This window comes from Gymnodraco acuticeps, unplaced genomic scaffold, assembly GCF_902827175.1.
Source record: "Gymnodraco acuticeps unplaced genomic scaffold, fGymAcu1.1, whole genome shotgun sequence".
NCBI lineage: Eukaryota > Metazoa > Chordata > Actinopteri > Perciformes > Bathydraconidae > Gymnodraco > Gymnodraco acuticeps.
This window is the reverse complement of record NW_022989799.1, coordinates 5,045,964-5,185,453: the sequence shown is the minus strand read 5'-3', so window position 1 is coordinate 5,185,453 and position 139,490 is coordinate 5,045,964. Positions and strand designations below refer to the sequence as shown.

General features: G+C 42.4%; 4 protein-coding genes and 1 long non-coding RNA gene across 7 annotated transcripts; 2 read left to right on the top strand and 3 right to left on the bottom strand.

Annotated features, from left to right (window-relative positions):
* Positions 1 to 6,504: 6,504 nt before the first annotated feature.
* Positions 6,505 to 9,248, top strand: LOC117551449. The gene is made up of 3 exons (XR_004569790.1): positions 6,505 to 6,594; positions 7,061 to 7,136; positions 9,039 to 9,248. It is a non-coding gene; the product is annotated as an uncharacterized LOC117551449 (long non-coding RNA).
* A 28,927-nt stretch (positions 9,249 to 38,175) lies between these two features.
* On the bottom strand, positions 38,176 to 103,408 carry LOC117551254 (SERTA domain-containing protein 2-like). Of its 2 annotated transcripts, none has more exons than XM_034224062.1 (2): positions 103,253 to 103,408; positions 38,176 to 39,591 (listed from the first exon to the last, which is right to left on the bottom strand). In XM_034224062.1, exon 2 carries the CDS (start codon positions 39,585 to 39,587, stop codon positions 38,355 to 38,357), a length of 1,233 nt encoding a protein of 410 aa, XP_034079953.1. In that variant the 5' UTR covers positions 39,588 to 39,591; positions 103,253 to 103,408; the 3' UTR covers positions 38,176 to 38,354. The 2 variants fall into 2 exon arrangements, with proteins under 2 accessions (XP_034079953.1, XP_034079945.1); XM_034224054.1 differs by lacking the exon at positions 103,253 to 103,408 and adding an exon at positions 53,666 to 53,791.
* LOC117551264 lies at positions 91,012 to 92,327 on the bottom strand. Its single transcript, XM_034224076.1, has 2 exons — positions 92,210 to 92,327; positions 91,012 to 92,161 (listed from the first exon to the last, which is right to left on the bottom strand). Exons 1-2 carry the CDS (start codon positions 92,259 to 92,261, stop codon positions 91,050 to 91,052), a joined length of 1,164 nt encoding a protein of 387 aa, XP_034079967.1. The 5' UTR covers positions 92,262 to 92,327; the 3' UTR covers positions 91,012 to 91,049.
* Positions 103,409 to 110,188: 6,780 nt separating the features above from the next.
* On the top strand, positions 110,189 to 135,100 carry polr1b (RNA polymerase I subunit B). 2 transcript variants are annotated; one of them, XM_034224022.1, is made up of 15 exons: positions 110,189 to 110,436; positions 111,333 to 111,500; positions 116,394 to 116,540; positions 116,626 to 116,758; positions 116,877 to 117,013; positions 118,030 to 118,253; positions 118,709 to 118,880; positions 120,320 to 120,491; positions 124,343 to 124,624; positions 126,323 to 126,456; positions 129,552 to 129,722; positions 131,417 to 131,573; positions 131,952 to 132,148; positions 132,221 to 132,471; positions 133,933 to 135,100. In XM_034224022.1, exons 1-15 carry the CDS (start codon positions 110,260 to 110,262, stop codon positions 134,813 to 134,815), a joined length of 3,405 nt encoding a protein of 1,134 aa, XP_034079913.1. In that variant the 5' UTR covers positions 110,189 to 110,259; the 3' UTR covers positions 134,816 to 135,100. The 2 variants fall into 2 exon arrangements, with proteins under 2 accessions (XP_034079913.1, XP_034079920.1); XM_034224029.1 differs by lacking the exon at positions 124,343 to 124,624.
* Positions 135,101 to 135,998: 898 nt separating this feature from the next.
* nanp (N-acetylneuraminic acid phosphatase) lies at positions 135,999 to 138,522 on the bottom strand. Its single transcript, XM_034224040.1, has 2 exons — positions 138,368 to 138,522; positions 135,999 to 137,062 (listed from the first exon to the last, which is right to left on the bottom strand). Exons 1-2 carry the CDS (start codon positions 138,485 to 138,487, stop codon positions 136,424 to 136,426), a joined length of 759 nt encoding a protein of 252 aa, XP_034079931.1. The 5' UTR covers positions 138,488 to 138,522; the 3' UTR covers positions 135,999 to 136,423.
* Between the last annotated feature and the right edge of the window lie 968 nt (positions 138,523 to 139,490).

Sequence of the window (139,490 nt, the reverse complement as noted above, 5' to 3'; positions counted from 1 at the left end):
CAGGCTTCAGAAAGCAACACAGCACCATCACTGCGACAATGAAAGTGATGAATGACATTACGAGTATTTTAGATAATAAGCAGAGTTGTGCAGCCCTATTTGTTGACCTTTCCAAAGCGTTTGATACCGTTGATCATCGCATTTTAAAGCAGAGGCTAGCCAGTATCGGCATATCCAGCCATGCAGTGGGTTGGTTTGTGAACTACCTCTCTGAAAGGTCCCAATGTGTTCACTTTGATGGACTGTCTTCTGAGTGGTTAAACATTTCTAATGGTGTTCCCCAAGGTTCTGATTTAGGACCACTTTTATTCTCCATATATATTAACAGCGTAGGTGATAATGTGGATGAAGCTACTTTACATTTGTATGCGGATGATACCGTGATGTACTGTGCAGGTCCCTCCATTAAAGAGGCTGTTGTTAAATTACAGGCTGTTTTTAACATTATTCAGACTCAGCTCTCTGAACTAAAGCTTCTTATAAATGTTGATAAAACTAAGGTAATGCTCTTTTCAAAAGCAAAAAAGACACCAGAGCCTGTTTTAGATATTGTAACTACGCAAGGAACAAAACTTGAAGTTGTTGCCTGTTACAAATACCTTGGTATCTGGCTTGATGATTGTCTCTCTTTTAAACTTCATGTCAATAACCTGCTTAAAAAGCTGAGGGTTAGGCTAGGGTTCTTTTTCAGGAACAAGTCCTGTTTCTCGCTTGAGGCCAGGAAAAGGCTAGTCACTGTGACCTTTTTACCTGTGCTGGACTATGGTGATTTGATGTATATGAATGCACCTGCCAATTGCCTGAGCAAATTGGATGCTGCGTATCACAGTGCACTGAGATTTGTGACAAATTGTAAAGCGCTTACACATCACTGTACACTGTATACCAAGGCAGGTTTACCATCACTCTCTGTACGGAGGCTCAGTCACTGGTACACTTTTATTTATAAAGCTATGTTGGGCAAACTCCCGTATTACATCTGTTCTCTGGTAAAGCAGAAAGTTGCAAGCAGCTATTGTCTGAGATCGCAGGATGTAGTCTTGTTAGATGTACCAAGAGTAAGGACTGTCTTAGGTAAGACAGCTTTTATGTGCGCAGCTCCACTTGCTTGGAACAGCCTATAGTCCAAATTGAATTTGAGCAATTTTATTTCTCTGAATGTTTTTAAGGCACGTCTGCACGAGATGCTTTCTGACACTATGGGTGTTTGTAAGTGTTGGTGAATATGTAAATATGATTGTTTGTTTTTATGTTTCATGTGGAACTAAATTGATGCAGGTCTCCCTTGTAAAAGAGATCCGTGATCTCAAGGGACCTATCTGTCTAAATAAAGGTTTGAAATGAAATGAATTGTAGTCATAGATTTACAATGGCATAATGATTGCAGGTTTCACTGTAACGAGTAAGTTTCAAATGGAATGATAAATGGAAAAATATGATTGAAAAATTAGTTAGGAGATATCTACTGACATTCTATCATGCATTTTCCAGCAATAACACTTACCTTTACTAATCAAAAAGGTCTCTTGCCTACTTTTTGAGTATTTTTCTTGACCTTTATCCTGTCTTTTATATAAAAACATTATTTTCAATATGCTACACTCTCCCATTGACCAAATGCACGTGTGAAAGGATGCCTCCAATCGTGTTATCTCCTTGTAAAACTCCATATATCCCTATATCTTGCAGTCCTTTCAAAATTAAAGTGTTCGATTATGAAGATTTATTAAACATTGAATCTGATCTGTTGATTTATTTGTGCATATATGCAATAGGTTTTAACTGAGGAATCATGATGATGACTTCATGGAAGAGAAATGATCATGATAGGCTATTTCGGTCAAAAACATGTGAGACACAGAACCAGTTGGGGGTCAATTCATCTCCTCATTCATCAGTTTGATTCATGTATCATTGCGTCTCTGTTTAATACTCCATGTGAGATGAGTATTGGCCCTGTAAGCAGCAGCCTGTGTGATGGACGGAGGGATGTCAGCACCAAGGCCAGCGCTCCGCCTCCTAGAGGGCGCTGCTGCTCCTCTGAGGGAAACACCGTTATATTGAAGCTGATGAAATTCAGTTTCGGACACATTTACTCATTGCACCTCTGCTAGTGAACCACGAGATGGCGCTCTAATAAAGCTAGTTTACACACACACATCAGACGAAGTGTTGCATGAATGTAGAAAAGCCAAATTGCAATATGTAAACTTCTGGTAATGTGTCTTTTTATTTGTTATTTAGCCTTTTGTAAAGCATATTGCATTGCTTTTTTTTGTATTGGACTATTTTGTTTACATTATGATTATTATTTGCACATATATTAAAGGTGGGGTAGGTACTTTTGGAGAAACCGGGGTTGCATTCCAATAGTCCATTTAGCTTAGGAACCTTCCTGACGGAGTGAAATGACCCGGAAGTACGTCACTGGCAGTCATGATAAGTGCCGTTCCAATTCTCCAAATGAAAGGAAAGGAGGTTTCAAACTTCCTTTATAACCTCCTTTAGCTTAGGAACCACTGGACCTCCCTAACCGAAAGGAGAGGAGAAAATGCTGCCCCACAATGCCTTGCAGCCGCAGCATTTGCCATCACAACAGTCGGCCGTTCACGGAAACATTACATTACATTGCATTTAGCTGACGCTTTTATCCAAAGCGACTTACAATAAGTACATTCGACCAGGAAGACACAACCTTGAAGAAAACAGAATCATATAAGTACATCAGGTTTCATAGAGCCAAACATTTCAAGTGCTATAGATAAGCCAGTCCTTTATTAGTATAAAAGTGCTTCGTTAATAGTTCTAACGCTCGAAGTGGAGTCGAAAGAGATGAGTTTTCAGTTTGCGCCGGAAGATGTGCAAGCTATCTGCCGTCCTGATGTCAATGGGGAGCTCATTCCACCATCTTGGAGCCAGGACAGCAAACCCACGTGTTTTCGCCGATGGGAACTTGGGTCCCCCTCGCAGCGAGGGCGCAACGAGTCGTTTGGCTGATGCAGAGCGTAGTGCACGCGCTGGGGAAACAACCGATTATGACCGAGAAATGATATCATGAAAGTTACGGTGCTTATTAAGCATTTTAAAACGTATGTGGTAAGTGCCAAAGTGCTTTTTTCTGAACGTTCATCAGTATTATAATCAAAAAGATAAATATGAACGTTAGTTTTTACTGAAATTATCAAATAAAGTCAACATTTCAGTCTTTACTGAGCTGTGGGGGGTTTGTTTAACTTTTAAAAGATGTTTGAATGGTGATATACACAGTGATAGATGTTAAGGACTAACGTTTATAATAAATACATTTGTATTGATTTTAAGATATTTTCATAGTTCATACAATCATACGTATTGGGATCATTTGTATTAATGTGGACCGGAGGGAGAGGGTGACGACGAGCATAAGTTTCACTTTCCTTTTTTATTTCAATTCCAACTTTGGTCATGAAGAATATGTTTCTCTGTTGTCCACGTTCATAAAGCATAAAAACAGCATCAGAGCACGGTGCAGAGTCTCTAGATGAGTTTACAGTAGTCCCTCGTTCTTATTAAACATCCATGTTGTAGTCCGCTATAAAAAAAACTGTAGTTTCCCCAAAGCAGCAGTCCCAAGCCCCCAGGAAGTGCGCCGGAGTCTGATGAGAATATTCGTAGTGGCCAAACGGCCGTACTACACTTCCGTTTGGTTGCTGGGCCCGGAAACACTTTTTCCCATTGACTTACATGGGGAAAGAGTGGTCTGTAACTCGTTGGATAATTTTTTTTAAAACTAAATAAACAACCCAGTATGCACACTTGTATAGCCCTTATTAAAAACATTCGTTCCTCAAGTTGTAGAAATGTGCTAATAACGTTATTCTGAGAGTTATTTTTCCTCGGCATTATGAACGCGCATCTAACCCATGGGACCGCGCTGCCCGGCACGTTCATGTGATGTGACGTGTTCAGCACTACATGCGTTTATCTTTACCCATGGATGCACAATAACAACGGACCATATCGCCTTACTGCCAGCCCACGGAGCTGTAATAATGGATATATTGCACATGTTTGCTGTAATTCATTATTTGTAAAATAATATACTACATGGGCTGTAGGCTATGATGTAAATCTTGTACCGTAAATGTTGTATTAAATAAAGTTAATAATATTGTAGCGATCCTGATAGGCTACTCAGGGTGTCACTTAGGCATCCCCCGTCTCTCTGCCAATCATAGAGCTGCACCGTGGTGGTGGCTGAGGTGCGGGCCTGTGGTTGGTGGAGCGGACGGGGGAGGGCGGGGAGTTGTGACGTGGACAGTGCTATATCTTGTGGTTGGTTTAGGAAATAAGTGAGTGTGCGGTAGAACCCACGAAGTGTACTTGACCTGTTATCATTTGTCTTCAAATACGAGTTATTAAAGCCTAATAACTACAAGCCTGTCTCCGACTCATCTTGGGAATGTTACAATATTACCGACGTAGATTAACGTTCCTGTAGCTTCTTATTGCACTTGCAATATACCATTAAAAGAGTTGAACGTAGCTGTTTGCTATTAGGCCGACTATATATTAAGTCGTCATATTTATACATATATCAATAAAGATATGTGTCAAAGCTCTAATCAAATTAACAGTTGTATTAATTATAATTGTATATTGCCTGTGTTGTATATGTATACACACAAATGAACAACCTTGTGTTTTTTCAAAAGTTTTACAAGTTGTATTGTAGTGTTTATTTTAGTGTTGTTTTATTCTTATCCACATTTTGATTTCAGAGCACAGGACAGGAGAGTGCTGGGCACAACATCACGCTCAACAGTGAAGCTGGCAATGCTGAACAAAACCAGTTATAATATTTATTCCGCTGAAAAAGTGAAAGCTTTACGAAAATGTAATTAAAAATACATAAGCATTTCAGGTAGAAATTAGCATTTTATATAGAAATTCACAAATATAAGAAATGAAACCTAAAAGAGATGTTAACAAATGTATACCTCTGATGGCTGGCATAGTAGAACAAGGTGAACAAAATAGTGACAAAAAATGTTAATACAATTGATATAGATTAAAAGGTAATATAATATTGATTACAATTATTCTATTAAAAAATCCACCAAACATTATCAACAGGAAAGCCCTCTGAAGGCATGTTATGGTTTGAAAAAAGTTGAGGATGGGGTCCAGACAGTTCAATCAGGAGAGACTTCATTTTGTTTAAAGAACATTTATTGACACATGTCATATGATAAATGTTAAGTCTTTGGCGATTAGACCCCGATCCTGAAATCGTATATCTAAGAGGGGAAATGCAGCCGTGAGCATATAGGGAAACCCCCGGGGTCTAGACACTGGTGATGATGATGCTGAAGATCTGGATTTGATGAGGAGATGGGATGAAGAGGAGGTGTGATGAGGTCTTTGGATTAGCTCTCCTGGTACTGGATATGATGAAAGGAGGTGGATGGGGGGGAGGCGGGCGGCAGCATGAACACCTGGAATCACAGCTTACTGCAGGAGAGGAGAACCATTTTAAAAATTGTAATAATGTCAGCAATACATGAACATATATAACCACTATCTTTCAATTCTGTAATTGCAGGTTTGTTAGCATGATATTTCAAACATAAATGGCCTGTCTTAGTTTAAAGCCCACTCACCACGTCAAGGTGCAGGCCACGAGTGAGGACACAACAACGATCACAAACAGTACATACACACGAGACAACACTTACATACATATAAATAACTTACATATCAAATGTTTGGATAGTTATTTTAATACAATGAATACATTTAACACATTGAATACATTTAACACATTGAATACTTTGAATACATTTAACACATTGAATACATTTAACACATTGAATACATTTAACACATTGTGAACACTAAACTCTAAATAACTAATATACATCTCCAGTGTGGCAATATTGCTGCAAGATTTGGTATCAGATATGAAAAAATACATGTTTAGAATTTTGCGTGTCCATGTTCAGTTCAGACTTGTGCCGCGTTAAGCGTACTCCAAGTAGTATGTTGAACACAGACTTGCAAACAAAATACACCAAATTGAACTTTCAGTTACAGTTGAAGGTACAAATACAACATAATGAATATTGGCTAGAAAGAAGCTTGGGATGTTGCTGTTGACATTCACATAAATCGTTCCACTGTTGAAAACCATGTGTTGCGTTGCTTAACAATAAATAAACAGAGGACTGTGACATACATTCAAATACAAATATAGAAGAAGATATAGAATAAATAAGTTAACTTACAACAGTCATAAGGAAAAGAAAACACATACAGAGCTCATACAGAAGGAAGTATAGAATAAAAAAGTTTACTTACAACAGTCATAAGGAAAAGAAAACACATACAGAGCTCATACATATATAGAATAGTATAGAATGTGGATTGCCGCCACAGGAGATGTTGGAAAGAGAGGCTGAATTTAGCGCAGCCCAGACCTAAATCCCCCGCGCCCCTCCCCCTTCACACGCGGTCACGTTCAGTGTTCACTGTCACGTCACTGAGGCTAAAGAGACAACGCTTTATATATACAGACAGTCTATGCTAACAACCGACAACAGTTTGCTCCAAAAGGTAAGAGACGAAAACATATTTATTTTCTAACCTGCCTCCTTAATGTCTGTATGTAATGTAACATGTTCTCATATAAAACAGTAAAATAAGCCAAACCACTCATCAGCAACCGCTACTGTGGCTAAGCTAATGTTGGGTGTTTGCACAGTAATTTTCCATACTTTTCATAGTTAACCAAAATGCTAGAAATGTATGCATGCCAGCAGTTCTGCAATGTTAACTCTGTATGCATTAGCTAACTTTCTAGAAACCAGCCTTGCATTTATAATTCGTTTTATATATATATATATTTGTATTTAAAATCTATAAATGTGAGATGAAAAAACTAAAAATGACATGTCTTTTTCACAACTAATTTCCAATGCAATGTCCCTACCATTGTAAACGACGATGCATACAGAATCTTCAAGAACACATATTATTTTAAAGAGGCGTGAAGAGCTAATCATTTGTACTTTATTTATAGATGGCAGAAATAGCCGGATCGACATCCAGAGAGGAAATCCTGAAGGAAAGTGGGCCTCCCGCCATACTTGGACAAGGTGCTGTATAGTTTTTATAAGAATTTTTCAGTAGGGCCTGGCTCATTTCGTGGCATCTGCAGGCAGTGGCAAGTCCTTCCTGCATATGCCACAGAGGCCACTACTCTGTGGTAGCTGTGGCAAGTACTTCCGGCATATGCCACAGATGCCACAACTTGCCGAGGCATCTGCCGCTGCTCAACGGGAGTTGCCACAAGATGCCAGAGTAAGAGAACGTTTACGGTAGCTGCCACTCGCCTTCCGTGGCAAATGCTGCTATTTAAATCCTGTATTTATCGTGTAAAATGTCGCTGTTTTGGCATGACTTTATCGAACTGATCTGTACACAGGACTGATGATCTGTGCACAGGGTTGGGTTGTAACTGAATACATGTAACGGCGTTACGTAATCAGAATACAAAAACCAAGTAGCCTAACTGTATTCAGCTCGCGTTACATTTGGAAAAACAACTAATCCGAATACAGTTACTTTCGTAAACCTGAAGTGAATACATTTTGGAATACTTATTGGAATTATTGGTGGAAAAGTTTCCTCACAAAATGTATGAGAGATGAGAGAGAGATCTCTTTTTAAATATATTGAAAGTTAGAAATGGAGATGGTTCGATAAAACGTGCAAGATAACGTTTATGTAGCATTTCTTTATTGTCGAAATGATGACATTTCATAACTGGATCAAATCAAAGTGAATGGCCTGCTGCTGCTGAAGGCATGGGGCAAATATAAGTCCTTTGCCTAATTTATAAAGTAAACCTTAGCATCTCACTAGCAGTGGCAACTGCAATCAGTTACAGCTGCCCTAAGTCTGTAGCCAAGTCTAATAAGACCAGTGTACACGTTGCTGTGTCAATACAGATATTTATTTGTTAATTATTTGTCTTTACTAGTCATACACCTGGTTTATCGTAGCAAGCAGTGGAAACTCCCCTCAAGAAGCGAAAATTGCCAAGGGCGTTGCAACCCTCACTCGCCAATATTTCATCATAAATATAGCACGTTTGTTTATTTTAGCAAACCATGCTCCAAGTAAAATTGAATAGAAATTATAATGTTTAAAAAAAATAGAGATCGGACCATCATCAGTCCTGTGTACAGATCAGTTCGATAAAGTCATGCCAAAACAGCGACATTTTACACGATAAATACGGGTTTAAATAGCAGCATTTGCCACGGAAGGCGAGTGGCAGCTACCGTAAACCTTCTCTTACTCTGGCATCTTGTGGCAACTCCTGTTGAGCAGCGGCAGATGCCTCGGCAAGTTGTGGCATCTGTGGCATATGCTGGAAGGACTTGCCACAGCTACCACAGAGTAGCGGCCTCTGTGGCATATGCCGGAAGGACTTGCCACAGCTACCACAGAGTAGCAGCCTCTGTGGCATATGCTGGAAGGACTTGCCACAGCTACCACAGAGTAGCGGCCTCTGTGGCATATGCCGGAAGGACTTGCCACTGCCTGCAGATGCCACGAAATGCGCTTGCTGTCTCTCGAATTTTTATTCATTTTGTTTCAGTAATTTTTTGATTGCATACCCTTTACTTTCATATGGCAAAAACAAATATATTGTACCTTATTTTTACATCTGATAAGTGAAATCAGTTGATTGTGACCTTATCACAAAAAGTCAGTGACTTGATACATCCTGCTTCGTAATAATGCATGAAATCGTCATGCATTATTTAATGTAATATTAATATATAATCTTAATCCTTATAAAGTTTCATCATGATTCTATATACAAATATAGAGTTATATGTAATATAATATACAAATTAAACTTGTGTAGTCTTAAAAATATGATGAAAATGATATGACAACTCAGGCTACATGTACCGCCTTTTTCTAAAAGATGATCACCAGTAAACACTTTTTTTTCCTTTTTCAATATATTTTATTCTATCTAGGTCCCAATGTGTGGATAATAGGGAGCAGCTACGTTAGACGTGGGGAAGAAAGAGCCAGACACACCATGGGAAGCAACCTGGGTGTCAATTGCCGTGTGTGGTGGTTTGGCAAGGGTGGTCTGAGGTGGAGGAACCTTCTTCCCTTTTTCTATTAGTCCTTGAGAGGAAGAACAGTCCCGGATGTCCTGCTCATCCACTGTGGCGGCAATGACCTTGGCAACATCAAAGGTGTGGAGCTTGTCACAGCGATGAAGCAGGACCTGCTTTCCCTCAGTGACAACTTCTCAGAGATGAAGATAATTCTATCTTCTATCAATGAGAGATGTCACTGGAGGAAAGCCAATCCGGGAAAGCTGAACAAGGACAGAATGTGGGTGAACAGAGAGATGGGTAAATGTGTTAGTGGTTTGGGTGGAGAGAGTGTAAGGCATCCTTGCATTAAGTTTGACTGCCATGGCATATTTCTAAGAGATGGAGTTCATTTCACCAATTTGGGAAATGATATGTTTTTAAGTAACCTTAAACAGTCCCTTGAGGCTACAATCTAAAGTGGTTCTGCATTTTGGATTCTAGCCTCAACAGGATATGTATATTTACAAGAATAACTTTTAAATTTGACAGGGCAGTCCTCCTTGTAAGGATGTCTTCACTTACTCACACTATTTTTTTTAAATGTGTAATTTAATTAAATTGTTCGCTCACATTCTGTGTTCTTCCTCTCTCTTAAACTTTAGTCCCCTTCTCTTTCCTTCACTCATCTTAGTCCCCTTGTCTTTTTCTCTCTTTCCCTCACTCATCTTAGTCCCCCTGTTTTGTTTCTCTCTTTCCCTCACTCATCTTCCCCAGCCTCACCCAGCTGTGGTGTGTCTGTTCTCTTTCTTCTCCATTTTGGATGCTGCCCAGGAGGAAGCACAGCCACTTCAAGACACTGGTATGGGCCTACGTGCTGACGACACAATGTCAGGATTATTATGTCATGTCACGTGTCTATGTCTAGGTGTGGGTGTTTTTCCGTTCTCCTTGTCATGTTTTCCTCCCTGTATATTGTCTGGTCTCTTTTCCCTGTGTTTTCATGTCTGTCGTTAGTTTCCCTGGTGTGTCTAATTTCCTGATTGTTTTCACCTGTCACTCCTTGTGTGTCTCCTGTGCTCATCAGTGTCAGCCCCGCCCCTGATTGTTCCCACCTGTGTTACCCCTGTGTTTAAATTCCCCTGTCTCCCAGTGTTCAGTGTCAGTTTGTATTGTCTCTTGCCATGGTCAGTAGTGATGGCGAGATGAAGCCTTATGAAGCTTTGAAGCTTTCCACCATTCCACCAATTGGTTCGCAAAAGGGTTCATCTCATGAGGCTTCATCATGGGCTTCATTTGAACACAAACCCCCCTGTTGGTCAAAGTGTGTAAAACAGGCAGATTGGACATCTCAACAGTGTGCTCTATCTCATACCGAGTTCCCATTGAGTAAAGCCTTAGAATACCTCTAAACAACGAACATTAAATCATATTTTCATGTTAACAATATTGTATTTATTACAGTTTAATGATTGTGATTGAAAATCCTAAGGAGGCTGCTAAACATTGCAAAGAGGGATTTGTATTCCTTAATAATATTCGTAAACTTAACCATGTTGTAGCCTGAGAAAGGCTAAACCATATCAAAGAATACATTTATTAACTACATTATCTCATGTAGCTGTAGCTTTTATAAACAACAAAAAATACGTATTGTTCAGTCGTTGAACCAGGGACCCTGCGGTCATGAGTCAACTGCTTTCCAGCTGAGCCACAGCACACACGCTGAATCTCCTTGAAAACACTGTAAGATATGTATTCCTGTATTTATTGATGTTTTTATTCCTATATTTATTTATGCTTGTATCTATTTATACTTATGACATGTTCCGACCTCTATATAAGTGAGGGTCTGAGCTCTCTTGATTCCATCGTGTCACCGGGCCCGGGTACAGGAGGGGTAATATGGTTCTTATTATACATCCATGGGTATTATGAGCGTTGTGGTTCAACGGTTCAACCGATCTGAATCGCTTCCTGAAGCAGTCACGTGGTATTGACAGGCAGCGAGGCTTCGTTTGTCATCGATGACGTCACTGGCCCAAAACGATACAAGCCTCGATACAGGCTTCACAAAAAGCTTCTGGGATTACTCGACACACGATCCGAAGCCTCGGCGCAATACGTAACATCACTAATGTTCAGGTATATGCTCTTTTATGCTCAAGAATAGTTTTGTTCCTCACTACGTGAGCGATTTTCCTTTTGGTCTCATTTTTTGTCATCTCATCCTGAGATTAGTTAGTGACCTTTTATTGTTCATCGTGTTTTCTTGGAAAAATAAAGTATCTTACCAATACTTTACCTCTGTCTCCCTGTCTGCAATTGAGTCCAACATCCTAAGTGCCTGAGATCGTAACAGACAACCGTCATCGGCCAGATCACAGACGGCGACGAGACGGCGTACAGAGAGGAGGTCGAAAACCTGACATCTTGGTGCCAGGATAACAACCTCCATCTCAACATCAGCAAAACCAAGGAGCTGATTGTGGATTGCAGGAAGCAGCAAAGAGAGGGACACGCCCCCCATCGCCATCAATGGGACTACGGTAGAGAGTCAGCAGCTTCAGGTTCCTCAGTGTCCATCACGGACACGGCTGCATCACGGCCTGTTACGGCAGCTGCACCGCCCTCAATCGTAAGGCTTTCCAAAGGATGGTGAAAACTGCACAGAACATCACCAGGGCGGAGCTGCCATCCATGGAGGATCTTTACTCCCAGCGGCTCAGGAAGAAAGCCCTCAGTTTATGTTTATTTTAGAAATGTTTTGGCACATTTGTTCCTATTCTGCTAATGGTATATTGCAGGATATTTAAGTCTCCCATGTACTTTTTTAATTAATAATAGTATGTTCATCTTGATGTTTAACTTGTAATATTGTAATCATCTTAGTTAGAAATGATGTTTCCACCCCATCCTCTGCTGCTGAATGATTTTATATATTGTTACTTAAAGTGCTTGTCTTTGATATTATAATGATTACACCAAAAAATCACTCTTTGTGAGATTCATTTGTTCACATTTTTCCCAGCCACAAGATGATGTTCATTCATTGGAGGCCTCAAAGCTGGGTGAAGGTATTGATGCACGGATCAATGCAATCCTTTACAACAGCATTCCACTATGGTTGGGGATGTCTAAAAAAAGGAGAAATAATCTTAAACCAAATAAGTGTCGCAATATAGGGAAACAAACTGACAAAAACATCAATTAGATCAGAATACATTTACATTGTTACAGCAGAAAAGAGCCAAAGACAGCCTAATGTTACTTAAAGTATGCATACAAAAAGTATTAAAGATTCAAAACAAGAAATTATAATTAAAAACAAATACACATTTCACAAAATACACATCCTGTAACAGTTTGGAGGATTTAGCAGCCTGGTATATTACACAGTTTTAGCGGCATATTTATATATATATATATATATATATATATACACATGGTTGGTATTTAAGGGGTGTTGTACTGTGATATTGGTATTTATGAGAACATTTTACACCTTTCCTTCAAGTATTATACGTTTTAGTTACTTGTGGGCTACTTAACATGAATAATCACAGTTACTATCCTTTTACTCCATCACATTTCAAAAAGAAATAGGCTATTGTTATTTTAACTCCACCACAGTAATCCACCGTCAGCTTTACTTTTTAGATAAAGTTTTAACTCACAATTGATCATAACAGGCTTCAACATATACATTTGTATATATTACCAAGTGGTTTCATGTACAACCCACACAAGTATCATGCTAAATGAAGCTCTGTTGCTTGGATATCACTAGATCCTGATGTCAGCGTAATATAAAAGTACATAACGATTGATGTGTAAGTTAGCATCATTTACTAGCTAGCCGCTAGCTGCTAACTGCCGCCTCGTTAATATAAATCCAGTACCATGCTGTCATGAACGCGCGGTGCTGTTACGTGTACGCAAATTCACGTGCTTAATGTGAACGAGCCTTTTGGGCGGCGTGGTTAAAGTTGCGCATGCGCTATGAGCGCACATACGGGTACTTCTCAGGCATGCCGGGTAATCTGTGACGTTTCGCTCTCTCAAAAGTTGGGCCATTTTGTCATCATGCGCTAATGAGCAGCTCTCATAGGAATTAATGTGGCCCCGCCTCCCACGCTGTATCCCGGGTTGCGTTCCGATAATCCAAAATTAGCTCCTAAATTCGAACCCTATCTCCTATTCCTTGACCTCTGAGTGAAACGTCACGGGGTTAAGGGATAGTGGATAGGAGAATTCAAAAGGACTTAGGAGAAGAGACTGCGGTGCTTAGAGAATCCGAATGCACTTTCACTATCCGACGTGTTTATGATGCGCCAGCGGACGTCATGAGTGTGCGTCTACTGCTGTGGGGAAACTATGGAAACTACAGTTTTCTACAGCAGACTACAACATGGATGTTCAATAAGAACGAGGGACTACTGTAAACTCATCTAGAGACTCTGCACCGTGCTCTGATGCTGTTGTTTTATGCTTTATGAACGTGGACAACAGAGAAACATATTCTTCATCATGACTGTAGAGGAAACTTCTGTGTAGCTATGCAGTGGGAGTCACCGACTCAGGAAGGAGACACGGGAAGAGCAGTAGCTTTGATGTCAAACACATGATGGTTTATTTGGAGTTAATGGCCGGAGGATTCACATCACAAGTCCAAGAGTCAGAGGTTCTGACTTCACGGTAGAGTTGCCACGTCAATTCTGGAGAGCCTCTCTCTTGCCAGCCCATCCAACTGGTTTCGCAGAGAGTAAACAACATATTTGAGAAGATAGCCTAAACAGTGTGGGAACACTGAGCTACTTGCGTCGGACACTTATGACCTCGAAGATTTCACCTTGGAGTCCACAAATACAGAGAAGGAAGTGTCCCAGTGTACCCACAACACAGACCATCTGTGACCCAGTATTGACCGGTCACAGAATGGGAACAATAACATTATTGGCTAAGCAGCCTGTGTCCTTAAAGAAGGTAAACAGACATCAAGGTTTGTCCTGTATGTTACATCTTGGCGTCTATGACAATTATTTCCATAACAGTCCTCTCTTTTTATCATTTATGATAACCTAAACACATTAGTCTAATAATAATTTGGTCAATAATTAACTCAATAGGCGTCTCCAGATTCGAGTGTGGTCTCACCTTACATTAATTACATCACAAAGTAGAATAAGATTGAAACATTCAATCACAATGATTGATACAGCCAATCATAATAGGAAAAATCATCTCTCATCAGTGTTTGATCATCTTTTGTCAAAAGCATAATAATGAACACATAAAACACAGGTGCACAATGGCTAAATATTTGTTTTAAACTAATATCTTTTATCATTTACCATTAGTTAATTTCATTCATCAAACTATAAAACAAAACCAGCTTGCCGCTTTAAAGATTTACTTCAAGGCAATCACTAGTCAAAAGCATTTTAAAACTCAGGATCGTAAGAGATCCAGCTACAAATTCACAGTTAGAGTATAGAATTCACAATGGTGATTTGATCAATCTGTAATCTGCAAAAGTGCAGTGTCCTCAATTTTAGGATTACTTTTATGTTTACTTAAATACGCTTTAGTCAAGAGTAAGGCACTTAGTGAAATCAATATATTCATTTTAGTCAAGTACATTGTTCAAAATCTGAAAAGGAAAAGTTAGGCAAATATTCAAAGACGTTTGTAAAAACCTGGAAAGGAAGGATTAAACATTTTTAAACCTTGAATTATTACATTTGTAAATGCTACCACTGATCTGTACCAAATTAAGTCTATCAATTATTCCTATTAGCCATACTTACCTGAGCATCTACTTATGGTACTTGGAAAGGATTCTTCTGTGTTTATCTAATGTTGAATGTATAATATCAATTTCTTTAAATTATACTTCTCTAATTTGAGGATCAAATATGCTACATAATTGTTATATGAAATATTATAAATATTTGTTTTGGGCCAAAACTGAAATTAATCCAGTACTTGAAACATCATTGTAGGTCTTTCTATGCATGGATAATACATTAAAGAGTAGTGTTGTTAAGCCTGATTGCTGGACGATAAAGGATATTAACATTATCTGTGATAATAGTAGAAATATCTTATGATTCAATACTTTATAATCTGAATACATTTTGTTTAGTGCGAAAGTGTAATCTGATCCGGCAAAAATATATTTATCACCACTATTCAACACATGTCTGGTCATTGGAAATATAAAGACAGTCATTAATTGTACATCTGTAAACATCCAAGATATAAAATCAATTCAAAGTTCATCTTTGTACGAGAGCTGGAAAAACGTGTCCTTCAGTCTTTCTGACTCGTTCTCCTCCTCTCTTTATGACAACGAGTGTCTGGTGTGTGTAAAGGCATCCTGATACTGTAGATTAGCACAGAGGTGCTGATTGGCTCAAACTCTTCCTCAGAGCGCCATATTTAAACCCCCCAATTGCTCTGCTTTTGTGTGGCTCATTCAGTGAGCACTGTAGTTGATCCCCCCGGTGAAACGGAGGCTCATCCGCCTGCATTCCTTCTGCTATCTGCTTGAGAGCAGTGCCAGACAAAACTGCGTATTCCAAGTGGCGCATCCAGGTCTCCCCCCGTGATGGGAGAGGTTAGGAAGACATCTGATCCTCCAAGAAACAAGGAACCTGGTATGAAGCCTCTGAAGTCCTCGCTCGTCCCGCAGGGTTGTCTGCCTGAGACCACCGCGCAGAAAGGTGAAGAAGCATCCCATCTCCTCAGATAGTTGAAGATTAGAATCCTCTCATCTCGAACGACCTCGTGCCTCCTTGCCTGTAGATGGGGTGCCCTCTGCAGCCGGAGAGTGTGACCCTCTCTCTCTGACCCTTGGCCTTCAGAGCTGTCCTAGTTATTGGGTTAACACTTGATAGGGATGTTTTCCTGAGTGCAGACAACTCAAGGTAATGGATTAGCACATTATCATTTAAATACAAAAATAGGATAGGCCCCTCAGAATTATTTGGGAGCCTTCCTGATACATGTACATGCATAAATGTAAGGTTTGTGTTAGTCATTTAACATGCAAGAATCATATACTCATCAGTCCAAAGCAGAGAAATGTTATTGTAATTTAAAGGTGAGCTAGTCCCTGCGGATATCACCCCTTCTCAATGATTCTAAATGTTATATTAATTCACCATTTACCGTTTGATAAAAGATTAGTTTATCAGAAATATTTTCCTCTTCCATAAAACATAGGTTTGAGAAATAAATGTTCCAATATAAAATCAATTACTCAATATAATTGACTCTTCCCTCCCTTTTCTTACATATGTCTCATATGAAATAATAACTTAGGAGTCTATTTAAGCATGGTGTAGTTTATAATCTATTAATCGAGAAGACTCAGTATCACCTGTGTGCAGCTTACAAAAAAACAAACAATTGTGAGAAACATATATTATGCAGGAACTGTATACCTTTGTTGAAAAACAAAGCATAGCTGATTTGGGAGGAAAAGCTTCTTCCCCTTAACATCTGAGTCACTACTGAAGGCATAGCATGAATGATAGTGGGTGTCTGAGGGTGTTATTACTGAGAAATGTCAAACACATTCAAAACCTTACATTTGAAAACAGCTTTGCATTCCTCCACTTAAAATGACGTTATCATTGGAAACAATAAAAGCTCATTGTTTTGATGTAGAATCTATCAATTGAATCGTTAGAGCAGAACAGAATGGTCGTATTGTAGCCTGAGTACTGTGCAGCCTTTAGTTTTACCAGGTGGAAACATTGTCCATATAATGTGAATACATGTAGAACTAGACATTAAGAGGCCTATTTAAAAAAAATAGTAGGGGCTTTTAACAGCTTGCCAACCTACAGGCATCCTCTGCATAGCAGTATGAATAGCCTTAAAAAAAACAACCCACTCTGCGGTAACGAGAGTCATATTTCTGAACCAAATGCCCTAAGTTAAGCCGTTAGTCCCATCTGACTGACCCAAGGGTTGGTGCTGGTGTGACCGGGAGGCTTCCAGGTGTTCAAAGCAGATGTCAAGCTTTCAGTTCATGGCTTGGTGGGGGGAGTGGCCCACGTGAGACAGTATTGTTCAGTTTAAGGAGTGGCATTGTCTCTGGAAGCAGGTAATGGTGTCCATTCTTGGACCAGACCATTAATGTCATTTCATGTAGAGCAGCCATAGCATCTCTGTTACTGCACTCAGCCGGACTGTCAGAACTGGGTGATTCTTAGTGAAATCGTCCAAGGCCATAGACAAAATGGAACCACGTACCAACAAAAGGGACACAAGGTCATCAATGTCTCTCTTTACCATTGGCCTAATTGCACAACAAATTAGTGGGAAAAATGTGGAGCACTAATCCATCATGTGAAATGTTGAGTTAATCTAAATAATTACTTATGGGTTGAAATCAAATTAACATTAGAACTAAAGTCAGTCAAAATTGGACTTTGCACGGATCCGAATCTAAGCAATACACCATTTTCCCAGCTCTGTAATGAAAAGGATAAGAAGATTAGGTTCATTACAGGAGTGTTCCACACCCAGACATGCACACTTATCTTATTCTAGAGATTAGAGGACAAGGTCTAATGTTGTGAACAAAATGATCAAGTCAAAGTTATTTTGTTTATTGTTATGTACCTAATTTAATTTAATAATTAATCTTGAATTACTAATAACTTTAAAGAAGGCAACAATTTACAATTTGGATGAAGTGATTACTCATCCAAAGTGTGTGTGTTTGTGTGTGTGCTTATCTGCCCAAGGTTTAAAACATTTGGGACAGCACAGCAGTGAGAATGTTATGAGAACCAATCTGTTGTTTATACTAAACTCGAAGGAAGCTAGACTGGAACATTTTAAATAAATCAAAACACTTGCACATTAATTAAATACATTTCACATTTAGCTCGAGCTGGGTTCAATACTTTTCTTTATGGTATTTAAAATTGGGCTCGAGTAGAACCCCTGGATTTGGCTTGCAACACAAAGTGATACTGATCTCTGTAGGACTTGGAAGTGTTATGATTCAAAGTGTGGGCCTGTGAAAGAGAGGCCCTTGGAAAACAACATCTATTTTTTAACTGTGATTACTTATTTGAAAGAAATTGCAACATTATACTTTAAAAGAATTGCTCAATTAATTTAACACATTTATTATGCACACAATAAAAACTTCAACAAATATATTGATCCTGGCTTAACCAGCAACCTTTACTCTGTTGTTCATAAGCTCGGTTTCAGAAAACTTGTCAGTAGTTTAACAACTATTTTAATTTTAGTAATGTCTATGGAGACCAATTGGTTGATACTAGAAATAATTTGAAGCAGTTTAATAAAGAATGTTAAACTATTTTTAAAACTGTAATTGAACTTCAACTTATATTAATTACCTGATTCCAGTGGCCAGTTGGAACAGAATAATTAACAAAGTTTCCATTTTGCTGCAACAGCGCAAAAGGTTTCAACAACAATTAGTATTATGTCTGAGTCTTGTTCTGCTTATCTGCTTTGTTTCGGAATGTGTTCAATACATTACGTTTTTATTCATTATTACTATACAATACATAGATTAAGAATAAATGAAACAAATAATACAACATTGACCTAAAACCAAATTTTGCAACCCTGATCTCCTCAGGCAAGTCTCTGAGGGTCTCGGGGCGCAGGACGGGGCATAGGGTTTATACAAGGTCACAAAGATATCTTAACATACCAGCAATACCATTTAAGAATGGATTCTTAAAGCAATATAATCTTATTTTCTTCTTACACCTATAGCGCTCACCCTGAACAGTGTGCTTCTTGTTTACATTTTCCCCTGCACTCAGAGGCAGGACATAAAAACACTTTTTATTTTTCTCAGGTCATTTACTTTTGGTGAGATAATTAAAGTTTAGTTCATTTTACCCTGTCTATGGACTGATTAATTATTAGTTGTTACAAAACATACACAAGACGGCGGGACAAACCAATATAGACCCCCATACAAACAATCAGACAAACAAAACATGAACTCGTAATAAACACCAGCAAAGCTCATCCAGCTCAATTTAGTCCGGATTTTAGAGATCTTAGAGGGGGTGGGGAATTAGTGGGGCGTCTGCTCACGCCTCACCCTTGTATACAAGTTATTGATCGGTGCCTGAAAGCCGTCCAAGAGCGATAACTAAGCTTATCCTCTTGCGACAACCACTAGGCTATCTGTTTCTAGTGGCGCTGTGCCCCCCCCGATCGGAGCCCACAGACTTTTTCCCTGCCCTTTCTCTCCAAACAACAGCTCAGTTGACTGTAGTCCGTACGACCAGCCTATATCTACTCGCCATCGAGTTCACCTCAAGGTGAAACACAGTTTGCCTATGCTTGCTTGCCACTACACACCTCTGATCAATTAGCCTATAATTGTATGTATGCACTCCTGACCGCCACCTGCTCCAGAGAGCCGTAGCGCATCGGGTGATGCACGCATTTCGCGCTGGCCCGTCTAACCATGAGAAAAGCGGTCCTAAACAACGAGTGCTTTTAGACCGTCCCGTTTGAAGGACGGCGGTGCCGTGAGTTAAAACCTATAGGCAATAAGCTGTGACTTTCTCCCTCTCAGCCTGCACTGCTCCAGCCCCACACACACGCGGTGAGGTTTCTTTTACACACACACACAAGGCTGCAGCTGGAGCCGTGTTTGTACAGAGAGGTGATAGCAGTAAATATCTCTGGCTGCTTATTTTCAACTGCTATGTTTGGCCGCTAAGACCCTCAAAATCCGGCGATTTGTCCAATACAAATCTTTTACATTGCTTTCAATTCACACAGAAGCTCCACTTTACTGATGCCCTTTCTTTAAGGTATCTCTAAACATGAGCTGTGTATGCCTGTATGGCACTTCCGTCCCGAGCAGCATACACAGAGGAAATCAGCCAGGACTGAGTCCCCAGACACTGATTCCCTGGGTTTATCATCCCCAAATGGTCATTAACCAAAAGGAAACGCAGCCGATCAGTTTCACAGGTAATTTTAGGATACCGTCAATCACAGATTCTGATAAGGCAATGTCCAAAGTAGATTTGAAAATCACACTTACCAGAATCTGAAGATCTGTTGGCATCCTGCCGACAACGCCAATTTGTAGAGGAAACTTCTGTGTAGCTATGCAGTGGGAGTCACCGACTCAGGAAGGAGACACGGTAGGAGCAGTAGCTTTGATGTCAAACACTGGTGGTTTATTTGGAGTTAACGGCCGGAGGATTCACATCACAAGTCCAAGAGTCAGAGGTTCTGACTTCACGGTAGAGTTGCCACGTCAATTCTGGAGAGCCTCTCTCTTGCCAGCCCATCTAACTGGTTTCGCAGAGAGTAAACAACATATTTGAGAAGATAGCCTAAACAGTGTGGGAACACTGAGCTACTTGCGTCGGACACTTATGACCTCGAAGATTTCACCTTGGAGTCCACAAATACAGAGAAGGAAGTGTCCCAGTGTACCCACAACACAGACCATCTGTGACCCAGTATTGACCGGTCACAGAATGGGAACAATAACATTATTGGCTAAGCAGCATGTGTCCTTAAAGAAGGTAAACAGACATCAAGGTTTGTCCTGTATGTCACATCTTGGCGTCTATGACAATTATTTCCATAACAATGACCAAAGTTGGAATTGAAATAAAAAAGGAAAGTGAAACGTATGCTCGTCACCCTCTCCCTCCGGTCCACATTAATACAAATGATCCCAATACGTATGATTGTATGAACTATGAAAATATCTTAAAATCAATACAAATGTATTTATTCTAAACGTTAGTCCTTAACATCTATCACTGTGTATATCACCATTCAAACATCTTTTAAAAGTTGAACAACCCCACACAGCTCAGTGAAATGTTGACTTTATTTGATCATTTCAGTAAAAACTAACGTTCGTATTTCTCTTTTTGATTATAATACTGATGAACGTTCAGAAAAAAGCACTTTGGCAACTTACCACATACGTTTTAAAATGCTTAATAAGCACCGTAACTTTCATGATATCATTTCTCGGTCATAATCGGTTGTTTCCGTGAACGGCCGACTGTTGAGTGACGGCAAATGCTGCGGCTGCAATGCATTGTGGGGCAGCATTTCTCCTCTCCTTTCGGTTAGGGAGGTCCAGTGGTTCCTAAGCTAAAGAAGGTTATAAAGGAAGTTTGAAACCTCCTTTCCTTTCATTTGGAGAATTGGAACGGCACTTATCATGGCTGCCAGTGACGTACTTCCGGGTCATTTCACTCCGTTAGGAAGGTTCCTAAGCTAAATGGACTATTGGACTTCAGCCCAGTTCTTATTATACATCCATGCAGCAGACGCACACAATGACATCCGCTGGCGCATCATAAACACGTCGGATAGTGAAAGTGCATTCGGATTCTCTAAAGTACCGCGGTCTCTTCTCCTAAGTCCTTTTGAATTCTCATATCCACTATCCCTTAACCCCATGACGTTTCACTCAGAGGTTAAGGAATAGGAGATAGGGTTAGAATTTAGGAGCTGATTTTTGGATTATCGGAACGCAACCCAGCTCGAGTGCGCTAGAATTAGAAAATACACAACCAGAAAGAATCTGCCACTTCCTTACAGAGCCCCTCCTCCAACACACACGAACGCGCACATGACCAATGAGGGCACGAGATAAGTTTGTGCACAGATGGAAGGCTGACAGGCAGGTAGGCCATCCGGTTACTTTAGCCGGGCCGGCTCAGATGATTGGTCGTGCTTTTTACAGCGCCACGGCTTCCACAGATGACGTTTTTTATGGATTTTGTGTCAAAGCACTTCAGATATTCATTGCTATCGGGATGTTAAGAGCATTCCATGGAATATAACAAAAAGTGTTTCTGAAATAAATTACATACGCCACCTTTAAGCTAATGTTCAGAACATTTTCTTAAAGGTGGGGTAGGTAAGTTTCAGAAACCGTCTCGAGTGCACTACAATTTGAAAGTACACAGCCGAAAAGAATCCGCCACTTCCTTCAGACTTCCTTACAGAGCACCTCCTCCAACACACATGAACGCGCACATGACGTCAGCAGACTGGTGAAAGTGGCCGCCTGTTGCTGGCGAGTCATTAGAGGCTTCTCAATACTCAAATTTCCCCTCCTGGACTCCTCGGTCCTCCGGTAGTGACCCGGAAATGAATTTCAGCGCGCCATTTTGAAGGACATCTCATTTCTCTAAATGCACACCGAGGATCGAGCGTCGAGGATGAGCTCTAACCGAGGATACACTGATGGTTCCTCCACGGCTCCTCCGCGGATGCATTTCCGGGAACGGTGGAGGTGTGACGCACGGCCGGACTTATCTCAGCCAATGACAGCTCTGCATGCATCCTCTGGATATTATTTTAGAAACTGCTTTCATCGCGTTGCGATGTTTCCAGAGAGAACAGCTGTGAGGTCCGTGCAGAAAGCAGAGCAGTGTGTATAATATATATCACTCAGTATAACAGGCCTACTCTCTTTATTTGCTTTAGTTTAGTATATCTACAAACAAAGAGTCAATAGTTTTCTAAAACCATTTAGTGCTTCACATAATAAAATACACAACGGCTGTAGCCTGATTATGCTTTATTATGCTGTAGGTGTGTGTAGGAGCCATTTTGTGGGTGTTGTTGGTGTGTCAGTTTATTTGAGTTATATGTATAGTGCAATATTATTTATGAACACTGGGTGGCGGGGTTTAGCTGGACCGGGTGCAGGGGCGGATCTAGACAAATATTCATGGGGTGGCAAGAGGGTGGCAGGAGATTTTGAGGGGTGGCATCCCCTGACAGAAGTATATGCTGATTTAAATCGCAATCATATCAATCAATTAGGGGTGTAACGGTACCCGTACTGAAATTATTCGGTACGGGCCCTTCGATTTGGTACACGTGTGTACCGAACGAATATAGCGTTAAACGTAAACAATTTAGAACATGAACAACTTTCTGGAAGTAATCTCAGGTATATATCAGAGCGACCAAGTCATTTCATTGGACGAGAGGCATACTATGAGAGCTGGTCACAGGGATGCGTTCAAATGTAGTCAGTAATTTGAGGAACTGTCGAAATGGCGAACGCAGATAAAGTTGAGCTCGAAAATCCTCCAGCATCATTGAAGTCTCCGGTTTTGGAACATTTTGGTTTCGCAGTTACGTACAAGGATGACGGACAAAGACAGGTGGACCGAACCAAAGCTGCTTGTCGGCATTGTTCAACTAACATTGGTTACGCGGCTGGCAATACATCAAACTCATTTTAAAAGGCATCACCCGAATGTGAATATCACCGGTACCAAAAGAAAAAAGACTGAAGTGCAAACCCAACTCCCACTAGCATTTAAGCCTCCACCACTCGCAGAGAGTTCAGACCGAGCCAAAGCTATTACAAACGCTAAGTATCCTTATGTTGCCATGTTAGCAAAGCGCTACCTGGCTGTATCTGCTGCCACTGTCCCTAGAGAGGGTGTTCTCCACAGCAGGAGGCATTGTTAGTGCCAGCAGATCTGCCATTTCAGCAAGCAATGTGGACAAGTTCATCTTTCTTTAAACAACATGAAAATAGAATGACAAGCAAGTCCTAATGTCAAGCTGGCTGCTTAGGTACTAGTACAGTTCAAATACAGATTATTTCAGTTCATCGAAATGCTGCACCTTAATGTTTATTTTACTATATTTTGTATTTATTTGAATACATTAGTCACAGTTTAATAATAATAAAAAAAAATATATTTAATGTTTTGTGATAATTTTTTCTGCTGTACCGAAAACGTAACGAACCGAACCGAACCGTGACCTAAAAACCGAGGTAGGCCTACGTACCGAACCGAAATGTTTGTGAACCGTTACACCCCTACAATCAATGTTAACTTGGAAAGCCACAATATTCATATTTTAACTCAATCACATAGGTGATATTATTGTGGCACATCAGTAAAGCCTTACATATAAGGTGGCAGACGTAATTTAATGAATTTTAACTGAACAATAACTGAATGAGTTTGTCTCACTCTTAGACCAGCAGGGGTACCAAATCTATGCAGACTGCTGCAATAAGTACATTAATTAACTGTCTCATCGATGTTTGTCTGAATGAATATGATACTATTAACAATCATATTATTCCTATCAGCTGTCAATCGCTGTTAATAAATAATAATAATAATAATAGATTTAATTTGTTAGCGCTTTTACAGGTGCTCAAAGACGCTTTACAGATATAGTGAAGACCTGTTATGATTCACATATTCATTTATTATTGAATAAACTATATTTTTTGGAGGAGTTAATGATGAATGTTCATCAAGATGCTTGCTCGCCCTCCTTCAAATTTGAAAACAAGTAATTATATCATTATTGATATACAGTTACAACCTTGACTTTACATCAGAAAGAACAAACATTAAAGAAGTGACTAACTGCATCAGTTAGGGTTAAAAAACGTGTATTCAGCTAAAACATCGCTGCAGTTATTATCCAGTGGAAAGTCCTTACCTACTGGCCTAGTTAAATCAAAGTGGTTACTTTCTGTTGGCTGGGCAGTGTAGTTTTACACACCGTCTTATTTTACTTTCTCAGGACTTAAAACTGTTTTTTGGGGGCAGACCCCCTCAAAGAAAAAAATATATACACGCATACAAGGTCATCATCTTAACAATTTGTTATTCTCATCGAGTCATCCGTGAGCAGAGCATCAAGTTGGCATGTCTATTACAGCTGAATGCGGCGATTACTATTTTGTTCAGCAAAACGCCTCACAAATGTATTAAGATCAACAGCTGTAGTGCGTTTTGATTCAATGCTGAGTACAGCCAAACTGACAGTCTCTTCTCTGTCATTGTAGACCGCAACTACCTCATTCCTTCAGTGCTTGGGTCCGAATGCTTCTCGTTTTGCGCCGTCCCCCGGTTCAAGTGAATTCGCCACCAATCATATTTCCACTCTCGCGCCAGGACCGGGGGAGGGGTTACATGACGTGCATCTTGTGCTGCATTCACTTGCACTCGGACATTAGAGACTCTCTCTCATAAATGTCCTATGAGCCACAACTTTTCTTTCAAAACAAAGATGCCAACTGGGGTGTCAGCTGGGGTGGCAAGGCTATTGTTTAGGGTGGCAGTTGCCACCCCATGCCACCCCGGTAGATCCGCCCCTGACCGGGTGTATATAAGGAGGTCATAGGTGACAGGAGAGGTGTGGACACAGGAGGAAGAGAGCATACCGATTCCACCAGCCCGGCAGATGCTCATTACAACAATTAGAAACTGTACAATTAACCCTGGTATGTAAAGCTGAATAAACAACATTATAAACATTCAACAAAGGACCGGAAATCATCTGTTTGTGTCTGCGTCTGGATCACTCTTCAGCCCTTCTGTGAAAGTAACGGCAAAAATATCTAGGACATAGGAGAAGGAAATTGCCATTACATTAAGTGTGTAGTACAGTGTGTAGGTGTGTGTGTGGTACAGTGTGTAGGTGTGTGTGGTACAGTGTGTAGGTGTGTGTTGTACAGTGCGTAGATGTGGCGGACAGACGGGTCTCAGTTGGTTTGGTGTCCTTACTTTTAATACTTGTAAATACAACTTTTGGCCCGTAATTTCAATTCCCCATTTCAGCGACCAGAGAAACGGGGGAGGATACAGTGTGCGAAAAAGTACACGTCCCACCGTCCGGGACGTGGTATTTACAATATCGGACAAGTAGATCTTTCAATTGACTTGTCCGGCGGACAAGTGAAGTTTTTCGGCCTGATTTATTGACAAATGATTGATACATTCAGTTTACAAAAGGCAGAACTCATTCGCAAATTGTACGTGTCCGCCATTGTTCGTTTAGAAGTGTTAGTTTCGGTTCTGCTTGTCGATTCCTAACGGCCCGTCCACACTACAGCGTCGACAGCTTCAATCTGCCCATTCACTTTGAATGGGGTGACGTCACGTTGCCTCGCTTTTTCGCCGAACTGAATTGTGGGTAGCATAGCGGTCCGTCTCCGGCGTCAGAAGTTGAACAATGTTCAACTTCTGACGCCGGAGACGATTTAGTGGTCTGTAAATCGTTGGATAATTTTTTTTAAACTAAATAAACTACCCAGTATGAACACTTGTATAGCCCTTATTAAAAACATTCGTTCCTCAAGTTGTAATAATGTGCTAATAACGTTATTCTGAGAGTTATTTCCCTCTGCATTATGAACGCGCATCTAACCCACGGGACCGCGCCGCCCGGCACGTTCATGTTACGTGTCCCGACCAATCAGAGCACACTGTGCTCACAGGGAGGGTGGGGGCTGGAGCTATTGGAGCTACAACGAGCCGTTAAAGGCAGAGAGTGAAATTCAGTGAATACACGTAGTTTACAGAGATGCTGTTTGAGAAACCAATGTGAGTTGCATTTATCTTTACCCATGGATGCACAATAAGAACGGACCCATATCGTCTCACAGAGCTGTAATAATGGATATATTGCACATGTTTGCTATAAATCATTATCATACTACATGGGCTGTATGATTAAATCTTGTACCGTAAATGTTGTATTAAATAAAGTTAATATTACTTATTATTATAAGTGTATATATATATATACAGTGCAATAATTATTTCATGCTAAATGAAGCTCTGTTGCTTGGATATCACTAGATCCTGTTACAGCGTAATATAAGTACATAACGATTGACGCAGCTGCCCCCCCACTGTAGAGCCTTGCCCCCCCAGCTGCCCCCCTAACTTTTGTTTCCCTTAAACTGTACTAAAACAAACCTACACTATTTCCACAAGCTTCTCAAGCAACAAAACAAGCATTACATTAGTTAAAATTGAATCATTTTAAATATCATTTTAGGCCCGTTAAAAACGCAGCTACGGCCCTGCATTAAACTGCGGAGCGGCGTTCACACAGACCGCGGCTCACACCGCTGCAGAGAGGGAGGGAGCGAGCTGTCCCAGCACCTATGGATCAGCTTCCCCTGGGAGCATTTCCCTTTCCACTAGTTTTGTTTTTACTAAGGACGAGAGCTTGAAACTAAATATTAATAAAACGCTGCCGTTTGAATCGATAGCGTTTAACAGACGGGCGCTGTTTGGGGCGTAATTACGTTACAAAATACTACGCAGACAGCGTTAGCTGGGAGATCGATCACTTTGCTAAACTACGCGGTAGCCTACTATTAAATCCACGTAAACTACACATCACAGCCATGAGGCCAGATCAATGAAACCAGGATTCATCCTTTACCGTAAAAACTGGATCCAAACACAGCTGCATGTGTGCGCTTGATCAATACTTTCTGATGTTATATTTATTATATGCTACATATTAGCTAGGCTACATGGCCCTAACGTGTAAAGTTATACAAGCATTTGTACCAGTGCTTTTCACAAGTAGACTCTTGCAGGCCAGAGTATTGGAGTGATTCAACAACAACAAAAAGACATATGAGAAGTGATCAGGACGAACAGAAAGAGGAAAAGGAAAAGAGAGACGAAGAGACCAGGAGGGTCAGAGCAGGAGGAAGAGGAGGAGATGAAGACATTAGTGAAGAAGAAGAAATATATGTGAGGAATAAAGATGAAGTATCAGAAAGAGGGCCAGAGGCAGGGATCAGGAGGCAGATGAAACTCCAGCTGGACCACATGGTATGTTCTTATTCTCCTTACATATTCCATTAAAGCAGCACAATCTAGCAGCTCTTAGTATTGACTAATATTGATTGAAATGTGTTGCTGCACAGGTCACCTTTAGCTCTCTGAAGAGATGGGTGATGTCATTTGTGTACTTAATTATAATTAAGTACTTACAGTATGCAGAATTCTGGGTATTCTCTGAATCGGGTGCCTTTTGGGTCTTTATATCTTTGAAAAATGAAACCAAAATGTTTGGTCATAACATCTGGTAGTGGACTACTTACATTTTCCCACCTCTGGCACAAAATATAAATAATTACTAGGAATTTACTTGAAAAAATGTAACAGGGTAGAAGTTTTTGACAAAAAGTAGGCATGAGACCTTGTTTAGCTAAGATATGGCACCACATGGAAATCAAGGACATTACAAAATTGTAATATTTGGCAAAACTATTGTTTATTTTTGTAATAAACAATGATTTACTATTATTAATTCATACAACATAGTTGAAATGTTGAGCTTGTCAATCTTAATCTGAAATATAGGTAAGAGAAGAAACTGACACTTTTGTGATGTAATTCCCTCAATGCAGATCACGGACTGATCCATTATTTTAATAGGAGGGTAAATGGTATGGCGTGACGGGGTTGAAACAAACTGAGGGACAATATTGCAATTTCATAGATAATTCAAGTATTTTTTCAGAATTGATTTTTGATCAGTTAAAGTTGACAAGCATGTGATTATATTAGCAGCAACATTTTGGGATAATTGGCCATTTTGATTTGTTTAATATTAAATTAATATGTAATAATGCTTAGTGATTGTCTAAGACAACCAATTTTTTTTAAAACAAAATATATATTTAATTTTACATTGTAATGCAAAACAACCTGTTCCATTAATTCATTGCTTTAAAATACATTTTGTAATTTCCTTTCATTTAAAATGGTTGAGGTAAGCTTGGGGGACTCAAAGGGCACCCGATTGTTTGTCTGAACACCTTGTTTCTCTTGTGCATTAAGAACACTTGTGTTAGGGCATGAATTAACAATAAATAGGTTATATAGAGTATAACATACCACGTACTGTCCGCCCTCCTATGCCATTGGAACTAACTAAACAATGCAGAGATTATTTTTATATAATTGTATTCAATAACCGTAAGAAATTAAACAGTATGAAGTGATTTGTAAATAGGAATACAGATTTTACTTAATGTTTTCATAAATATATTTTTCTCCCAGTTTGACTTATTTTTACCCTCTCAAAGAACCGGAATCGAGAACCGAAAATAACCGGAATCGAAAAGCAGAACCGGAATCGTTAAAATCCAAACGATACCCAACCCCATGTGTGATGCAGTACAATCTTACGGCTCACTTACGTTAGCGGTGTCGTAAAAACCGTGGGAAAATGTAAAATACGATGACAAAGAAGAAGATTCCAGTGGCCCCAATGTTTGTCCATTCTGGACAAGTGAAAAATGTATTCGGACAAGTAAATTGCCAAACTCACTTGTCCATAGACAAGTACTCTCTAAAAACTTTTTCTCACACTGGGATATATCCAGTCTCTGATTGTGTTACGTTATTATGAGAGTGCTCATACTTTAAATTGTATATATTTATATAAATATATTTGTGTGTGTGTCCGCATCTGTAGCCTGTTATTGTCTCATTATACCGCACTCTCAATGAATTCAAAGTAAATATGTGGGGGAACAATGTTCAGCTGATCTAACAGAGATTATAAAATACAGTGCTATGACAAAACACTCGACAGCTGATGCAGCTGTTGCCACGTAATAATGAACGGACGTCGCTTTAATATGACCGCTCAGAGGAGAGGAGTTCTCATTTCTTTAAACGTCTGCTGCTTCCCCTCCTCGGTCCTCCGCTCGCATCTCCTGTGGGCGGGACTAAGTCTCGAGGAGGGGAGTCGAGGAGGGGAGATGTAAGAATTGAGAAGCCTCTATTGAAGTACTGCTGCAATGCACGCCCAATGACGGCACGCCCAGGGCACGAGATACATTTGTGCGTGCACGAGATGGAATATGGAGGACGGAACATGACTTAAGTATAAATAAATAAATGTATGAAGAAATACAGGAATAAATAAATAAATACGTAAATAAATAAATAAATACAGGAATAAATAAATACAGGAATAAATAAATGACGAAATAAATACAGAAATAAATAAATGTTGAAATGAATACACAAATAAATAAATAAAAGAATAAATGCATAAATAAATGCATAAATAAATATGGAAATAAATACATCAATGTATAAATAAATAAATAAAAGTCGAAAATAAAACAGAACACACGTTATTATATATCTTTCATTTATTTCTACATTTACGCAACATACATTTATTTATTTATGTATTTATGTGTCCGTATGCTAATGAGGTGGGCGGTCCTAACCTCAGTCTGAAGCAGGATTGGTTACAGGAGTGTGTGATCATTTCTGGCAGAGGGCTCTACTACTAACGCCTGGATAACCGCGCTGATTCGAATGCAGGAGCTTTACTGTTTAGCCCTTATCTTTATACATCCATGGTTTATCCACAGTTGTAAGGTTTATTTATGGATATTGATTTAAGAGCCATTGGAGATCATTTACGATCATTAGCGGACCATTTAGAGAACGGAGAACCAAAAGACTATGTCCAGTTTCGTGTGGAACGATGTATAGAGGACTTGGCTCAGCTCGACATGATGTGACTTGCCACAAATCTATTGCTTCTGCCTGGCTCCAACAATTGGCGAATCCTGCTTCAGACTGAGGTTAGGACCGCCCACCTCATTAGCATACGGACACATAAATACATAAATAAATAAATGTATGTCGCGTAAATGTAGAAATAAATGAAAGATATATAATAATAACGTGTGTTCTGTTTTATTTTCGACATTTATTTATTTATACATTGATGTATTTATTTCCATATTTATTTATGCATTTATTTATTTATTTGTGTATTCATTTCAACATTTATTTATTTCTGTATTTATTTCGTCATTTATTTATTCCTGTATTTATTTATTTATTTACGTATTTATTTATTTATTCCTGTATTTATGTACGTAATTTATTTATTCCTGTATTTCTTCATACATTTATTTATTTATACTTAAGTCATGTTCCGTCCTCCATAATGGAAGGCTGACAGACAGGGCGGCAATCCGTTTAGCCGCCCCGGCTAAACGGATTGGTCGTGCTTTTTACAGTACTACGGCTTCCACAGATGACATTTTTGTATGGATTCTTTGTCAAAGCACTTCAGATATTCATTGCTATCGGGATGTTAAGAGCATTCCATGGAATATAACAAAAAGTGTATCTCAAGCCGGTTTCTCAAACTTACCTACCCCACCTAAAATAAATAAAAGATCAAATTAATTAAAATAGAACAAATATTTATATAAACACAAGAAGTGTAAGTAAAATGTCAAATACAAGATAATCTGCCATAAACTTTTGATGAACTTTAGATAAACAAAGAATGTACAATTGTATTGTATTGATATCAGCAGCACTTGTAACTAACGTTTGTTGTTACCCTGAAACGTGTAATATTTCTTTTTAAATACATTTTCAAAATGTATCATAAAGTTTGTAGTAAATCTGATATAGGGTTTGAGGTCTTTGGATAATTCACAGAAAGACGGTTTTCATGAGATATGCTTTTTGTTATGTGTCTTTTTTGTACATTCATTAGTTGAACCAACAACAATATTTATAAATGGTAATAAGTTATATTTTAAAATGTCTGATTATCTTACTTTCTGTAGCATCTAAATATTTGTTAAATGTAATTTCAATATTGGCTTGACATGTTGCCAAAGCACCTTTACCATCGTAAAAGCCAAAGGCAAATAAATATAAGTTAACAAATATAGGAGAAAAATAAAATAGTATATATGAGTCATCAAGTTAGTATTGGTAAAACTTCAATATAACAATATAACTTACAGACGAACAAAACACTAAATTAGTATTGCGGTGTGATTAAAGAGGAGTACAAAACAAACTTTTAAAATATAAATATGGAAATCTTCTGATAAAGCATTATTTTGAGGAATAATCAAGATACTATGTTTTAGACATCGACCTGCCATAAAGCAATGTGATGTTAGTATAATAAAATAAGAAGCGTGATATTGATGCCAGCGGACAGAGTAGCAGCCTCTGTCTCTGAGTTGTCCTCACTGACCTCAGATCTGCTGTGTCTAAGTTGAGCTAACTCTCCCTCCTCCAGCCGAGACAGATTGTTCCCTCTCCCCTCACAGCTGTGCTGCCTGAACGCTGTAAATAACCACCGGCCTACAGATCAGGAGTCATGGCTGTTTAACAGGGGCAAATGCTGGCTGTGCTGCTAAAATAGATTACAAAAAATACAGGGAGCTGTTACCCAGAGGCATACAATATCCAACTCAAAGAGGATCCAGTGGAGAACCAATACTCCCTACACATGCCCCAGCCCTTCTGAAACAACCACTGCTAAATGACTCTTTCTTTAAGCAATAGAAGGCTTGAATTCAATTAGATTGACATGCTTTCCATGCAAATCAGCCTGTTGAGAATGTGTCCTTCATTTGTGTATCATATTTTAGCCAATGGGGCATCAAAAAGCAAATTAAGCCCTACTATCAGACATGTTGTGTTACAGGGTAAATGAGTGCAGTAAGTATATGTGCCTCTCTGTGCTGCACCACTCTGTGGCCAAAAGGAAAATACAACACATAAATACCAGTATTCAGTTATTCTATTGAACCTTAGAGGCAGGAAGAGCAGAACACTGCTGAGTATGATATAATGAACATGGACATGATGGCACCAAACCTTGCTTTACAAGACCTATTCTTATTTTGTATATTATATATGTATAGTCGCTAGTGTTTTTGACTACCTGTGGACATTGGCTTATGTTATGTTATACTAAAAAGGGAGGTGTGTGGTGCAGTGGGTTGTGCACAGGTTCAAACCCCACTGCAGTCAGCATGTCGTTGTGTCCCTGAGAGACTTCACCCCAAATTGCTCCTGTGGGGATTGCCCAGTATTGAGTATGTAAGTCGCTTTGGATAAAAGCGTCTAACAAGTAACATGTAAAGTATATATTTAAAATGAGATGTAAAACTGAGTTCACATGCAACAAAGTTGAGATTGGCCTAACCAAGAAGCGCAAGTGTTACAAAGTGATGTCAATATGTAACAGAAGTAAATAGTGTTTTATTACCCTACTACTTCAATAGTGTTTTATTTGTTGGATAGTCTACACATTTTTATTTTCACGGTAAACTTTCATATTTTCACTCTTTTTTAGTTCTGTTTTATATTCTATTTTGAGATGTTTATATTGTATAATTGTTTATTTGCTACTCTTCTAATTATGTGCAATACTTTGTTTTACATGCTAATGAAACGAAACAAAGTCCCAATTTGGGATTAATAAAGTATATCTTATCTTAAACCATGGAGTCCAGTGGAGGTGTTTCAGGCGGGGGGGGGGGGAGAAACCTTTGGATTTTAGCCTTTGCAGACCATTGACATGCACGCAAACCTATAGCACACACTACAGGGAAGGGAAACCCTGAAATCATAATAGGCCCCCTTTATATAGCCCATACACACATGTTTACCGATAGCACACACTGGTCAGCTTATTATATAAATGTCACTGTGTATTATGTGCATGCAAATAAAAAAAACTGTACACAATATCAAAAAAATAAGGAGACAAATCAGGCTCTTTTTACAGTTTATTGTATATATATATATTCATATATATATAACAAAAAAAGTAAGACTGTTTCAAATTCATTGACAGCTGTCCATTCATCTCATAAACTTTATATATATATTTGTATATATACAAATATATACCATCTTCAGTCCACGTTGGATCCCTATACAGTGATCAGCTGTCTCTTTGTGTGTGTGTGTACTATTGCATAGAAAAAGGCACAGCTCTGAGGTCTGTGTAAAATACAGCCTTCGTGGAGAAAAATGAGTGTTTCTCCGCGATGTGACCCAACTCGTGGTCAGACAGCACTAAAACAGATCGGTAACAAACACTGATGGACCAAGTCTCTGGAGCTCGTGTGTTGTTCCTACTATTTACATTACTTTTGGCATTGAAGCGTCTATGACAGGCTTTGGAGTCTTGACATCGGAAGGTTGGAGACGGCTGTGTGTATTGCTGCATGAACGGTTCAACTTCAACTGGAAACAAAATCAAGTACAAAAGATGTAAAAAGTTGTGGCCGCAAACCCACAATAACAACAACAACATAAAAGCAGATAATAGGAACTACCTATGTGTATAAAAAATGGCTTCCACCCATAATTCCACGCTCAGATACATTCCTATCTGAAATACATTCCTGCCACACATTCTGTACACACATTTACAATCCAAATGTTCACTTCACATCAAAAATAAATATATTTACATTGAAAAGAAAAACAAGAAGAATAAATAACTTCATGGACAAAAGAAAAAACAAGCACTCCAAAATTCAAACATGGTGAGAGAAGCGTTGTCTGCAAACAGTATGATCGGTGCTGCTCACACTCCGCTTTGAATTCAGTTCAACGCAGCTCATTTACATATTAAGTGTCAAATGCATGATGGGAAACTAATGATGATCCACCAGAACAAGTTGAACATCACCAACACCTCACTGCTGCCAGACACAAGGGTCTAGGGACTCTTGTTAGGGGTATTTGTTACTGAACTTCATTTGAAGGGAAACATTTCAACATGTTGGTGATGTGCATCTCTGTGGTGTCCTTGCTGTCCTGGCTCCAAGATGGTGGAATGAGCTCTCCATTGACATCAGGACGGCAGATAGCTTGCACATCTTCCGGCGCAAACTGAAAACTCATCTCTTTCGACTCCACTTCGAGCGTTAGAACTATTAACGAAGCACTTTTATACTAATAAAGGACTGGCTTACCTAAAGCCAGTTGAGTAGCACTTGAAATGTTTGGCTCTATGAACCCTGATGTACTTATATGATTCTGTTTTCTTCAAGGTTGTGTCTTCCTGGTCGAATGTACTTATTGTAAGTCGCTTTGGATAAAAGCGTCAGCTAAATGCAATGTAATGTAATGCGTCTCTTTGTGATATTGCTCCACAAATGTAGATGACATTCATTCCAACAACTACGATTCTCAGGGGTCTATAGGGACTTGGCGTGGGAAGCGTAGGTTGCTGGTTCAATTCTCAGAACAGACCAAGTACAAAGTGTGGACTGGTCCTTTGAGAACTAAAAGTCACTGTGTGTGCCGTGCTGTGTACACAGGATTTCATTCGAATGATCCACCTTCATTCAAGCTGCGTGACAAATAGTTATGCATAATGTGTAAGGTGTCGGTTGTAATGATGAACTTGGACAGTTTTCACAAAACTCCTCACAATTCTATGAAGCGTTTTAGCTTCTTTAAACAATGTCTCACTGTGCGCCATCACAAGTGACAATGTGTAGCATTCAACGTTCAAGTTAATAATGTCATATAGTGTGTTTTAGGCTTGTTGCAAAAAGGGGCTCAAATAAGTGATGAACACAAGAGGCGCTTTCACACCGCAGTACTTTTCCCACAAAGGTTCATCAGAACTCTTTAGTTCTCATGAACTAAGTACAGATCGCGTTCACACTGGAAAAAGTCCCTGGGGGAGGATTAGGCAAATGAAGCCGCTGACGTCACTTCTTCTTCTTCTGCTTTGGGTTTACTGGCAGGCCGCAAACCACTTCACGGCGTATACTGCCGCCCGAAGTCCCCGGAGTTGGGGACTGGCTTCAGTAGAAGCTGCTGGGACTCCCAGCAGCTTCTACTGAAGCCTTCCGAGTAAATCGCCAGAACGCCGACACCTCCTCATCTCCACCGCTCCCATGTTATAAGTTAGTCTCTCTGCGTTTCTGCGCTGGGCTAATGCTAATAATGCTAATGCGAGGATAATAAAATGGCGGCTTCACAAAACTTTTTGGGAGTTTTACGGGGCGTGGTTTGCAATCCGCACAGCGAATCAGACATAGGAACCTATTCCGCAGGGACGGAAAAGGGGGTAAAAAGGTTCTGATGAACACATTTTAGTTCCGGATTTTTTTGGTGTGAACGCGACATTTCGGAACTATATCGGAACTAAAGTGAGAAAAGTACTGCGGTGTGAAAGCACCTAAGGTTTAACTTTAACTGAGGGCTTTTTTTTTACTTGAGACATTGTGCCCTGATATCGATATATTATCCAATTTCACCAAATGTAGCCTCAAGAAGATTGTGACATGTCACCACACAGCAAGTCTTGAAATACATTAATAAAAGATCATGTTTTAAAGAATTGCAGGGAAGACTACTTTTAAAATATCATTACATTGTAAGACTTTAGGAGGAACAAGCAAGAAAAAGCATTTTGCAACTTTTTCTTTTTTTTGTTATCAACTGAGCAGCTTGAAAATGATTCAATCCAATAATCCAGTTATTAGTAGGACTGCTGCATAAATAGAAAGCAGATTTGTATAATGCCTGTGTTCTACTGGCCTCATCTTCCAATCAAAATACAAATATCTGGGTGGTCTGAGTGCAGTTAATGGATTCCTGCAAAAGCTAGTATGGCTGTGGATCTGTATCTAAATGTGTTTGGAGTCCTCATGTGACCGTTTTTTAGATGCTGCCCTTAGCCTACACACTGTGTTTCTGCATAGTAGCCTCTGTTTGGAGTATGTTGCCCCGTTGCATTATCAGGTTAACATTGTTGTTGTACTCATTGGAAATCAACATTCAAATTATTCATGAGCCAGATCTCGCCCGTCTGCTGTTGTGTGGTTAAAGAATCCATAAGCTGAGGGTAAACAGTGAACAGCACAAAGCACAGAAGTGAGCAGCACCCTGCCATTTGGCATATAGGGCTCTTATTCTAAACACAGGTAAACATACTTTAATACTTTATACTGTGTGTCATTTATGTTGCTAATTCTGTAGGTATCAAACCAAGAAAATGCATTTCTAAATAAATATATTTGTGTCCAATTCAGCCAAATGAGTATGTTTTAAAGGTGGAATCCTCTGCACGTGACTGAGTTGATGGTGGCGCAGCGATGTAAACACGTGGAGCGTTCCTGCGGTGCAGCTCATTCGAATTCTGCTGGAACTGAAGCACGATGGCCCGTAGATGGAGCTCATGTAAAATAGCATCCAGCACAGTTATTTGTGCCTGCCAATGAGGAAGAGAAAAATAAGCCCTGAACTGAATTCATGATGTGTACAAGAACAGACATTTTCCTCTTCCAAACAAATGTAACAAATAACCCGGCGATGTGTTTCAGAGTTATCCCAAAGCGTGATTATATAGCTGAGCTAACATAAAACAACGCATTCCTCCTAAAACCTCATTATGCTTGCTTTACAAGAAGCTAAAACATCTGTAATAAGATAAAGATTAAATTATTATTATTTGATCATGAGAAATTACCTTACTTAATAATAGTTTTAACACGATACAATACATTAAATTAAAAAACAAATATCGAAGAGTTACCTCTCTCTCGGCTGTTAAAGTGAAAATAACTAGAAAAAAGAATACTGTAAAAACAGGAATTGAAGAAGTGGTCATTTTGAAAGGCACTCATCTGCTCATCATTGATTCATTGTGTGTGTGTGTGTCAGAGTCCTGCATCGGGTCGGGTACCCGCCGGGTGACCCGCAAAAAAGTTCTTGAAAATCAGACCCGTGCAGGACTCTGGTGTGTGTGTGTGTGTGGCCTATCATTACTATACTTGTGGGGACCTAAATCTGTTTACACAGTCACATGTGGGGACTCGCCTCCTTTATGGGGACAAAATGGAGGTCCCCATGAGGGGAATCATTCATTTTAGGGCGAATACTTGGTTAGGTTAAGGGTTAGGGTAAGTTTAAGGATAAGGGTTAGGCATGTGTTGGTTATGGTTAAGGTTAGGATAAGTCTCCAGGAAATGCATATAAGTCAATGTAATGTCCCCTGAAGTGATGTATACATGGTATGTGTGTGTGTGTGTGTGTGTGTGTGTGTGTGTGTGTGTGTGTGTGTGTGTGTGTGTGTGTGTGTGTGTGTGTGTGTGTGTGTGTGTGTCCACTTGTATTACTATACCTGTGAGGTCAAATAAAAGGACAGCATGACTGCAAAGATCCCCCATGAAGAGAACGATCTGCCGGTCCTCGTGTTTTTTTCTATTTACAGTTTAGGTTTAAGGCTTAGGTTTGGGTTATTCAGGTTAAAGATTTTAAATTAGGATAAAGTTAACATCAGGATTAGGGAATGAATGGAGTCAATAGAGGTCCTCACAAGTATTGAAATACAAACGTATGTATGTCTTTGTTTCCCGGTTACTTCATTTCCATAATTGGAAAGGCGAGCACAGTACATGCACAGTAATGTGTAGGAGTAGTTGTCATAGTAGTACTAATTGACATCACAATCGATGTTTACAATTACCGACCCTATTAAAAAAACATAAAAACAACAAACAGGAATATGCCAAAATCGATTCCTAAATGTTCATTCCAGTCTGTTGTCTGTATGAAACTGTCTGAGTGTTTCCGTGGTGACGGAGTCCGTCAGTCACGACCCCACCAACACCTCCATGATGTGGTCCAGTTCTGTCAGATCAATTTTGAAAGGCTGATTGGCTGAAACCTGGGGGGCGGGGCCACTGTACGGCGAAGCCAGCGATTTGAGGAGGTCGTCCGCCGTCACCACCGGCGACAGTTTGGTGATGCCGCCTGCCGCCACGCCCACAGCCCCCCCCGTCGTGCAGGGGTCAAAGTCATACATGGACGTGTCGATGTCGGCAAACAGGACGTCGTCCAGTGCCAAGTCTGAGAGGAACCCCGAGGGGGAGGAAGAGGAGGAAGAAATGTCTGCCAGGCCAGCAGGGGGCAGCTCTGCACAACGGGCATCAGCTAGCAAGACGCTATCTGCCTCTGGTTTAACTCCCACAGTCCTGCAGTCTCTTGGTAGGCCTGTGTGAGCAGGGGAGAGCGTTTCTAAGGGGGAGGGCTGGGTGAGTGGCGTGGGAGCCAGGGAGGTAGTCTCGGTATTAGCATTAGCTGCTGCTGTCCTTGTTATGGCTGTGGGAGGAGCCAACTCCATGTCACTCAGAGTGGAGGGTAAACAGTCGTTGGACGAGGCCGGCGCAGGGACCCGGGGGGCCGTCTGGCTCAGAAGTGCCGAAGGTAACGGGGGAGGCTGCGGCGTGGGCGGCGACATTGGAGGAGTGGGTGGGGTGGGAGTACAAAAGGCGGAATCTGTACCATCCTCCTCTAGTAAAGAGGCTGGTGTGAGGCAGGCTTCCAGAGGGGCGAGGCAGACCCCTCCATGGTTGGGGCAGGCCTGGGATGCCTGGCTGTTGGGAGGCACCATTGGGTGGGGGGAAGGCGGTGGAACGATCGTCGGCATCAGCAGTGCAGAAGGCTGGGATACCTGCACTGACAGAACACCAAAGGAAGATGGCGCCTCACGGAAGCCCTCGTCCATGGGGTCGTCGGGCTGTGGAGAGGGGGGGAGGAGCAGGGGCCGCAGGGACCCCTCCTGCTTCAGCTCGTCCTGGATGCGGCGCAGCATGTTGTTGATGAGGACCCGGCGCTCCAGGCTGGGCTCCCCGAGGGGCCGATGGCTGTACAGCTTCATGAGGGAGATGTTGAAGATGGTCTGCCGCTGCAGGGTGTACGACACCTTGGACAGGCCCTCTGGACAGAAGCCGAAGCCCCCCCCCGCCAGCGACCCCTCCAGCGTTTTGCCTTCCAACCCCTCTTCATCCTCGCCCAGCTTCCGCTTCGCACCTTTACCGAACATATATCTAGAAAACACAAAATCGGAGAGACTTTAGTTATACCAGAAACATAACAAGGCAATTCAAGCACACAATCAAATGTTTTCTATATTAATCATTTTGTTCTATCAGTTAAAGATTGACCTTCAACATTTCCCAAATCTATGCAAATGTTTGTCCTTTTTGCATAAAAAACTATTTAAACATTATCAAAGTAATTGCCATTCAGCATCCTGTTGATTGGAAATAAATTAATCAACTCATCCTTTAAGCTCTTGCGCCTGGAATGGTGACATTTAACATACTTGTCTGTTCATGAACTATTCTGTTATTGCAAAAAAGATATACACCTGGCCATTGGAGTTTTTGTACATTATGACAAATCCATTAGCCCTCCTGGTTCTCAGCATTAGATCATAATTGTTATACAACATCTCGCCCAACTGAAATGTGACATGTTTACCACCAGAGAAGTGTATATACTGCAACCCAGCAGCTTAACCATGGTGATTCAAAAAGCTGCTTAAACACAACAAGCTTACTGCAATGGGAGATACAAAAAAAAACATACGTTGAAACCAAGGGCAGCTGCACAGTAATGCTCACCGCTGCATACCAGTCACACACACTGGTTATGTAATAGCAGCGTTACCCGCATGAACATAGGCAATATTGAAGCCCCACCCCCCTCCATCCTCCATCCTCCTCCCTCCTGCCATATCTGAATTGCACATTGGGTTACTTATACCACTTTCAGATAGCACGCTGTTTGACCCACATTGGAGTCAACCTGATTCTCACTCCAGAATGCCTGATAAAGCTAATTATTGTATCCATAATGTACTATAAAATAAATGTTGTTTCAGGTTCACCTTTTGGGCTGTCCATCTCTCTTTGTAACCCACACTTTATATGAATTCCCCTCAACTTTTGTCCATAAATTGGTTAAAAGACATCAAAGGTCGGTGTCAGTATTTCCATTCATGTTTTCCGTACGCTAGTTCTCCAAAGCAGGGCAGCGCCTGACGGGTCGGGGAGAGGATGGTGAAGGAAGGTCAGCTGATGCAGTTAATACAGATAGACCCATGACCCGCGCACAGAGTCTGTCTAAATGGTATATTATTGGGGGGGCTGGGAAGGGTGGTGGCACGAGACATACAGTGCATTAGCAAAGGTCCACGCCTTTACATAACATACATTTATATTGCTTTAACAGATCCCTTTGTTGAATCAAACGATCTGATGGTGTCATTATTAGTGCAAAGCAAGAAAGGCAGCAACAAGAACGTTAAATAGAAGGAAGGAGTCGCTGCAGTATGTTTGACTCTAATCCAGGCTGACAGGCTCATGCAGCCAGTTGCTGTCTCCACACGCATGCGCAGTGTGCACATGCGTCTCCTCACACACACATACAACCACACACACAGGAAGTGTGAGCTGCAGGCCCAGTCACCACAACTGGTTGGTTGCCATGACAAACAGAGTCAGCTGGGAATTCACCCGGAGAGATGACAAAGAATGGGATGAGGACACTGGAGGGGGTGTTCTCGGGGGGCAGGAAAGAGGAAGGCGAGGAGCAGGAAGAGGAGGAGGAGGAGGTGAGAGATTGGTCCGTAAAAGGTGGGAGGGCATTGAGCAACTTTGAATCCTCCTCCTTTAAAACTACTGCTCAGGGCCTTTGAGCAAAGAACTCTTCACCTAAAATGATGAAGGTCGGCTCTACAAAATGACATTTGACTGATGTTTGTCGAACTCTTAGACGATCTCCTGTCTTTGCCTTGGACACAACAATGACAGTTTTTTTTTCAATGCTAGCAGGTTAGCTTTGAAGTATATTACGCTTGGGATTTGAATTTGTATCCATGGAAATGGTCACATACCAGATGCTGGTCGGACTGCTGACTGCTGAGATGATTTACAAAATGAGAATGTTATTAACATGAAAAGTGTAACAGGGTATATTTGTTAGTTAATGAGGTGTTTCTTTTTTAACAGAGCCAGGCTAGCTGTTTCCCCTACTTCAAGCTATATGCTAAGCTAGGCTAACCATCTCCTGACATCCATTGCTGACACACAGATATGAGACTGAACTTCTAATTAAACTCTCACTCTCAAAGCTAACATAATCCCCAAAATGAACTTTAACAATCAATCCATTAGGCTTAATTAGCTAAATAAGAGCTCCTAAACATAAGACTATCTAGCAGTGTTATCTTTTATTATACACTACAACTCAGTATATTACAGAGACAGCCAACCTGGCTCAGCAGACAAAACTAAAATGATTTTCTATAGTGCTTTCACTTTATTGAGCTAAACTATAAACTAGCTAGGACAAAGGCTATCAGCTCACTGCCTATTAGCGGCAATGTCTTTCTGTCTAGATACCTGAAATAAGGTCTGTGGTTAACATATGACCTAAGATGGCTCAGTAAATCCCCCACTGGTGAATGTCGGAAGATTCTGTGAGTCATAAAAACGTCAGTTGCTAACAAGTGTATAAATGGGACTACACAATGTCATAAAGCTGAACATTAGCAGCTTTTAGCTTAGCAGTGGTGAAGTCATGTGACCGTGATGTAGTTCTTTATAGAGCTTATTCTCTGCAATATACCGAAATCCAATGGAAAGCTTTTTTTTTTATAGGTAGCCCTGGGAACTTCTAAAAAATCTGCAGTCTTTTTCTAAATAAGGACAAAATGAAAATACTTGTTAATGTAACAGTAGTTATTTTTGATGTTCCTGACGTTTACCCATGCACTACTTGAGTATCTGCATTCATTGGAGCTGCTTTTGAGGAAAATGGCCAATCACAGAGTGTCAAAGAGACAAAAACAGAGAGAGCAACAGAGAGAGTTTCAAAGCAGTCTGCTGCTGTGTGATTGAGAGCTGAAGCAGCTGCACATGTCTTACTGACTGACTCATGGCAGGGTGTTTATACACACACACACACACACACACCATGTATACATCACTTCTGGGGACATTACATTGACTTACATGCATTTCCTGGAGACTTATCCTAACCTTAACCAACACATGCCTAACCCTAACCCTTAGCCTAACAGAGTCTTCACCCTAAAATTAATGATTCCCCTTATGGGGACCTCCATATTGTCCCCATAAGGGAGGCGAGTCCCCACACGTGACTGTGTAAATAGATGTAGGTCCCCACAAGTATAGTAATGCTAGGCCACACACACACACACACACACACACACACACACACACACACACACACACACACACACACACACACACACACACACACACACACACACACACACACACACACACACACACACACACACACACACACACACACACACACACACACACACACACACACACACACACACACACACACACACACACACACACACACACACACACACACACACACACACACACACACACACACACAGTGCAGGGCTGACATACCAGAGGTGCCCCACCCCTTACATTCCACTTCATTATCCTCCTCTTCCCTTCCCTTTTCCTCTTCTCTTTTTCAGTCACTATATAACCTCCTCTCCATATATCATATTGTGAGCTATGTGGGCATATGAACACACCAGACAAACAAACAACAGGTCGTATATGAGTATATGAGTATAGCATAGCTGTGGAGGAGTACTGTGCTCTGAAATGGAGCAACAGTCTTCATTAAAGGTCACTGTAACGCGTCCAGTCCACTGTTGTCTGTCTCGCAAAGAACTGTCCTAAAAAAGGTTTTTCCAGGAAGTAAAAATAGCTCAAGGTCTCTTGAGAGCGTCTAGGCAGAGAAGCAAGCAGCTATGACTAGAAATCAACAAGCCTACATTTTTGAAGGTCAGAACTATTGCTCATATTCTTGGACTGAAGCTCACAATGGATATATTTTCACTTGTAAGTCATTACTTTTGAATTGGAAGGCTACAAATATTACAAGTGAATGTATATGTTAAATGTAACTATATTGACTTCTATGAGATCTAATAAAAATGTATTTAGGAAAATGTCTGCCAGAGTGCAATATCAAAAGAATGATGTAATTATAAATATGTAACAGGGCTGAACGATTAATCGATTTTGAAATGATGCAATTATCAAATCGCAAAGCCTGCGATTTTGTTTTGTTTTTGTGTGTGTCAGTCATCCACACCAATCAGAAGTGCTGTGCTCCACATGTACCAATCATTGTTAACCAATCAGAAGTGGCCCATGACAGAAGGTGATAGACAGATTGATCCAATCACCTGCCAAGTATTTTTGAAATACTTTTCCAAATGGCTTCCAATGGAGCTTTCCTAGATGGTTTGGTGAAACAAAGCATCTGGGTCAGGTTAGTAATGCTCCATCACGTGTTTCTATTACAGGGTGAATCTTAAACTGAAGCTTGACTTTAAAGCAACCCAACGGAAGCTTCATGTAAGTTTAGTTCTTTCACTCGTAGCTCGGGCTGCGGGGGTGCTAGAGACGGGAGCACGTTGATACGACCTTCCTAGCCGGAGTTATGGCCGCATTTTACAATAAACTTCCGTTGGGTCGCTTAAAAACAAATATCGCAATTCGAATCGCAATATCTGTCAGAAAAATCGCAATTAGATTATTTCCCCAAATCGTGCAGCCCTAATATGCAATAAATCAAACCACATCATATCAGATCATAAACATGTTAACTCATCACTTAAGTTTAATAACTACCTATTACTTCATCAATGTATGTAATAAAAAGGTCACATGAAATCTTTCCATTTGCAGAACTTCCTCCTTTTCTCTACCTACTAAGAACGAATAACAAACACATTCATTATCAATATATAAATGGTTGTTTCCAGCAGAGCGATCTGATCAAATCATTTAGTCAAATACGTCTATCATTTTGTGTCCAGCCCAAAATATCACCAATTATCCTGACCCACAGACTGGGCTGAACAATTTCTATATGTTCTGAAAAACGTACAGAACCAACTCAACTTGTGCATACATTGCTGATGATTATCTATCATTGTTTAGGACATCCACAACCTGAAAACTAACCTACAAATAAAAGGCCTACTTGTGTGTGTGTGTGTGTGTGTGTGTGTGTGTGTGTGTGTGTGTGTGTGTGTGTGTGTGTGTGTGTTTGCCAAGATCACATGAAAGGTTTATGATGCCTTCAGGGAAGTTGGCCTTGGTAGTAAAACTGTAATATCAAGCACCGAAAAAAGAGTTGAAATATGTATGCATAAATAGAAAAGTATAAATCTAATCACAACTATACAGCCAATAAGAGTGCTTTATTCATTTAGAACAGAGGTCAGGTGTGTGTGCAAGCATGAGAGTGTGTGTCAGCTAACTGTGCACACATCAGACATGTGGGCTGAGCATATGATTCAAAGAGCTGGCTGGGGTGAGTGTGTGTGTAATGTGGGGTAGTGCGGTGCTACTGGACGGACTGCAGTGATATTATGATCCTGTAACCGGATACGCTGGTTTCCATGCCTAAACTGCACATCCACCCCTCCCCCCACCTCCACATCGGGCTATTTCAGGTTCTCTGGATGCATGGAGTATGGACATGTGGTGCACACTACGCTGCTGCTGCTGCTGCAGGTGGAAGAATGTAGCACTGTGCTGGGTGCTCAGTGTGACATGGATTCATCTCAGCATACGCATGTGCATTAAGGCGTACAGGAGCACATTAATACTGCTTCCTCCTGGCTGTAATGCACCCAGCTTTGCACATGAGGAGGACTCTGTCCAACTCACAGTGTGTGTGTGTGTGTGTGTGTGTGTGTGTGTGTGTGTGTGTGTGTGTGTGTGTGTGTGTGTGTGTGTGTGTGTGTGTGTGTGTGTGTTACCTCATTCACACCAACGCAACTCCGGTTCAAGCGCGTGCTAGAGCTTTTCAGGTTCAGAACCAGTTCTTCGGGTTTAGCTCCGGCTCTTTTCACACAGCCCAGAGTCCGACTGGTGCTGCGTCATTGCGTCATCGTTTGCGTCATGACGTAACCGTTTGCGTGCCTGCTTCATAAAGCCAAACCGCGCGGAAACCCCTCACAGCTCACACCGACAACAACAACAATGGCCGATTGTGCTCCAGCTTCCTCTGTACGTCTTCAGAAGACCAGATTCCCAGTAGGTAGCTGGTCTCTTCAGTGGACCACTGCTGCTTGTTAAGTTTCTCCATCGTTGTGTACAAACTGGATAAAACGCGGGCTTTTTGTTGTTGTTCAGGAGTTGATCGACATAAGCGTGACGTATGCAGTGCTTTTGCTCTAGCCGGACAATTTTTTGGTGCTTGAAACGAACCGGATTCCGGAGCTAGAGGCTGCTCTTCTTAATAGTTTGTTTAGGTCCCTCACTTCCGTTTCGCTTCTCATGCACTGATTCGCTAGCTGAACAGCCAATCAGAGTGATTTATTTTGCCGACAGCCTTTGGCCGGCTGCCCACCGATTCGACATGTTGAATCGGCTGATGTTGGGCGTGATGACTGTGGATGTATAAAGGGAACTGGAAACAGTGTTGGATGCGGGGGGGCCTGTAGTGCAGTAAGTCAATATGGCCTCGTTCTTAAGAGCAAAAGTACCTGTATCTGGGCCCAGAGGGGAAATCACTCTGGATTCGGCTTTTAGCACATTTTAAAAAGTCTAGACCCTAATCATTTAAAGGGGACCTATCATGCAAAATGCACTTTGTGATGTCTTTTATACATACATACAGTGGGGCAAAAAGTATTTAGTCAGCCACCAATTGTGCAAGTTCTCCCACTTAAAAATATGAGAGAGGCCTGTAATTTTCATCCTAGGTACACTTCAACTATGAGAGACAGAATGGGGGGGAAAGAATCCAGGAAATCACATTGTAGGATTTTTAATGAATTAATTGGTAAATTCCTCGGTAAAATAAGTATTTGGTCACCTACAAACTCCACTATGGCCAAGACCAAAGAGCTGTCAAAGGACACCAGAAACAAAATGTTAGACCTGCACCAGGCTGGGAAGACTGAATCTGCAATAGGTAAGCAGCTTGGTGTGAAGAAATCAACTGTGGGAGCAATTATTATAAAATGGAAGACATACAAGACCACTGATAATCTCCCTCGATCTGGGGCTCCACGCAAGATCTCACCCCGTGGGGTCAAAATGATCACAAGAACGGTGAGCAAAAATCCCAGAACCACACGGGGGGACCTAGTCAATGACCTGCAGAGAGCTGGGACCAAAGTAACAAAGGCTACCATCAGTAACACACTACGCCGCCAGGGACTCAAATCCTGCAGTGCCAGACGTGTCCCCCTGCTTAAGCCAGTACATGTCCAGGCCCGTCTGAAGTTTGCTAGAGAGCATTTAGATGATCCAGAAGAGGATTGGGAGAATGTCATATGGTCAGATGAAACCAAAATAGAACTTTTTGGTAAAAACTCAACTAGACGTGTTTGGAGGAGAAAGAATGCTGAGTTGCATCCAAAGAACACCATACCTACTGTGAAACATGGGGGTGGAAACATCATGCTTTGGGGCTGTTTTTCTGCAAAGGGACCAGGACGACTGATCCGTGTAAAGGAAAGAATGGATGGGGCCATGTATCGTGAAATTTTGAGTGACAACCTCCTTCCATCAGCAAGGGCATTGAAGATGAAACGTGGCTGGGTCTTTCAGCATGACAATGATCCCAAACACACCGCCCGGGCAACGAAGGAGTGGCTTCGTAAGAAGCATTTCAAGGTCCTGGAGTGGCCTAGCCAGTCTCCAGATCTCAACCCCATAGAAAATCTTTGGAGGGAGTTGGAAGTCCGTGTTGCCCAGCGACAGCCCCAAAACATCACTGCTCTCGAGGAGATCTGCATGGAGGAATGGGCCAAAATACCAGCAACAGTGTGTGAAAACCTTGTGAAGACTTACAGAAAGCGTTTGACCTCTGTCATTGCCAACAAAGGCGTATATAACAAAGTATTGAGATGAAGTTTTGTTATTGACCAAATACTTATTTTCCACCATAATTTGCAAATAAATTCTTTAAAAATCAGACAATGTGATTTTCTGGATTTATTTTTCTCATTTTGTCTCTCATAGTTGAGGTATACCTAGGATGACAATTACAGGCCTCATCTTTTTAAGTGGGAGAACTTGCACAATTGGTGGCTGACTAAATACTTTTTATGTGTCCCCGGTGCGTCGGGGAACTCACGCAGCGTCAGAAAATAAAACCCTCTCTCTTTTCCTCCGTACCTAAATCTTTTAAAAACAGGTGTACAACGAGCGGATACAGATTTGCTGCCGAACTGACTTCAACTCGGCAGCGGACCCACAGAAAGTTGCTATCAGAAACAATGCCTGACGTGTTTTGGACATCTTTTTTTACATTAGCAAGCCTCGCTAACACTCAGAGCTAACCTGTACTGTGTAGAGCACATGTGTTTAAAAAGCAGGAAATAAAAAAAGAACTCACCTTGTGATAAACCTGCAAGAGAAAAAGCATTTGAGCTCCATACTGTTTCAGAAATAATCCTTGACGTGGTTTAAACAGGATGGCCTTTTATCACAGCAGAATTTAACTTTATCTCCGGTAGAATTCTGATCAGGCATTAGCTCCGCCTCCTCTTCTTCTTTTTTTCAAGCTAAGGACCCAAGATCCGCGTTTCCCTAACAGGGCTTCAAAAGAGGGGTTTGAGCAGTATGAGGCATGGCTACAATGGGTGATCTGTTTGGTATTTTGAAGAAAAACTTCACAGACATGTTTTGTATAGGTATGGCCCTACAATATATGTTTCAAATATAGCATGATAGGTCCACTTTAAGTAAAGTGTTTGTACTGGGTAGTTGATTAAGTTCAACAAAAATGTTACAAACAAAACAATGTTATTTTATATAGTATTTCTTTTTGTTGTCTTTTCCCTGTAAAAATATATTTTCTTAAAATATATATATATATATATATAATCTATAATATAACTTACACTGGTACTAGACTTGGTTACAGTAAGTGGTCAAATACCCTAAGAATGAGCTGAAACTTATCTAAAAATGTATTTTTACATAAGTGGAACAACTACAAGGGACAACAGGCATTAGTGACGACCAAGGACCAAAACACATAAATCAATCATGTGGCTGAAAACAATGTCTGTGTGTGTGCATGCCTCTAACTTGTCGGATTATGTGTGTGTATCTTCCCTTGTAGTGATCATAAATGCTCACATGACAGAGGTCAGCTGGGCACAGGGAATACACTACGATCTCTTACGCAATGGCAGACCTGGTTACAAAACACCAGAGCTCCAGCTGCGCCACACGCAGCATCCCAGTAATGAAGACTCAGTGGTGCAGGATTCAACCACTACACTCAAGTAGATGAGATATAGTTAGTGTCTGCATCTTCTAGATATTGAAGTTAGTTAGCAGATGTTGCTTTTAATTCATTTTGTGATCAATACATGTTTATTATTGAGTGCAATCCCATGTAAATTACCTATATGAATGGCTTTCTGTGTTTGATTTGCAGTATTGGAAGTTTGTAGTAGGGCTATATCTAACTATTTTCACCATCTGCTGATTATTACAAAAACATTATATTTAAAGAGGCCCTATTATGTTTATCGGGGTTTCCCCTTTCCTGTAGTGTGTTATATAGGTTTATGTGCATGTAAATTACATTGCATTTAGCTGACGCTTTTATCCAAAGCGACTTACAATAAGTGCGTTCGACCAACAAGATACAAACTTGAAGAAAACAGAATCATATAAGTACATCAGGTTTCATAGAGCCAAACATTTCAAGTGCTACTCAACTGGCTTTAGGTAAGCCAGTCCTTTATTAGTATATAAGTGCTTTGTTAGTAATTATATCGCTCGAAGTGGAGTCGAAAGAGATGAGTTTTCAGTCTGCGCCGGAAGATGTGCAAGCTATCTGCCGTCCTGATGTCAATGGGGAGCTCATTCCACCATTTTGGAGCCAGGACAGCAAACCCACGTGTTTTTGCCGATGAGAACTTGGGTCCCCCTCGCAGTGCGGGCGCAGCGAGTCGTTTGGCTGATGCAGAGCGTAGTGCACGCGCTGGGGTGTACGGTTTAACCATGTCCTGGATGTAGGAAGGGCCAGATCCATTCGCAGCATGGTAAGCAAGTACCAGTGTCTTGAAGTGGATTCTAGCAGTTACCGGAAGCCAGTGAAGGGAGCGGAGGAGCGGAGTGGTGTGGGAGAATTTAGGAAGGTTGAAGACCAGACGAGCAGCTGCATTCTGGATGAGCTGCAGAGGTCGGATGGCACATGCAGGTAGACCAGCCAGGAGGGAGTTGCAGTAGTCTAGGCGTGAGATGGACCAGAAGTTAAATGGTCTGCAAAGGTAAAATCCCTGAGTTTCTCTCGCACACACTCCGCCCCCATAGGCTTAAATATTGCCTATGTTCATGTGGTACAGCGGGTAACATAGTGACATAACATTGTAACACTTGCCTTTCTATTTGCTAGTCCTCCAACACATTGTACAAGATAGGCTAAGGGTCGGGACTTGCTAAGCATTGACCAATCACCACAGAGCTGGTCAGCTAACCAATCAGAGCAAACTGGGCTCTGGTTTCAGACAGAGGGTGAAAAGAGGTGCTGCAGCACAGGCAGTATGAGGAAAAGAAAGAGCTTTTCGAACTTTAAATCACGGAGAGACATGTCACAGTAGAGACACTACATACAAATATGACCCTGAAAATGAGTACAATATGTCCTCTTTAATGTAAAAGGACATTGTATGGAGCCAGGAGTAGATATTCCTTTGGGAACGTAACAAACTACACCACACACCTTCTCGGTACCATGTTAGTTAAATGGACAATCCACTGTTTTACAAAAAGTCAACACCATGCATCACTTTCACAGAAGTGTGTAGTAAATCATGATGATCAACACATGCACTTCTCAAAGTACACACACACACACACACACACACACACACACACACACACACACACACACACACACACACACACACACACACACACACACACACACACACACACACACACACACACACACACACACACACACACACACACACACACACACACACCACACACACACACACACACACACACACACACACACACACACACACACACACACACACACACACACACACACACACACACACACACACACACACACACACACACACACACACACACAAGTCTATAAATAAAAAGCAGCAGAAGAGAGCAGATTTAGGTCAGCAGACGTGTGTTGATGCCGCTGAGCGCTCCACTCTTTCCACCAAGCCTCTTCAGGGGGGGGGGGGGACATAAAGCTTGACACTTGCAGTGACGAAGCCTCAGAAGCTACACAAATCTCCAGCGCCAATGCATCTGGTTTCTGGGTGTACAGTATGCATGGTAGTATCCACGGTCTCTGCTGCAGCATGGGCCTTATTACTGCAGCATGCACTACCCCAGCAGTATGTGCCTGACACGCTGCCCACCTTGTTACGGCAGCAGCTTCTTCAGTGCTGCAAGTGTCATCATGTTTTACTGCAGGCAGCACGCTTACTACTTAAGCATAATCCTTGTGAATGCAGTACAAGCCTTATTACTGCACATGAAGCTTCAATGCTGCACCGTGAGCTTTATTACTGTTACTAGTGATAGGTATTCAGCTACTATGCAATATAGAGTCCCTCATAGCATGTGCAAGACAACCCTTATCCCTGTCAGTTGAAGCCTGCATTTTTCATATAAAAGGTCTTGTGGAAAATGATTTCTTGATTGTGCCCCAAAATGTACCCCCCAGATATTCTTGTATTGAGTTTGAAGAAACCGCAGCAAGCAAGGAAGAAAGGTAGGGGATTTGGAGAGACGACTGCGTGATCAAAACACAATCAGGCTTATGCTTGTCGGGGTTCCCCGCTCCTGTAGTGTGCTCTATAGGAGTGTGTGCATGTAAATGGTCTGCAAAGGCTCAAATCCCCTAGAGGGAGTTTCTCTCCCACACACTCCCCCCATTGAAGTCCTTTGTTTACTTCTGTGACATAATGACATCACTATGTAACACTTGACATTTCAGACACATTTCTATCACAATCACAACAGAGATTTTCAGAGCAGACTGGGCTCTGGTTTCAGACAGAGGGTGAGAACAATAAAGAGCTTTTTGAACATTAAATCGCAAGCACGATATTTAGTAAACTATTTCAAATATCTGAATGAAGTATTGTGGAGCTGCAGAGAACATCCAGCATACAAACGGTATTCTACAGATGTATTACAAAATGGTGGTTTATACAGAGCTGGTTACAAAAATCACACCACGGTCATATCAATTATTTCTTTCAATGAAATTGTGATCGATCTTTCAAAATGGCCATTCCCCCTTATATCTGAAATCATGGAGCAATATCTGTGAAAATAACTGTAATTCTTCCAAATTGTGCAACCATGACACGTCCTGAGGGGTTCTGAAGTCACCAAAGACTTTCCTCTCCCCCCCATCTACAGTTTGGTCTGAAGTGAGCCTTTGTTGTGGGTGTTCTCCAGATAAAGCATCAGCTGACCTGTGATCAGCTTGTGGACCACGGCACAGGAGGGACAAAGTGAAGAAGAAGAGTCCGCTGTCGGTCCTGGTGAGAGCACACTGCTGTGTTGTGGTGCACGTTACGAAACAGAGCCCCCCCCCCCCCTACTAATGCTACACCTACTGAGACAGTCCCAAACACTGGAGCAGAAATCACTTCCACCACATCTCACTACTTCAGAGCAGGTGTACAGGCTACAATACGTTGTCAAAGAAGACATAATGCACCTTTAAAGTGTGCTTGCCAATGACTTCTGTGTAAACATGAACTATATACATGTTTTCTTTATGTAACTGCTCACAGCATATGATTACATATGTAGTCAATTGTAGTTGGTCTATTACACTTAATTCCAACAGATTCTGTATATTCTATACTGTGTATTTCAAAGTGGTGTACAGTAACTAAGTACAGTTACTCAAGTACTGTACTTAAGTACAATTTCAAGAGACTTGTAATGTACTGAAGTATGTCAATGTTTTGCTTCTTTCTACTTCTACCCCACTACAATTCAGAGATAGATATTGTACTTCTACTCCACTACATGTATTTAATACCTTTAGTTACTTTAAAGATGTGGATGAATGATGTGAAATATAATCAAGTGTTGAATCAGACTTTAGTTCCACCTGGAGTAAATCCACCAGCTACCCTGCAGTCTACAAAGCCATTCAAACTAGCTGCTCCTTTACCAGCTTTGAGAACACTTTCATGATCAATCATTATAAAACATATCATATATATTATATTAAAAGGGGCCAATCTGCATAATGAGTACTTTTACTTTCGGTACACTAAGAATACGTTGATGCTAATACTTTTGTACTTTTACTTGAGTAAAATGTTGAATGTAGGAATTTACTTTTAACAGAGTATTCCTACACACTCTGTTACTTTTACTTTCACTCAAGAACAGGAACTGAGTAGTCCTCCCACCTCTGATATGACATGTTATTACATCATATTTACTGTTCAGGTCTATTTGAATTTGAACCTATTTTATTATATTTTTAGTAATGTCCAATGCCTTGTAAACACGTTGCTGCAACACAACAAACTTCCCATATATGGGATGAATAAATCAGTTAATATATGGCTCAAATAAATAAAAGTCGATTACATGTACAAATACAGGTCATTTGATATAGTTGTGACATTTAATTTGTAAAAAATACAGCGTAATATAGGTGCAATTATCAATGTATCTATCGTTATTCATTAAAGCAGTAGGCCTATGTGACAAGGAGTGGGTGTATTTGGGAAATCCACTCAGTATTTAAAGGGGAAAGTTGACTAAGCAGACTTTTCTCAATAGTAATAAAGAGCAAGTGAAAGCCTCAGCTCTGTTAACTGGAAATAGTTGTTGCCAGATAGCGATAGAAGGTCACTGAAGTAGCCACACGTATTGCCACATTACCATTTAATACGAAAACTTTTTTTTCAAGCAGACCCCGCTAACGACACAACACCAGGAACCCATACACCTTCACCGTATCTATTATTCATGCAGTTACACTGCTTCGCCGTAATGCATGTCCACGGATTTACTTTGCTTTTTGAAAACTCAAACGGTTTCTTACCACGTCCAGGTCCGCCGGAGTTTGAAGGAGAAACATGGAGGGTATTTAAACGGTCCCGTCGGCTACAGAAGAACAAGCCGTCCCCGCTCCCCGAGACTCTGACACACAATGGCGCTGATAGGAGGAGATAACTGAAGTGAACCGCTCACAGGAATGCTGCTGCCTTCACGCGCCGTCGGACATACTCGCGAGGTAAACTGCACGTGCGTTTATGTCCCGTACTTAGTGTCATTTGAAGCAAATACGTGACAGGATATTAGTTAATTACATGATTTGTCACCCAAATACACACAATGTTCGATCGATGCTTCGAAGATTTATTAAAAACTATGTCAACATTGAGTTCAAACGTTATTATGTAAGTGAAAAATGCACTTAAATTAAGAACACAGTCAAATGTGTCTGTACCAAAAGGTGACATTTAAGGACAGCCAAATGCTGTGACAACTAGAGGTCAGGTCAATAAGGTGCATTTCACCAGCTATTCAACTGTTTTTATACTTATACATATATTTATTTTTCTAGTATGTAATACATTTTTCAGATGGTACATTCATTTGTGCAAAATGCAAAAATGTTCCACTTATTATATAAAACACATTTTTAATTGGGAAATATTCAACAGGGATTAATTAAAGCGAGATTATTTCCTAAATCGGCTACTCGTACTTTTGACAGTAACAATTTGCTTAAAGAATCAACTTTACTTCTGAGATCATTCTTACATGTGTAACAATGGCTTAGTAACTGCTGCTACGACAGAATCCATTTTGTCAAGGCAGGTACGTTTCCGAGGAGCACGTGAAGGCAGCAGGAGAAGCTGAAACCGAGCAGCTGCCCGGAGAAGTGGTGTCGTCAACTTTGCTCCGCCCACACGCACGCGCAGACACACACGCGCGTACACATACTCGAACACACGCTCGCGCACGCACATGCTTGATGTTCTGTCATAGTATATTTTTCTATTCGTTTCAGTGTTAATATATATTTAAATGGTAGCAACATTTTACATCTGAATCCCTGTGTAATGCACTTTGACATGTAGGCCTACTAAGAATTTGAATTCATTGATTTGTTCTTTTATTGACATAAGAATGGTGAAATGAGTTCTTGACTGATGGTGCTGTTTGGCCGTTAGAGATGCCTGTCCTACCCGCCTGGCAGCAGATGGCAGAATGCTGCCCGGTAAACTCAAACAAAACCCAGCAGAGTCTGCTTCAAACTGACAAAAGCACCAGTGGAGCAGGGCAGAAAATGGGCATCTCAGACCATTTGTGACCGTGATGCCCCCTGCTGCACACACCCACCCAGTTGTGCTCTGAAACGTTCACAATCACAATACAACAATACAGGCTGCCAGTTCTTAGGGTCAGGCTTTGATCACTGGCTGTCACAAATAGATGGAAATACTTATATTTCCTAGAGTCCAGGACTGAATTGTTAGCAGCGGTATCATAAAAACCGTTGTATGAGGAAAATGGTTCAAATACGGCATACTGGAGAGGTGCTGGTTCAGCTCCTGGGCACTACCGAGGTAACCCGAAACTGCAAAAAATAAAGGGTCTTATCTGATTTTCGCAAAATATTTTCCTCTAGAACATTATGGAAGCATAACTCTTGTCAGTCTAAATCGGTCCCTATGTCTTTTTGTTTCCTTGACCTGTGTTGTTTACTCCGCTTTGGGACACTTTAGGCAGGTGTGGTAAAACTAAACTAAACTAGCTCGCTAACTGTGAGCTTGGTCGCTAACGGGACACCAATTTCCGAGACCATCACAAAGGAACAGCAGCTGAAGCTAAGTTCCTGGGTGGATGCTCAGATAAAAAATAAATAAACTTGGTATTCTGATGAAGGAACAAAATCAATTGCACAGGCACTTCAAGAGAGCACGGCAAAGTAGTCGCAATTGCGCTACATTTTTTATTCAAAAGTTGGATTTGTACGACCCAGCATGTCTCAAATATGACTTCCTTTTTAGTTATGCAGTTTATTTTCAGACTGAAAGTGAATGTTGCAAAACAGCTAATATGCCATTTAAAGTCTTTGGCTCTCAACTCTAAAAAAATTCAGCACTGTCAACGCCGCTTTCTATTGGTCAATTGTGCAGAATTGCTGATCAAAGGTCACGGAAGTTCAACATGACATGAAATAACTGTGCTGATTTATTTTGGCTTTTTCAATAGATCTATTACATAAAGCAATTTTAGTGAAGATAAGAGATTTAAACTGTATTTCTACCTCTAAACCACATGTGTCAAACTCAAGGCCCGGGGGCCAAATCAGACCCTTGGTGGATTTGATTTCGGCCTGCAGGATAATTTCTAATTACTATTAGATCTGGCCCGCCGGTATATTGCACGCACACCTTCACTCAATCCTGAGGATTTCATCAGCTCAGAGCCTGAGCCCAAACATTGATGAACTTGGACCCAAGATGAGATGCCAAGTATCTGCTTGAACTAGCATCACAGAGCAGCACACTGAGTTTCCATGGATGTTTCCTTCTGCACTTTCTCTCACGACAACAGGGCATGTTTGGTTTTTTCTTTGAGGGAAATTGTTTTTTTGAAGCTGTTGTTGGCCTGTGGAAACATGTAATCATAAGAAATGACTCTGGAAAAGCTGCAGATAGAGCCATAAGAAATGAATGCAACTGATTATTTAATGTTTAATGTTGTTTTTATAGGCAATCATTTAAGCTTTGTTAGTTCCAGGTTTAATATGTGCAATAAGTTCATTTCAATAAGTTTTGCATTAAACATTTTTTTATTTTGGCCCACTGTGTATTTGAGTTTGACACCCCTGCTCTAAAGAAGTAACCTGTCCTTAAGCAATCATTGGTTGAAGGTTGCAAGAGACAAACGTTTCCATCAATGGACAATAAGAGGTTTTTAATAAAAAAATCAATCAGTAAAAAAAAAGACTAAAGTGCAATCAGTCAAAAAAAAGACTAAAGTGCAATCAGTCAATCACAAGAGCTTATAGAAAAAATGCTGGTCAAACAACAGGGATTTTCAATATACTGGTATCACGCAAACAGCCTGAAGGGGGCGGGTTAGCTCTGTCTGTGCATTCATACACAGCTTTTTTTTGGTGAATGGAGATCTGATTTTAGTTCTGTGTTCATCTCTCTGGACTCTGAGTTGACTCATGAATGCTGAGCAGCGAGGAGGGATGGCTCTAAATAAAGATTTCAGGTCAAAAACAGGAAATGGCTCAATAAGCAGGGAGGGCAGGGCCATAGCAACACCAACTGGAGAACTGCACCGACAACATCCCTCCCTCCCTCTATCTTTATTTATTCCTGCCCCACTCTTCTCTTATGTTGCCTTCTTGCTGTTGCTTTATCCTTATTGGCCATATTCTTCATTTCTCTTTGCCTCTCATTTTCTGTATTTTTCTTCCATTCTGTCTATTCATTTAATTCATTCAGAGGTTTTGATTTTAATGAAGCAACCACAACAAATAACTGTTCATTCAAACTGTATACTGTAACAGAAAACACGCCATGACACAAAATGTGTGTTTCTCCGTGCACGTATCAGGTTGTGTGACACTACCAGTGTGAACCTGACTCATGGTGGTTCACTGGTCCCACTCATTACTCAGGCTCGGTACATGCGGCTACATGTTTCTTCTATCCATCAGCTATTGCACCTTCGGGTGGTAACACACAGGATTATGACTGTAGCCAGAATTAGTTCGCCAACCGTCATGTTACAATTATACTCACAGTGACAACACACATGCATTTTTATATCATCACAGTCTATAAATACACACACACACACACACACACACACACACACACACACACACACACACACACACACACACACACACACGGGTAAGTTCATGTTTAGTAATTGGCAATATGAAATGAGAAATTACAAACATGAATGTTAAAAGAATTATGTTTATTTCTTCAAAAACGAGACAGTTTTACCTGTTTTCTGTCAGGCCTAGAAAAACTAGTCATCACTCTTGTGAGGGAACGTGACTTTTTGATCAAACTGAACAAATTGTATAATGTTTCCTGTGTTGAAAAATCAGAAACAGATTTGTTTGAAGAGGAGTTCGAAAGAAAAGTCTTCATTACATTTAACCTTTCATTATACATCTTTCATCATATCCAAATTGGAAATTTCAAACACTTGATACTCAAAAAACACTTAAAATAGAGCAAAATCTGAGAAAACATCCATGTGCTGGCAGATTTGGGGAGGGTGTGTGAACAGGACAAGAGAATATTATTAATTATATTAGATATGGGTGTGGCACCAAAGCTAACATGGAGAGAGAGGGGCAGAAAGAGGGGGAGATAGGAAGGGAGGGAGGAGGGAGGGGAAGGACTCCCCACCAAAAGAACCCATCTGTTTTCTTTCCCATTATCTTCACTTTCTCTTTGTCTCTACGTCCTCCCGTTCTTTCATTGTCTCTTTTCCAGTCTTTATATCAGTGCCCTTCTCCCCCTCTCTGCCCCAAACCCATACACAGGAAGAATGGTTTATCATTACTCTACACTATTTTAATTGATAGAAACACAGAAGTGTTGGTAGAATATTTCTGTTTGCTTTCCCACAATTATTCTTTCTTCTTGTTACATTGAGGTTTCAAAAACGTGTCATGCACTTCACAGGGGGAAGTCTCTCCTGCGCTGCTGCCATTTGAGTGAAATATGCTCCAAAAATGTCATGCCACCTTGACTCAGTGACTTAACAGTATAGTTGTTATATCTCACAGGCTCCACCCTCCACTGGACTCTATGGGTACTACCCCTTCACCTTACTATGCGAGCATTCACCTACTGAGATATCTTTAAACCTAGCTGGCCCTCGGGCGGTCCTACCTGAGTGCGCGCGCAAGCCCACCCTATATAAGGCGGCCTCGCCTCCTGACTGTCATCATTTTCTCTTCAGCGAGCAGGATAAATAACTGAGAGAGCGAAAGAGAGAGAAGAAGATCGAGCAAAGAATGGAAAACTCACCAGTCCTCCAGCACCGACCCTGTCCTACGTGCACCGGCCAAATCGCAGGTGCCGATCCCTTAGCCTGTGTTTCGAGTGTCTGGGGCCTGAACACGCCAGGGACGGCTTGCAGTCTCCCTCCTGTAATGCCTGCCGGATGCTACCACAACTTAGCCGCCAGCATCGCATGGAGCATTTTCAGGCCTACTATGTGTCGCCGGAGGAAACGGAGGACCACTTGGACCTCGAGGTGATGGAGGAACAGGATGCGGCTGGGGGGGGGGCATTCGTTTTCGCCTTCCCGGCGGGCCGGCCGGCCCCGTTCGTAGAGGAGGAAGACGACGAGAGTCCCTCGATGTCGGGTACGGCCTTCATTTTGCCCCCGTTCTGCGGGTACAGGGACATTGTGGCTGGCGTGTTATTGTCCGGAGGCACACAGCACTTAGCGTAATGCATTTCTCCGTCTGGGTGAGGATTGCATTATGGCGGACGCGCGCTACCACGAGAGCACGCCGCGGCGTTCAGGGACCTCAGTAGAAAATCGGCCCTTTTTGTGTCAGCCCCCCATGGGCCGAACTTCCTTTCATGGGGAGCCTATGAGTACAACAGACTGCCGTTCAGCAAATGTGTGGCCACGGCTCTTCAGCCGCTTCGCGACCATGGTATAAGGGTTTTCTTTTATCTGGACGACCTCATAGTCATGGCCAGGTCCAGGGAATGGGCAATGTTTCACACAGCCCAATTGATCCTACACCTAACCAAGTTGGGTTTAGCAATTCCATACCTCATCAGCAGGTGCAGTATCTAGGGATGGTGCTCGATGCAGGCAGGCTACGCGCCACCCTGAAAGCAGACAGGCGTCCCTGCTGCGGGCTGTTTGCAGACTGCGACAGGGGGCAACGTTAACAGCTTTGACCATCATGCAGACTCTGGGTCTCATGGCGGTTGCTCACTCCATGATGCCGCTGGGGTTGCTGCATATGCACCGCCTGCAAAGGTGGTTTGCCGGCCTTCGGCATGGCCAAGAAAGCTGCTCTACGCCTTTCCACCGCTGCGCCTCATTCTCCCCCTCCTGGAGAGGGTGAGACGAGAACATCTGTCAGTCATCCTAGTAGCCCCAGACCGCCGTGTGGCACCGTGGTTCGCGGAGGTGACACAGATGTTGGTGGGCCAGCCCTGGGCAGTTCCTCAGGTCTGGGGGGCGATGTATCAGGGGGCTGGTGCAATAGGGGCGTTACCCTCTCTGGGCCAACCTCTCCAGGCTTGGCTCCTGAGAGGGACAGGCTGAGACAGGGGGGATTGTCTGACAAAGTTATCCAGACTATCCAGGCAGCAAGAGCAGGATCCACCACAGCCTGTTACAGGCCAAAGTGGTTGGGATTCCAGCGATGGTGTGAAGAGGGAAGTCTAGAGCCCTTATCTTGTACGCTGGGCTCTATTCTGTCCTACTTACAGTTACTGGTGGACAGAGGGCTTGCTTATTCCACAGTTAAAGTGTATGCAGCAGCCATTTCATCCTGTCATGAGGGATTTGGCGGCAGGTCAGCCTTCAGTCAGCCGCTTATGTCGCGGTTTTTGCAGGGGGTCAGGAGGCAGCGCCCAGTAGTGCACGCCTCCGCTCCGCAATGGGACCTGCCGTTGGTGCTCGAGGCTCTGGTCACAGAACCATTTGAGCCTCTGGAGCTCTCCTCCCTGAACGCGCTGTCATTAAAAACAGCGTTACTGCTGGCCCTGACTTTGGCCAAGAGAGTGTCCGAACTGACCGCTCTGTCGATACACCCAAGTTGCCTGTGGATCCGGGGTGACCGTAGCGGGGCGACACTCAGCCCGAACCTCTCCTTTGTTCCCAAGAACTTAAGGAGTTTGTTCAGGTTAAGGGCTATACAGCTGGGCGGCTTTAGTCTTCCACCCCATATTGGGGTAAGGGAGGCTAAACTGCACCTCCTCTGCCCAGTACCTGCACTGGCATGATATGTTGAGCGCACGGCTGTCATTAGGTGCCCTGAACAGCTGTTCGTGTGCTTCAGGGGGGGTGTGGCCGGTAAAGCTCTGTCCAAGAAACGCCTGGCAGGATGGCTCTGTGAGCCTTCCCCACGGGGGTCCGTGCGCACTCTACACGGGCTATGGCTGTGTCAACAGCCTTATTTAGCGGCGTGAGTGTGGAGGACATATGCACTGCGGCGTCTTGGTCCACGCCAGGCCCCTTCATAAGGTTTTATCTCTTGGACATGTCTGCCTCCTTCTCATCGTCTGTGCTTGCAGGGACAACACAGGACTGGTGGGGGGGGGGGGGGGGGGGGGGGGGGGGGAGGGGGGCTGTGGGTCAGTAGGTATCTGGACATAATGCACTTATGGTTTCCCATGCTCCTTAGGGACCCGGGAAACATGGTGCGCAGTGAGCCCCATTCAGGGCGGAAGGATTCTTTTTCCATGCACACTCTTTACGAGGTAAGCGTGTCTGAGTGTGCTCTATCAGCCAAGTAAACTGCGGCCCAGACTCCTCCACGGTCATGGCCGAGGGAGGAGAGGTTGCGGTGCAGTGGCTGCTAACCAAAAAGCCGGTCATGGGCAGTGTGATGGGTTGTTGGACGACAGGGCGTGTATCCATTAGGGCTCCACCCACTGTACCCATAGAGTCCAGTAGAGGGCGGAGCCTGTGAGATATAACAATGGGTTACGTATTGTAACCCTAGTTATATAAGCACAGACGGAGCCCTCTACTAGGGGCCCTGTCTGTCCTATGCTGCTCGCTGAAGAGGGTGTAGGATGACAGTCAGGAGGCGAGGCCACCTTATATAGGGTGGGCTTGCGCGCACACTCAGGTAGGCCCGCCCCGAGGGCCGGCTACGTTTAAAGATATCTCAGTAGGTGAACGCTTGCATAGTAAGGTCAAGGCGTAGTACCTATAGAGTCCAATAGAGGGCTCCGCCTGTGTTTATATAACTAGGGTTACAATACGTAACCCATCGTTTCTTCTGATGCTGGTGATATAAGCATTTATCCTAATGTGACACTCAATAGCTGCTCTGCCGAATTGTTATGTAATATTTAAGTTATTGGGCATTCTAAATCATGGTAGACTCAAAAGGTGTTTATTATATTTTTACGTCACCAAGGGGTTTGTGGACTAGACATTTGTGTGTGACCAAAATGTTTCAACTAACTTTCATAAACTGTAAAAACAGACTCAAATGTGAATGGTCTAACCCCCAAAACACACCAGGAGCGTCTGCGCCGCGTTACGTTGCGGCTGCGCCACGCTGCGACCTCCTCCTGCGACAACACACACCAGACGCGTTTCAAAACGTTGCGGAAGCGGAGCGTCGTGTGTGCAGCCTTGCAGTTGTTGTTGATTTTGGAATATTTCCTGGACATTTGTACTTCTACAAGTAAGTAGGCTATACGTAGTTAAATGGTTTATGTTTGTGTCTGTTTAAAATCGTGTTTATTGTTGTTATTTCCTATCTTGTTGTGTTGTAGACTACAGACACAGTTAATAATAATTGTAATATTCCTACAAGTATTAATTAACTTTAAAACATTAATATGTAGTTGTTACCTTCCACTCCACAAACTGCAGCGACTAAAAACCAGGCCTTGTCCTTTCTGATGTTGTCCTTGTAAAAAGCATTGGTTACATCATATAAAATTGTGTGTTTCTCCACTTCCATTATGAACACCTCGTCGTCCATGGTGCGTTTCGTAGTGGAGGTGTTGTGGGGTCTGCTAAATTAGTATATGTGGGGGATGGGCCTGGCCCGGATGATCACCTTTCCACTTCCTGCGAGGGGGGGGCTGCCTGCCCGACTTTACCTTACGGCTATGCCGCGGCAAAAATAGGATTCATCCTAATTTTAGAGAAGCGCTGCACCGAACCGCTTCTGGGACGCGTCTGAGCCGTAACATGGCGCGTGTGGTGTAATAGCACCCATTGACTAGAGTGGCCGCGATCCTTACGACCGCCGCGGCGCGGCCGTAACGCGACGCAGACGCTCCTGGTGTGTTTTGGGGGTAAGACTCTGACACTGAAAACACCAACACCCAACAATGCCATAGTAATGAATAACAATGTTACCCTGCCCTGAACCATAGTCTGTTTTACCCTATTTTTTACTCTAAATGGTTCCATCATTTTAGAAATGTACGTCATGCTGTATTAAAGACTTGGAGCAAAAGATTAAGATTAAGAAAAAATTATTCGCAAAGTAAAACATCAAGTGAGAGGTAAAGGGTAAAATTCGCATAGACTTCTATAGAATTGGATCTTTTTTTTTTTACACGAGTTGAGCGACACCTACTGGCTGTTGGATAGAATGCAAGTTTAAGTCAACTTCACATTGGCTTCTCTTCTTTTGGCTTGGTTTTCTTTAAAACCACAACAGATCACAGGGTAGGGTTCCATGTAACCATACACACATTATGTTTCATTATCAATTGAGTCAGTACATGTATGGCAAGATGACCAAATTAGTTTTAGGCTGTTCTTTTAAGCATGTAACAACAATATTGATTGTGTCATTATCACGCGATAGTGGACTCGTGTAAGTAATGACCTATCTAGGCTAGTTTCATCGTTGAGTCATTCCTATTATCCTTGCAATTTTTTGTATGTTTGTTATCTAAACACAATTTGACAATAAAGTTAGGATTCCAAGCCAACCCTAACCCTACTTTAAGAATATGGCCATTGGATGCAACTGAATATGCTTTGTAAAGTTGTGCAAATGTGTCCAAGTTCATGCTCAGTTGTTATTGAACAGCTTAGGGTCTCCTAGTTAACCTTAACATTGTACAGCTTCCCCATTTGGAACGCAGTGTCATTAACTCATCAGGTTGCTATAAATCATGATGGCTACTTGGCAGCACATCAGCAGCTTTGTATTTTCTTTCTGTCAAAATGCATCCTTAAAGGTCATTGAGATTTTAATGAGTGGGGAAAACCCAGACACATTTTGGCTAGGTTCTAGCCGTATGTATGTATCAATCCACAGCTAAAAATGGTCCCCAACAAATGTGCTATGTCCTACTGTTTGAATAACATTTATTAAATAAGTAACTTTAAAATAAATGTAGTTCTTCGTTGGAGGCAATTTGAGGCAATGAAGTCCGAAATTATTCGAAGACTTTCTTAAACATTGTTGGTTTTGGTCTTGGACCTTTGGTGTTGGATTTATCAACAAAATGGCAATTATATAATAATACCTGTGTTATACTTCAGGATCATTTAGATTTACAATAATATGACAACTCCTCAACCAAAGAGCCCTCCTTCAGTGCAAAAAATAATTTAGGGAGATAGGTCTATATATAGAAACTAGTAAGGGAGCTCCAAACAAAACATTGAATCAAGAAGAGGGCTTGTGCCTGGACTAAGAACATGGGTGACCGAGACAGAGAGAGAAAGGGAGGTGTGTTTACTCATGGCTGTGTGACGCCTCCAGTGTCAGGTGACTTACAGGAAATAAGTTGTTGTTCTCTTCTCTTTCTCGACTCCGTCTCTGTCATTTGAGTAACTCTTTCCTTGTTTTTTTAACTTCCGGGATCATTTTTTTCTCTCTATTTGTCAACTTTACTGGCATGTCGTTTATCAGACAACCCTATCAGAGTGTAAAATGTAAAATACAAGCAAGAGGATTTTAAAAACCTTTGTATCTCTTTAAATGTTACTCAGATTGTTGACAGTCCTACTCGCCCTAATATTAAGTCCCCAAATAAATCCTCCCTAATTGATCTCATTTTAACTAATGTTCCCTATAAATACTCAGCTGTGGGAGTATTTGCGAATGATCTGAGTGACCACTGTGTTGTAGCCACAATTAGGGACACTAAGGTCCAAAAGGTTAAACCTCGTATTATCATCAAGAGAGACATAAAACATTTTGTGGAGCAGGGTTTTGTACATGATCTGTTTGGGTTTGATTGGGGAAAAATCAATTTGTGTGCTGATGTTGACACTGCATGGTCTTATTTTTATCTTGGTTTTATGGAAATTATAGATAGACATGCACCCCTGCGTAAATTTAGAGTGAAGGGACGAGACAATCCTTGGTTTTCTGCTGAATTATCTAGTCTCCTACATGAGAGAAACAAGGCCTGGGCAAAGGCTAGGAATTCAGGCTCAGAGGTAGAATGGCTGCGTTTTAGGCAGCTAAGAAATAGCTTCACTTCAAATGTCAAAAGTGCTAAATCAAAGTATTATCTGTCAGTAACCACAAAGAACCTGAACAACCCTAGAAAATTCTGGAAAGCCATAAAATCGATATCCACCGGTGATATCCGTAATGAGCTACCTCCGTGCCTTACCACAGCATCTGGCACTATATCGGATAGGGCCACCATACTAAATTGTTTTAATGAGCATTTTGTGTCCTGTGGCTCTCTGTTTCATTCTGTTTCTAATTCTGCTTCTGTGAACACCACAGTCGGTGACTCAGAACAATGTGGTCTGGAAAACCCTTTCAGTTTTACTCCTTTTACTGTTGATGTTGTTCGTGAAGTCTTAACCAAGCTAGATCCTAAAAAGCCGGCTGGTCCGGACAACGTAGAACCTTTCTTTTTAAAAATAGCTGCAGATTTTATTGCTCCACCTCTCACTACTCTTTTTAACCTCTCTCTCAGCATGAACAAAATCCCAAAATTGTGGAAGTCAGCGTATGTCCTGCCACTACTAAAAGGAGGGGAGGCCACCTTATTAAACAATTATAGACCCATCTCTAAGTTGTCAGTTCTGGCCAAGGTTCTTGAACGCTTAGTGAGTGAACAGGTAAAGGAGTTTTTATGTAACAATGACATCCTGTCTAAACATCAGTCAGGCTTCAGAAAGCAACATAGCACCATCACTGCCACAATGAAAGTGGTAAATGATATTACGAGTATTTTAGATAATAAGCAGAGTTGTGCAGCTCTATTTGTTGACCTATCCAAAGCTTTTGATACTGTCGATCATCGCATTTTGAAGCAAAGGCTGGTCAGTATAGGCATGTCCAGCCATGCAGTAGGGTGGTTTGTAAACTACCTCTCTGAAAGATCCCAATGTGTTCACTTTGATGGGCTGTCTTCTGAGTGGTTAAACATCACTAATGGTGTACCACAAGGTTCAGTTTTAGGTCCGCTATTATTCTCTATCTATATTAATAGTTTAGGTGAAAATGTCGAAGGAGCAACCTTACATTTTTATGCGGACGATACCGTTATGTACTGTGCAGGTCCCTCGATTAACGAGGCTGTTGTTAAATTACAGGCTGTTTTTAACATTATTCAGGCTCAGCTCTCTGAGCTTAAGCTTCTTTTAAATGTGGATAAAACCAAGGTAATGCAAAAAATACACCAGAGACTGCTTTGGATATTGTAACTACGCAAGGAATACAACTTGAAGTGGTTACCTGTTACAGATACTTGGGTATCTGGCTTGATGACTGTCTCACTTTTAAACTTCATGTCAATAACCTGCTTAAAAAGCTGAGGGTTAGGCTAGGTTTATTTTACAGAAATAAGTCCTGTTTCTCGCTTGAGGCCAGGAAAAGGCTAGTCACTGTGACCTTTTTACCTGTGCTGGATTATGGTGATTTGTTATATATGAATGCACCTGCCAATTACCTGAGCAAGTTAGATGCTGCGTATCACAGTGCACTGAGATTGTTGACAAATTGTAAAGCACTTACGCATCACTGTACCCTGTATACCAAGGCGGTTATGCCATCACTTACTGTACGGAGGCTCAGTCACTGGTACTTTTTCATTTACAAAGCCATGTTGGATAAACTACCATCTTATATCTGCTCCCTGATCTCTCTGCGAATTGAAAGTACTTATTGCCTGAGATCGCATGCTGTGGTTTTATTAAATGTGCCAAGTGCTAGGACTGTCTTAGGGAAGAAAGCTTTTAGATGTGCAGCTCCACTAACATGGAACAGTCTGCAAAAAGAATGGAAAATTACTAAGCTAGTACCACTACATGTTTTTAAAGCTTGGTTGGATGCTACAAAATCAGATGCTGTTGGTACCTGTACATGTGGTTAAATATGTAAATTGTAATCCCTGTACATTTTGCTGTATGATGTCCTTTTGTTGTTCTGTTGTTTATGTTTTTATGTCTTCTTGTGGAACCTACTGCTGCAGGTCTCCCTTGAGAAAGAGATCATTGATCTCAATGGGATTTTACCTGGATAAATAAAGGTTTTGAATTGAATTGAATTGAAGAGGTAATGCGCCCAAATCATATTAAATGATAAGTTATTTGATTTGAAAGAAACCAAAAACAAGTTTTTGAGGTTGAGTACATGATGTTGCAAATAACTCAAGCCAGCCAAGACATTATGGGACAGGGTAATAACCACCTTAGACATAGAATACAGTGCTCTGTTGTATGTTTTAATGGCTTTTGGCTCGAGGCTATGTGAAAAAAGGTTTACTCTAACCTTTTACTGTGTGTGTGTGTGTGTGTGTGTGTGTGTGTGTGTGTGTGTGTGTGTGTGTGTGTGTGTGTGTGTGTGTGTGTGTGTGTGTGTGTGTGTGTGTGTGTGTGTGTGTGTGTGTGTGTGTGTGTGTGTGTGTGTTTGAGCTCATCCGTAGCAAACTGGTGAGCGTGACACATTCCAGGAGGACAACTCACCAATAGTCCAGCGGTAGATGGGACACAGATACCTCTGTCCAGTAGGAAAACTCAACAAAAACACATTGTTGACGGATAATTCAGTTCCCACAATTTTCTTCTTTTTGGTCACAAGTTAGCTACATTCGGAGCAGCTTAAATGGGAGCAGAGGCAGTGATGGGGGAATTTGTGATACTGGGAGTGATGGTTTACAGTAAAGGTAACAGTCATTGAAGTACATGTATATGTGCATTTTCCCTCCCTAATACCTTCACTGTTTTGCCCCTAATAATACATTATGCAAGTTTTTTGTGTGCACTTCAAATCAAACTGAACTGCACTTAGAAGTCTGTGGAGGGAGTTCCTGTAGATGAAAACAGGAAGGTCATTAATCTTCGAGAGAAAGCGAGCCGACTCGCAAGTCACAGCACGAGGAAGCGACAACAGCGTTTCAGCTTTAGCTGGTTGTCCATCTTTTTTTCCCCAGCAGCCTTTTTTACAAACTCTTTCAGCATAGACAGACGTCAATTGCAGTGTTGAATGTTCTGTTTTGATCAGGGATACAGTCAGAACAATGTGCTAATAGAAGGAAATGGTAGACAAAAGTAAAGAAAATAGATACATATCATCATAGGTCAGCTTTGATTGGAAGGTAGGGGTACACCAACCTTTTATGATGTGATTAACAGATTCACATTGGATCACCTGACCGGAGAGCTCACAGCTACAAAGAAATTGTGACCGAACCCTAAAAATACCAGCAACCGAACCTGCTTATAGTTTGAAAACTGGGATCCAGACCCATTAATGACCGAGAAAAGTCGGTCCAAAAATTGGGGAAACAGACCCGATCGGCAACACACAGCTGATTGCTATCAACATGTAAACATTAATTTACAAACAGTCAAAAAACAACATTGTGTCTTAACCAATGTTCTTAGTGTTAAAAATGAAAGTTGGTAAGTGTAGGGGTTTCAGGTTATTCCACTCTTTGTGATAGCATGGTGTATTCACTGTTGTGTCTCGTCAAATGTGTTCATTTCATTTCAAACCTTTATTTAACCAGATTGGTCCCATTGAGATCATAGATCTCTTTTTCAAGGGAGACCTGCAGCATATAGATTCCACATGTTTATGTGTTATGTCTGTCTTTTCATGTTATTTCACGTCATGTCTGTCTATTTATGTCATTCATCTCTAGTCAAGTCCCCGTGTTTCATGTCATGTCTCGTTTTCCATCTCCTGTTTTATTTTGTACTTACCTTTTGTCTCTCATTTCAGGCCCTGTTACTTCCTCCCTTTGTGTGTTTTCCCGCCCTCGTCAGCGTCTGCCCCGCCCCTGATTGTTTCCACCGGTTCCCACTCACCTCATGTTTAAATAGTCCTGTCTCCCCCTGTCCTGTGTCAGTTTGTCTTGTTTGTTTCCATGGATGGTCTTGCCAGGCGAGGAGAGGATAATTTCCAGTCTAGTCAGGTTTTGTTATTTTGTTATTTTTGTAAACTTAAAGGGGACATATCATGCTATATTTGAACAATATATTGTAGGGCCATACTGTACCTATATAAAGTATATAAATATAGTTGTTTTTTTCAAAATACCAAACAGATCCTGCATTTTAGCCATGCCTCATTTCGCTCTATTTGCTCTTTCCATCACTGTTTTTGCAGGGGCTGATTCTCTGAGCTGCAGCTGACCACGCCCCCCCCTGCGGGAGAGGGGAGCGTGCTTTGAGATCAGCTGCTGGGCTGTCAGAAGAGGAGGAGAAAAATAGATCTCCGTCCTCCGTGTTTTATTCTTATAGAAGTAAGAAGAGAAGTAACGGGGCACAAACCCTCCTTTTTACGCAGCGGTCCAGACATAGACATCATACGGCGACACATATTCAGTTGCCAGTTCCTTTGGCATTAGGGCAGGGATATCTAGATACTTTCCAAGGTTTGACATAATGAATTGTGCTACTTTTAAAGCAAGCAACGATGTTTTCAAATCTGTAATCAAAAAGCTCCTCAAAAACGAAGCAGTTCCTGCAGTTGCTACGTTAGTACAAACAGTAACAACGGACTATTTTTCTTAGCGGATGCATGTCAATTTAAATCAATATACAACTATTTTTTTAAATCAATAAAATCATTTTCTAAATCCATAAAAGCATTTCAATTAATATTGGGAGTCATATCGTTACTTTGTTGAGAATGTGGCCATGTAATAAGCGGGATAATGTGCAGCGACTTGGTCATTATGGGGAAAAGAACACCGACAGGCTGATCAGGAGCCCGACGCGAAGAGGGATCTAGATCGGCATAAAGGTGTTATTTTCCCCATAATGACTGCGTCGCTGCACATTATCCCTTACATATGATTATATAGAGTCATTATTCATTTGTTTTAAAGCAGGAGGCGCAAACGCTTGCCTCTGGGAGGGAGAAAAAGAGCCACAGCGGAGAATAAACAGAAGGGCAACCATGCACGGGAAGTCTTCTTCGCTGCTTTTGTGGCAGAATACAGCGCCACTTACAGGCCTGGCATATGTACTACAGCGTCTCCAGCGCTTTCGAGCGGCAATGGCCGGCCGTGGCCCAACCCCACATTCCCCTGATAGGTGGAGAATTGACCACTAAGCGGAGCACCCCTTTTGTGACGTAGAAAATAATTCAAATCTGGATCAGTCATGTATAAAAGATGTACAAGAGTTCATTTTGCATGATAGGTCCCCTTTAAGTTAATCTTATATTCTTTGTGCTACGCTTGTTTTTTCCTCCTTGTGAGCGCTATTTGTTAAATCCAGTACCTACTCTGTTAAGAGGGATTATCTGTTTTCTTGAAATTAAAAATGATTTTTTTTTTTGCTACATTCAAGACTGTCTCTGGGTCGTGCATTTGGGTTCTCTAGTTTGTGTTAAGGTTGTGACATTTACTGTATATTTCAGCGTTTAAGTCCTCTGTCGAAGTCATGACAAACACTGTACGATCACAGCTGGGTATTCTCAGATCCATTCTTGTCCAACACATTATGTTAACAGACCTAGGCATTGATAAATACTAACCCTATTAAGCCCCAATTAAAGATCCAAACTGGATCCAAACCTGTGCAGATCCCCGGTTAGGACGTTCATACCATGACTGATTTAAAAACGCACTCTTGTCTGTTTGGCCTTCCAATCAGGATGTCTGAGTGGACGGAAGCATTCAAGATTATTGAGAACTGACCTCAGCGCAACAGCTTCAGCTTTGGAAAAAATGTAGAAACCACTCCAAATTGTTCTTAAATCTCAATCTCTACAGGTATGGCAGCAATTAGATTCCAGTGTCTGATGCATTTTAATGCAGAGAAATGTCAGTAGTTCATAGAATTTAAGAATTTTCAGAGCTGTATGTTGTTTCTAGGGCTGTCCCAAATACAATTTTTCGGGCTCCGGATATTCGGTAGTAATCAGTAGCGAATATTCGGCCCGTGCGGGGGGGGGCGTCGTAATCAGCAGCGAACCGCTTCAATACGCGTATTTCGGTGTATTCACGGCATTCATTTTGTTATTCTACAGTATTGTTGTTTTATAGTTATTTGTTAATGTAACCCAATTTGTGTTCTTTGAAATTGAAAAGGATATCGCATTGTGTTTGTTACTTTCGTTGCAGTTGTATATGTCTTAAGTGTAATTTGGCTTGGCTTCCTATTTATGGACATGCTTTTATTTTGAAGGAGAGGTAGCGCAGTTGACAGGAAGTTGTTGTTGCTATGGAAACAACGTGACGGAGATTAACGGAGAAAAGTAATATCTACATATAAAGACGGAAAAAGTAAACAATAACGTTTATGGTTAAGAGCGGTAATTCAAGTTTAAAAGTTTCAAAAATGCTACAACTACTGTCACAAACTGGATGAATGTGAAGTATTTTGTTAAAGGAGGATGAAAGCGTAATTAAGGAGCACTATTGGAGTGACTTTGATGGTTATTGGACTCAGGATTAATTTATTTGGATTCCCGCTGTATGAAGAAATTAAAGGACGGCACAAGTGGAAACAATTCACAAAGGGATTAAACTGTTTAAGGCGAGACACTGCAGGCAAAAACATCGTTTTTCAAGTACTGGTCAATTTTGAGATTTTGTGCTATTTTGATTACATAACATGTTTTCTTTCAGGCTTTTGGAAGGAAACGTGCAAAATACACATTTAAGTGTTTATTTTACTATAGTTTGTCTATTTGCGTCTGTAGATTTCTCCTAAATTCACCAAAAGTTAGCATTCTAACGTAACATAAAGTACCGCGACCGCTGTGTGCACCATGTCAACAAAGGTATCGCTGGAAAGCTGTGTCTCTCCTGCACAATCTCATCGGATCCAAATATGGTCATTTCCTTTGTATCAGCAACCAATCGTGAAAGCACAAGGGGTCTTAAACCAAGAAACGAAATCTCATTGGCTGGTGTCAATTTCTGACAACGTGATTCGTTCAGATGCGTCACGTGGTGTGCTAAAACACTTTCTGGTTAGCTTTCCGCTAGAAATTGAAATCTCAAAATGCCAAAAGAACGGCGAAAAAAACGTTCACAGATAAGACGACAACAATTGTCACTTGCACGAAGCAAGGTTATAAAAAAAAAAATGACCCTGAACATGAAATACCTTCACGGAGTGCGTCGATGCGCAAGCTGTCATCCAAAGAACAGGAGGGTTTAGCTAGCGCCTCACTGCAATCTTTAAAGGTCGTTTTCTCAAAATGAGTTTTTTCTCCTACTCTGAGTTCGAAATTTCAACTTCAGTAGCACGTACATACACCAAACCTTCCAGTTATATTCCTATCAATATTATGAAGGCTTTTACAGAAGGGTTTGTTCATATATAATTCATAGCCTGAATTATACAACATTGTATACCTAAAAACATGGCGAAAATGGATATTTTAGGGCTGTTGACAGTATTTTCTGATTTATGGAGTGATAAAAAGAGATATCCAATATCCCTTCTGTAAAAGCCTTAGATACTAATATGACTACAAAATGAAACAAGAATTTTGTTAAAATATGTGCATATTTAATGAGATAATGGGTAATTTGCATATTTAAACATGCTATTTCAGAAACTTGTAATACAAAAGACAATTGCCTTATTGTAAGTAATTAACTGGAGAAATCTCTAGCTGATACCTTTAAGTTAAAACAATTATCCTATTCACCTGGGGTGTCTCGCCTTAAAACACATGCTCAAAGTAAGCCAGATTTTGCCGATGTGTTTATGTGGATTCAAAAGTCGTAAATAATCTAAATGGAAGAGACCGATCTGATCGGAGCAACTGTGACAAATAATCCAACTGAAACCGGCATGGACAATGACTATGTTTTAAAAATGCGCTTATCCAGCAAAGCCTGGTTTGGACACTTTACAGGCAGAAGAAACATTTCTATCAAAGAAAAAATTATAAATGTTTGTATTTGTATGCCTTTAATAGCTACTAACTTGAATTTGTATTCAAATGAATTAATCAATTATTCGTTATATTGTATTGTAATGAAGAGACAAGGCTTTTAGTGACAATCATGTATTGAGTTACGTAAGTTATGTAAACAAAAATTAAAATAAAAAAAAAGTCTAAATATGATATTTGGCCTCAAATCATCTGAGGCCTGGCGCCCCCCCCTGCGATCTTTGGCACCCCCCCAAGGGGGGCGCGCCCCCCAGGTTGGGAACCACTGCTTTAAAGAGTACATGAAGTCATGGTTAAGCTGCCCGTCCGATATGTGCGGCAAAACAAATAAGCTCCCCCTTTACCAACTACATTATTCAGTAAAATAAATAAGGTATATTTTGTAATGATTGCTAGTACGATTTTGAATGCAGGTCTTTCTTTTTCCACCACTTGGAAAACCCTGATCTGATTAGAGTAGGTTACATTGTAGCAGGACAGGGGAAAAACTAAACGCACTCCTACAGATTCCCTGAGAAAAAGGGGAGTGGCTAATCAAGCCACCCCTGAGAGAAGCTGGAGGATACCAATCAAGGAAATTATTGGCACCTGTGTGCTGTTAAAAGGAGGACAGCTTGTCAACAGAAAGAGAAAGAACCAAGAGGAAGTTGGATCTAGCAAGGAAGAAAGTGGATTCTTATGGACTTCATCAGAGAAATCAGGCTAATTTTGAGAGTTTTGCCACTGAACCCAGGAGCTGTTGGAAAAACATTTAACTTTCCCCTTCTCAGTTAAAACCTGCAATCCAGTGATCTACTCTGGCCTGTCACCCTCAGATCAATTATTCTCACTACACCAATATAATTTCCCCTCCTCTTGCACTCTACACCCACACACCACACTCTGGACTGGAAAAACAGAACTTTACAACTTTACTTTCACACATCCCTATCCCCTGAACTACACTCTTACACTGAGTGACAACGGACAAAAAAGACTTCTCCCCCCCACACTCACTCACTCACAGTCAATCCCCATGATGTAAACAATCGTAGGCTCTCGAAGTCACACAAGTGATTGACTTATTTGTGAGTTAATTTGACTTATTTGTTTGTGTTTTTGTATCTATTGGATTTAAGTTTTTCTGGTAAATGGTCTGTGACATGAGTTGTTTGTTTAATGTACTGATTATTATTTGGGGTTAAAAATACAGACATTTTATGTTGAAAGTGACTTGGTTGAATATTATTTTTTCTTTGTAAACTTCAGTAGCTAGGTCACCGGGCTATCCCTCTGTTTCTGCGTGTTTAAGCATATACTTTTTTGACAGCTGGCTATATTAAATATTCCTCTGTCTGGCGCCCAAATTAAATGTATTTGTTCAGGGATAACACCTACACTACAACATGAACAGTAATCTATTACTTCTTCCCGCCTGCTGCCCTCCTACACCGGAGCAGACTGGCTGAGTCAGCGCCGCTGCTCTATCACGATTCAGCCTGACAAACTTTCCCTCCCTCACCCACCCCCCCACTTTCCTTCATGAATCTCTTCATTCACTCTGAGCTGCGTTCAAAACGTTCCTCACCCCTCTGCTCTCGCTGTCAAATATATATAAACACCCCTCTCCCCACCATCTCCATTTTCTCCCCTTTTTTCGTTCTATCGACCCCCCCCCCCCCCCCCTCTATTTCTCCCTCCCTCCCGCCCTGCCTTCAGGGTAGCAGAAGGGAAGTGAATGGCTTCAGCCCTCCCAGCTGGTCCCATCACCTGGCAACCCAGTGCAAAACAAAAAACACACACACACACACACGCACGCACACACACACACACACACACACACACACACACACACACACACACACACACACACACAACACACACACACACACACACACACACACACACACACACACACACACACACACACACACAGGAAGGTAATGCACACACAGGTTCAATAGCAAAGGAGTGCATGCATGTTCTTAGACACATGCAGACAGATATATGCAGATTAATGCACCCCCCCACACACACACACATCCCCACTTTTGTTCCCTCCAAAACTCACATCCCAAAAAACAGCCAGTCAGCCATCCCGTGCAGACTCCTACCCATCTTCCCTTCCTCCAGTCCCCCACCCATCGTGCCCTTCTCCCCCTCCCCCCTCCCCCCTCCCCATGACCCTCTCCAGACACCCAGTCCTTTGTCCACACTCTGCTTGGCGCAAAAAACATATTTGGGGAAAAAAAACAGATGAACATGTGTTGGTCCAAAAACGAATTGGGCACAAAGCAGAGAGAAAATGCAACGCTATAGTGTTTGTGGTGCTCCCAGGCCCGGTTCTACGGGGGTGCATTGCACCCTCAGTTGAGTTGTTATGCACCCTCATTTGAATTAAAAGTGAAAAGAAAAAAATATTAATAAAAAGTGAAAAATATTACATATCTAATTATAAGAATAATAAGAATATAGTTGAAATAAAATAAGTTGTAATTGTGGTTAAATAACATTGTCTGCTGCATTTATTTGTTCAATTTTAAACGGTAAGTAACGTTATGTCAAGTGTGCGTGACCTGTGCCGTTGCGCGTTCATCATCTGCAAGGTGCTTACACAGCAGTCAGTGATGGACATCAGAAAATGGTTAAAACAACCAGCCCTTATCGCCAGCAGTAACACTGCAGGTAATAACAGTTCAGATCATGGGGACATTACGTTACCCGCGGCCACTGTCGTGGACAGTCCTCCCGCCCGACTCGCCGGCTTTGCCCGCCTCGCCCACGGAAGCGGAGCAGCCACAGCCGTCTTCGTTGCCCCAAACACCACCACCCCTCGCAAGTGCCAGATGATCTCGGCAAAACAGAGCCTGCCCAGGTATATTTAAAAAAGTTCCCAACTCGCCTGTACAGTGGGGTAAGGCACTCATTTTACAGCTCATGGTTTCAAAACAGAGATTGGCTGGAATATTCCAGTAAAAAAGATGCCATCTTCTGCTATGCATGTAGACATTTCGGTCTTGAAAGGGGAGTGATTTGTAAAATATCCATAAAGAAAAAGTAAATCTGTTTACAGTTCTGTTTCATATGGGTGTTGAGATGTATCCATAGATCTCTTCATTTTGCTCTCAAAGTGCACCAGATTGATGCTTTTAACTTCAATATTTAAAAAAAAAAATCTTCCCTGGGGGAGCATGCCCCCGGACCCCCCTAGAGGAGGTGAGGACCCCAGAGGGTGTTAGGTCCACTCCCCACTTATAAAAATAGTACTTTACCACTGCACCCTCTCTAATCTCAGATGCACCCTGAGTCATTTTGTTCTGGAACCGGGCCTGGCTCACACGCAAACACACAAAAAAAGTGGCAAGCGAGCACCAAAACAGACCTCCATTGTTATATCACATTCTGTGTGTGTGTGTGTGTGTGTGTGTGTGTGTGTGTGTGTGTGTGTGTGTGTGTGTGTGTGTGTGTATGTGTGTGTGTGTGTGTGTGTGTGTGTATGTGTGTGTGTGTGTGTGTGTGTGTGTGTGTGTGTGTGTGTGTGTGTGTTATAACATCAGTTTGTGATTGTCAGGCCATTCCAAACTTCTTCACTTGTTGCAGTCAGCTGGGTGGTGATAATAAAATAGTTGTTTGAATTGTATCCCTCTGCTAAAACCACAGAAAGGTCTTTCGAAAATAAAAGTCACATAGTAATCTGTAGGTTCCCATTATCCACTTAAAGAGGATGTATTCTGCTCATTTTCAGGTTCATATTTGTATGTTGTGTCTGTGACATGTCTCCATGCTTTAATGTTCAAAAAGCTCTTTATTTTTCTCATACTGCCTGTGCTGCAGCACCTCTTTTCACCCTCTGTCTGAAACCAGAGCCCAGTCTGTTCTGATTGGTTAGCTGGCTGGCTCTGTTGTGATTGGTTGACCGCTTACAGATGTCCTGCCAATCACATGTGGTGTAAAGTAAGCATTTTGAGATACTTGTACTTTACTTGAGTATTTAGATGTTTTGCTACTTTGTACTTCTACTCCACTACAGTTCAGAGGTAAATTGTGTACTTTTACTCCACTACATTTATTTAATACCTTTAGTTACTTCAAAGATTTGGATTAATGATATGAAATATAATCAAGTGTTAAATCAGACTTTAGTTCCACCTGGAGTAAATTCACAAAGTACCCTGCAGTAGTGTTGCACGGTGTACCGATACTTGAAAGGTACCCTGCCGTTAAGAACGTTACGATTCCTCCGTTTCATTAGTATCGGTACTTTAAGAATTACGGGGAAAAGTACTCCGGTGAGAAAGCGCTGTTTTAATAAGAGCCGTGTGTATTCAGCGCTCTGCTTCAATCCCTGCACTGCAGCCGTGCCTGCAGTCCCGCCCCTCTCAAGCACGCTCTAAGTGCCTCCCCTTTCTCGTGCACGCGCTAGCTGCCAGAGAATGTGAGAAGACGAGAAGCATGGCTGCAAGTGGGAGTGCAACTGCCGCTGCGCCTCGGCTTGTTGACAAAAAAGACGCCAGAAGCGAAATTTGGAAGTATTTGAGCTATATCTCTGACAGTGAGGGCAAGCCTACGGACACCACGAGGCCTGTCTGTAAGAAATATATTAATTGTATTTAATACGAATTCTTGTCATTTATTTGATTTATTGTTCTCATTGTTTAAAAGTGTGTGTTATGGTTCTGGTTCTGGTGTGAAATAAGGCACAATAATTACATTTAAGACTGTTTCCCTTTTTTTTAAGAAAAGTATCGAAAAAGAATCGTAATCGCAATTCTTGACTTGGTATCAGTATCGAAACCAAAATGTTGGTAACGTGACAACACTACCCTGCAGTATACAAAGTCATTCAAACTAGCTGCACCTTTACCAGCTTTGAGAACACTTTAATGATCAATCATTATAAAACATATCATATATATTATTCTGAAATGGACCAATCTGCACAATGACTACTTTTAATTGTGGTACTTTAAGTATATTTTGATGCCAATACTTGTGTACTTATACTTGAGTAACAATTTGATTGCAGTATTTTTACTTGTAACAGAGTATTCCTACACTATTTTACTCAAGTACAAGATCTGAGTACTTCTTCCACCTCTGACAATCACATACAATGTGTTGGAGCGCTAGCCAATAGGAGCACGAGTGTAACATAATGATGTCACTATGTCACGGAAGAAAAGGGAATCCAATGGTGGTGTTTCAGGCAGGAAGGGGGAGTGTGTGGGAGAGAAACTCCCTCTGGAGGGAACACAGGGGTTGCAGTTGAATAGTCCAAAAATCAGAAGAAAAAAATCAGAAGAAAAAAATCATCGTCTATCCCAGGGGTGGCCAACCAGTCAGAGGTTAAGAGCCACATTTTGTCTATGTTACTGCAAAGAGCCACATCAAACACACAGTCACTGATACCGCTTGTTTCAGTTTTCTGGAGACAAGATTTCAACCACGTCACTGATGCATTTTTGTGGCATTGGGATATATCTTTTTTAAATCCTCTGGAGCAGAGAGAGGAGCTTATTGTTATTGATGAATGCATCAGTGTTTCTTAGGGTCAAAAACACTAAACTCACAACTTAAAATGAAAGTGTTTAGTTTATTTAATTAAAGAGCACATGTTCAATGTGAAACGTGACAGTAGATATAGATTATTTGCAATTTGGTGCTATATATATATATATATATATATAAAAAAAAAAAAATAATATATATTTTTTAAACACCTTGAATTTCAGGGGGGGGCGCGGGGCTCCGTTGGCGGGGCGCAGCGCCCCTCCAAGACAATGGTAGGGGAAACACTGGATAGTGTTTAATCAACGATAGGTTTCCCCCCCTCATAGGTGATTGGTTCACTGCATCGCAGGTATTATTGTGATTGGCTCTTGGGCCACATCAAAATTAGACGCGCTGTCATCCTCTCATACTGACACCACACACGTATAGGGAGAGCCGGGACGAAAGTAACACGGGACAAAAGTAACGGAGCGATTTTATCCGAGCCCAAACAACTTTGACCGGCCAAATTACGTCAGAATTATCAGCATTCAGTACTTAACAGACTTACTAACTATCAGGTTTAACTGTCAGGAGTAGCTAGTGTTGTCACGATACCAACATTTTGGTTTCGATACCAAGTCAAGAATTGCGATTCCGATTATTTTTCGATACTTTTCTTAAAAAAAGGGAAACAGTCTTAAATGTAATTATTGTGCTTTATTTCACACCAGAACCATAACCATAACACACACTTTTAAACAATGAGAACAATAAATAAAATAAATGACAAGAATTAATACATGTCTGACAGACAGGACTCGTGGTGTCCGTAGGCTTGCCCTCACTGTCAGAAATATAGCTAAAATACTTCCAAATTTCGCTTCTGGCGTCTTTTTTGTCAACAAGCTGAGGCGCAGCGGCAGTTGCACTCCCAATTGCAGCCATGCTTCTCGCCTTCTCACATGCTCTGGCAGCTAGCGCGTGCACGAGAGAGGGGATGGATTTAGCATGTGCACGAGAGGGGAGGGACTGCAGGCACGGCTGCAGTGCAGGGAGTGGAAGCAGAGCGCTGAATACACACGGCTCTTATTAAAACGGCGCTTTCTCACCGGAGTACTTTTCCCCGTCATTCTTAAAGTACCGATACTAATGAAACGGAGGAATCGTAACGTTTTTAACGGCAGAGTATCGCGGTACCTTTCAAGTATCGGTACACCGTGCGGAGTCAGTGTCTCTCCCCCAAACTCACACACATACAATTCGATATGAACTGAAGAGCCGCATGAAACTAGGCAAAGAGCCGCATGCGGCTCGAGAGCCGCGGGTTGGCCACCCCTGGTATCCCTTGACCTCTCTGTGAAATGTCACGGGGTTAAGGGATAGTGGATAGGAGAATTCAAAAGGATTTAGGAGAAGAGACTGCGGTACTTTTGAGAATCCGACTGCACTTTCACTTTCCGACGTGTTTATGATGCGCCAGCGGACGTCATGAATGTGCGTCTGCTGCTGTGGGGAAACTATGGAAACTACAGTTTTCTATAGCGGACTACAACATGGATGTTTAATAAGAACGAGGGACTACTGTAAACTCATCTAGAGACTCTGCACCGTGCTCTGATGCTGTTGTGTTATGCTTTATGAACGTGGACAACAGAGAAACATATTCTTCATGACCAAAGTTGGAATTGAAATAAAAAAGGAAAGTGAAACTTATGCTCTTCACCCTCTCCCTCTGGTCCACATTAATACAAATGATCCCAATACGTATGATTGTATGAACTATGAAAAGATCTTAAAATCAATACAAATGTATTTATTATAAATGTTAGTCCTTAACATCTATCACTGTGTATATCACCATTCAAACATCTTTTAAAAGTTGAACAAACTCCACAGCTCAGTAAAGACTGTGAGATGTTGACTTTATTTGATCATTTCAGTAAAAACTAACGTTCATATTTCTCTTTTTGATTATAATACTGATGAACGTTCAGAACAAAGCACTTTGGCAACTTACCACATACGTTTTAAAATGCTTAATAAGTACCGTAACTTTCATGATATCATTTCTCGTGAACGGCCGAATGTTGGGTCACGGCAAATGCTGCGGCCGCAAGGCATTGTGTGGCAGCATTTTCTCCTTTCCGCAAAGGAAGGTCCAATGTTGCCTAAAGGAGGTTATAAAGGAAGTTTTAAACCTCCTTTCCTATCATAGAGCAGTGGTCACAAATCTTTTTAAGCCCAAGATCCCCGACTTCGGCCTTGGTGAAAGGAGAGATCTACCTATTGCAGAATTGAGTGTAAAAAACGGCCCAGACAGTACTTCCAATTTGAGGCCTTTTATGTAGGCTAATTGCATCTGAATTACATCAAATCATTTAGTTTCAATTTCCAATCTGATTCAACCAAGAACACAACATAACTAACAAGTCAAAAAGGAGAAATATATATATATTGACATCATACCTATCATTTTAAGTTTAATTCATTCCTTCATTACAATCCTAAATATAAATGTATGTAGCTTATTTCCCATTTGTTTGAGTGAATGAGTACATTATTTTGTTGATAGAAACAACAACGACAGAAATAACATCTTGCAGTGAGAAGATAACATAAAGTGCCATTTTAACTGTGAGGCTTATCCACTGAAGCTTCATGCAAGTGCAACATTTAACATTAACATTAAAACGAGTTATTTTCAACACAATTCTTACAAATTTAAAATTCTAGCATTCTTTATCCGTGAATAGACCATTGGTGCGTTCACACCGGACGGGATGCGATGTTTGGGGACGGCGCGATTACATGTAAAGTCAATGCAAAGACGCAGACAGACGCGGTTGATGCGAATGACGCATTCGCGCGGTAGCCAATCAGCGGTGAGGATCTCAGCCTGCCGTCACTGACGTTGAATCAGACAACCAAAACATCAGCCGTTAGCTGTTAGCACACAGAACTCACAGCTCCTCATATCTGTTCAGAAACTGGACAAAAGTTAAACATCAACAAAACACAGACTGTCTGTCATGGCGAATACAGTCGCTGTCGTATCTGTGTCTGTAACATGTTGTGAGTCCGGACGAAGCAGCTACAACGTTAGTTTAGCCTGATTGATCCGATCTCCATTCAGAAAACACGCATTTTTCTTCGCCTGCCGTCTTGTCTGCACACTTGTCAAAGCATTAATTCATGGTTTTTACTAACCAGTATCAGTATGTAGTTATTCCGGCATCATTTTGAAACGTGTATTACAATTAAATCACGGTAAAATATGTTCATTTCGTTGTAGTTGGTATCTACCATAAGTGCAGTGAGTTAAAAAATATGCAGCATCACTTGAAGTCAGTCTATTATTTTCGGGAGCGACAAGGAATGTCCGAAAGAAACGTCAATCAAGTGGCACCTGCTAACGGGGTGGTGGATGATAGGAATATATCTAAAAACTCAGTGGTTGATCACGATCGACTGGTGGGTGACCACTGATCTAGAGAATTTGAACGGCTCTTATCATGGCGGCCACTGAGGTACTTCCGGGTCATTTTACTCCGTTAGGAAGGTTCCTAAGATAAACTGACAATTCGACTGCAGCCCGGGACTTTAGCCATTGCAGACCATTTACATGCAAGACAGCAGCAGTAGGCATAAAAACATACAAGTAGCATAAATATATTTCTGGGACGCTCACATGTGAATCTGCACATCCTGTACAAAGCATTACAAAATCAATACATGCTACACACCACAGCTAGAAAGTTCTATCATACATGGATGTCAATACACATTGGTATATTCTCATTGATTCTACTCTTTGTTGCATTTATATGTGTTTGTTCCATTTGTAGCTGTTGTATTCAAGGCATGACAAACCTAGGAACCTACAGCAGCTGTAAGAAAAGGAATCAAATGGAGGAGCTATTTGGCCAAAACATAACAATGTGTCTTTATAAAAGCAGTCAGAGCAGGGCTGGAGGGGAAAAAAACAGATGGGGTGACAACATATTTAGTTTCTCCATCAGCACAGTAATTGTGAGCCAAACCAAACCTATAAGAAAAACACCGTACTCCGAGAAAGTTCAGCCCAAACGGCTCAAACAAACAAATAGAGCGAAAGTTAAATGGAGTGAGACTTTCTGGGAACAACACAATGTGGAAAACCTGAGAATGGGAACTACTTCCAGCGGGATTTAGATATGTAAAAACAAAAAGGATGGAACATCGTGGGAAAATTGTCTAAACTGAGGCTAGTCCAGACTCATTTGGTATGTTGCTTGTCCAAAATGGTTTAGTTTAGTGTCATTCAAAGCTAAACCAATGTTGTCCAGTGTAATTAGGCACACTCAATTATTCAAGTATTCTCGTGCCAGTTTTGTGTCCGGTCACAGGTTGTTCTAACAACAAAAAACGGTGGAAGATCCAACGAAAGTTCGATAAAGTTATTACAACAATATATGTTGTGATGTTTTTGGTGTCCTCCACATTAATTAAGAAAAAATCTGTAAAACAACGCAAATCCAAATTTCTAAAAAGGACGTATAATCCTAATTTTCGGGTTCATGTTTGTATTTAGTGCCTCTACTGTGACATGTCTCCATGCTTTAAGGTTCAAAAAGCTCTTTTCACCCTCTGTCTGAAACCAGAGACCAGTCTGCTCTGATTGGTTAGCTAGATAGATGTCCCGCCCCTTAGCCTATCATGTACAATGTGTTGGAGCGCTAGCCAATATAAGCCAGTACGTAGTGATGTCATTATGTTGCAGAAGTAAACAAAGGAGTCCAATGTAGGCGGTTTGGCAGGAAAAAGACTATAGGAAATGGAGAACCCCAAAAAGCATGATAGGGACCCGTTAACTGTCAGAATTGTAAAAAAATAGACTCAAATCAATCATAAAAATTATAGAATAAATGTTTTTGGGACCCCTAGGCTGGGTGCCACTACAACGCACAGGCTCTAAAATTACCCTCATGTAACATAAAGCAGATTGTAACCACTTCCTCACAGATCTGCCTTTCAGTACATTTCAACTTTTTCAACTGGGTTCAACATGTGTTCCCTGTGCATGCATGAGCAGCTGTGTGTGACATGGTGTGTGTGTATTTGTCACTCCAAGCACACAACCTTCTTCCACACTAAGCCCAAATGACGGTGCTACACACATCTTCATTGAGGGAGACACCCAAACAGTCATCTCCACAAATGCTACTCTGTGCTATTGACACATATCAGCCACTTGAATGGCTGCCAAGCTGACACAGCCCTGTATAACAAAGTATACATTTATTAATCTATAAATCACACAGCGGCTGCAAGCCAAATATCCCGATATCAGCGCCGGGTTGTTAGCACTCCCTTGCCTTTTGGCTGGATGTTTTCAGTGGTGGCACTATGTTCCCTAATGTTATCGACAGCACACTGTACCGTATATAATGCTGTACAGTCTACTGGGAGCACAGACCTTCATGCATATGTACGTGGATATAGTACACACTTTCACACATGTTCACCAGTTTACATTTTTAGTGTCTGCTGTTTAAGCAAGCAATTCATTTTTTAAATCGTAGTAAACATTATTATTTCATAGAACATTTCTCTGCAGAAAGGCACCGAATATGTAATAATTATTAAGACATTGAGCACAGTGTAGTCGGACGCAACCTTAACTACACTTCAAAACAATTAAATTAACTAAAAACGTATGACATACATTGGCTTGGGTACCAAAGGGCTGCCGGTTCAAGTCCCGATCGTCTAGAATGTGGACTGGAAGCTGGAGAGGTGCCAGTTTGCCTCCTGGGCACTGCCGGTGTGTGTGTGCATTAATGTACTTGCTGGCCTATGTGTATGGTGTAATGTAAATAACACCATAGTGAACATTGAATTTACCCTCAGGGATTAATAAAATAGGTCTCACTTTGTGTTACTGATAATTAGCCAAAGTTAGCATACAAACATTCATAGCTAAGATGATGATGAGCACGGTACATATATTCAGATATCATTATGACAGCTTGGTGGTTTAAATTTGATGACTCCATGAAGCTTTTCGTACACTGATTTTGATTACCATAACTTTTTCTTTCTTTTGCTCAAAATCCTTTGAATAAGTAGGTATTGCATTCAATACATGTGATCAAATACAAATCATCTTGACTCTAGAAAAAAATATAGAAGTTGACTCTTTCCAAGTGTTGGTCAAACTCAAACTTTTTGTTAAAGTTATGCTTTAAATCAATTAAGGGCATTCTAAATACTTCCTTAGCTGGGCCCAGTGCTCAAAGTAAACCCAGGCTTCTCTTTTTCTTGAACAGTTTCACTTCAACACCCTCGCATATACTAAATATACTCTTTGTATGTAACATTTCAATATATTGTGCAGCGCACTTAATGCAGAAGAAACGTGCTGCTAATGATGCAGCATAGTGATTTGTTCTGGTTATACATGCAGCATGATGTTAAAAACTGAGCAGCATATTCTTACAGTCAAATGCACACTCACAGAGGAGAGGAAGAGTGTGTGGGCGGGGGTATTCCAACAGAGTGATGATGTAACATGGACTACTACACAGGTGGAGCAATGAGTCACTCTGCAGAGGGAGGTCACATGATATTGTCCCAACAACTCAACATCTGTGTGAGCTTGGCTTCATGTATAGACAAAGTGCTCAGAGGACGTCATTTTCTCAACACGGTCTGCAAAGAGTCCAGCTTAACAATGGATTTAGACTGTAATAATAGGAAATAATGGTAACCCTTTCGTTATATCTATCTATCCTTCTGTCAATCCATCCATCCATTCATCTTATATATCCATCTATCTCTCCATCCGTCCCCCATTTTATAGATCCATCCATATGTTCATTTATCCATCCATCCCTCTATATTATCTATCTATCCACCCATCTGTCCAATAATCCACCCCTTATTTTATCAATCCATCCATCTGTTCATTCATCCATCAATACACCTTATAAATCCATCCATCCATTTATCCATCAATCCCTCTATCTTATCCATTTTATCAATCCATTGATGTGTCCCTTCATCCATCCGTCCATCCATCCTCTCTGATTCCAGGATTATCTATTAAAGTCACCTACTGCATCATGCTATTTTTAGGCAAGAGCATAGGTCTCAGATATATAAAAAACATGTCTATGAAGTGTCACAGATCACCCATTCTAGCCATGCCTCATATCCCTCTATTTCACTTCCTGTTCCAAAAGTTCTGATTCTTGGTATAAACAGGTCTCTCTTGAGAATGAGACCCTGTGTCTCAATGAGATTTTCACCTGTATAAATAAAAAAAAATAAAAGCTTTTTTTTATTTTTTAAACTGACAAAAAAATAAAATAGGAGGGTGCGGAGTTTATGCCGGCTCATGCGGGACCTGGCAGATACTGTCTAAAATGCTGAGGTAATGAAACGCAAGGATTATTAGATTAAGGATTATTTCTGAAACAGTATGGAGCTCAAAGGCTTTCTCTTTTGCCGGTTATACCACAAGGTGAGTTCCTTTTTACTTCCTGCTTCTTCACACACATGCTCTCTGCAGTACAGGTTAGCTCTGAGTGTTAGCAATGCTAATGTAAACACTGACCATATTACATCCAAAACAGTCGGGCATTGTTTCTGATAGCAACGTTTCTGATAGTGCTGTGGGTTCCGCCGCCGATATGACGTCATATCGGCCGCAAATCTGGATCAGCTCCGTTGTATCCCCGTTTTTAGAGATTTGAGTACAGAGGAAAAGAGAGAGGGTTTTATTTTCTGACGCTGCGTGAGTTCCCTGACACACCGGGGACACACATTTATGTATAAAAGACATCAAAGGTCCCCTTTAATACTTTTCTCTTTAAGAGGCCTGCTTTTCTGACATCTGATCCATCTGTTCATATGTTCTTCACTGTGTGTGTGTACTGCATGTTCACTATATGAACCTCAACTCTAGACCTCTCCTGTCTACTCGGGATCTCTGAATGCAGAACAACACTACCACAGTCATAAAGTAGCCTACTAAAGTCATTATGATGCATATAATAAGCATACTTTAAGTACAGCGGAAAATAACATGCACAATATTGTAAGGAATCATGATTAATATTAGGAAATATATCAACATTAGTGGATGAAAATGTCTTCTGTTCCACTCTTGTTTTAGTGCATGACAGTTGATTGTTTAAAGGGGACCTATCATGCAAAATGCACTTTGTGATGTCTTTTATACATACATATATGTCCCCGGTGCGTTGGGGAACTCACGCAGCGTCAGAAAATAAAACCCTCTCTATTTTCCTCCGTACCCAAATCTTTTAAAAACGGGTGCACAACGAGCAGATACAGATTTCATCCGAACTGACATCAAATCGGCAGTGGACCTACAGAAAGTTGCTATCAGAAACAATGCCTGACGTGTTTTGGGCGTCTTTGTTTACATTAGCAAGCCTCGCTAACACTCAGAGCTAACCTGTACTGAAGAGCACATGTGTTTAAAAAGCAGGAAATAACAAAATAACTCACCTTGTGATAAACCTGCAAGAGAAAAATTATTTGAGCTTGTTGTGGCGACCCCGCACTCACACAACAGGAAATAATGAAACAGTGAGGAATCAATAAAACACAAACACAGACATAGCTGATCAGTAATTATTATTTAGTTGTTGCAACAAACAAACAATAATGCGGAGTACATCACCTGCTGCCACAGCAGCCAATCGCGGAAATGCCCCCCGTTAGTAGCAACAATCATACAGCATATTGTAACGTTCCCCAAGATGAGTCGGAGACAGGCTTGTAGTTATTAGGCTTTAATAACTAGTAGTTGAAGACAGATGATAACAGGTCAAGTATACTTCGTGGGTTCTACCGCACACTAACTTATTTCCTAAACCAACCACAAGATATAGCACTGTCCACGTCACAACTCCCCGCCCTCCCCCGTCCGCTCCACCAACCACAGGCCCGCACCTCAGCCACCACCACGGTGCAGCTCTATGATTGGCAGAGAGACGGGGGATGCCTAAGTGACACCCTGAGTAGCCTATCAGGATCGCTACACTACCCCCCCACTACAAAGTTCCTCGCCCACGAGGAACATATAAAACACAGTACAAAACACTCCCCCCCACCCTCTCCAGCTCACTGCAGGGACTACCCCACTGGCTGTCCCCAACCAAACCAGTAGCCTTTGAAAACACAGAAAACCCACCACAATCCCAGCCCTCTATAGTGTCTACCCCCCCACTACAAAATTCCTCGCCTACGAGGAACAACTAAACACAGCCCCACACTACACCTACACACTGAACTTTGACTAGGAAGAGCTGGGTGGACTACCATCCCTTCCAGTGAGACCAGGGCGCATTCTTGCCCTCTACAGGAACTGGGGGGTCTCACTATAACCTTACTACCACACAAAGTCTCTGAAACGACCCGGGGGTCGTGTCTGCCTTCTCGGCAGGGGGGCTGGGGTTGCCGGATCTGGCCCAGGCGCCGAAAGACTGGGGGGACTCTCAGTCCTTGATGGGGGACTGCTGCTCTGTCCGCCGGGGGGTCTGCGGAGGGATGTCGATGGGACGTCTGTGTGTCCCGAGGTTCCTTCGGTCTGTGGGGAAGCGACGCCTCTGTACGGAGCCAGCCTGTCTCTGTGGAGCACCACTTTTCTCCCCTTTGGTGGCAGCTGCACCCTGTAGACCACTTCCCCCACCCTCTCCAGTACTCTGCAAGGACCCACCCACTGACTGTCCAACTTTGGGCACCGGCCTTTCGTTCGTTGTGGGCTGTAGACCCAAACCAGTTCCTCGGCCCGGAAATGCTGCCCTCTGGTCCTGATGTCGTAGTTCCGCTTCTGTCTCACCGCAGCACTTTTCTGCTGCTCGCGGGCAAAGGCATGAGCGGACTCAAGCCGGTCCTGCAGCCTCCTTGCGTACTCAGGACCAGGAGGCGTGTCCAGGGAATCTGGTGGCCGACCAAACGCCAACACCGCAGGGGTTCGAAGCTCTCTCCCCAGCATGAGGAGGGCCGGCGAACAGGCTGATGACTCCTGGACTGCAGACCGACATGCCATGAGCACCAGGGGCAGATGCTCGTCCCAGTCGCGCTGATGCCGCGACGTGAGGATGGCCAGCTGCTGTCCCATGGTGCGATGAAATCTCTCTACTAGTCCGTCGCTCTGTGGTCGCAGGGGGGAGGTGCGTGTTTTGTGAATGCCCAGTTGAGAGCACATGGAGGCGAACACCCGGGACTCGAAATTCCTCCCCTGGTCACTGTGCAGGGTCTCCGGTACTCCAAACCGGCTGAACATGCCGGACACCAAGGCATCCGCGACTGTCTCTGCTTCTTGGTCAGGGAGCGCATACGCCTCTGTCCACTTTGTGAAGTAGTCTATGGCTGTGAGAACGTAGCGGTTACCCCTGTTTGACAAGGGTAGCGGCCCCACCACATCAACCGCTACTCTCTCCATCGGGTCCCCGACGGGAGATTGTTGCAGCAGAGGATGGGAACGCCCCGAGGGGCCCTTCCGTGCCGTACACGGATCACAGCGGCGACAGAAGTCTTCGACATCCCTCCTGCACTGTCCCCAGTAGCAGCCCTGACGAAGGCTGCGGAGGGTCTTAGTGACTCCAAAGTGACCAGAGCCTGCCGTGCCATGCATGGCCTTGAGTACGACCTCTTGCAGGACCCTAGGAACCACCACTTGCCACCTCTTCTCCCCGTTGCTGGCTCCTTCCACGCCCGCTGCAATACGCCCTGACACAGACGTAGAGACTCAAACTGAGACCACAGCCCCTTTGTTGCTTTGGAGAGCGCTGCCACTTCCTCCCACGGTGGCCGCTAGTGTGACTCAACCCACTGCAGTAAAGGCTGAAGAACGGCATCCAGCTCTTGCTGTTGCTTCCACTCTGACGCATCCAGTGTCTGGAGCTCCCTGCAGATAGCCTCTTCCACTTGCTGCGCTGCCGCACAGACGATGTCCTCCTCCAGCAGCTCCTTTTCCCGAGTCTCTCTCTTCTCGCAGTAGTGGCATCCGCCGCCGGCACACGGCCGCCGGGAGAGGGCGTCTGCATTGGTGTGGCGCACCCCAGCCCGGTTCTCCACCCTGAAGTCGAACGATTGGAGCTCTTCTAGCCACCTGGCGACCTGCCCTTCTGGCTCTTTGAACGTCATGAGCCACTGTAATGCAGAGTGATCCGTCCTCACCGTGAACGCTTGCCCGCACAGGTAGTACTTAAAATGCTTGATGGACAGCACCACTGCCAAAAGTTCTCTGCGGGTAACGCAGTATCGTCGCTCCGCTTTGTTGAACGCCCGGCTGAAGTATGCCACCACCCGCTCCCCCTCTGGTGTAGTCTGGGATAGCACTCCGCCTACCCCAACGCCGCTAGCGTCGGTGTCCAGGGTGAACGGCAGCCGGGGGTTGGCTGGGACGAGGACCGGGGCTTCGCTCAGGGCACGCCGAAGGCCGTCAAACGCTGCTTGACATTGTTCAGACCACAGGAACTCCCTGTCCTTCTGCAGCAGCTGGAACAGGGGTGCGGCAATGCAGGCAAAACCCCGTACAAACTTCCTGTAGTACGAGGCCAGGCCCAGGAAACTCTTCAGCTGTTTCTGGTTGCGAGGATTTGGCCAGCCTGTGACCGCCTGCACTTTCTCGTGCAGGGTGCCGATGCCCTCCCCCCCACACTTTGTGGCCCAGGAAGGTGACCTCTCTCTGTAGGAAATGGCACTTATCTGGATGTAGCTTCAACCCAGCGGCTCTGATCCTCTCCAGCACCACTTTTAGCGATCCTAGGGCCGCCTCAAACGAGCTGCCATGCACCAGGATGTCGTCCAGGTAAACCAAACACTGTTGGCGGGGAATCCAAGACAGCACCCTGTCCATCAACCGCACGAAGGTGGCCGGGGCATTACACAGCCCAAAACTGAGGACCTTGAACTGCCATAGTCCTCGGCCGGTGCAGAAAGCCGTTTTTGGTCTGGCCTCTGGGGCAAGAGGGACTTGGTAATACCCGCTGCGGAGGTCCAAGGAAGAGAACCACGACGACCCTGCGACCAGGTCCAGGGACTCATCGATGCGGGGAAGGGGGTATGAATCCTTCTTGGTGACCCCGTTCACCGGTCTGTAGTCTGAGCACAGCCGCCAGCCCCCTGTCTTCTTTGGGACCATGACTACCGGTGCTGCCCACGGGCTGTCTGAGGGCTCGATGATGTCTGCCTGCAGCATGCTCTGCACTGCCTCGTCGCAAGCCTGCTGACGAGCCAGGGGAAGTCGCCGCGGGCGACACCTGATGGGCCGCGAGTCCCCCGTATCGATCTCGTGTTCCACCAGATGCGTTCGGCCCACCTCCTCCTCCTTCATGGCGAAACTGCTCTGGAACTCTAGCAGGAGCTGCCCCAATTGCTCCTGCTGCTCGGGATCCAGGCCGCCACAGTTCTTCCGCCACACCTCCAATACTGCAGACCGAGCCTCTTCTACCTCCGTCTGGGGTACTTGGGGGGGGGGCTGTGCTCGGGTGGCGCAGCCCGGGGGTGACAGGTGGGGAATTGTCCTGAGTGGGCGTCACCGTGGGTACAGGAAGGGAGGGAGGGTTTGCTTCCGTGTCTAGGGTACTCACGGTGGGTGTCGGGGGTCTCCCCGCAGGCTCAGCAGGGTTGTGGACACGGGTCATAGTAATTACAGGCCCCCCCCCAAAACTCACTGTGCCGGCTTGAAGATCCAGGAGGCAGCCCGTCGCCTTCAGAAAGTCCAAACCCAGAATGCACGGGTCCTGTACATCCGCTATCCACACGGGGTGCCGCACTTCCACTCCCCCCACCGACACAGACACCACTCCTCTTCCTTTCATAGCCGCCAACTCTCCGGTGACTGTGCGCAGACGCACCGCTGTCGGCTCGAACATAGTCCCACTGGGCAACACCTCTGCTCTCACCAGGGTTACTGTAGAGCTTGTGTCCACCAGTGCATCGCAGGGCACCCCCTCCACCTCGACAGGAACATAGCAGGAGTCCCCACCAGCACGGCCCACCGCGACGACAGGCTCCACTCCGGTGTTGTCATCTTTTTCAGGAGGGCGTAGAGTCTGGCTCCCCCTGCGGATGTCTGAGTCGGTGGCAATAAAGCTGTGGTTTGTTTGGGGAGTCTTCGGGCTTGGTTCCACATATCCTCCTCTATGCGGGCCCCCCGTCGTTTCCCTGGTGTTCGCCGAGCCTTGGTGCAGTCTCTGGCAAAATGTCCTGGCTGACCACACTCCCAGCAGACTCTGGTGTCTGGTCTGTGTGTTGGCTGCAGAGAAACAGCCCTTATCATCTCTGTCAGCTCCGTAACCCATGCAGGCTTCTCCTCCTCCCTGCAGCTCCTCACCGCCGGCGCCGCCGGCACTCCGCCGCTCCTAGCAGCTCCACTCCACACGTTCTCCCTCTCCACAGCCATCTCCAAGGCCGCCTGTAAGGACTGTGGATGCTGCAGCTGTACCTCGACCCTCAAGTCTGCAGGCCGGAGGGCCCTGATGAACTGATCATGTGCCAGCTCACTCTGTACTCCGGGTGGCATGTGTGCATACGCCCGCCGCGTCAGGCTCTCCACGTTGTTAGCCAGTGCACGCAGCGTCTCTCCAAACTCTCTACAGCGGTTACTCAACTCGTTCCGGAGCAGCTCTGGCGGGAAACACTGTCCAAACCGCCTCTTCAAAGCCCCTGCTAACGCTTCATAGTTGAGCCGGTCCACAGGGCTAAGTAGTAGCAGACATGAAAGAGCCTCTTCTGTGAGGCACAAAGCTAGCTGTAGTGCTTTAGTCTCTACTGACCACCCCCCGGCATGAGCAAGCAGTTCAAATTGGGCATGGAAAGCCTCCCAGTCTGCCTTACCCGAGAATTTGGGTGTTTTCACTGACCCGGCGGCGGCTGCTGCGGGTTGATGGGCGCCGCCATTGTTGTTTACCTCCAGCTTGGAAATGGCGCGAACTGCCGCAGAAGACGGAGACATTCCCGCGTCTCTAGCCATCCTCACCGCCGACTCTCTCAGGCGCTCTCTCACCTCCCGTGCACTCATGAACTCCTCTCTCATGTCCTTCGACCACCCGCATGCTCCATCTTCCTCTTCATCACTACTGTGTTCCTGCTTCACTCCCATCTTGCTGAACTTATCCATCCCCGCTAGCTTACCGGCTAGCTCCGTGACGCAGTTACGACTCTCGTCCGGATAGACGTCCCTTGTTCGAAAAGTTCACTTCTGACACCAATGTAACGTTCCCCAAGATGAGTCGGAGACAGGCTTGTAGTTATTAGGCTTTAATAACTAGTAGTTGAAGACAGATGATAACAGGTCAAGTATACTTCGTGGGTTCTACCGCACACTAACTTATTTCCCAAACCAACCACAAGATATAGCACTGTCCACGTCACAACTCCCCGCCCTCCCCCGTCCGCTCCACCAACCACAGGCCCGCACCTCAGCCACCACCACGGTGCAACTCTATGATTGGCAGAGAGACGGGGGATGACTAAGTGACACCCTGAGTAGCCTATCAGGATCGCTACACTATATAGCCACTGCAATGAACACACACACATTTTCCCTAAACATGTTTAACGCACACACATTTTATCATGCAGCCTACCACATAAATGTCACATGTTTTTCTCTCTGAAAGCTATACTTGTATATGTTTAAACGTCATAATCTCATGACATCTTTAGGATTAGTTAACTAACAAAGGTTAACTGTTTTTATAACCTGAGGCCTTCTCTGAACTTCCTCTAACCTCTGTGTCGGCTCACTTAAAATGAATACATCTATTGATAATTCAGAACGACCATTGTCTCTCTAACTGTGTGACCCAACCATAGACTGTATATATAAATGGACGTAGTGTCCGTGACGTCACCCATAAGATTCTGCAGAGTTGCCGTGAAGCCCTAGGCGGAGTCGGCCACTAACGGCTTGACAGCAACGTCAGAGTCTAATGCCGCCTGCTCCAAATAAGCGCAAAGAGGCGGAGCCGAGGCGGGACCTGCTGCCTCCGTACTGGAAGTAAACAGATCTAGCTCAGGCTAAGAAGCTAAGCTAACATGAAACACATGCATACCAAGTTACTGCTAACAGTGTAGTTCCCCTATATAAACGTTACATTCATAATCAAATGAGACAATCTGCAAGATAATTAGCTATATTTTGTTATCTTAATGCTTGTCATTCACACGTTAAGAAAAGAAGTACCGATACAGAGCAGAACAATTGTGGCGATGTTCAGCTTAATAAGCCTTGTTCAACATAATTTATTTAGCTAATACTACAGCAGGCGAACCAAGTCTGCGTTTCGCTGCATTCCTTGATCTCCAGTTATAACGACGGACTCCACCGCCCGGACCTAACGGAGCCGCAGTGGGCTAGCTCCGGGACACCGGCTGGAGCTAGCCCCCTGCGGCTCCGTTAGCTCCGGCGGCCACCACTGGGATAATTGGGTCCCCTATTAACATTTGCTCCCGTTTAGCATTATGGGCGTCATAGCCATAGACTATAAAGTCTTACCCAAGGCTGAATCATAAACTAAAATGTATATGTATGCATAAAGGGTTACGTCCTTAGCTGGCTAATAAGTAACAAGCTAAGCTACCAAGCACACAAACACCTGCGAACGGGGTTAACATGTATAATATTATCATTTTAGACTTCTTGGAAGTTCTGTTAGTACATTCAAGCGCACAGCACGACATTTGAATTGTCTGGCATTTGTAACAATATTCCCTAAAAGGCACAATCACCACGAACACGGCTAAAGCTAAAGGGTCAAGTATGACTATGACTAACTAACGTTGTAGCCTCTATGGTTGTAGCCAGAGGGCTCTGGTTGTAGCCATCTCTAGGGCTCTGGTTGTAGCCTAGCAGAGTGGACAAGTTGCTGTTAGCTGACAGTGAGGCATGTACGTGTCCATCAAAGTGACCACGCCCTAATTTATGCAAAAACTTTAAGACCTAATATAAATAAAAGGGTCGTGTTAGAAAACAATTCACTCACAGATCCATAATCATGAAGGTGGAATCTAACTATATCGATAATAAAAATGTATGGAGCCAGGGGTAGAAACATGTTTTTTTCTGCTGTAAAGTTGGGCATTTTAACATGGGGGTCTATGGAAATAGCTCCTTTCTGCAGCCATCACCTATCGGCCAATATATGAACTGCAGTGTGTGGCACTTCCGTATTGGCGTCCCGGCTCTTCCCCCAGAGTTTGCCGCTTGGACCCAACTCAGTAACACACATCATATGGAATACCATGTGATCTTTAATGAATATCAGAAATATGCTGTATTAAACATTCTGCTATAATAAGCTCCATACTATTTCTGAAATAATCCTTGACGTGGTTTAAACAGGATGGCGTTTTATCACAACCGAATTTAACTTTATCTCCGGTAGAATTCTGATCAGGCATTAGCTCCGCCTCCTCTTCTTTCTTTTTTTCAAGCTAAGGACCCATGATCCGCGTTTCTCTAACAGGGCTGCAAAAGAGGGGTTTGAGCAGTATGAGGGATGGCTACAATGGGTGATTTGTTTGGTATTTTGAAAAAAAAAATTCACAGACATGTTTTATATAGGTATGGCCCTACAATATATGTTTCAAATAGTTTCTACTGATTCAATATATGTTTGAAACAGTAGAGCTTTAACTAAAGCTCCACTGTCTAAAATTGTCAATGACACAAATTGTGTCTGCTCAGTTTCAAGAGCAATATATCTGGGGATGATAATGATAGCTGAAGGGAGCAACAGTGAGGGTCCAGCAATACTTTCAACAAATGGCAGGTAAAGCCCACAACATTGCAGGAACATGATCTGACCCCCCACCTGCTGTCTCACTGACCCGCAAGACCATGTACATGACACATTTAAAAGGATTACTCTGAAGTTGGACTGTTCAGTCTGGAGTGAAACATGGGCTCTCTCTCTCATTCTGTTCAAGGATATTTGGAGCAGTGATGTGACTGGAGCACACCTGACATGTTTGTGGATAGCCTATCCCACCTGTAGCCAAAGGTCACCTTATAAGATGGTCATTTCATTGAGATTTCCACTACATTAATGGAGTGCTTTATTTGAACTATGGAACATCCAGTTCAGTTCATTTGGTTCTCTGCAAACTCATGTCTATAAACATATACTGATTATGAATGCAGAATCCGTAGGCAACAGGACAATATTTGGTATCTGAAGTATTCTGGTTTCCCATGCAACCCCCGAACACACAGAGTGGTGCAGTGATGATGTACTTTTGTAGGCAAGCCCAGAAGTTAGCATTGCAAGGACTCCCTCGACAAAAAGCCATGGCATTTTTTTCATTGGATTTTGTTGCTATTGCATAAGCTCTGTTTCAAACACACTTTTATAATGCTGACTATGTTTTGTTCCGTAAGGATATTCTCCACATTTAAAAAAACGGTTGTGATTGTTGAAGCGTATATCGTTAGGCTATAAACAAACTACATCAGCGTATTAGGCTAAAGTTTTTAGACACAGAGAAGCTTAGATTTACTGGGGTATTTTATGTCGTAGGTCAATACATGGAAATCTCTTAAGATTGTGTTAACCACATACCTTATTTCAGGCATATAACAACAGACATGTTAAAAAAAGTTGACTTCAAGACAAGGGAACTGGAAGAGGTAGCTAATTTTCGGGTTTTAGGACTTATTCCTTCACCACTCAACTGGCTAATGTTTGACAAGGGTTTACCTCGATAGTAACTCAAAATTAGCTTACCAGGTCATAGATATACTGTATTTTTTCTACTCAAATTAGCATAAAATAGAAGAGGAAGTCTTATTCAAGATATCTGCACCGGAACCCGGACAAAAATCCAATGGGTGTCAACTTTGGGTGAGAACGAATGTACTCATGCTTAACCTTGAGCACCAGCTGCTCTATCTTGTGGAACAACAGTTTCGAATGGCAGGTTGTAAATGAGTTGAATGGAAGAACAAGATAGTATGTGACCTGTTTTCTACTGACAAGTTTACAAAATGTGGTTTACTTTGCTCATTAGGAGAGTTAGAACTCTACCAGCAGTTTTGAGATGTACCATAGGGAGCTAGTTCTGGGTCATGAATGTATCGTCATGTGAACTCTGGATGGCAGCAGAGTTTATCTGCCAGACGGGCCGCAGCGTCTGAGCTCTAGGCAGAAACTCAGATGAACTACGGCACCTTAATCTGGATTATCTGATGAATTAGAAGCCGGGTCGCTTGTGTAATCCCGTTGACAAAGTTGTGGCAGATTTTCAGCCATTTGATGGTAGCCAAAGTATCCAGGCCAGGCATCCCAACATGGGCCAGACTGACTGAAGCAGTACCATTTTTTTTTAAATTACCGTTTTTTGTTAGTTTTAGGTTTTCTGTGATTTGTCCACACTTTGGTGGAACTAAGGTCTAGGGGAAACTACACACTTTAAAGTCAAGTCAAAATGATACCAATTAATTTTTTATTTCATAAAGTTCACAAGGTTTTTTTATTTTTCCATCTCAAACCCTAATATGAGAGTAACTATTAAAGCTGTTAAATAAATATTGGATAAACAGTACTTCCATCTAAAAAGTATCGTAGTTTAAAGTAACATAAATGACTATACGTTTTTGTAGGCCTTGAAGTACCTCTAATTGTCACGATCTGTCTGGTTGTTGTTTTGTCTTGTCTTTTTCTATCTTTGGGTTTCCTGTTTTATTTTGTAAAGTGTTCACCCCCGTTTCCTGCCTGTTGCTTTCTGTCTGTTTTCCCTCCCTGATTACCCGATTGTGTTCACCTGGTGCCTCTGTGTTTTCTCCTTCCTCCTCACCTGTGTCTTGTTTGTGTGATTAGTCTTGTGTGTATTTAAGTTCTGGTTTTTCTGTCTGTCTTTGTCGGTTCATCTTTCGTTGTTGACTGTGTTCACCGGTGAGTGTTCTGGCTGTCCTAGTTCTATATTTCACTATCCTTGAAATAAAGGTATTATCAGTTTATCTGCATTTGGGTCCTGCTTCCTTCGCTCTACCGTGACAAAACGAACCGACCAAGAAATGGACCCAGCAGATGATCCATTTGAGGTGGAACTACAACATTTTTCCTTTTATTTGGCTTGCTGCTATGATTGGTGGAAGGGAGCGTCCAGTGTTCGGCAGAGGGAGGCCGCTCTGGTAGAGGCGCACCGGTTGGCTATGGAGAAACCAGACTTGGTGAAGTTCTTACCTGGCTGGATTTTGGACTTCCTCTGGGTGTGTGATTTCCAGCCTGCTGAATACAACCGTCTCTGTGTGTTCCGTCTGGAGTCAACCAGTGCTTCTGCCCCAGTTCCTGCTCCGACCCCCGCAGCCATGGTTCCGGCTTCAGTACCGGCCCCGGAAGCCATGGGCTCGACTCCAGTTTCGGCTACAGGGCTGGCTCCTCAGCCGACGCCAGCTCCCCGAGTCTTGTCGGCGTACCGGCCGACTCCAGCACCTCGTCTCCGGCTGGCTCCCCAGACGACGCCAGCTCCTTGTCCTGTCCCGTTGGAGGTCCCGCCGTCTACTCTCCTGCCGGGGGTCCTGCCAATCCTTTGTCCTGTGCCGTTGGAGGCCCCGCCGACTACTCTCCTGCCGGGGGTCCTGCCAACCCTTTGTCCTGTGCCGTTGGAGGCCCCGCCGACTACTCTCCTGCCGGGGGTCCTGCCAATCCTATGTCCTGTGCCGTTGGAGGCCCCGCCGACTACTCTCCTGCCGGGGGTCCTGCCAACCCTTTGTCCTGTCCCGTTGGAGGGCACGCCGACTACTCTCCTGCCGGGGGTCCTGCCAACCCTTTGTCCTGTGCCGTTGGAGGTCCCGCCGTCTACTCTCCTGCCGGGGGTCCTGCCAATCCTATGTCCTGTGCCGTTGGAGGCCCCGCCGACTACTCTCCTGCCGGGGGTCCTGCCAACCCTTTGTCCTGTGCCGTTGGAGGCCCCGCCGACTACTCTCCTGCCGGGGGTCCTGCCAACCCTTTATCCTGTCTCGTTGGAGGTCCCGCCGTCTACTCTCCTGCCGGGGGTCCTGCCAATCCTTTGTCCTGTGCCGTTGGAGGCCCCGCCGACTACTCTCCTGCCGGGGGTCCTGCCAACCCTTTGTCCTGTGCCGTTGGAGGCCCCTCCGACTACTCTCCTGCCGGGGGTCCTGCCAACCCTTTGTCCTGTGCTGTTGGAGGTCCCGCCGTCTACTCTCCTGCCGGGGGTCCTGCCAATCCTATGTCCTGTGCCGTTGGAGGCCCCGCCGACTACTCTCCTGCCGCGGGTCCTGCCAACCCTTTGTCCTGTGCTGTTGGAGGTCCCGCCGACTACTCTCCTGCCGGGGGTCCTGCCAACCCTTTGTCCTGTGCCGTTGGAGGCCCCGCCGACTACTCTCCTGCCGGGGGTCCTGCCAACCCTTTGTCCTGTGCTGTTGGAGGTCCCGCCGACTACTCTCCTGCCGGGGGTCCTGCCAACCCGTTGTCCTGTCTCGTTGGAGGTCCCGCCGTCTACTCTCCTGCCGGGGGTCCTGCCAATCCTATGTACTGTGCCGTTGGAGGCCCCGCCGACTGCTCTCCTGCTGGGGATCCTGCAAATCCCGTGTCCTGGTCCTCTTCCGTGGGGGATCCTGCCAAGGCCTGTCCCACCAGCTCCGACACCGGGTCCTGCCCGGTCTCTAGCACTGTCCCGTCAGCGCCTTCCTGCCCGGCCTCCGGAGCTCTCTGGTCTTCGCCCTCGAGCCCGACCCCCTGACTCTTCCTGCTGCGGTCCTCGCCCTCGGGCCCGGCCCCCTGACTCTTCCGGCCGCGGTACTCGCCCTCATGCTCGGCCCCCTGACTTTTCCGGCCGCAGTCCTCGCCCTCATGCTCGGCCCCCTGAGTTCGCCCGCGGTGGCCTTCGCCCCTCCATAACCCCCATTTTGGACTCTGCCTTGCCCCCGGGCCGTCCGCCCGAGACCCCTTCCTGGTCCTCTGCCTTGCCCCCGGGCCGTCCGCCCGAGACCCATTCCTGGTCCTCTGCCGTGCCCCTGGGCTGTCAACCCAAGCCCGTCCTCCAGACCCCCTCCACCCACCCTGGTGGCTTAGTGGTGCTTTCGCTCTACCGTGACACTAATGCCCCTTTCACACCAAGGCTTTTCCCGTTCTAGCTCCGTGCTAGAGCTTTTCTGGTTCGGAACCGGTTCTTCGGTTCAGCTCCCGCTCTGTTCACACCGCTCAGAGCCCGACTGGTGCTGCGTCATCGTTTGCTTGCCTGCTTCTTAGGGTGCGTTCACACCTGCCTTGTATAGTCCGGTTGAATCTAACCCTGGTGCGTTTAGCCGCTTGGTGCGGTTCATTTGGGTCGGTGTGAACACAATCCGAGACCTATGAAGTGAACTAAACAACCGGACTCTGGTCCGCTAAAATAGGTGGTCTCGGAACGCTTGCTTGCGAACTCTGGAGCGCTTCATTGCTGGTGTGAACGCAGTCCGCACCAAAACATAGGAAGCGTAGTATTTACGTGTCACAAGAACGCGGATGTCTTCAAAAATCTTTAGCGAAAGAGTCTTTCAAGACATCCGCGGTTGTTTAGTTAAAGAGTGAAGCAGAATTAAGTGTTGAACAGTGTCGTGTAAAGTAAAAATTCTCCGTCAGCTACATAAAAGTAAGAACACCCGTCGTCGGTGAAACGCCCCTCCTTACTGCAGAACGTCTCCTTATATGTGCTATAATATTTTTTAACGGACGTTGTCTGATTATATAATCATATACGCGGGCCGCTAGTGTCTGTTGATCTCCAGATTAACAGCAGCATGAGAATAACCTGCCGAAAGTGCCGATGCTCCATGGCGGAGGCTCCGGTAGAAATTGCCGGGATTTGCGTTTTTACCCCCTTAATGTCTGACCAATGGTTGAACAGCATTTCCGTGCACATGACTTGTGTTTAAAGTTTATAGTCCGTTTGAGTTTTGCCCGTGTGAATGTAAACCGAACCTTCTGAAAAATGAAACAATGTAACAAACTGTGGTCTGGTGCGCACCAGAAAACGGACTATTAGGTGTAAATGCACCCTTAAAGCCAAACCGCGCGAAACCCCCTCACATCGACAACAACAACAATGGCCGATTGTATTGAAACGCTACTCGTTTTGCTCGAAACGAAATGGAAGATATGGGACGACTTGACTACCAACTTTACAGTCGTTACATGACATTCAAAAGTTTTTTTACAATCATCATCAACTTCAACGATGATTCCATAGGAGAAAGAAGGTAAATATACGTCCTATTCGATGGCGTTAGAGCTAGCTGTTGTTAGCCTCTGCATGCGCCAAGCTCAAAATACCCAGCTTTGCAGCATTAATTACTATGGTATAACCAGAGTTGTAATAATATTACTTTTGTCGGTAACGGAGTAGTGTAACGTGCTACTTTTATAATTCAGTAATCACACTACAGGTACTAACATTGCCCCGACACGCGTTACTTCGTTACTTACTAAAAATCAGTCATAATCAAACCTCAAACACCTGCAAAGAACACATGCTAAGGTGAAGCTAACGCACAGCTATTTCTTGTTTGTTTATATCACGTAGTCTGTTCTTCTTCTCTGTCTTCCGGTTGTTATCTGTTTTGAATGACGAATACACACTACCGCCGCCTGCTGGTAAGGAGAGTTATTGCCACTCACGCATGCGCAGTTCGTACGTGCTCGGCTGAAGTCTTTGCGGTGTCTGGTTCCAGTGCGACACATGGCCAACACGCAGGAGAACACGCCGACGCAACAGCGTGAGCAGAGATAGACTGCGCAAAATATACAGATAGCAGGAGACAGAGGACAGCCATGGTCAGATAGGAAAACATTCAGGATCTGGATCAGTCTTATGCGACAATGGAAACTGAACTAAAGAGAACATTTGAAACTTTAGCAGTCTGCGTGATCTGCCTGCAGGGAGGGGCGGGCCGGCCCTGCGAGTAAAGTAACGAGTTACTTTATGTAGAGAGTAACGAAGTAGTGTAATATATTACTTTTTTTAAAAGTAATATGTAATGTGTAATATATTACTTTTTTTTAGTAACGACCCCATCTCTGGGTATAACATTAAAACTGATTCTCAATGTTATTTCCACAGATCATGTTGAAGCTGGCGGAAAGGCGGATGTCGCGTGTTATTTGGACACAGCCCAGATCTGACGTAAGCGTGACGCATGCGGTGCTTGCTTTCTAGACCGACAACTTTTTGGTGCTTGAAACTAACCGGATTCCGGAGCTTAGAGGTGGCTCCGCTGCGGTGTGAACATGAAAAACTGGTGCTTTTCAAGCTCCAGCTCCGAACCGGCCCTGGAACCACGTTGGTGTGAAAGGGGTAACATTTGTAATACAGTGGGTTACTGGGCTTATTGCACTTTTCATCATTAGGCACGTTCACACCGCAGTACTTTTCCCACTTTAGTTCATGAGAACTTAGTTCATGAGAACTCTTTAGTTCTCATGAACTGTACTAACCAAGTACAGATTGCGTTCACATCGGAATAAGTTCCTGGGGAAGGATTAGGCAAATGAAGCCGCTGACGTCACTTCTTGTTCTTCTGCTTTGGGTTTACTGGCAGGCCGCAAACAACTTCACGGCGTATACTGCCAGTCCCCGGCCGGAAGTCCCCGGAGTTAGGGACTGGCTGCTGGGACTCCCAGCAGCTTCTACTGAAGCCTTCCGAGTAAATCGCCAGAACGCCGACACCTCCTCGTCTCCACCGCTCCCATGTTTTCTTTTGTGTTGCCATAAGTTAGTCTCTCTGCGTTTGTGTGCTGGGATAATGCTAATAATGCAAGCAAGGATAATAAAATGGCGGCTTCACAAAACTTTTTTTTAGTTTTACGGGGCGTTGTTTGCATTCCGCCCAGCCAATCAGACATAGGAACCTTTGTATCCCACGAAAGTACCTGTTCTCTAGCAGGGACGGAAAAGGGGGTAAAAAAGGTTCTGATGAACTCATTTTAGTTCCGGCTCTTTTTGGTGTGAACGCGACATTTCGGAACTATATCGGAACTAAAGTGGGAAAAGTATTGCGGTGTGACAATTTACACACTGAACCGGAAACGGAGACATAAAAGAGACGACAAAAACATTTATAATTATAAAAGTAAGATGACACTATCGTTGGCAATATGATATTCTCATAATTAATAATAGAAATACATTTAAAAATAAATAATAGAATAATCCATGCAATAATTACGTTATAATCAATTAAAAACATGTACTATCCTACAAATATAATTTTCCTAAAAATGAACTTGATGACCACACACACACACACACACGCGCGCGAAGAGCAGCACATCACTGACGGTGTGAGCTTTACCATAACCTGCTTATATAATGCAGCAGCAGCACAGCGGGGAATACACTGCTTTCCTCAGAGAGGAGAGTACAGAGGAGAGTAGGCCTACATCATCGACAGCTAATATCATGGTTTCACTCCGAGACTGATGATAACCTTTTCTCATGATAACCTTTCAAACTGTAGTTCCTGAATATTGCCTTTTGGAAAATACACATTCAAAGTAAATATGGACGTTTTAAATTTGACAGTAATTTACTAAATGTGGCATAGCCTACATATAAAGATATGTTCATATAATGTAAACCACCTGTGTTCTACGGCACTGTCTGTCAATAGAAGGAGGATGTCGGTACAATTTCCAAAATATAAGTCAATACATTTATTTATAAATCCAATTAATATGATTATTTGGTGTGTCATATGTATGCCGATTTAAAGCACTGCTTCAATAAATACGAAACATATAACTGAAAGCTCATTCTGTCATGTATCCGCTTTAATAAATAGGCGAGATCAAATACTCCAGCATTTCCCTAGTGCAGTTTGGCGGTAAAGGCAATGCGTAAGGGGATTCCACGCTGCGCGTTTCGACTTGTGGAAGTGTTGACTAATTAAGACAGACAAGACTACCTGTCCGTTCATTTGACCCTATATGCCTATATGTGTTAACGCTACCAATTAAGGAATCATTTTGAACAATGTTTAAGGTGCTGAAACAAGGATGCGTTACATTCAATGCCAAGAAGTTAAAGGGGAACATAACAAGAAACAACCAGGAGCCCCAAACAGCAGTAAACACTACAAGAGTTAAAGGTAAAACTCTAGACACTCACCTTCAATGACACAGCCGTCCAGCACGGTGCTTAAGTAGAAAAAATATTTGACAGAGATGGCTTTGGAGATGTTGTTGTTACAGCAGAAAGCTCACTCCGCTGCTGTTGAGAGGTCTACTTTTCCTTAAAACTGTCCAACGCCTCCAATGTATCAAAAAGCGGCCAATGCGAAGTCATGTAAAGCAGCCAGTCTGGTGATGCGTTTAAGTACCATGACACGGACAGAAAATAAGCTACGATCAACCCACTCCTCTGTCCAAGGGTCTTTGAAACAGCCTACTCGGTAATATCCGGATCACTTTGGAGTGTAACTGCTGAATACGATTATAATTAAGGCTACCGCTACTTTAGCTTTAACAATACATGCAGGGAATATGTAGCCTAATTCAACTTTTATCAATGGGTGCGGGAGAGTGTGTAGAAACTTTACTGCATGAACGAACAATAATAATGTATATAATGTAGACATATGCTTATAGGTTTACACTGCTTAGATTAGAAGACTTGTTTGTTTCCCTTCCAGTAGCGATATTTTTCTGACACGAGTTAAAAATGTCATTTTTTTCCCCATGGTACTTGAACGCAGCAGCAGGCAGTATGTGACAGACAGGTCGTGCAGTGACTCCGAGCTGAGTCACAGCGTCGTGTCCCGCCCACACCGCGGTGGCGGCCAATAGAGATTTCTGCGGAAGCGGGTACAGTTACGCAGCCCCCACACTTATTATACATCCATGCCCCCACACCTCTGTGTGTTTGGTTTATATCCAGGTGTAAAACTAAATAGTTATATGTGTATTCATTATACAAACATGTTTGAGGCAGGGTTGGGAGGGTTACAATAAAATGTATTCCGTTACAATCACTACGTGATAAAGATGTAATCAGAACCTAATCTGAGAATCAAAATAGCCTACTAGTAACCTTATTACTCTCTATTACGTTAAAACCAGGTAATAGGAGAGCTTCTGAATGCAGGCCACATTGTATTACGTTAGCTTAAAGTAAAAATATTAAGTTCTACATTTTTGCTTTAAAAAATGTATGTTAATGTTGTCAGTGACACCTGTGCTGTTTCTACCAAGACCACTCAACATGTGTGCTTATCAGAAACGTGTAAATAATAAGATCATGGTCAAATTAAAGGTTTCTTCAACTGAAATCCTTCATCATGTATTCCTCTGCCCCTCAAACATCTTCTGATTTTAAGGTTGTCTTTTTTCATTAGACACTATTACTGACATGTGTTGTCCCGCTGCGCCCCCAGGTGGTGGAGATTGGTATTTTCTCACTTGCACGGTTTAGTGGGATTGTTTATTTTCCTACTTAGATTTTTTTCCAGTTGCTAACACACTAAAATGAGACATAAAGCACAATTATTTAAACTCACACTCAAAGAGCAAAACCTCAGCTCAGATCTCCAAAAGGAGACTTCCTACATTGGAGTAGCGTCAACAAGGGTAAAGTGTCTTGTACTATAAAGGAAGTCAAGTGTGTGCCATTTGTTTTGTATTGGTAAGTGTTTATGTAGTTCTGAGTGCAGTGCTTCAGTTTGCAAGATGTATGAGGTATTTTGCACTTACAAACATAGTAAAATACTAATAATGTAGTTGCAGTTACCACTAATCCACTACTAATAGTATCTCCTGGGTAAAAACATGTCCTCCAGATTACACATGTAAGAAAACTTTTAATAATGAAATAAAAGAACAAAGAAAACGAAGAACTTCCTGATCCTTTTCCCCTGACTGTTTCTGGTTGAGACACCACCAGAGCCGATGTGGGCGTCAGCGGTCGAGGGTGGAGAAGAACCTTCACCAGTGGAGGGACTTTTGAGTGCAGCTTTTGTCATGGCTGGAGCAGATTTATCAGCTGCGGCTGTGTCTCTGTCAGCTGTAACAGCGTCATAAAGGACAGTCGTTGCTCTGTTTGAGTCTCCACCACCAAGTAACCTTTTGACAGTGAAGCAACGGGGAGCTGAGACCTCCTTCTTTGGAACAACTGTCATGGTGTCATCTGTAGAAACAGGGGCACCAACTGAGGCCTCATCAATGGAGAAAACAACAGCTACGTTTTCTACACCCACACAGGGTAGGATTTTCACGGCGGCCATGGCCGTCGTAGCCCCTCTGTCTGGCCGTTATGCCCCACAAATAATTGTAGCCTACGTCCTACGGCCACCATGGCCTTTGGGCCCCTCACACTGTTAAAATATCGAAGTTGCTTTAAAAGCGACAGAACAGTGTTTTCTGAACTGCATTATGCTGCGTTCACAACGGACACGCTGGCATGCGAATATTCTCATCGCTCAACCGCTGGAGTTTCACCTCGGCTGTCAGCTGTGTTTACTCCTGTCATTCAAACAGAACGCGCTGGAGAGGGGGCGGGGCTTATTTCCATGTAACTACTGTGGTGGAAACCAACTACGACAAAATTAACCTATTTTACAGTGATTTAATTGTAATACACGTTTCAAAAGGATGCTGAAGTAACTACATACTGATACCGGTTAGTAAAAAACATGAATTAATGCTTTGACAAGTCTGCAGACAAAAAAAATCAGGCTGAACTAACCTGCAGCTGCTCCGTCCACACTCACAACAACGTCCTAAAGACAGAATTAAAGCAACGATTGTATTCAGTTTCTGAACAGAGCTGTGAGGAGTTGATTAAAGAGACTCTCTACACACACACACACACACACACACACACACACACACACACACACACACACACACACACACACACTTCACTGTGCACTGCTGAATGATTTATGTGCAGAGTTTGACCTTTGAAGGCTGTTTCTTCTGCTTTGAAATGGAATATATTTGTTACATATTAATAGAGTTTTTGATTTTTTGATTTGATTTTGGATTTGTGAATGGGAGAAGTAGTAGATGGAAAACATACCAAACACTAATTATTCAAAGTAGAGTATTTTATTTTATATACGGTAATACGGAGGCATAGGCCTATAGGATGATATAATGTTTGACATTATTGATATTAAAAAAGTGATTTGTTTTCCATGTCATTTGTGTGTTTTTCTTATCAGAAAGTGAAGTTATTTATTTGTAAGCTCCAAATCCAAATGTTTCCCTCAATGGCCTTTGTGCCCTGGCATGTGGCCTTTGCGGCCTGAAAAAATGTGCGACAACAAAGGCCAAATGGCCTTGCCCCTAAAATGACGAAATTCCAAGCCTGCCCACGAATCAATCCACAGTGGCAGCACAGGCTACGTCTATTGAGCTCATGTCGGATGAAGCCCTCTCTGATGTATCCACTGCAGGAGAATCACCATCACCAGCATAACCGTTTTCTTCCTCAGATGATTCCTCTACCAGAGTCAACTGCATCCAGTCCAGTTATGAATGGGTCTAGCAGAGCGTCATTGGGTGTGGTTCTCCTCCGAAGATTCAGGTGCAGCATCTTACGCAGGAGGAGGACAAACCTTTGCTCATTGGTAGAGTAAACTACCATGCAGCTGGGTTCAGCTGCATGTGGAAATGAAGACAAACATTGTTTAAATTTAGAGGTAAAAACGAAAAATGGCTGAGATCTAAACCAAACCATGGGTATTCCAAACTTGTTAATTATTTACTTGTACATTAAGAGAAGGACCCTATACCTTCTGCAGGTCCTCCAGACGTCTGACACTGGTTGAACTCCCTCTGTGTTTTTGTGGAGGGAAGCCAGTCGGTATACATGGTTGCCAAAACACCACCCAAAGACCAGATGTCCACTGCCTCTGTGATGGGAAGGCCCATAATAACTTCAGGAGACCTGAGGGTGGAAGACAAGCGTTTTAATTTTGGAATGTTTTACATATCATGCAGTGATGTGATTCGATTAAAAAAAACAAAAAACGAATGAGAACTGGAACACAAACACCCACCTGTACGCAGCAGGCTGCATGATGACACCACGCTTAACTTCAGCAGATACAACGGCTGAACCAAAGTCAATCAACTCTGAGACTCTGAGTTGGTTGTTTTCCATCAGCAGCATGAGGTTCTGAGGTTTGATATCAGCGTGATCACACCAACAGTCTTCAGAGACTTCAGGGCACTGAGCAGCTGCAGAGACAGAAGATAAATAAAGTTGCTGCAGCTGAAAATGGACAATTTAAAACTGGTTGGTGTAAACAACTCATCATGGTACGTTAGATCACATCCACATACCTGTTGTGTGATGAGTTTGATTTCCTCCAGAGAGAGCGGGTTGCCAGGGCTGTCATTGAGCAGCTGGTGCAGATTCATGTCCAACCTTTCAAAGGCCAGACATGAGTACCCTTTGTGTTCAAAGCTCTCCAAGAACTAAACAAGGTTGATCGGATCGAGACCACGGATGATTTTCAGCATGGCCAGCTGGAGAGAAAACATTAGGCATCTAAGAAACCATTATTAATAGATGGCATTAAATGAAATGGGCTATTTAGAGTCTCAGATGATGTACCTCTGTGTGGTGCTTCTGGGACCCCTTCTGAAAGATCTTGATGACCAAAGTTTCTTTGGTTTCCGTATTGTTGCACTCAGTGACTGAACTGAAGGTGCCGGTGAACGTGAAGTCCTGCAGCTGGTACACACTGCTGGATCTCAGCCTCAGATCCTGAGACAGACACATGGAGAGAACATGTGTTAAGCCACAACATTAAGTCAACACGAAGCAACACAGATGATTTTCAGATCATTTAAATGAGGGGAATTTCAACAAAACGATATCAACTAAAAGTTTATGATGGATACAGGTCTGCTATTCTCATTCATTTTGTTAAAAGAACGTTTTTCATGATTTTCTTCTCCTTGTGTGTGTGTGCATACTGTCTTCCTAATCTCACTGTTTTCCTGTTATTCACCTAATTTAATGAACTATTCCTTCTCTAGTACTGTAGAGATGTAGACCTTTAATTTGACCCACTACTTTCCAAAAGCCTTCTAGCTCAACCAGTGTTAAGTTTGTTAACCAAAAGTAATAATAACTCCATCACAAACAAATATATATATATATGTGACATGTTTCAAAATCTTCAGTAAGATCAGGACTTTTGTTGCAGATGTATTCAGATTACACATGAGTTAGAAATTGTTGTGTGCCTCACCTGTCGAGGTCCCTGGGAGCTGCATGTTTTTCTCTTTCAGAGTTGAAACTGCCATGTTTGTTATGTCAACATTTTTGAAAATAAACACACTTTTTCTGTGTGTCCTGTCTGAGCAGTTTACACTCATATTTGTTTATCATGGTTTAACATTTTTGGTGTTTTTTGACATATAGAGACAGAGTTAGGGTATAAAGTTATATCACCACTGCCTTTTGAGGAGCACGTTTTTGTTTTTAAATAATTTGTTATTTGTTTGTTAAATAGTTTTTATAACAACTAATAAACCCTGCAGAAATGAATGCCCAGAAACCAATGGGGGAGGGAAACAAGTGAGTTCTTCATTTGAACCATGCGTTAATGACACCACAGTTTACTAATCTGGTTTTAAACACAGTTGGGAGGGTTACCTTAACAATGTAGCTGTTGCAATTACCACTTATATGTAAAACAATGTAATCAGAAAACCAGTGCCCCCCTAACACTGACTTTGGACCCCCCTGTGGCCCCCCTGAAAATGAAAAAAATAAAATAGTTAATCATTAAACGATTTCCTGACTCACGGAATAGACGGAACTAACGCCATTTGTCATTCTAGTCGGACCCATTAAAGTGTAGAAACTTTAACTATAAGTATCTGAAATAAATATGTGTAAGGCAAGGCAAGGCAAGTTTATTTATATAGCACTTTTCAACACAAGGCAATTCAAAGTGCTTTACAAAAAATGAAAGAGATTAAGAAAATGGCATTTAAAATCAGTCATTAAAAAGAAAAGCTAATAAAATAAACATTAAAAGAAAAAGTACATGGATAAAAGTTACAGTGCAGTCTAAGATATGAATAGTTCAATTAAAAGCAGCGACAAAAAGACAAGTCTTCAGCCTGGATTTAAAAGTAGTCAGAGTTGCAGCGGACCTGCAGGTTTCTGGGAGTTTGTTCCAGATATTTGGAGCATAATAACTGAACGCTGCTTTACCATGTTTAGTTCTGACTCTGGGGACAGAAAGCTGACCAGTCCCTGAAGACCTGAGAGATCTGGATGGTTCATCATTTAGCAGGAGGTCAGAAATGTATTTTGGGCCTAAACCATTCAGTGTATTTGTTTCAGTGCTTTTCAGTACTGAAACAAATACCAATAACTGTATTGCATTTTTTTCTTATGCGCAATTACTTCATATGTCTTTGTCTTTTTCGTCCTGTATTTATTATGCCCCCCTCAGAAAATAACTGGCCCCAGCCTGGCCCCCCCCAGTCAAATTGGTCTAGAACCGCCACTGCAGGGAATACAGTTACTTTACATGTATCCTGAATACGTAATCCGGTTACATGTAATCCGCTGCTCCCCAAGCCTGGGCGGAGGGTTTTATTACACAGTTCACCCATGCCTATGAAGTGGCTAAATCGATTTAGGCTATGCAAAAGTCAATCCTCCCTTGTTAGAATAAATAATAATATCACACATAATAAATAAATCACACACACACACACACACACACACACACACACACACACACACACACACACACACACACACACACACACACACACACACACACACACACACACACACACACACACACACACACACACACACACACACACACACACACACACACACACACACACACACACACACATAAAGCCTAAATCCAATGGTCGTTTAATATATCACAACAGAAAACCAACCATCACAAAATACAGTTATTATTGCAAAAAACGGGGCCCTGGAATAAAAAGCTCAGAGAACCAGACATTGAAGGAAATATGTTACACCACACGGGGGCAGTAATCCAACAACAAATATGTCCTCTTCCACCTAGAAGAAGAAAACATATTCCGGTGTCACGGGGATGTACTTCCTGTGTCGCCATGCACATGTGGTAAACAAGCATATGTATCCCTGGGACTGCAATCATGGACTCCTCAACAAAGTGGAATAATTTACCTAAAGCTCCGAGTCTAAAGAACCTGACAGAGAGGGGCTTCGGGATCCTGAACGAGACTCAGCATGCCGCGGTGCAGGACCTGACCAAAGCCCACATCGAGTCCTTCGACCAGGCTCTGACTGATGGACTGAGCCGCGTCGTGCAGGTCACTTTAACATGCTGTAAACTCAGCTAGAAAGCACATAACAGCTCAGTGTTCTCAGCAGTATTCAGAGGCTTCACCTGCATACAAGTAGCAGTACATTATTGTCACAATACTTCATTACAAGTAAAAGTCCTGCATGATATATTACTGAAGTAAAAGTACAAAAGTATTATCAACAGTACCTAAAGTATAAAAAGTAACCATTGTGAAGATAATGGCTTTTATGTCTGTATATAACTATATTTATAAATGTGACATTTCTAGATAATATTGTTGCATAATGTAGCATTTAACTGTTGTCGACAGACAAAGTTCTGATTGACTTTTTGTAAAATACTTAAATGTAGTGGAGTAAAATTACATTATTTCCCTTTTAAATGTATTAGAGTAGAAGTATAAATTAGCAGAAAATGGAAATACTCAATTAAAGTTCAAAATTGTACTGAAGCACTGTACAGTAGGCCTACTTGAGTAAATGTTCTAGTGACTTTGGTGCTTTTGCTTTAAAATATTTTTGAAATGTAGTAATAGAGTATTATTATTCCTCATAGGCTACGTTACATTTTCTCAACCATACTTAAATACTTTTACTTAGGTACCATAGTACTTTTACTTGAGTATTTCTACAGTGTGGTTACGGTATGAGTACTTTTCTTGAGTAAAACTTCTGAATATTTTTTCCACTGTATATAATAAAACATTTGTTGACAAAATGTGTTTAGCTAGGTTTCTAGCATCAATACTGTGAAAGCTAGCACCAAGTAGATTAGTTCTTTCCCCACAAACGTTGCCCCTATTATAGTCTGTTTTAGTGACTGTGTTTGTTGCTTTGGAAACCCTTCAGTATTTTACAAGGATTGTTTCTCATGTGTTTTGGGATGTGTCATATCTCTCAGGCCATCCCTCCCTTGGAGTTCACGTTCAGGAATGACAGGATCAGCTTGGCGTTTGTGGAGGCCACCCTCTACAGCCCGGTGGTCGCCAAGGGCAACATCTGCAGGGAGATGAAGGTGTTTCCTGCTGAGTGCAGGGGGAGGAGATGCACATACAAAGGGAAGCTAGTGGTGAGTCTGCTAACAATGATATTATCTAAACTGCTTGTGAGGTTCAGGTCAATGTGTCTCAGAAGATTTGAATGGCCTGGACAAATGGGAGACATTCTTGTCAAATATAAGAGTGACTTCACATCATCAAGTCATTTTGTATTCTGTATTTAAAAGTAGGCTATTTTAAATTAAACAAAAAACTCATATTTAAGCAAGCCTACATTGCTACTTTTAACAAAGTATATCCCTCAGCTTTAGGCATACAAATTCTAAGATAAAATACATGTAGGACTGTCTGGCTCATAACATGACAGGGTCTTATAACTGATCTATTCCAGTACTTCTAATGTACTTCTCTTCTGTTTAACCCTCTGGAGTCTAAGGGTATTTTCTCGATTCTTAGATGTTTCCTTAAATCACCTTTTTAAATGTACTTCTTATAATATGGCACCCCATGTGTTACATATCAAAATGTTCAGGACAATCTCTGGTCTTGCTATAAGTGCAAATGACTCACCTTAGAGCACTGTGTGATGAGATAAGTAGCTCTAAAGTTTAACATTTGACATCCGATCTTCGGAAAATCTTCAAAACTCGTGTGAAAACACAAATGTACTCATGTCATCCAATTTTTTGGGTGTTTTAGATTTGGTTACCAAAGTCTTAGATGAGTCTTACAAAACTAGTGAAATATTTGAATTACACTGTATATAAATGTTAGGGATGCACCGAATATTCGGCCACCGAAAATTATCGGCCGAAAATGGTAAAAAAGACCCTTTCGGCTTTCGGCCGAAAGGGTTTTAGCACCGAAAAAATATCACCGAATGTCAGAACAGGCTTACGTTGGTAACCTAACGTATTGTTGTGATGACGTAATAAAGACGCGGCGACCATGCTCGCGGCTGGCTCACAGGGGGGGGGGAACATTGACCTTTGTCATCGAGATTGCCCTGAGCCTTTAACAAATCGTATTAAATAATCTGATGACAGACTGTAAACAGAATAGCTGAAATTTTAACAAACTAAATAACTCAGTTACCTCTAATCATTAACCCATGTTTGTATCATGTAGTTAACTCCGTGTGTTGCTGCTAGCATACAAAACACCTGACGTGGAAACGTTACTCCAGTGGAGCTGCTAGAAAGACGGTCGAACCCGGTACATTCCTCCGTCTGCATGCGGTGCACTTTTGCTAAATGTTTAGACAAATTGCTCGTGCTTACATGCTAAACTCTTATTGCACTTATGGTAACAAGTATTCTCCACATCGAGACGGGTAAAGTTTAACCACACCTCGGAGCGCGTTCTCTCCGCCATCTCCGCAGTGTGCTCCGCTGCATGTAGCAGCTGCGTGTGTGTAAACTGCCCCGCCCCCTCGCACACAGACGGGGGAGAGAGATCTCGTCTGATCGAAAATACATCATAGACGCATTTGTTGTCTTTGCATATTAGAAACGAGTTGGCGACACTAAGACTGCGATATCATGTTTTTTAGCAATAATACATGACATATATAAATGTACTGTATGCATTCAAAAGTGCTGAGTAAATGTTTTATGGACCCATAATAGTGATTATTATTTAAGTTAAGTTTTGCCATAATCATGTCTATTTCCATAATCAGGTAGCTGAACAACATTGGTAAAAAATGTATACATTATATATATATATTTCTATTAATCATTTTCGGCATTCGGTTTTCGGCCAACTGTTTCCTATTTTCGGTATCGGTTTCGGCCAAGAATTTCCCATTCGGTGCACCCCTAATAAATGTGTAATTCTTGTCTAAAATGAAACGAGGTGTTAATCACTCTACTTTCACCACAGCAGGGACTGAGATACATTAGGACTGAATAATGACTTCATATTACATATCAAGGTTGTGTGACGTGTACAAATACAAATTGAGCATTCAAACTTATTTTTTTCAGCCAACAATTTATTGTAAATATGTGTTTTTTAACCAAAATACCACTATTTATAATATTGAACATCAGAACTTTCAACCAACTATTCATTATAAATTAGGGCTGTACCCGAATATCCGAATATTTGTTCGTTGGAGTACTATTCGGGTTTGAATTTCGTTATTTGTTTTGTTTGTTTCCCCCCGTTTTTTTTCTCCAAATTCAATTTATTGAAATCTCCAATATCAACGTAAGAGCTTGTGCCTCTTCGGGGGGTGCTAACACTTAACCATAAACGTTATTGTTTACTTTCTCCGTCTTTATATGTAGATATTACTTTTCTCCGTTAATGTCCGGCACATTGTTTCCATAGCAACAACAACTTCCTGTCAACAGCGCTACCTCTCCTTCAAAATAAAAGCATGTCCATACAAAATAGGAAGCCAAGCCAAATTACACTTAAGACATATACAACTGCAACGAAAGTAACAAACACAATACAAAATCCTTTTCAATTTCAGAGAACACAAATTGGGTTACATTAACAAATAACTATAAAATAACAATACTGTAGAATAACAAAATGAATGCCGTGAATAAACCGAAATACACGTGTTGAAGCGGTTCGCTGCTGATTACTTGTGCGGTGTGTATCTTGACCTGGTGGCAGCTGCAGATGGAGGCCGCTGTAGTGATGCTGGTCCTTGAGTCACGGTAGATCTTGACCTGGGGGCCGGCACAGAATAGACCCTCCAGAAAAACGCGGGCTAAAATCCTTGATTATGCGGGCTAAAATCCTTGATTATGCGATCAAACATTCTGGGTTTTATGTGATTTTATGCGGTGAAATTGCAGGAAGTTGCGAAATATGCGGAAAAAATAAATATTGGGCTGTCTTATTTATTTATTCTCTCTCACACACAACCTGCCACTAACGTTAAACCCCTTTACTATTCAATTAAACACATTCAATGTTTATTTATTGTAAAAGCAATTGGGCTATTTTAATCTCACTCTCTCTCTCTCTCACACACACACACACACACACACACACACTTCTCCGCCTCATTCTGTTTTCATTTACTCGTTCGTTATCTGACCAGCTTCAATCTTGTAGGCTACTCACTTCGTTTCTTGTAGCCCTCGAAAGCGTTTTGGAGGTCGATGCCTCGGTGAACGTGAGTTGTTTGGCTTTCTTCTCCGCAGTAGCAGAAAGCATTTTCGAATCTTTGAATGAATCAAAGTGGGTCGTCACCGTCGATGTTCTCTTATGCTCCAACACACAGTTGCACGGGGTGCATAATAGTTTCCCCCCACTTTCATGCAAGACATCGGGGAACTGCTTTGCCCGGCCTTTAGCAGAAATGTTCGTCGGTAAATGAGATGGATTAGATGTTTTCATCTTGGTGAAGAGAAACTCTCGTGTGAGCTCCACACGTTCACTCTACGGTGTTGTTTACCTTCTGTGATGCGCGAGCTGATGACGTCGCGCATCATCATCACTTCACGTCAAGACGAGTTAACTTTTTTTTCCCTCAATTTTGTGTGGAAAAATGCGGGGATTATGCGGCCTTTTGATAAATATGCGGCTTTTAAAAATCCGTGCCATTTTGCTGATTATGCGGTAAATTTTGCGATCGCAGAATCGCGTTTTTCTGGAGGGTCTAACAGATGGATGTTCTGGCTGCTGGATATACGCCGCCTGTGGGCCACTAGGCCCAGGCAGCTGTGAAACATCTCTGTAAAACAAATTAAAATGTAGGACAATAATTACTACTAATTTCATTGAAATAAAGTTCAAGTAAAATGTTGCTCAAGCACAAATAACAATGCCTAACAAAGTCTCATCTGCACAAGACAGTATGGTAAAATAATCACAGGCACACATATAAACACATCTATGACCGTCTCATCTGTACAGAACAGTATGGTCAAATAATCGATGGCAAAAACATGTCACATATAGCCACTGTAAATGTCTCTGTTGTGGGACGAATAAATGATTATTTGAATCATCTCACTTTTACACACCAAAATAACGTTTACACATAAAAGACGAAACGTTTGCTAATGGAGAGTTTTGTCCCAAGAAAAAGTTCATGACTGTCGATAAAAAATATATATCAATAAACGTGTTGTTCATTTTCGCGGTATTCCCCACACATTGCCAGTACACTATTACTGTAATAGTTACACTTACCCATGTCCCAAATGGATCCTTGTTGTTGTCTTTGTATTCTTCTTCTTCTTCAGAAGAGTCGAAGACTTCAGGTTCTGAGGCTCTATCTTCACTGCTGCTAGTGAAAAACATCTCTAGCGAAGAGATTTTTTTAGCCATTTTCTCTGTCTCTCTCTTTCTCTTCCTCACAGACGTAAACTGATCGGAGACATGTGGTGTTTGAACTGCTGTGAAGCCAGTTTGGCTACAATTCTTGTTTTTGGTTTTCCGTTTTTCCGAAAAACCAAAAAACGACACTGGTTATTTTTTAAACGTTGTTAATGTTTTGGATGCATATTGTTCTAGTATTTGTTCAGGCTGTTACATACAATTAGCCTCTGTTGCTGCTGCTGGTGAGTAAATATTAAAATCAGTTAAAATTGACAACCGGTCCGCGATTTTTTTTTTAATGGATCTGCCGGTCCTTGGCACAATAAAGGTTGGGAACCCCTGGTTTAGTTCACTTAAGAGGTCTCGGATTGTGTTCACACCGACCCAAATGAACCGCACCAAGCGGCTAAACGCATCAGGGTTCGATTCAACCGGACTATACAAGGCAGGTGTGAACGCACCCTGACGTCACGTTGGAAAGCTACACTCCCAGCGATTCCACGGTTATCTGAATCATATTTCTACTCCTTATAATCAAAAATATATGATTTAATTACGTAAATGATGCGCACCTCGACGCGCCGGCGGGTTAACTACAATTTTGATGGTGTTTGTTTAGGACACAATAACACTTTGTTCTTTAATCCCGTTTGTGGTTTGCATAATCTCAGGCGGACGTCAGCTGGTCAATCAACGGAATCCCCAAAGGCATCATCAAACAGTCCATGGGTCAGGTGCCCATCATGGTGAAGTCCAAGCTGTGCAACCTGCACGGCTTGTCCCCCAAAAAGCTGGTGGAGCACCATGAAGAATCAGAGGTGATTCCCAACTGTCTCATCGTTTGAGGGATAATAAGGAAAGCAGGCCCATTTTATGAATCAAGTCCCTCATTTATTTTAACAGGAAATGGGAGGCTATTTCATTGTAAATGGAAATGAGAAGGTTATCCGTATGCTCATCATGCCGAGGAGGAACTATCCCATCGCCATGTCGAGACCCAAGTGGAAGAGCAGGGGGCAAGGATACACTCAGTATGGTAAATATCACCTGAGAGATGATGCTCAGTAAAATGAGAAGGGTTATAATAGTGCAGGTTCAACATTACAGCCTCATATTATTTAAAAATGTAATTGAAATCCCCCCCCCCACCACAGGTATTTCAATGCGCTGCGTGAAGGAAGAGCACACGGCCGTCAACATGAACCTTCACTATCTGGAAAACGGGACGGTGATGCTGAACTTCATCTACCAGAAAGAGCTCTTCTTCCTCCCACTAGGCTTTGCTCTTAAGGTAATAAAAAAAGGTTAATAAAGGTTTAAGGAATCTAAATGTTTACCAAATCGCAATAAGGACTAGTGCAATATTCACATTTTTGAGAAAATAATATTTGTTAACGGCTAAATATGTAAAACAAATAATTAGAATAGAAATAATTTGACTACAAATTGTTCAACAAAACATTTTAGTTTGGTACAGATCCTCTTTAAGAATCACACCATGATCATTCTGATTTGTATTTTACTAGTCAACCTACGGTGGCCGACAAGTGCAAACGCACTACAACGGCCAAAGACATTTCCAATTAGGGGAAACCTGTGCAGCTTCCAAAACGATGCAAATAAAAAAACACAAATGTGTTAAAACACATACAAATAAAGAACATCTTCACCAACCTGACAACACATGCGCAGCATTTACAAAAAGTGCTGCAAAAGCTGCAAATAAAAACGCTGCAAGAACCTCACAAACCAACAGATGCTTGTTGGTATTCTGGGATAGTTCTGTTGGCCAACTGTCAATGTAAATGTGCCTAAAATGTAAGTTTCATTGTCTTATTTTAACAATGCGATCGCATGATTCCTTCAGATCTGCAGATTTGCTATTAGCCAGCTGGCTAACCTAGTCAACAGTAGTTGTGTGCTTTTTGCCCCGCTTTAATTATGAAGCGCTTTTCCTAAATGTTGCACATGTGTTGTCAAGTTGGTGAAGATTTTGCTTTATTTGCATTTTCTTTAATTGCATGTGCTTTCATATTTGCATCATTTCTGAATGTGCAGAGTGAATCTCCCTATTGAAATGTGTTGGGCCTTTGTAGCTAATTTCTAGGCCACCATATAAATCCCTCCTATCCTGAATCATGATAATATTGTGATATTGGTCCAATTAATCAACATTTCTGTGTTCTTTAAGAAAATCGTTCAGCGCTTAACAAGATACATTTTTCAGGGAAAAGAGAAATGTTAAATATCTACATAACATTATCTACTAAAATATGAAGGTATAGTCTCTCTGTGTTTCTCCTCCAGGCCCTGGTGGACTTTACTGACTTTCAGATATACCAGGAGCTGATCAAGAGCCGCGAGGACAATTCATTTTACAAAAGCTGTGCATCGGAGATGCTGCGCATGGTCATGGAGGAGGGGTGCACCACCCGCAGCAAGGTGCTGAACTACCTGGGGGAGCGCTTCAGGGTGAAGATGAACCTGCCGGAGTGGTACACAAACGACCAGTGTGCCAACTACCTACTGGAGTAAGTGTTTTTATATCATCAACAGCCTGATGGGGACAATACTGTTATCAGGGGTTGAGAAATGTAAAAATCATGAAAATTTTTCTGCTGAAACACAACACAAACACTAAGTTTGTATAATTGCATTGTTTGTATTTCATCATATCAAAAGCAAATGATCTGTACATAAAAACCTACATTAATCTGCTTTGTGTGACATGAAAGCTGACCGCATGGTTGTGTTAATTCTCTCCATGCCCTCAGAAATGCATGATCTATTAGCTTTTTATGTAGGTTATTTATTAAAACCTAAAAATGGTAAATGAGATGTTATAAAGAATATAATGTAGGCAGCTTTAAAAACTGAAAAACAACAGATTATGATGCAAAATGTACAACCCCAAAAGTCTGTGTAATTATTTTTGCGTACATTAAAAAAATGTAAAATGAAGAACCTTTTCTTCTGTTGTGACCAGCGAGTGCATCTGTATCCACCTGAAGTCGGGCATGGAGAAGTTCTACCTGCTGTGTCTGATGACCAGGAAGCTCTTCACGTTCGCCAAGCAGGAGTGCATGGAGGAGAACCCCGACAGCATCATGTGTCAGGAGGTGCTCACCCCTGGGCAGCTCTACCTCATGTTCATGAAGGTATGCTCACTGAGGAATGCAGAAGCAAAATATATGTTTTTACATCTTGCATATAGGACAGGGGTGCCCAACCTTTTTTGAACCAAGAGCTACTTTTAAAGTTGCCAGTCTGCTGTGATTTACCAGTCCAAATAGAGAGGGGGGTGGGGTGCTAGAGAAAATGATGCCATTTAAAAACATAAACGGCCGCCAGCGAATCGAGCCGGCCCTTGACGACCGGCTGTTCTATGATTCTCCAGATTCTCCAGATGGCCAGTCCGCGGAGGGTGGAAAATACATACCGGAAGTTACAAAGACGTGCAACGGGACGGTGTTCCCACGGGAAATGAAACAATCTCATCTCTTAAAATTCACAACTTATAATGATGTATTCACATGATTAACTCTCTTACATATGCACGAAACGAACAGAAGAGCGTAGGGCAGAATTAGGAGGGAATTCCGTCTCGTAGCGTTTGTGCACCGTTTTGAAATGCCGCTCCTAAATTACCCTTCTTCGATAAAGCCACGCTCGCATTGCAGATGAGACAGATGGACTTTGAATTGGAATAAACAAAAAAATAATCATCCTCCCACTCGGAGTGAAAATGATATATTTTGGGCTTTTTTGCTTCTGCCATAATAGCGGTCTTGTGTGTGTGCGGACTGGCACTCCTGTTGACACGGACAACAGCGAACTACTGCCCACCAGCCACACCCCGATACATGGGGTCACACCAATCACAAAGCTTTGATGCGTTCAAGTGCATTATTCTGGCACAGGAAGATTATGTTATAGGACATTAACGATAAAACTGAATATTTTTGTTTTATTTTTAGACACATCTCGCGATCGACTGGTTGGGCACGCCTGATATAGGACAAGACTTGGGTTGTCATCCATATAAGAGTTTTCCACATTTTGTAAAAGATGTGTTTTTGGAATAGGGTTATAGAAATTGCAGTAATCATATACATAAGATCGTTTCTGTTGAGATTTGAATTAAGATTAATGTTAGAATTCTGGAAATGTGTACTGTTAGTTTAAGAGAGCTCTTCCTGGCTGTTTTCTGAAAGATGTACATTTTGAATTTAAGTATATTCAAAGTACTTTAATAAGAGGATAAGAATTTTTTTATTGAGATTTGAATTGAAGTTTAATTTTACATGTCTAAAATAGACTCATTTTTGGAATTGTGTACTGTCACTTTAAGAGAGTTTATGAGTTTTTCAGTTCCGCTATTGGAATGCCTGTTTTTGTAATCGTGTCTGGCCCTTTTAACCTGTTGATTTTACCTGCCAGTGACACTTGGAATAAAAGTTATTTGTGTTTTCCCAATTCTACAACGAACATCAAATTGAAATGAGATGGACACATGAAGGCTCTGACAAACAGCTAGATCGTATTCCTACAGTTACATCTCTGGTTATGGATTGAACCCCTGCATTGTTCCCAACAGGAGAGGATGTCTGCCTGGTTGCTGTCTGTGAAGCTCTCCTTTGAGAAGAGAGGCAGCAGACTGAGCGCAGTGTGGACCGCTGAAAACGTGATCAAGATATTCAACATGGGCACGGACCTGACCAAACCCTTTGAGTATCTGCTGGCCACCGGGAACCTGAGCTCCAAGACAGGTATAGTGATATGAGTTCTGTTTGAGTAGGGGCTGTACCAAACGTCTTTACATGGAACGTTTCTATCGAGGGTTTCTAAAGCTTTTAATACCTGTCACCATACAGCATTTTTAAATTGCCACTGAGACAGTCGTCCTTTTTTTCGATAAGTTGAAAAAAGAGAAAACGGTTTCCTTTGATTGCACTTATATAAATGTAATTAATGGTATTGTTGCTGTTAGTCGGCCCTTTTAATAGACCCGTGCAGGTATCATGGAGATGTATAAAGAGAACTGGATACCCTGTTCATTCTCATAAAGTTGCTCAGTGGCGCAGGAAGCCCGAAATGGTTTGACTGTAGGTAAAAAAAAGTATCCGACATAAAACACTTAAAGGTGGGGTAGGTAAGTTTGAGAAACCGCCTCGAGATACACTTTTTGTTATATTCTATGGAATGCGCTTAACATCCCGATAGCAATGAATATCTGAAGTGCTTTGACAAAAAATCCATTAAAAAAAATTTCATTGGGTGGCCTACCTGCCTGTCAACCTTCCATCTGTGCACAAACTGATCTCGTGCCCTCATTGGTCATGTGCGCGTTCGTGTGTTGGAGGAGGGGCTCTGGAAGGAAGTAGCAGATTTCTTCCGGCTGTGTATTTTCAAATTCTAGCGCACTCGAGCTGGTTTCTCCAAAATTACATACCCCACCTTTAAGTAAATATCCCACTAGTGAATTTCTGAGGCTTTTTGTAGCTTACAAATGGTGGTTGCTAACTAGTAGCCAAATAAGACTTAAATTCATCACGCTGACATTAGCCATGGGCTCAGAACAGTCTCATAATACACACATGCACACAAAAGGATTCAAACTTGTATTTCCGGATCCACACTTGTGTTTTTCAATGCACACACAAATGTGTTCTGTTTCATATACATGTAAATAAAATCCAAATACAGAAAAAAGTTTTACATATGTATTTTTGATCCTCACATATTTGTTTTCCGTTTAAATCCTCTGAACCTGCAAACACAACCCGCTTTCTGTGCACGGATCGCTGTGCATTCGTGTGTGGGTTTTTGAGACACTTTTGAGATCACCTGATGCTCCGTCCTCTGTTTAGCGAGCTGACCGGACAACGCAAAATGCGTATATGAAGTGTCATGAACGCAATAAATCATACCCTCGTGGGGGCGCGCTCATGTGATTGGCTTAGAATGAAGGAGACATCTGATTGGCTATAGATAGAAAAAAATACAAGTACGAATCGGCTGACCGTCAGGGGAGTCCAGGCCCGGTTCCAGAACAAAATGACTCAGGGTGCATCTGAGATTAGACATTTTTACAAGTGTTGAGTGGACCTAACACCCTCTGGGGGGTCCTCACCTCCTCTAGGGGGGTCCGGGGCATGCTCCCCCGGGAAGATTTTTTTATTTTTATATTGAAGTTAAAAGCATCAATCTGGTGCATTTTGAGAGCAACATTAAGAGATCTATGGATCTATGTGATCTATTTGCTTGATGCATGCCTTCCCAGTCCCTTATCAAGTATGCCTATAAGAGCATGGCGCCAGTTGTTGTAGCCAGTTGTGGTGAAGGCATCTGACTTACTTGAACCGAAATGTCTACATGCATAGCAGAAGATGGCATCTTTTTTACATGAATATTCCAGCCAATCTCTGTTTTGAAACCATGAGCTGCAAAATGAGCGCCTTACCCCACTGTACAGGCGAGTTGGGAACTTTTTTAAATATACCTGTGCAGGCTCTGTTTTGCCGAGGTCCTCTGGCACTTGTGGGCCGCTGAGGGGTGGCGGTGTTTGGGCCAACGAAGACGGCTGCTCCGCCTCCGTGGGCGAGGCGGGCGTTAGTGTCCACGACAGTGGTCGCCTAAGCGTCCTCGCTCAGGCCTCGGGCTGCCTTGCTGGCCGTCCGAGGCCGTGGCGCATTTCCATTACAGTTTAGGACCTGGGGTAGCAACGCAGTGTAGGCGGGGCGATCAGCTTTGTTTTTGTTCACATTTCGAGTTGTTCCGTCGAGCTCCCGCTGGATTTGATCATCCCCAATGAGATGTAGGAACGTCGTCACCTCCTCGGTCGACCACGGTGTCCTTTTCTTATAAGACGTAGCCATTTTTGTAGCTCATCCGTTTACAAAATGCTGTTTATAAAAATGCTGCAAGCTTGCTTCTAAATATATATGCGACGCTAGGGATGAACTCGCGCGCGATCTTGTGACGATTCTCTCTGACCAATCAGCAGTCGAGAGTGTTGACGTCACTAGTTCAGCCCTGGCCCTGGTCTGAGGGAACCACGATTTTATGAGGCCGGAAAAAGAGGGAAAAAGTACCCGCTAGCCGGTACTAGGCTATATGGAAAGGCCACCAAAAACTGGCCTGGCCGCTTGAGGACGGTTAAGGACGCTTAAAACGGGGCTACCCGCTGCAGTGGAAACGCGCCATTAATGTCCCCATGATCTGAACTGTTATTACCTGCAGTAGATGCAGTGTTACTGCTGGCGATAAGGGCTGGTTGTTTTAACCATTTTCTGATGTCCATCACCGACTGCTGTGTAAGCACCTTGCAGATGATGAATGTGCAGCGGCACAGGTCACGCGCACCTGACATAATAACGTTACTTACCGTTTAAATTGACCAAATAAATGCAGCAGACAATGTTATTTAACCACAATTACAATTTATTTTATTTCAACTATATTCTTCTTATTACTACTATTATTATTGTACATGTAATATTTTTCACCTTTTTTTTTCACTTTTCATTTTTCAAATGAGGGTGCATAACGACTCAACTGAGGGTGCAATGCACCCTTATGCACCCCCCGTAGAACCGGGCCTGGGGGAGTCTCAAAAAACCCACACACGAATGCACAGCGATCCGTGCACAGAAAGCGGGTTGTGTTTGCAGGTTCAGAGGTTTTAAACGGAAAACTAATGTGAGGATCAAAAATACATATGTACAACTTTTTTCTGTATTTGGATTTTATTTACATGTATATGAAACGGAACACATTTGTGTGTGGATTGAAAAACACAAGTGTAGATCCGGAAATACAAATGTGAATCCTTTTGTGTGCATGTGTGTATTATGAGACTGTTCGGAGCCCATAATTAGCCGCCCTTATCTTAGCTTACTGTGGTAATGCGCAGTCATGCGACCATGATGTAGTTTGATAAAAGTTAGCTTTTTAGTTCTAAAAATTGCATTGACGCTGATAAATCCCAGTTAGTTAATTTGTAGAGATTACCCCAAAGCAGTGGATTTAAACATGTTGATTAAATTAAAAAACAAGTGTACTTTTCGACGTATGTTCCAACAACTGGAATCTAAGTAGTGGGGAAATAGACATGATTATGGCAAAACTTAACTTAAATAATAATCACTATTATGGGTCCATAAAACATTTATTCAGCACTTTTGAATGCATACAGTACATTTATATATGTCATGTATTATTGCTAAAAAACATTATATCGCAGTCTTAGTGTCGCCAACTCGTTTCTAATATGCAAAGACAAAAATGCGTCTATGATGTATTTCGATCAGACGAGATCTCTCTCCCCCGTCTGCGTGCGAGGGGGCGGGCAGTTTACACACACGCAGCTGCTACATGCAGCGGAGCACACTGCGGAGATGGCGGAGAGAACGCGCTCCGAGTGTGGTTAAACTTTACCCGTCTCGATGTGGAGAATACTTGTTACCATAAGTGCAATAAGAGTTTAGCATGTAAGCACGAGCAATTTGTCTAAACATTTAGCAAAAGTGCACCGCATGCAGACGGAGGAATGTACCGGGTTCGACCGTCTTTCTAGATGGTTCCCATATTAAACCAACATCCCTTCCCCCTGTCACAGGTCTGGGCATGATACAGAACACAGGCCTGTGCGTTGTAGCTGACAAACTGAACTTCATCCGCTACCTGTCCCACTTCCGCTGCGTGCACAGAGGAGCAGCCTTCGCCAAGATGAGGACCACTTCAGTCCGAAAGCTGCTCCCCGAGTCCTGGGGCTTCCTGTGTCCCGTGCACACTCCGGATGGGGAGCCCTGCGGACTCATGAACCACATGACGGCCATCTGTGAGATCGTGGCGCCGACCTTACTCACCACATCCCTCCCTGCCCTGCTCTGCTCCCTCGGTGAGGAAAACTCATCTGCTAAATCTGAATTCCTTTATTCACACAGAGGCGGGAGACTACAGATAAAAGCAAAGGGGAGACTACAGATAAAAGACTAAATAAAAGAGTAGACCAACATATTGAATAAAGAGACAAAGGCACGTTAATAACATTTAAATCAATTAAGTTCACATCCATGACAGAAAAGAGAAGTAACAGTATTATTATTACTTTATTTATATAGCACTGTATACACAAAAGGTAAGACAAAGTGCTTCACATACCAACATACCAATAGGGATGCTCCGATCGAGATCGGCCGATACTCACTCTCTACCGATCGATCGGTGCTCTCTAAACATGCCGATCGCGAGAGCCGATCGCATGACGTAAAATACATGACACTTTTCTCTGTGCGTGGCAAAACAAGCTCGCCAAAATGGCTTCATCGGTCTGGCAGTATTTCAAGGTGTCCGAAAAAGACAGTAAAATAGCGGAATGCAACGTGTGTGAAGCAGAAATCCTGCAGCTCCGCCCGCTGTGACGGACCGCTGAGCGGAGCAACACACACTAAGAGTTAGACCTAACACACTTAGCTATTTTATCTACCTCTGGAACAAGCTACACTAGTTATAAATATATGTATTCTTCACTGTCGGGTCACTCATTACTGGATCAGTGAGCTGCATGAGATACTGACAGGCTGTCAGGAGAGGGAGAGAGGGAGGAGAGAGAGGGGGGAGAGAGAGAGGAGAGAGAGAGGGAGAGAGGAAAAGAGAGCGCTTCCACTAATTTCTCCCGTGTTATTATCCAAAGTGAATGTAAACTTGAATAATGTACATCATTTGAATGTAATAATTAAGTTGATTGTTGTTTGTGGAAGCTCCAGTGAATGAGCCCCTTAACTGAGTTTTAAACATCACTTTAAATGGAAGATTAAAATGATGTTTAAATCTTCCATTTAGGCCCCGCCCACTCGATCGGATCGGCGATTCCGGCGATCGGCCCCAAAATTGCCAATCGGAGCATCCCTACATACCAACCAATACTACCCCCCCCCCCCCCCCGCCTTGCCAGCCAATAAACAGCAGGTTACACGTAACCTTTGATTTATAAAAACACCTAAAACCAATGGGAGTCTTAAAAAGTATTAAAAGTTGATAAATCAATTTAGCGAAAATATAAGGCTATTAAAAAGTATTAAAGGGCATTTTCCAAGGTATTACATTTTGTAGCTTGTTTTCAATAAGTATATAAATTGTCCAAAGAGGTTGTATTCTACAGTCTGCCTGAATGTAATCATGGCGTAGGTGTGTAGTGTGATTCTGTGTAGTTTATTTATGGCATCCCGTTGGATGTGACGTCATCTGAACAGGACATCGCACGCTCACTGCTTGATAGCTTGAAGGTCCGTTTACGCCGGTTGTTAAACAACATCGTTATGGGGAAATGCAAGTCTGCGTCCAAATGGTTGGAAGATAAGGAGAAAGGACAATCAATACTGTATATAGTAACTGTGAGGTAAAGTGTGTCGCCAATGTAACCGGTTAGAACTCAAAGTGGAGATGAGGTCTTAACATTTATGGAAAGGGTCTTAAAAAAGGTCTTAAAAGGTATTACATTTGACTTCAGGATTCCTGCATATACCCTGTGAATGAGATTCTGTACTTTTACTTTGTTTGACACATTTGAATGTGTATTTCATATTTGTTGTCTCAGGTGTGACTCCGGTGGATGGGACCCCGGGTAAGGCGTACGCAGACTGCTACCCCGTGCTGCTGGATGGAGCTGTGGTAGGCTGGGTGGAGGCAGAGCTCGCCCCGGTGGTGGTGGACTCTCTGCGCATGTTCAAGGTACGTCAACTGTACAAGTTAAACAGCGTCTGTGCCAATCATCCGCCGGGGCGTAAATATTTATTATATATAATACAATAATAGTATTCCGCTGTCACAAAGACTGATACAGGAAATGTTTCTGACCAAAATCAACAACCCTCTGGCTACATTTTTACAGATGAATTATTTTCTTTTGAACCAGATTTCACTGTTTTCCCCGTCAATACCCTTGAACAAATTGTACCCAAAATCAACTCGCCAACTAATAAGTGACCTGCTCCATCGAAATCAGTCGCATTGACCCGAAGACACATTTTGAGTTGTATACACAGCTGGAAAGAGGAGATTCCTAGCTTTCTAATGATATCAGGATTGTTGTTGTACTCCAAATATTAAGCAAAATATGTCACATTATATAATGACTGTCACAGAGTCATCATTTTGAGAAAAAGGCCTTCAAAGTTTCCTCTTCTCTGGAATCCATCGATCTGATTGATTATTAGCAAATGATCAAAATACTACGGAGGGAAGATATTTTCGTTTGGAGGGGAAGCGCGAGTGTGTGTGTATACGTGTGTGTGTTTGTGTAATTTTGCGTTTGTGTGTATTGTAGGGGTGTAACGGTACACGTACCCGTACCGAAATTATTCGGTACGGGCCCTTCGGTTCGGTACACGTGTGTACTGAAGTGTACCGAACGAATATAACGTTAGACGTAAAAAAATTGAGAACGTGAACAACTTTTTGGAAGTAATCTCAGGTGCTGCGTCGCAGCATTCAGAGTAATTTGCTCACATTGGGTTCAACGTGTCATAGAGCGAGCAAGTCATTTCATTGGATGAGAGGCATATTATGAGAGCTGGTCAGAGGGATGCGTTCAAATTTAGTCAGTAATTTGAGGAACTGTCGAAAATTAATGGCGAACGCTGATAAAGTTGAGCTCAAAAATCCTCCAGCATCATTGAAGTCTCCGGTTTGGGAACATTTTGGTTTCGCAGTTACGTACAAGGATGACGGACAAAGACAGGTGGACCGAACCAAAGCTGTTTGTCGGCATTGTTCAACTAAAATTGGTTACGCGGCTGGCAATATAGCAAACTTGCACACTCTTGAAAAGGCATCACCCGAACGTGAATATCACCGGTACCAAAAGAAAAAAGACTGAAGTGCAAACCCAACTCCCACTAGCATTTAAGCCTCCACCACTCGCAGAAAGATCAGACCGAGCCAAAGCTATTACAAACGCCAAATATCCTTATGTTGCCATGTTAGCAAAGCGCTACCTGGCTGTATCTGCTACCTCTGTCCCTAGCGAGAGGGTGTTCTCCACAGCAGGAGACATTGTTAGTGCCAGCAGATCTGCCCTTTCGGCAAGCAATGTGGACAAGTTAACTTTTCTTTAAAAAAACATGAAAATACAATGACAAGCAAGTCATAATGTCAAGCTGGCTGCTTAGGAACTAGTACAGTACAGTTCAAATACAGATTATTTCAGTTCATCGAAAAGCTGCACCTTAATGTTTATTTTATTATATTTTGTATTTTTTTGAGTGAAGATTCACAGTTTAATAAAAAATAAAAAACCCAAAACTAATAGTTTATGTTTTGTGAGTACTAGTAGCCTACAGTAAAGTTCAAATACAGATTATTTCAGTTCATCGAAATGCTGCACCTTAATGTTTATTTTATTATATGTTGTATTTATTTGAGTGAATACATTATTCACAGTTTAATAATAATAAAAAAAATATATATATATATGTTTTGTTTTGTGAAAAAAAATTCTGCTGTACCGAAAACGTACCGAACCGAACCGTGACCAAAAAACCGAGGTACGTACCGAACCGAAATGTTTGTGAACCGTTACACCCCTAGTGTATTGTGTTTGTTTCCCGGGGAAAACACTCACGAGAAACACCAGCTGTTGTTATGCCTGCTGTGACGTTAAGTTACTCCGTTCTCCGCTTGTAATTATGCCGAAGCTTCAAAGCTGTATTTATCATCTGAATTTGACGAAACAAGTTTAATATTCTGAAAGCCAAGACTTTGTTTAATTAAAATCAGATGAAAACAAACTGTAACGGACCCTGCCGTGTTATCTATGATTACTATACTCTTACATTCATAATTTCAGCCGGAGGGAGGGGGGCGGCGCTGCAGAAGAGCAGATTGCGAGTGAGAGGTGCCTGTCTTCGTCCCTTTACAAGCTTCAAACATGTATTTATCGTGTGATTTTGGAAGTAAAAGTTTCATATTCTGAAAGCCAAGACTTTGTTTGTTTAAAATCAAACAAAACACCCGAACCCCGAAAAAATTGTTTTTTTACGCAAATCCACGTTTATTTTTAAATGAGCCGTTGCGACTTCCGACTGATTTCGATAGAGCGGGTCACATATGATTTATGTATATAGTATCCTATCTTTATTTATTTGTTTGCAAATTGTGCGGATACAAGCGGCCGAGATGGGTTTTCTCCGCAGGGTGGCTGGTGTCTCCCTTAGGGATAAGGTGAGAAGTTCGGTCATCAGGGAGGGACTCAGAGTTGAGCCGCTCCTCCTTCGAGTTGAAAGGAGCCAGTTGAGGTGGTTCGGGCACCTAGTTAGGATGCCACCTGGGCGCCTCCCTAGGGAGGTGTTCCAGGCACGTCCAGCTGGGAAGAGACCAAGGGGTAGACCTAGGACCAGGTGGAGGGATTATATCTCTTCGCTGGCCTGGGAGCGCCTTGGGATCCCCCAGTCAGAGCTGGTTGATGTGGCCAGGGAAAAGAAAGTTTGGGGCTCTCTGCTGGAACTGCTACCTCCGTGACCCGACCACGGATAAGCGGAAGAAGATGGATGGATGGAAATTGTGCAGTTTCATACCTTATTCTATTAATTTGATATTGTGTATATGTTAAATAAATATTTTTATATATATATAATACATTTCTATATGTACTATGTACTACTATATGTAGATATTTACCCTTTTACTCTTCATTCTATATATGTTTACTTTATATCTTTTTTATTTGACTTCTAACTCATAGTCAACGTCTTGTAAACATGCTGCTGCAACAAAACTGCTTCCCAATCTGGGATCAATCTTCATCTATTTAAAACAAATTCCTCCAGGTGCTGAAAGAGAAGAAGATCCCTCCTTGGACTGAGATCGTTCTGGTTCCTAAAACAGGAAAGGCCAGCATGTACCCGGGCGTGTTCCTCTTCACCACCCCCTGCCGGATGGTACGACCCGTACGCAACTTAGCTCTGGGCAAGCAGGAGCTGATCGGCACCTTTGAACAAGTATGTGTTTTTTTTGTCATTACAAACTGATAGAGAAGAGAAGTTTCTCCGTGGCGGTGGGCCCTATCCTGCGGCCTGCCTCAGGGTTCTGTTTTAGCCCCCTTCTTTTTGCCCTGTACATGCTCCCATTGGGCCGCTTAATTTGCCAATTTGAGGGTGTCTCGTATCACTGCTATGCAGATGATATCCAGATACGATTATTTTTCTGTTGTTCAATTCATAAAAAACGTAATGTAAAAATTTTTTTTTTCACGATACTGTGTCTCAGGGGATCTTAATATTTAAGAACCTATTAATGTGTTATACCAGATTAACGGAAATAATCTCAGCTAACTGACGATACAAACCATGTTTACCAAAACAAAACACAAGTCTCATAAGAAGCATCTAAATGACCCCTGAGCGAAAAATGCTAACGGACATTGGCACAGAACTCAAGATAAAAGTACCCTTATTACTTATCGTAGCTGCACATACAATATATCCGATTAAAGCTGAGACTCCACAGATTATGTAGGTATATAGTATCATCACTGAGTGATCCGGACTCGCGACAGGGGAAGCAAATACAGTCATCACAACACGTACCTTCACAGAGCTTCTAGGGAGATCGTCTCACCACCGTAGCTGTCAATCTGATCAAAAGACGTGTTCAATGGCATTAAAATGAGAAAAAACGCGGCTGAATCGGTTAATCCATAGGTTTTTAATGTCTATGTATAAAAAAATGATTGAATTTATAATCCATAATTCCATTTTTATGAAAAATCGGAGAGCAAATGCTAGCTGCTAATGGTAGCCACCACAGCTAGCTGCTGCTTCTGCTAGGCTATGCAGCAGTCTCAGTGAGATATAAATATCTTTGCGTTTTGGACTAACTTTAAAATATTCCCATGCTTTTGAAGACCTAGGGCGAGATGTTTCCGTTTGGGGGCTTCGTGCGCAATCCTGTGAGGAGGAGGTGGTAGCCGTTTCAGTCTCCATTGTGTTTGAAGTGCGATTGCGAACTGCTTGTTGCTTTGGGTGACCCACGTGTGTGTAGCGACGCGTCAACGCGGAAATATGTCGTCGACGATATTTTGAAGTCGACGCGTCGCTACAGCACTAGTCTTCACATATAGAGCTGTCCATGGCCAAGCCCCAGCCTACATCAATGACCTGATCCACCCTCACATCACAAACCGGGCCCTGAGGTCCTCTGAGCAAGGCCTCCTAAGGGTGCCCCGAACCAGGCTAAAGGGTGACCGTTCCTTTGAGGTGGTGGCCCCAAGGCTTTGGAACAAACTCCCCCAGATAATAAAAACCTCTGCCTTAATAGAGATTTTTAAGGGGCAGTTAAAGACCCACCTTTTCCGACAGGCCTTTGGGTCGTCGGAGGAGGTGAGTTAGTAGCTGTCTTTTATTGGTGTTTTATCGTATGTTTACCTGCTGCTGTTTTATGCCTTTTTATTCTACATTTTATAGTTGTACTTTGAATTGTGTCCTGTGTAAAGCACTTTGTACATCTGTGTTGAGAAGGGTGCTATATAAATACAGTTTTACTTACTTACTGATCCATATTAGTGTATATTTACATATATAATGTATACATGCATTCATATTTTCAGCAGCTGTGTCCATTTGTTTTTGAAAAATTCCATATTGTGTTGTCTCTGGAACTGTAATGTATTCCTCTTTTCTCTATGTTGCCCCAGCTTTACATCAATGTGGGCATCATGGAGGATGAGATAGAGCCGGGGGTGACCACGCACCAGGAGCTCTTCCCTCACAGCATGCTCAGTGTGGTGGCCAGCTTCATCCCATACTCCGACCACAACCAGAGCCCCAGGAACATGTACCAGTGTCAGATGGGTATGTCAGTGTTGGGAGGGCTACTTAAAAATATAATCTTTTACAATTACTAATTACCAATAACCGAACATCTGGATATCAAAAAAGAAAGGCGGTTTATGTTTTGATTTGTTTTTTAGATTTTTTTTTTAAGAACTTTGCGTAAAAGGGTAGCATTTTTGCATTTTTGACTGTTTTAGTCCTTTTTGGACCAGATTCAAATATTTTAAAACATTTTCAATTATTCAGATATTTTGCATGTATCTTTCTCCCCATAACAATTTAGCCAGATTAACTTCATATCAAATGGATAAAGGACCAGGTTGATAGGAGGTTTTGATAATGGAACCGTCATCCATGTAATGTTCTCAATTCTCATCTGTTAATTTCTTCTTTCAGGTAAGCAGACGATGGGTTTCCCCCTGCACTCCTTCCTGGATCGCTCCGACAACAAGCTGTACCGGCTGCAGACCCCTCAGAGCCCCATGGTGCGGCCCTACATGTACGACCACTACAACCTGGACAACTACCCGAGCGGTACCAACGCCATTGTGGCCGTTATTTCCTACACAGGCTACGACATGGAGGACGCCATGGTGAGTACAACACAAACGTTACTTTACCATAGTAGAAAAATAGTAAATCCTGACCCAGTTTGATCGTATCAGATCGTGAACAAGTCGTCCTGGGAGAGAGGCTTCGCCCACGGGAGCATCTACAAGACTGAGCTGGTGGACCTGGCAGAAAAAGTGCGGGGAGAAGACAGCGTGGTGTTCGGGGTCAAGCCCGGGGACCCTAAAGTCAATGACAAACTGGACGCTGATGGACTGCCATTCATTGGATCCACTCTACAATACGGAGACCCGTTCTACGGCTACATCAACCTGAACACCGGCCAGACCTTCGTCAACTTCTACAAGTAGGTTTCAATGTTTGATTATCTGGCAAAAGTGATTTAGGTTCCTCCATTTTTATAGTTCTACAAGTTATATTATGTGCACATCTAGAGTCTAAACATACACATGTGCCGTCATCCCTCAGAGTGAAATCTGGTTTAAAAAAACAAACGGGCCAGGGTTGTGATCGAACTGTCAATTTTGCTTAGGAAGGTTCCTATCGGATTCTTTAGATCAGCGGTTTTTAAAGTGTGAGGCGCGCCTCCCTGGGGGGGCGCCAGAGAGCTTCAGGGGAGGCGCAGCGTGAGAAAATAATTACGAGAAACAGTGAAATCTAGCTAACTTCCGCTAACTTTATGCGATATTTTTAGTCAAGTTACCTAAAGTGAGAGAGGAGACAGCGTCTGGTAGAAAACGGAGGAAAGTATGACCACCAAGTCTCATGACCACGATTATTCGAAGCTAGGATGTTCATGGACTGGTCCCGGCAGGGCCATCTGTGTGTTCTGGAGAATCACAGAACGGCCGGTCGTCAGCGGGCCGTTGACGGCCGGCTCGGTTCGCTGACGGCTGGCACCGCCCTTTATTTTAATTTTAATAATACTTACTTTGATCAAAAGCAAGTACCGGTCAAGGCTGCAGCCAGAGGATGATCTGCGTTTATTCCCGTCTACATTGCATCCCCGCATCATCCGCCTGTGCGCATCAAAGACGCAGACTCATTGTTCCCACTAAAGTAGGGGTGAGTGTAATAAGGAGGCAAAGTTGACGTTTAGTGTGTTGCCGGGAGCATATAAGGATGTATCCACCATGTTGAAAATGTAAAAAATGTTTTTAAAAAAAAATGTTTAAAACATAAAGATAAAAAGTTATTGTTTAATGTTTTAAGGAGGTGGCGGAACTCAGCCAATAAAATCGGTGCAGTCAGTGAGTCAGCGCGATAGATTCAAACACAGATACGAGACAAGAAGAGAGAAACAGTCGGAGTAATTTCAAATGGCGTGCTCAAAAAAGAGAAAGGTAGACAGCGAAAACAGAGCATTTAATGACATTTTCTCTTACCGGACCTCTTTGAAATGCAATTGAATGCCCCTGCATTATAGCAACAACAATAACAAAATATAATAATAATAGCAATAATAATTGGGAAGGGGGGGGGGGCGCGGCTGTTCTTATGTTCTCTGAGGGGAGGCTCACCTTCCCACACTTTGAAAACCCCTGCTTTAGATGATAGGAAAGGAGCTTTAATACTTCCTTTATTATCCTAGTGTAAGTGCATTTGGATTTTCTAAGCAGCCTCTTTTTCTAAGTCCTGATGGATTCTCCTATCATCTTTCCTTAACCCCGTTAAGTTATGAACTTCACGTCATCTTTGTGATTTAGAGTCCCCTAGTGGCAGGAAATGACATATCATACATTTTAATTCTTCACTGTTTCATTTTGCCGCTTAACTTTAATAAACTGTGAATGTGTTTTTCTCTTAGGAGCCAGGAGGCGTGCGTGGTGGACAACATAAAGGTCTGCAGCAACGACACGGGCACGGGCCGCCTCAAACGCATCTGCATCACCATGCGGGTGCCACGAAACCCGACCATCGGCGACAAGTTCGCCAGCCGCCACGGTCAGAAGGGCATCCTGAGCCGTCTGTGGCCCGCCGAGGACATGCCCTTCACGGAGAGCGGCATGGCCCCCGACATCCTGTTCAACCCGCACGGCTTCCCCTCCCGCATGACCATCGGGATGCTCATCGAGAGCATGGCGGGCAAGTCGGGCGCCCTGCACGGCCTGAGCCACGACGCCACGCCCTTCACCTTCTCCGAGGAGAGCTCCGCACTGGAGTACTTCGGGGAGATGCTCCGAGCGGGCGGGTACAACTACTACGGCACCGAGCGGCTCTACAGCGGTGTGAGCGGGCTGGAGCTGGAGGCGGACATCTTCATCGGGGTGGTCTACTACCAGCGGCTGCGTCACATGGTCTCAGACAAGTTCCAGGTGAGGACGACGGGAGCGCGAGACAAGGTGACCAACCAGCCGGTGGGGGGGAGGAACATTCAGGGAGGCATCCGGTTCGGGGAGATGGAGCGAGACGCCCTGCTGGCCCACGGCTCGTCCTTCCTGCTGCACGACCGCCTCTTCAACTGCTCCGACCGCTCGGTGGCGCAGGTGTGTGTCGACTGCGGCAGCCTGCTCTCCCCCCTCCTAGAGAAACCTCCCCCCTACTGGTCGTCCATGCGTAACCGCAAGACTGTCTGCACCCTGTGCGGGAAAAGTGACTCCATCGACTCGGTGTCGGTTCCATACGTCTTCCGCTACTTTGTCGCCGAGCTAGCAGCAATGAACATCAAAGTCAAGTTGGATATTAAGTGAATTTTGCCGGACAACCAGAAATATGCCTAAATGCGTCAACTCAAAGGAAATTATCTTATGTGTTTTATTAACATGGCTCTTGATATAAGTTGCTGCAATAAATCGTATCCAAAAAACAAACTGTAAAGCCGTGCATCAGAACAGTCAGGTTTAACTAGTTTTAGAAAATGAAAAAGTAGCAGCATTTATGATGGATATGTTGACTTTGATTATGGTGTGTAAAAAAAAAAAAAAAGTATTTTTTATATTCACACCGAGTGTTAAATAAAGATGCTGGACCAAGAATTAAGATTCTTTACTCGGGTGAAAGCACCAACTGCACTCCATTACAAACAGTTCTGTTTAAAAATGGTTATTATCAGGGGCCATATTCACAAACATTTAACAACAGTCAAATTGTAGCTTGGAGAACCACAGAGTGAATCATTTCTTAGAGTAACTAAGACATGGCACCCTTGTTGTATATATTGCAGCCCGTATTCAGTACTTCTTGCACAGTTGCCAAGTAACAAGCAGCTGATAATCATGTGTTTTTCTTTTACCATGCTGGAAATTAAGCCAGCTAAATACTTAATCTATTTAATATAAATAGGAAAATGTACAGGGCTTTCATCATTTTCAGTTTATAGAAGTAGCTGTGTTGGTCGGTTTGATGGGGAATTTTGAGTGCATCCTTAAAAAGTCCTCCTTCCCTCTCCCAACAGTGTGTTTCCTGAGGAGCTAAAGGACTAATTGCTCTGTGAATAGTACATTCATCAGGATATACTCTTAACTATTGGGAGGTATTATTAGAAACATCTTAATTCCAAAAATGTTTCACATTGAGTAACTCTTTGTAGGAGGAATCTTTATGAATACAGCATCAGAAGTATTATAATCAAAACCTATATGAAAGAAAAGTGATCATTCTGCGGGAAAACTGTTCCTTGACACGTATATTACATCATCTGATTATTGATGGGTCACAAACCTAGTTTGAATTCTGCATGTCACATGTTGACAAGTTAAGTAACCACTGGTTTAATATTACAAATCTGATGAATTGCATACGTGCATAAAGTTATTTTTGATGTATATTCCTCATCCGAACTAGGACTGTGAAAATCAGAATTGAATACATAAATAAAACAATTCACTAAAGATATTACAATACCTAAAGAAAATGTTAAAGGAAAAAAATGCTATCAGTTGAAACCATCTTGTTTATTGAGCATTTGTTTGGCAAATGAATTGGCGTAAAATAAGAACACTTAAACTAATGAACAGTAAAGAGGAAACCAGATTAACATATACATATCAACCAGGCCCAACATCATATAACCACATGTATATTCTTTAATATCAGGATTATTGTCCGTACACACACACCTGGTCTGACCACCACAGTAAACATAGCTGTGAGATGAATTCAGTAAACGGAGCCGTACTTCCCCTGATACACAATAACTCACATTGATCTCTAGTACAGTGCTTGAGTAAATGTATAAAAATGCATTAGACGAGGGAAAAAAAGCACCTTGTTGAAAAATAGAAAATAATCTTATAAAATTCCCATCATTACAAATCTCAGCGACAGTCCCCTCCTTTAACGTGTATCATCAGTTGTCTTCATTTGAGTTGCTGCAGAATATGTGGCAGCTCGAGCACAGTAGGGATGGTGAAGTCTGCTTTCACTGCACCATCATCAGCACCCCCCTCACTGCTGATCCAGACTGTAGCCCGCACCCCGGCGAATACCCCCCCCTCAATATCTGTGTCCAGAGAGTCTCCCACCATCACACAGTCCTGAGCCTCCACCTGCAGCATCCTGAAACACAGCGTGAAGATGGAGAGGAACGGCTTTTGCTCTGCATGTTCCCCCCCGACCACGACGGCGTCGAAGAACTCCTCGCACCCGGTCGCCTCCACCTTCTCTCTCTGAGTCTGGGCCTCCCCGTTGGTGAGTAGCAGCAGCATGTGTGTGCGGCGCAGCTCCTTCAACAGGCTGCAGATGTCAGGGGATAGATGGAGGAGCTCCAGGCGGCTGCTTTTCCACAGGAAGTAGCACTGAGCCGCCAGTGACGGAGTGGATCTGCTGCCCACAGCGTCCTGGAGGCTCTCCTCCCAGTGCCCCGTCCGCACCTCATCGATGGATCTGCCGGCTGATGGGTCGAAGCTCTCCTGAGAAAGCTTCAGCTTGAACTTGTCACAGATGCTGCTGACGGTGTCGTCGTCCAGGCCCAGAGAGCTCTTCAGAAGTTCACTGGTCTGTGAGAAACAAAACAGATAGGCTTTCAAATATAAAGACGTGTCTTTATCAGTAAAGACTGTTGGTGATAGAAGCACATTTACTCAAGTACTGTGCTTAAGTAAAACATGTGAGGTACTTTAATTTATTGAGTATTTTCACATTATGCAAATTCATATTATATTTATTTTACAGTATTAGTCACCTTGCAGGTTTTATATAACATAAATCAACTAATATTACCATATATTAAACTACCCAGCCAGCAGAGTAAAAAGTCATTACAATAAAAACATGAATAAAATAAAAATGTTGTTCAAAAAACATAACTTTGAAAATCCATATCCCTGTAAAACAATCGTGAAATATTATACTACAAATGATCAAATTATCATTCTTTACTATATTAAAGGTGACATTCTGCCAATGTTGTCTTTGGAGCATGTGACCAGGCATTAGATGCTGCACCTTTGTTTACTCACACTCAGTGGTGTGTATTTAGATCGAAAAGTGCTAATACTTTATGTCAAAATACTCCATTACAAGTAAAAGTCCTACATTTCAAATTATCCTGAAAAAGGTCAGTGTGTAGTACAAAGAAAAATATGAAAGTCATCATATTGTGTCTGAAAAATGTGTAATATAGTATGTTGAAAATGTGTAAAAAGTGATGGTAAATTATTTAGAAAAATATGAGGAAGGTAAAAGTTTATAATGTCAGTTATATACTCATATCATATCGTATCGTATTTAGAAATATTATAAAAAGTCATAGTATAGTTTGTCAAAATATAAAAGAAGAAAAAGAATACTATAATAATAATATAACGAAAAAGTAGGAAAGTAATTAACTAATAAAGTATGTCTTAAATATCAGGAAACAAATTATAGAATGGTTTGTCGAACAAGTCTAGTATGTATGTTTTAAATATCAAGAAAGTCATCGTAAATCATTTCTAAAAATATTGATAAGACATAAAGTATTCGGAAATATCTTAAAAAGAAAAACACTATTAAAAAAAATACAGTTGAGAATATAGTATGTCAAAAAATATGAAAACAATTCATAGTATAGTATGTTGAGTAAATTCAAGTTGTCCCCCCCCCCCCCCCCCCCCCCCCCCCGACACCCCAACACATATTACATATTCAGTTAACCCCTGGTGGTATGCACATTAACATAAACATGACGCGACCTAGCACCTACATCACCTGGTCGTGAGGAAGTCCCTATCATCTGAGTTCATTTGACACTAACGTTAGCCTCAGTTAACCAACATGTATGTTAAAATGCTAATGGTTCACGAACAGCAGAGTAGCTTTACCTTCTGTATCGCCACTGCTCCTGCCCGACTTGTTTCTATCAGAGTGTTGTCCAAGTCAAACAGTATTGCCTTTACAGTTTGCCCCTCCATTGCCAGCACACTGTTCAGTCTACGCTTCATTGCGGAAGTGCTGCCGGGTACACTGCATGATGGGAGTTGTCGTTCTGATAAACGGCAGTAGCTTCCTTGCGAGCTTCTTCCCCAAGAGGGCGCCAGATAATCACAAAACAAATCGATTTCTTTGGTGACAAAGCATTGACTTTAGCTGCTTCACTTAAAACAGGGTTGCTAACTCTCACGCATCTGGCGTGTGACATACGCTTTCACTCTCAATCTCACGCTCTCACGCTGCCCAAACTATTCTCACGCCAAAAACAAGAATACCGAAGACAAGAAACGGTTTTGAAAACTGTTGTGACGTAGTTATCGTCTTCTCAATAGAACATCTTTGATAATGTCTTCTGGCCAATCAGAATCAAGATAACGGCGTGGTGTTGTTGCAGGAAGTCCCGACGGAGAATACTTTTGCTGTAGTACATCTCTATATACATCGATACAACATTACGTGTTGATAGAAATCAACACGTAACGAAATAAGACCCCACGGTTTGATGATTGATAGGTGTGTGGGCTGTCTTTCATTTTGACACACAGAACAATGGGGGCTATCCACCCGTATCCACAATGTAAAGTCATTCACAGCCTCTTCCCTCTTCAGTGAGGAGCAGCAGGTTCAGCTTTCAGAACAAAGTAACACAAAACTAAAATGGCATTCATTTGTTTAAATATGTCGTGTAGTAATAGATTTATTTATTTTTCTTCTCAAGAGAGTACCAGAATGTGTGCAGGGGTTGGGTTTTCAGCATGTCAACTCTTTCACCTGTGGGGAAATTGCAGGATTGGCTCCAGGTCGTCCTTTTTATTTACTACAAGACAAATGTGCCTTTTTGTTTCATACAGTTCAATTTGGATTGAGACAGGGAAATAATCTAAACCTCACGCAATATATGCTTTTGAAATGTAACATGTCTTTGAAAAAATAACAGTATACAGTTTATATTGTGTATCATCTTTAGCTTGAAAATACATAGATGTGTTTTTTTAATCTATAAAATAAATAAAT

What these genes read in the sequence shown, in the direction of transcription:
- polr1b (XM_034224022.1), top strand. Translation starts at nt 110,260, where the DNA reads ATGGACTCCTCAACAAAGTGGAATAATTTACCTAAAGCTCCGAGTCTA. An exon ending in TGTGCCAACTACCTACTGGA is followed by an intron (nt 118,254 to 118,708) that starts GTAAGTGTTTTT and finishes TGTTGTGACCAG; the next exon opens with CGAGTGCATCTGTATCCACC. An exon ending in CATGTACCAGTGTCAGATGG is followed by an intron (nt 131,574 to 131,951) that starts GTATGTCAGTGT and finishes TTCTTCTTTCAG; the next exon opens with GTAAGCAGACGATGGGTTTC.
- LOC117551254 (XM_034224062.1), bottom strand. Translation starts at nt 39,587, where the DNA reads ATGTTCGGTAAAGGTGCGAAGCGGAAGCTGGGCGAGGATGAAGAGGGG.
- nanp (XM_034224040.1), bottom strand. Translation starts at nt 138,487, where the DNA reads ATGAAGCGTAGACTGAACAGTGTGCTGGCAATGGAGGGGCAAACTGTA. An exon ending in GAGCAGTGGCGATACAGAAG is followed by an intron (nt 137,063 to 138,367) that starts GTAAAGCTACTC and finishes TGTTTCTCACAG; the next exon opens with ACCAGTGAACTTCTGAAGAG.
- LOC117551264 (XM_034224076.1), bottom strand. Translation starts at nt 92,261, where the DNA reads ATGGATAAGTTCAGCAAGATGGGAGTGAAGCAGGAACACAGTAGTGAT. An exon ending in GGAACACAGTAGTGATGAAG is followed by an intron (nt 92,162 to 92,209) that starts AGGAAGATGGAG and finishes GAGAGGAGTTCA; the next exon opens with TGAGTGCACGGGAGGTGAGA.